Here is a 144,179-nt window from a genome sequence, read left to right on the forward strand (position 1 = left end):
AATTACTAGCTAGGTACTGAGAAACTTAATTGTACTGTATTAGCAATTAAGGTTTTTACTTCCTATCCAAGGGCTCTACTACTTTAATTAAAATTGCATGTTATAACACAAGACTATACAAATCAAACACTGTGAAGTCAGCTCTAATAAATGGACAGGTAATCTTTGAGCCTCCATACAAGGATGCTGATACAGAGTCAAAAATAAGCTTTGTTAGTATACACAAAACCAAACAATCAAATATACAAGAGTCCCAGAAACTGTTTTGAAGGCTGAACTTCACGTAATACACCCTCAGTGTCTTTTCAAAGGGTCAATGAGCCACTACAAGTCTCCTCAACTCCTTGCTTAAGTAGAGCATTTTACAACAACATTTTCCATCAGATCTGTAGCACACTGAGGATTGCAGCTTCGATTTCCCATATGGCAACCGTTCAAACCGAAGAGTCAAAATGAGGCACAACCCAAGGGCACTGTAAAGTCAATAAAGTAAGAGAGCGTTGAACAAGACCAATAGGAAAGTCTGCTAACCCAGGCTAACACCAAGCATTTTTTCTCTCTCAACATAAAGGAGCTGATTTTGATTCACAGGGCACTTTTTATAGGGTTACAGCACTGACTTAATGGAGCACCGCCTAAATATCCATTTCCTCAAGCCAAGGCTGGATTAGTCCCTGAAAGCCAAGTTCTGACACTAGTACTCGCACATCACGAAAGCAGAGGGAGAAGGTGCCAAGGTAGGGCTAAACCAATTCTGAATGTTTTCTGAGTCCTTTCATGTCAGTCACAGATCCTTTATAGTCAGAGTTGTGAAGACACAGTCTAGTCACAAACCCCGAGGGAGAACAATCCAGATGTACGTGTACCCACTGATTCAGGAGCTGGAGCTTGGAGTTTGCTCCCCCAAGCAGCTGCAGTTAGCCCCAAGATGCACTGAAGGGGCAGGGTGGGGTGGGAAAAGGGAGGAAGACCAAATGAAGAGAGAGGGGCCACACGGCCACCTGAGAGCCCTTCCCAAGGAGGCTGACTCTAACCCTGGGCTGGAGGGAGAGGCTCTCCCTGCCGCATGGCTGTCCCACCACCCTCCTGCTCCAGCCAGGGAGGGAGAAGGGCTGCGCTGCAGGCAGGTACATCTGGCAAGGCACCTCTTACGGATGGCCACCAGCTCTGGCGGAGATAAATTGGTCTGGGATGGACAGAGCAGCAGGGAGCTCTGCTGCAACCCCTCACCAGTCATCCCTCCTGCTTTGCTTGGTCTAAATTTGATGGGGCTGATCATCCAGGCAAGTGCCTATGTCAATGCAAACTTAAAGCTCCATGCAGTGTCATAGCTGTGATGGCTAGGATCTAATTTTGGCAAAGTGCGGGTCTTTCTGGAAAGCAGAGCCAGGAAAATGACAAATAAAGGCCCATATGATTTGTCTCGCTGGTCCTCCCAGTAGTCATTTCATTACACCACTTTTCCTAACATTTTAGATTTATAGTTTCTCTCAAATGAAAGGTATTCTTATGCCAGGAAGAAGCAAAAAGGAGATTTATTTGCCCTACAGATACTGTAGCAAACTCAGTTCAGGAAGAAAAAACAAAGAAACCATTATTTCCCTAGTCTTTTTAAAAAGGGAGAAAACAGTGAACAAGAAGCCAAGATTATTAGCAGACAGAAGGAAAAAAAAAAATGAAGAAAAAGAGCAATAAGAGCCTTTATTCCCAGGAGATCCTTTTAAAGAATTTAGGAGACTCCAGGCAATGCAGTTGTACTTCCTGTGACCTGCAGCGTTCAGCTTGGGAACACAAGGAAGGTCACGGCCTTGGAACAGCTCGGTACACCCACACTACACGCGCAGAGCACTCAACTCAGAAATGCGTTACATCGGGGCAGAGGTATGAACTGAAAGATACTGTGAGTGCAGGAGTGGAGGACTGCTGATCTATGGAGCAGTCCTGCAAAGGGCACCTGCTGAAGCTCGTACAGGCAGCAGGCTTCTCTCAGGTCTCCTTTGGAGCAGCGTCTGCAGCAGCGACAGGAGACAGAAAAACTCTTTAACGACACACAGTTAAGAGAATGCCACCTAGGTAACATGCATGTGTCACCCTCACTCCCAGCTTCAGGTAGGCTGGGTATTTGTAAGAGATATTACGAAGTAGTAAACTCAGTTCATGATGAACCACGCTGTATTAGCGTGCTTCTTGCTACAAAAATCATTTGGAAATCATATGAGCAACCATACGTACACACAATACATTTTATAATTCACACACGGCCCGAGGAACATCACTTGATGTATTATTGATAGGCAGCCACTTCTGAGGCGATAAGGACTTTGAACAGCATTGCAGCAGGAGGGAAGGACAATGACAGAACAAGAACGCTAAACTGCTGCAGGACCTAGATAAACAGACTAATTAGGAGAGAGCTCGTCTACATTGAAAAATTAACTTGAAAAATTAACTGAAGCATTGTCCCTTACTTGACCTCCCATCCACATCTTCAATTTCAGCATGGTGCTTTTAACTTGAGTTGGCGGGAGACACAGGCAAAACTTTGATTAAACACATTCAAGCAATACCTAAGCACCAGTGCAAGCACGCAACACTCGGGGATCCCCAAGTCCTCCAAGTTTCCCCTGCTGTTTTGTCCCCTGCCACGTGCACAAGTACAGCAACATCATATCCTGTGGACAAATTCAGAAAGCAACACAACTTTTTAAATATATATTTATATAAAAACCAATATTTATATATATAAAATATGTATTTATTTTAAAAGTTGAGTGCTATATATAAATACAGCAAAGCATTCAGACACCTTGGCATCCTGCAAGCACAGATACTGCTACCCAGAGCAGTATCCTGCTTTCAAAGGATGCCAAAGATTGCCTGAGCAGAACTCATTCAAGAGGGGCCAGCTCCACTGGGATACACAGCTGGGATCACTTTTCCCCACAAGCTCTTCTCTTTGGCCACTCACCAGGGGAAGGGTGGCAAAAGCATCATTCAGTATTTGGGGCTCACAAGCCCTTCATCACTAGCAGGAGCCAGTATCAAGCTCAATATACATCGACAAGATCACAATGAGTGTAACTCAGTTCTGAAGGATGTCAGCAGGAAAAAAAAAAGCAGTGAAGTTGCCAGTCCCTGTGGAATAGGAGGGGGAGGTAACAGTTACGCTTGCCTAGAGCAAGGAGGCATTTCACCCTGAATCAGGATCCCTTGAGTTGGACCCCAGCCAGAAAGCCCAAATAATAGCCCTTCTGCTCACAAAACCATCACTGAATCTTGACTGTTCACAAGCTGTCTGGAACACAGTTTTAAACTCATTTAAAATACAATGGGGAAAAAATTCCTGCCTCCCATCACCCCAAGAAGATTTTAAATTGATGCTTTCTCTGTTCTTGGTTTGACTGTTTTTCATTAGCAGTTCCCCAACAACTAAATGCTCTCTTCAAAACTGACAAATTTTAAAGTACTGGGGTTTTATGTATATTTTTATACTTCCTCCCTGCACATGATGTATTGGAAACCTCTAAGTACTGCATAGGCACAGATACAGAAATTTTGCTTTTACCTGGATTAAGTGTTTGCATCGTTTCTTTGAATCATCCAGCTTCTGGCTTTTACAGGAAATTAAATTAACACAAAGCATCTTTTAATAACCATAAGAGCACTCCGACAATTCAATCTGCAGAAAGGCAGTCCAGCATTCTGCATTACAGTAGATGGTTTATCAAACATTTTGACAGAAGATCTCGTTCAAAGCCTTGTCCAGAAATTTAACACCACCTCATACTATTCCAGCGATGCAGTCAACAAACAGAAAGCAACTACAAGAGCACAGCCAAGCAACCACTCACTCTGTTCGCAGGCTGAACTGCTTCACAGTCTTAAAATCTGGAAGTCTCTGGGTACCAGCTAACGTAATCCCACTGAGCCGCAGCCAGGATCAGCTCCATGACAGCAAGTTAATACTGATCTGTTTTATTCTGTTTTCCTAAAATGAAGCCAGCTCTGCACTGCTGGAGGCCCCAGCCCTGTGGTGGACAGAGCCTGGCAGTTCCACTCCCAAAACCTGCACAGGGTTTTGGCAGAGATTCCTTGGTACAGGTCACCTCAGAGGATGGGGGGCAAAGGGACAAAGCGAAGAGATGCAGCGAAAGAAAGACAGCATCAAAGTACGGAGAGGACTCAAAACAACAAAGAAGCCCAGGGTCAAAGGCTGCTACGTGCACGTGGGCAATTGCCCCTACTGAATACATAAAACACAACCAGAGGCAGCAGCCCAAACCACAGGAAAGTTCTTGCTTGGACATACCGACTTCTCCACATGCTGCTTGGTCACCTGTGCCTCCCTGAAAAGCACCGCTTCCACTCAGCTGCACAGTCTGCCCTTGTACACTGCAAAGGCTCTGCATGCTACGCAGTCAGGCAGCCCCATCTTGGAGGAGCTTGGGATACAAAAGCAGGAAAGCAGTGAAAATGAGGGAAGCAAGATATCCCAGCCTCTGAGGGAACAACTAGCAGAGCTACAAACAGAGCTCAGTCTGGACCCATCCTCCCAGCAGCATCTCCAGCATGAGCACAACCAGCTTTTGTGCAAATGCCAAGATTCAGAGCATACTCCAAACAAATATTCCTTAAGGGGGAAAAAAGAAAAAGAAAGACGCACCAAGTAAGACTTTTGGGACGACTACTTCTGCTCTTGGGTTCACAGGCTCTAGACTATTTTTAGTAAGTTGTCTTTGCAGATGCCAAAGTAACATCTCTCCCCCTCTGTACATACACAGCTGGACATGAATCTTCACAGCTTAACAGGCAGCATCTGCATTCAGCTTCACAAATGTGAGTTACAACAGGAAATCTCCAGAGGAAGCCTCTTCTCTGGAAATCCAAACACAAGTAGTTAATATGGTCCCAGTGCCAAGCATACAGCCCACGGGAAGGAAGGTCCCACAAATGCAGAGTTAGAAAGTTCCTTCCTCACCACCAGGAGTATTTCCTCCATCCTTTATTCCTAAGCAGCGTGCTTGAAAAAAATCAACACGTAGAATTCAAATGCTGTAATACAGAATTGCTCCTTTTCTCCATCACAGGCGCTACTAGCCCATAGGATCACAGCTAAGAATCAGCATTTCGCTCAGAAACTGCCTCTCCTTGGCCATCACAGCTCTGTAGAAAGGCTGCAAGTCTATTTACATCCACTAGATCAGCATGATCTCTGCACGGGCAGGAGAGGCAGCCGGTCCGTGTGGGCACTGCTCTCCTGTGGAGAAGCACTGCTGTGTTCCCATGCTGACCTGTAGTTTGAAACTCCTAGATGGCATCCATCCCTCCCCACTCCTAGCCCCATGAGAAGCAGGTGGCATTGCAAACCCTTCGGAGCATCATGCTGCTCTGACTGCTGAAGCCCAGAGTAAACTAGACTCTGAAATTACACCGATCCATCTCTTTGATACCAGCACACCTCCCAGAGTGTGCACATTTTTGTATGCTTTCTGCTCTTCGTGAGGCCTAAAAACCTCACTGGGAGAAATCTGACCACTCCAAAGACAGATGCCAGCAAAGCCCCATGCCTCTGGGAACCGACTCTGACCCCATTCAGGGATAATCATCCCAGCTTCCAAGGCTGTGCTTAATGCCATCACTGCCGGAAATCCACCATACCCTCACTCCAGTCCTGGGAAAAGGGGTAAGGGCCAGAGCCAACCCCAGCAACACGTTTTCCCCCCGTTGTGCGAAGTACCAAGCTCCTCATTGACAGTTTGGCTACCAACCAACCTCCAGCATTCCCCGACTCCCTCCAAGAGACCCTGCAGCAAGAACAGGGCTGTTGCCCACCCACTCAAAGGCTGCCCCAACCAGATTGTTTTTCCCTGCTTTCCACATCCCCACCACATGCTCCATTGCTGCAGAGCACGAGGAGGAAGCAGGCATACCAGAACGGTGTGCAAAATCCCACCATGAGGGCGAACCAGCTCGTTTGGCCCTCATTAGCAGGGCACGCAACCTGACCTGTCCCTCCTCCATAGGGAGGAGTGTGCAGGTCCACAACCACAGACTCAGCCTGAGCAGGACCACATTTTGTTCAGCTACCTCATCTCCAGAACCCCTCTGCCTCCCTATACCCACAGCGCTCTCCCATAAATCTGCCTCGTTTCTCGCAAACGCCTACGCAGTGAGCTTGGCGTACTGGCTCATCTCAAAACTTCAACAAGTCACATACAGCCAACTTTTAGAGAAGGATTCACTTTTCTTTCTCCATAGTCTCAAAGCTATGCAACATGTTGAGTCTGCACTGTAACCTCCTGTTTATCACGGAACAAGAAAGTTTAATTTGGATTAATTTCACGTATGGCTTCTATCAGACCCTGGGGAACCTCTGGCTGCCCTCACACTTCTGTATAAACATCAGCGAGATCCAGGCATGAGGCTCTAGATACTGGAGGCAAAACCTCTGCCTCAAAGCTTTGCAGCACAAGCTAAACAAGAAGGAGTAAAGGACGGACACCACACAAATCACGGTGCTCTGAATTTCCTTCTGTGCCTGTGGGAGACTGCGGGCTGTGGTACAGAGGGCAAGGGACATGCACTTAGAGGATGGACCCCACAGCTGGTGGCAGCACACGTTAGGAGCATGTCCTCCAACAGGGGCCTGTGGAGGTACCTGAGGGTCACACACGCTTTGGCTGCCAAGGTCACTCTTCCTCTCCACCGGTCTCAGGGGGGACCAACATGAGAGGGGATGCTGGCTCTAGCCAGGCAGTGGCACAGGAATGCAGGCTTGCAGGACAGATAGCTGCCACGCCAGGAATGGCCAGATAGCTGAGCACATACAATCCAAAACTTCACAGCCTGGAAGGGCCTTTTTTGTCATTTTTATGTCAAGTGACAGTATTTTGGACTGTGCTGTTGTACCCTTGACCCCGTGATTTCTAACTCCTCAAGTGAATAGGGTCACCTGCTCTACGGCAGCTGGCTCTGGAGGAGCTCTCACCACCCAACAAGCCCACCTCTACCACCACCAGCCCAGCCCAGTCCCCTCTACACGCCCTGGGGGGCCTGTTTCCTTGCCTCTCGCTTCCACACCCAAAGACTTCAGCATCAGAGATACCAGCACTCCTCCACGCAGCTGGGGCAGTACCAGGACATCCCCCTCCCTTCACCAACCATCTCCCTAAGAGCTCACCCAGACAAAAGGGACAACAGCAAAGGCATCTCCACTTTGGCCATCATTGGGTCTCCACCCCCATTAACCTTTCTCTTTCCAAAAAAACCATGGCAAACTGGACAATGCAAATTTGAGGTCTCACTAGAAGCAAAAACAGGACTTCCATTGCCTCTAGCAGGTATCATGCACTGTGCTGTTATTTCTCACTCTGCATACAGCAAGTAACATCTTACCCACAAACAGCCCAATGTCTTAGGGCAAAAAGAGACGGCAAACCCAGTGAGGCTCAGAGGAAATGTGGTGGCGTCCCATTTCTTCCTTTTAACACAGAAAAAGAGACAGCCCCCCCATTTTGCTCCTAAATGCACACTCTGTGGGACCTACATGAACACAGCTTGATCTAAGAAAGGGAAATGTTGTTCTCCACCACGTGCAACAGTAAAGCCAGGCCCTAATTACCACAGCCACAGAAAAATGATACAGCACATTTAGCAAGAAGAGGAATTAACTGCAATATCACAGCCAAATTCCAATTCAGCGTCAGCAGTCCAGCTGGATACGCTGTCCCAAACAACTGGGTAGCCAATTCTAAACTATTGCCACATGTGCTGTAGCTTCCCTACCCCCTCTAGTCCCTCCCCTCCGAGAGGGGCACTGCGATACATCAGTATATCAAGGCAAGTACCTACAGAAACATCATCCTGTTTCAACTACTTCTGCATTTACAGATGTCCAACCGTAAGCTTAGCCTTGCCTAAGCACGGCAGACCTAACTCTGCAGCCTGTTATTTTTATGCCATGCCCTGAAGTGAATGGAGCAGCGTAAAGCACAGACGCACGCCAAGCACGACCTCACATATGTTTTGACAACTGCATTTTCATACCAGTGCTGAGTTTCACTAGGAGCAAAGTGACTTTTCAGGACAGTGCAGGACAGCATGTCAAACAGTTTCTCTTCACTGAAACACAACAGGGCGAGACATTTGTTATAAGAAACTCAAACACACAGCAACCACAATTTTTGTCCATCATATCTCTGTGGTATTTTCACTGATGAATGAATAAATTACTACTTACATCAAAGGCAAGATTTCCAGTTGGAGGTTATTTACTTTCACCTCAATCACAGCAGCTCCGGCAAACTAACTCAAGATATAGATGATGTACAAACGAAGCAGCAAGTGCTCACATGCTGGGAACTGTTCAAACAGGAATAATTCAATCTTTTTGCAGTCTCACCCCGGCTAATTTGCCACAAGCTGTCTCTTTTCAGATGCTACATGAAACATGAGAAAAAACCAAGCTGGGCTAAACTGGTACATTTACAATCAGTTCATCTACTGAGAGTTCAGGTCAGTTAGTTTTCTACATAAAACAAATTAATTTTTCTCAGCTTCACAGGGTTAAAGGAACAAATTTATTGCAGTAACCAAACGTTTCCCACCCAACAAATGTGTAGCAATTACTTAACTAATGCAAACGATTTTCAGCCCGCATGCAAGGAATGTATGGGATAATTGTAGGGCACCCTCTTCCACTGGCATTTTACAAGTACTTTTTAGGTAGCTATGGAGACGTTGCAGCCTTTTTCAATTTGCTGTCATAAGTAGACAGCTATTGATTTCTTTGTAAAATACCTTGGAAGAGTGGGGAAGAAAAGGGGAGTTTCACGTACCATAAGGTCTGAGAGCAAGAAGTTGAAGAAAACGGAAACAGATTTCAGATGGAGACAGCAGCATGGAGGCTCCTTGCAGGAGGTAGCCTTGAACTCCACCTCCTGCTTTAGCACTTCTGCAAGCAAGGAGGTAAACATATGCCACTATATGGTGTGCAGGCTACAGAGGGATAGCCTCCCAACCAGGTCCAAAAGGAAAAACATTTCTAGCAACCACTGCCATCACCCCGCACAAAAGGAGGCACTCTCCGAGGGCGGTGCTATGGTTTCGCTCTGACACAAAACTCTCGAGACATGGTCGGACTCTATCCTTGAAATCATCATGCTGGCTATAAGATGTTCTCCTCTTCCACTAAGCAGTTTACATGGAAGCCTCATCCCCAGCAGGCATTGCAGGTAATGCCGTGTCTCCCTCTCCACGCTCCCAAGGCATTACAGCCTTGCAACACACGACCGGTCAAAAAATCCTGCACTGCACCCTCCCTTCCAACAACAGCTCAAGAGCTTTCTGTAAGCTGAGCAAATGCTGCTCCTCAGCAGTCAATTCTACCACGATGCCCAAAACCATTCCAAGAGAAACATCCTTCACCGTATCGACACCTTTACGATGAAAAACTTCTGTGTATGCAGATTTAAGAGTGCACAACACAACAAGCGAGTCTGAAACCCAAGATACCGACCTGGAAATCACTGTGTCACACAGATAAGGACGCACAAATAATTATGGATTTAGGTCCCATTCAGAAACTCCCTCAGTAATGAGAACAACAGATCAGGCTCTTAACAGATTTTTCCCTTTGGATAAAACAGAAAGGAAAGCCTGTCCGACCAAAACATTTTTCTTAAATTCACCTTAGACCCAGTCACAACAATGGAGACAGAACCTGCAGAATTATCTCCACCACCAAGCTGCAGGAAGTTTACCAGCACCACCCTGAAAACAAACCTCAATCTTCTCCTCTCCACATTGCATTTAAAGCCTTACGGCTGTTCACCAAAAGGACGCTCTCAAGCAATACCACAAACGGAGGAAGAGCAAGCAAGACACAGCTGCTGCAGAAGCATTTGCACCTACGACAGACCTGTAACTGCTCCTTTCACATAACGCCCATCCCTCTATGCAACCACATCATCAATATTGCTTCCTTAATTCGTGTGACTACTTGAAAGGAAGAAGGGTTAATCATCCTCTAAGCTCCTCAAGAAGCCAGCTGAGCAGTGCCCTTGGGGTGTACGGGTACCACCAGCCGCCATGGGTGGAAGTGCTCCGTCTAGACAGCACAGACACTTTCACCACTCAGCGACAGTCAGATCAGCTCATGTTCACAACACCCCGGTCATAGCTTTGCCATGTACTGTGGCTGGCGCTGCTAGCTGGCAGCCCGCAAGGCCATCTGGCCCCGGTGCCTGCCAGCAAAGGGCTGCACTGGGGAGTGGAGCAAGCCAGCCAGAGGGGCATGCCACGGGGCGGCCCCAGGCCTCACCCCATCCCACAGCCTGCTGCCCCTAGATGTTTCTGCCACCCCAACACCGCCAGCAGCATCCCAGTTTCGCAGCAGCACCACAAATCCAGACACACGCCCCACGAGGTGCCAGAGGCAGGCCACGTGATTGCAATGTCCCCATGTTGTGAGGTGTACAGCCCAGCCTCAGCCGCCACTGCTGGACGGCTACATGCCTATCCCCAGGGCAGCAGGGTGGGAGGGGGGCACATCCGCACCCCCGACCCAGCGGCAGTCCTCCCACTCACTTCAGAGAGCAGTGCCATGCTGCACACACCTCCCTGGGGTCGCCCACCGAAATGGGCTCCAGCCCTCCAAAGCAAGGGTGGCGGGAAGAGACACACACTCCCCCACGGTGTCCAAATTTCTGCAGTGCTGCACATCCCAAGGACACCCCAAAAAACACATTATTGTCCAGCACCATCAGAGGTTGCAGTGGTCCTGCCCAGGACTACACAGGAGATCCAACACCAGCTCCAGGACCAGTGAGGAAACCTCTGAAAGGATACTTCTGTTTAGGGCCTATTAATTACATGTTTCACGTCCAAGGGAAAATATAGACCAATGTAAGCCACTACATGCTCTTTCTGGAGGAGGAGGAAAAACAAACAAACAACAAAACCAGAAATCCAACAAACAAAACCCACAAAATATAGAAAAAAAAACCCTGCCTAAGACAAGAAATTCTTCTTTATTGAAGCAAGAAAAACAAGTTCTAAGAGCCAAATTAAGCTTAGCCAAGAAGCATAAATATGCATTTCTGAACCTTACCCTGATGTTTCCTTTACAAATATAACAAATTAAAAGTGCCGTCACAACTTAAAACGAGCTTCAGTTAAGCGGAGGAAGAAAAAATGCTGATGGCTCCAAGATCCAACTGACAAGCCTTTTCAGGTCTGCTCTGAACCAAAATCAACTTCCCAGAGATTTAAATTAAGAGTAAAGACACAGTCTCCTCTGCTTAACCCTGTTTTGGAAGCAGGACAGAGGATACTACAACAAAGTTAGCACTTGAACCCACCAGGAGGCATCCAGCTACCATATGCCTCTCTTGGAGATCAGCTGTTCAACCATCCAACCTCTTCTTGAAGACCTTTCCTCCACTGTGCCTACAGGTGTGGGCATAAATTGGGAACACTCAGAGGGCCTTGGCTGCTCCAACATGTCCTTACACCCCACCCTCTATGTAAGCCACTAACCTGCTGAAACTGTCTATAACACACACTCTGTTCCAGGAGAATAGCCATTTGAACTTGGATCTTGAGAGAAGCCACCAAGGACGGCTACTTCAGCCTCCAGCTGCAATGCGAAGGTCCCCCCTTGCAGGACAGAGGTCCCCAGGAGGCAGGTTACACAAAGCATTTGTCAGCTATGGTGTGGAGCACCTTACATTTTCAGTGTACCAGCATTTTAGGGAGGATTAATTTTTTGTCTGGTTCTTAAAAAGCAGCTTGATGTACCATCCCTCCCCTCCCATTTAACAAAAGTCTAACAGAGATGCTTCCAACACAAGACATAGAGCAAAAGGGGCCCAGCTGAGCACCACAGGGAGCACAGCCACCAGACCAACACCTCCCATCATAAAGTGTGTTTTCCAGCTTGGACATTTTGATAGGGAAACCAGTGCAGGTCCCAGCACCAGGAATGCTGCCTGCTCCCACACAGCCACAGCCTCATCCACACCCCAGCCTTCTCCTCCCCCTATATCCTGCACACAGCAGCTGTCAGAGGCAGCACAGTCCCCACCAGCCTCGTGCTTCAAATCCACAAGAAAAGCTTCGAAAACAGGGCAAAACAACGTAATCACACAGCTGACATCTACAAATACTCATTCATGCTTAAGCTGAGGAGATCCCAATAGTCTATACGCTCCTGCTCTTTGCCAACACCTTGTCTCCACAAGACTTCTTCCATATGAGTAGACTACCTAATGCAAGCCTAAGGGAAAACAGATTCTCGCAGTCTCCATATGGCAAGAGTGATTTTTACAAACCCACACCAGCTGTGTCCTTGCTAAGCTGCACAGAACCCAAGACCACAAGCGCTACAACCGTGTGGGATAATAACTACTTTCAGAAACACAGAGACAGCTCAGCGCTTTTTTACAATTAAGATACTTTTCCTCACCTGCTCTTCAAGGCAGATGTTAATTATCAGCACTACACTCTGCAGAAACTTAATTTGATCCTACACACATCTTCACGTACCAATCTCCTGGCCTCCAAAACCATGGAGATCAGCCCCCAAAGGGCCTGTGTCTTCTTTTCCCTGTCCCTTACCTTCCCTGGGAACTGGGCTAGTCTAAATAGTTAATCTGCTTCAACAGTGCTCACATCTTCCCCGTGTTTTGAAAAGGCTGTATTTCTGTATATACTTCATACACGGCTATAGCTAGTGAGTGAGTACACAAACTTTAGAGAGAAAACACGAAGTCAAGACTTCAGTATAACACCTACGTAGACTTTCTGGATTATTCCGGATCCTTTGAATGGACTTGAAGTTCCCTGAACTCTGGAGGTAATCAGAAATTAAATTTTGCTCAGATCAAGACCCATACTGTGGAAAGACACTCAGCAGTACAGAAGAGACAGTCTAAGCACATTCAGCAAACCCAGCACATCCACAAAGTGTCTGCTGTACTTAATTGCAAGCACCTCCAATGAAGCTCTGTGCATGTAGCAAGCAGACTCCTCCTCTACTCGTAGCATCCCTGGGACAGCAGGTAGCCAGTAGTAAACCACAGGCCACAAAAACTATCATGAACAGCACACAGCCTGCGAGCCATGGCTCGGTCGCTCCTTTAGGCACAAGCATGATCATAAACCTTAACTGCACCTTACCACGGCAGACAGAGAAACCAGCTCTGACATTTTTGCCAATTCTGTGTCGAGGGGCAAAGGCCAACAAAACAGCCTCCAAGTCAATCACCAAACCACTCTTTTTACAGCAAGGAAAGACATCGTTATTATCAATGACCTTCCTTACGAATTTTAGAACTTAGTCTGAAATTCTTAGGACTCAGAAGGCACTAGGCTGAATGCCTTGGCCCGTGAATGCCCAGCCACAAAGCTGGGAGAGAACCAGGCTCCCATGACCATGCCTGCTGACAGAGCACACGGACAGCTGGGGGGCACAGCTGCCACAGCATCAACAAAAGGTACCACCCTTCCTCATCCCTGCAAAGAGATCCTGGTGCAGGTTTGGTAAACGCATGCGTGTTCTTGCTTCTGTTATTCATAAAAGAGCACTCCAGGGGAATGATTTGAAAATGAGGAGGCTGGGGGGCTGGTTGGCTGGCAGTTTGTTTTTACAGTATTAAAGCTATTTTCTGTTACCAAGTAAAAATTTTGCACGTTCTCTCTCCCCTCAATTGCTGCAGTGTCCATGAACTATTTGGGGTTATATTCTACGTTCACATATAAAATATACCCTATACTTTTTCCCTAGATTTTTTGTTTCAGAATTGATCAGTCTGAGAAAAGGCATGCAAGACCAAATAGCTATTATTTCCTCTTATTTTGACACACCTGTTACAAAGCAAGAAAATAAAGTTGTTCTCCCAAATCTCTCACGTTTGGAGCCACGAGAACTCTTTGATTTAAAATGAGCTGATTCATACTAGTGGTCATGAGATTTTTCTGATCTGAGATGTAATTAAACAGCTGTCTTTGGCAGCACAAAGATTCTCCAGTTTAGAGTTCAGATGCCACAACAGCCGGCTCAAGTCTCAGCCGTAAGTTTTCCACTAATATTTAGGAAAAAGCCTATAAAGAAAGACGCAAGTACAAATCAACTTCGTAACAAGCTGATGTGTGCTTGATCTTGGAGCCTTTTGTTCACAGGTGGCATTCGATGGGATTTTACTCATGCAACAGTTACAACACTGTGCCTGCTGGAAGTGTGATTACCATCAAGATGTATGCAAATGGCTGCTTAAAGTCACACTTTTTGTTATTTTTATCTTACCTCAAACACCACAAGCCAGAGACTGCTTAAATGGCCTCTGGTCCTGGTTCTTTGACTCAACCAAGGAGAAGAAAGGCTATAGCTATGACTGGCTGCAAGACCTGTATCTAAATGTATTTCTACCAAGGAAAGAAATCAGCTCCTTACGTAATTGGTTTACCTTGGCCTTTTGACAGAAACAGAAGCACAGCCATTGGAAAAAGGATAAAGCTTTAACCCACCACACTTTCCTCACGTACAGTAGAAGTCACAGAGGAACAAAGTGCTCTGGAAGCTAAAGGATATCAGGAAATCTTATATGCCCATAGCAGAGGCAATACACATCATGGGCAAGCAACTGCGAAACCAGTGAGATGACTGACTTGTTAACAGAAAATTCCAACCTTTAAGCAGAAATAAAAGGCTACCTTTGCAGCAAACACTACTAGAAAAATACTAGAAAAACTAATGGCCACCACCCTCAGTCTGAGCTGAGACAACACATAAGTCAATTTGAGAGAGGTGGGGGGGAAAAAAAAAAAAAAGGAGGGGAAAAAATTGATATATCATGCCCTGCATCTTGAGGTGTGTTCATATCTCCGCACCCTCGCTAGGGTGCTTAGAACAAGGAGAGATCTGAAGCAAAGATCCCACCAGAAACCCACTGAGATAGATGTTATGACTTCACATGATCATCCACTAAAGTTGCCTGAAGTTGGAAACACGCAACAACTGCAGATAGTAACCTCAGGGCAAGAGAAACATTGTCCTCCAAAAGGACCAAGCTTTAATTCTGGATTGGATGCTGACTTTTCCAAACATTGGGCAAAAGATGTAATCTCTCAGGAATAACACTGAGCCTTTCCTATGTTACGCAAGGATTAATGCTCATAAACCTACCGTCTTCAAAGAGCTAGTCAAACAGCAAAACTTCACTGATTTCTGAAGCTCTCTCCATTCACAGATCACCTGTTTAGCAGTCAACTATTCAGCACTAACGGTCAGTCTCCTACCAAGATACAGGGAAGGCTGATGCCCTAGTCCTACTCAAACTAAAAAAGTCAGCACAAATGCAAAGACTGACAAAGGAAGAGACCTAGGCACTGCCAGGAGATCCTGCAACACACCAGTTAGGCTCTGGGCACACAAACAAATTTTACAGTAAGGCAAGACGGGGGGGAATATATACTAGATGCTAAATAAATGCCTGGGTATAAACACCAGCTGTAAACATGAGGCAAGGCAATGTAATTTACCTCTCCTGGGCTGGATCCAAGAGCAAAGTTGCTAATAGGATGACTAATGGGATCTCACAATTACAAACAGGGGAGGGGGGCCATTATTCAGCCTAAGTACAGGAAGGTACTAAGTGATTTTATTTACAAAGATATTAAGTGTTTTCATGTATTCTTAATGCACAGCTGTATGCACAGGCTCCACACAAGAAGAATGAACACACCAAAACCCACCTGAACATTCCAATAAAACTGTTCCTTGCATTTATAAATTTACAGATGTGGCTTGGCCAGACAGAAATAGGTCCGATCATAATTGCACAGCTTTAAAGAAGCAACATAACTTGAGTTTTGCTTTGAAGCCTGAAAATAACAAAGGCAGGTACGAGAAGAATCTGTCTCAGGTATACCAACCTAACTTACATACCACAATTTACAACATGGCACAGGTTACCAGCACCTTCTTAAGGAAGAATGCAAATTGAGCAGCAGGACAGGGGCTTTACTGACCTTTACCTCTAACACCACAGGAATTTCCAGGATGCTCCATTACCTCCCTAAATCCTGCCTAATACTCAGCTCTCACTTTCTCTGTTGAAAACTACTGCAAACCAGTGGACTCTTCAGTCATGGACATTTATTTTTCTGCGCACCTCTTGCCCCACCTCAGGGGTCAGGGATACATTTTTGGACCATCTGTACTGGATTTGTGATCTGGACACCTCTCTGCACTCCCCCCCACCTTCACAGAAAACACATAATACAAAGCACAACAAAGGAAATTAGTCAGTTATTCAAGTGAGTTTACACTGTCTTATCCTGAGTAAGCCAAAGGTATATTTTGATGCAATCACACCACTGTCAAGAAAGTGACTAAACCTACTTCGGTTTTAAACCTCTTCAGGGGAAGGATTTTCACTTCATTGAAACTGCTCCTTGAAGCAGTGAAAGACAGGAACATCACAGAAAACCCATTTCGATGGATTCAAGAGACACAAAACCTCCTGAAGGACGCTGTAGAGCGCGCCTCACAACACACAGTGCTGCCTGTCCTCAAACCATTCAGACCTGACTAGAGAGCAGGGACCAGACTTTGTCCTCCTCATCACCAGCAAGCAATGGGACCAGACAGGCTGTCAGCACCACCTGGGAACCTCAGTCTCCTGGGAACAGATGTAACTTCAGGAATGTTAACAATTATCCTCCTGTTGACACAGGTCACGAGCAAAGTCTCCCCATACACCTCTACAGACATTTTCATTAGGACCCCATTCCTTCTGCAATGTGTTTTACACTGCACAGGCAGCACAATCCAAAACAGAAACAGGACTTGCATCTGAGTAGGGGGAAAAAGGATGACATTCACTGCAGTTTTCTGCCCCGTGTGACATCCCTGATCTCAAGGCGCTCCACCCTGCACGTCAGGGACAACCAGAAACGTTACTCATCATTTTTTTCCAGTGCATGGATTTGCTGCACAGGGTACATAAACTTTATTCTTCAGCAGAATTCAGCAACATTCTTCAGCAAACAGATGAAAACCCAGGGCAAAACTCACAAAAGCTGAGTTGCCGGACCCATGTGTCTGGACTCGGGCTCTTGCCATTATCCTGTTTCAGAAGGTTATAGTGGCTGCTGAATACCTAACACCACCTTGTTCAAAGGCAGCATGCCTCGAAGCAGGAGCAACTGCTGAAGAAGGAACACCACCCCCCCACCCCCGCTCTTAAGGGCCCTGATCCACAGCCAGGGAAACAGGTGGAGCTCCCACTGCCTTCGGGGAGGAGAGAAACAAACTCCATACTCCCGGCAAGGGAACATCAACCTTAATTTACGAGCCATTGACAGTCATTCTCACTGGCAAAAGGAACAACTCCCTCTGCTTCTAGGAGCTGATCTATCCGATACAGCTTTTCAAGAAACTATGCTAAATCCTATTGTCAAAACTTCCCTGGGACAGGTACTAAGCCAAACGAGGGACCACTTTGCTCTTAATTTCTTACTGACCGTGAAAAAATTAAGAGGCCAAAATCCTTGCTGCATTTGAAACTGAGAGCTCCTAGTTTCCAGGATGCCTCTCAAACCAACCTGCCCACGCCACCTCACTGAGTGCACCAGCTTACTGAAAACCGTACTCATGGTTTTTATTACAATCACAAGTCCCTTTTGTCCTTCACAAACATAAATCCTTGAGCTATGGCTGCTACCCTTAACAGAAGCGATAAATCCAAGGTTGGCACACTGAAACATCTTCCTCTCAGATATTCGATCACGTTAAGCATGGAGAATATTCTCACTCTGTGACCCATTTTTGCTGTTTACTTTTTGGAATGCAGAGGCACTCATATTGCTCAATCGTGCTGCCATTGCAATACATACCAGAGCTTACACACTGTGCTGTTGGTAGTATCTGTGCTTGGGCCAAAAGGAGAGCCAGCAGCCTCTGAAGGCTCAGCCGTAGCCAAGCCTGAGCCCTAAACACTTCAGCTGTGTTTTTGCACGGGATTGGCAGCGCTGCACTTCCACGAGAGAGCACACACATGCTGTTATACCACAGCGAAGCATTTCAGACCGAAGCTTACTTTTCCCTCCACAGAAATAACTATGTAGGTGTAAAGCACCTTTTTACTGCTACAGCTGCACCTCAGCCAGGGTGTGAGCTATTTCAGTTTTCAGAAGTCACAGACCTAAAACAGACCTAGAAGAAATAATTACAGGATGTAAGAACGCCAGGCCTTAAATCAAAACACGTTTGTTAGTTCAAAATAAAACTCACAACTGAAGTTTCACAGTACTTGTGGCTGAAGTGTCCTACTAAAGCCTGAAAAGATTAAACCGGAGCCTAACTCTCCTTAAAATTTTCCTAAAAGCTATGCCCGTTCCAGCACATAAATAAGTTACAGAAGGTCAGGAGCTAATCACCCACCCCCCCCTCTGAAACCGCTCTCCTTCCCCCTGCCAGCTGGGATGCAGCAAACACAGGACGGGAACACCTAAACGTAGCCCGAGGACAGAGGGCCGGTTAGTTTCTAGCAGGGGGGAGGACAGAGGAGAGGGAGCCCCTCGCCGCACCCCGAACGCTGCCCGCTCCCCGCACGGTGCACGGCGCTGCGGGGGGATACGCGGCGGGTGCCCGACCGGCGGCGCTGGGCTCACGGCAGGCTCCCAGCCCACGCGTGGGGCGCGCAGCGGCGCCCGGCGCCGCGGGGGGACACCCGCTGCCCCCAGGCGGGGCAGGGCGGGCCAGGCCCATGGCGGCGGGGAAGAGCCCGCCCCGCTGCGGCCCGCACGGCGCGGCGGGAGCCGTCGGTGAGCGCTGCCGCCGCCGCCCGCGTAATGCAGCGGCGGGGAAGGGCACGGCGGGGGCTCAGCCCGCCGGGACGCAAAGTTGCCGCAGTCAGGCTCGGTTCAGCTACGTACAGCGGGGCCGAGCCCCGGGAGCTCCCCGGAGCGCCCCTTACCTGCGCCCAAATCCCGGCGGGCCCTCCCGGCGCGGCCGCGCCTCCGCCTCTGCCGGCTCTGGGCAGCCCCCGCCGCCGTCCGGTCCGCACCGCTCCACCGCCCGCCCCGTCCCGGCCGGCCCCGCCCGCGCCCCGCCCCGGACCGCCCGCGCCCCCGCCTCGCACACGGCGGCCGGGACCCAGCGGGGCCGCGCCGCGCCGGGCTGCGCCGGGCGCTCGCCTCGCTCCCCGCCCCGGGGCCGGGCTTCCCCGACGGGGCGGGCGGCAGTGCCGGGCTGGGCCGGCGCCTTGATTGGGCCCGACGGCAGTCACTCGGCACGGAGGGCGGGGCGGGCCCGGCGCCGGGGCCCGGGCCGGAGCCGTCGCCCCCCCGCGGCCCTCAGCCTCGGCCCTGCCCACGGCGGGACGCCCGGCCCGGCCCGCCCCGCCCGACGGGAGCCTCCGGAGGCGCCGCCCGCCGCCGCTCCCAGGGCTCGGGGCGGGGTGAAGGGCAGGGCAGGGCCGGCCTCCCGCCGGCGGGGCTCCCCGGCGTGGGGCGGGGTCGGGACGGCCCCGAGGTCCCTGGGCCCCTTGCGGGGGAACAGCCCGGGGTGCCCCGGCGGGCTTCCCGCCCGTCCCGCCCCGCCCCGCGGCCGCGGCGCTCCCTGCCCGCCTTCGCGCCGCAGAGATCCGGCCCTGCTCGGCCCTGGCCGGCACTTCCACCCGCTGAAACAGCCTGTGTAACCCCGAGACTGCCCCGTGGGAGGGGAAGGAGGGCTGGCCACCGCCCGCGCCCCCCCCGCGCCCCGCGAAGCGGCCCCGGGCCTGCAGCTGGAAGGAGACATCGCACCGACCGGCGCAGCGGTGTCTGCGGTGGGGATGGGGCCCGATCCGTCGACTGCCTTGCGTCGCGCCCCTAAACCAGCCGTGCCTTTGCCGCCTGCATGGCGCACTGGTCGGCAGAGGACTGAGATGTTGTTCCTTCAGGAGCGAACTAGGGGACCCGAGGGGCTCGGCTTGGCGGCCAGGTCCAGCCAACTAACTCTTCATTTTGCTTTGAGTTGACTCAAAACTTTTTTTTTTAATTTCAGAGCTCCTTCTCCCATCCCCTCTGCAAAGGCTGGGTTAGACAAAACCCCTAATGTAATGTTTTTGTATGTGGAAAAAATTATTTGGTAGTACTTTGTTTCTGACCATAACTTCTAAAAAAGTGGAAGTTTCCATTCAAAAGCATGTTGAAAGTAAACATTTCAAATTCTCAGCAGAAGCGGGGAGGTAACACTTACTGCTTAAGCACAGTTTGCAAAGAGGGCAAGTTGATTCAAAACACTTTTTTTCTGGCAAGTTACTGGCCTGTTGCATTGACCACACAGCTATAGCATGTCTCAGGTTGAACAGGGGGACTGAGTTTCAGACTACAAGAAAAGAAATGTATGCACCTATCCAATTAAAATATCTGGTTTTCTTTGGTGTCTTCTGTTTGTAGTACTTCTGTTTCAAAACTTAGGTGGCTAACTACGGAATTTGATGCTGTAGCACCAGTTTCTACAGTTGGTCTTCTTGCCCATTTTCCTCAAATCTTCATCAATTCTCCAGCAAATGTTACCAGTTTGCTGTCAGCCGATGGGTAAGTGCTAGCACCAGGCTGCATCACAGGGCTCCCGCATCCAGCGCTCCGTCCCTCCTGAAAAGGCTGGAGTTGGGCTTGCCCAGTAACAAACACTTGGAACAAATATTGATCCCCACTGGAGTCTGATATTCAGCAGCCTTTGTTTTCTGAATTGAATGTTCTGATGATTCCTTTTTTTACAGTTTAATTAATTTTTAATTCAGAAAGTGAAGATTCTGATAAAGAACCCAATGCAGAAGGGCTTCGTTACTCAGGGTGGCAGTGTATGAGTGAGATGTCTCTGAAAACAAATCTGAGCTGACAGAACATTTCAAACAACTGTTTGAATTCTTTCAGCAAAGAAAATACCTTTGCAAGTTAAGACAAATCTCTGATAAGGTTTTCTGGCTTGCTTATCTCTCATCTCCCAAAATAGCTTAGCCCTTTTTGCTCCAGGCTGGTTTGCAAGGAAAGGTTAATTTTCTCCACCTTTCTGAGAAGACAAACATCTCTGCCATCCCCCCACCCCGTGAAGGCTGCAGGAGGTTAGAAGGAGTAAGAGTTTTTTCCAACATTCTTCACTGCTTGAAGGAGTGAAGGGAAAGAGCTTCTCCCTCACTTTGCAATGGGAACACGTACCGTCTCCATGGTTACAAATCAATAAATGGCATCAAGCCTGGTATTTCAAGAGCTGTCAGAGGCGTTTTGAAGGCACAGCATACGCTCTCTTACGTGATCTTCTTCGGGTGGTACTTCGAGTCTTCGGCACGTTCGCAGCGTGGCACCACTAGGGATATGGTGTTGCAGTGCAGTTATTTTTCAGCTGGATCAGTGGGGTGAGCAGACGTGCTCCAAGCCTCCGAGATCTCTGGCACAAAGCGGGTGTCTGGGTGTCAGGGGTGGGGGCACAAGTGGGACAGTGACTCTCAGACGAAGCCCCTTGCAAAACAGCGCTGAATAGCACTCTTATTAAATCTGCAGCGCATCTATTCCGTGGTTTTGCCTGCACCTCGTTGCTGAGTGATAAACACAGTGCTGTTTTTAATGCAGTTATCCTTACTACATTCTCACAAGCATTACTATCTCGTTTTATACAGTTTAAGCGACACACCTTGGTTAACTGGGAGAGTTAATGACTTGTAGTGATCCGGATTTCAACTTCCTCTGAAAGTCATCTGGTTTTAGCAGCACGATGGTCATTAGCCCCACGCCTCAGTATCAGTGCTAGCTCACAGGCAGGGCCCTGAAATACAGTAACAAGCCATGTACATGGCACCCAATTTTTAATTTATTTTTTTTAAAACTTCAGCACCTTGTTGGGCCCCAGAAGTTTTCCTTTAGACCAAACCCATTCACCAAAATACCGCACCTGAAAGAGCCGAGGGATCTCCCTCCCAAAGGGCAATGATTTCACACTCGGGCTGTGCATGGCTTTCATTTCAGGACAGCTTAGAAAGTGTATTCTGTGAGTCGCTCTATTTATTCCCAGCCAGGTGTCAACCCTGAAGCTGAGCCAGGGTGTTTTCAGGTCAGGTCTCTGCTACGGAGTCTCCTGGCACAGTTGTGTCAGCCAGAGTTGTGATGAGATAAGATCCTTTGAAGGCAGAGCTGTGCCAGCAAGAGCACCCTGTGCAGATACCAGTATAAGCAAAGAAAACGGCACTTTTGTCTGAGTAGCTTATTTCGCTCGAGGAAGCTGGAATTCACTCTCCCAGCAAAAGCATGGTTAGAAGCTGCATCTACTTTGGAAATGTTTGCTCTTCTGACCAACTGCTGTAGCTATGCTGTCAAATCTGTCCTGTCTTTCAGCTGCCTGAAGTATCCTGACTGTTAAATACTCAGCTAATTTTTTTAGCCAAAACCTCGAGCTTCGGTGTGACACTATGTTCAGTCCTGGGACAAAGCACTGCACAAACAGTTTCTATCTGTCAAATCAATAATTTAACCTTCCTCCTCATGTTTAAATTCTCCTCCAATCCCTTCCTAAAAAGGAGAGGAGAAGAGGAGAGATTCAGTGCCCAAAGGATCGACTTAATCCACAGCAGCTGAAGTACAAAATGCCCCCAAACTGCCCCCCAGAACGGTCAAACTTCTGACCTTGGCTGTCCCATCCCTGAGTCTTCCCACAGCCAAGTTTTGCAAACACTGTAAGAAAAGCTCTGCGCACAGAACCTACTGCTGAACTGATGGAAGGGATGCTGCCTCGGTGCTGCTGCGCTGGCCAGGCAGATCTGCTGAGGCCTGAAGTGCTTCACACGAGCAGTTTCTCTCGAGAGTTTCTGGTTTAAACGCCTGGAAAGAAGGCGGCCATTTAAGAAATGACCGAACTGCTCCTGTGCGTAGGATCGTTTCAGGTGTCCCTGATCCTCTGAGGTGGGGTTACCTGCAGGCCCAAGAGCCTCCAGCTGCAGTATGGGGTGACACTGCAGCAGGAGGAGGCAAAGCACGTCACCTTTCCATTTGAGAATCTGTAATCTATGGGTTATTAGTGAAATCCGTCTGCAAAGACTCTTCCTGAAAGCTGGATAAAACTGAATCTACCAGAAAGTGCTGGAGAAAAGATGCCATTTCACACTTAACATCATCCATGCTCTCTTTGGTAAGGTGCTTGGTGTGGCCATCACTAGCCTATCAAGACACCCAGTCTTGTGTATTTTATCTGCAATCTTGTGCAATTGTCCCCTGAAAACCAAGAAAAAGCAAACTGGAGTTCTTTCTCAAGTGGGCAAGAAAGCTTCCCATAAAACTTCACACACCCGTGACGGTGAAAATTAATTACCTACAGGAACTCCTCCAGCCTGAACACTGAGATGACCCTCAGAGATGTCTCAGTGTGTATCTGAAAATCACAAAAAGTAGTATTACTAAGGAGAAGGTGCTGTGCATTTTATGTAAAATATGAGGAAGAGAAAACCTCCTGGCATGAGCAGGGATCGCAACAGGCTCGTCTGGACGAATCCATACACATTAAGTGGCAATAGTGTAGCTGTTGAAAAGACTAGGTGTTTCAGATGGGCTTTGTCTTCCCGTTATTTTGGATGATTGCTGTCATTAAAAGCAGGAAAGGAGAGATTACAGTTCGAAAGTTTTACATTCTTACATTTCTGCAGGCCTGCAAAACACTATTTTTCTCTCTCTGGAGGTCTCCCACTCACTACTTTAGCTATAAGTGTACCTTAACTGGGCTGAAGCTTGTTAGGTTCATGCACATGCAATTTTCACAGCATTCTCTTGATCTCTGTATCAGCAGGTAATTCTTATAGTTACTTACAGTCAGGAGCTGCTTTCTGGTATACTCAGTAAAGGTGACTGCTTGATCAAGAGCTAGAGAAGCCCTTTGGGTACTCAAAGTGTTCAGCTTCAGATACAGGAAAAAATGTTCAACAACTTAGTGGCGTAAGAGCAGTCAGAAACTGGCATGTAGGTAATGGCACTAACTTTTACTGGTAGACCTCGCTGTGGAATGTACCAAATAAGCACATCTCCACTGAAATACACACATGAAGTACTGCAAAATGTTATCAGAGGAAAGCAGCCATGGTTAATGCAGCAGGACGTAACAACCTGCTGGAAACCCAGTTTGTAGCGTCTGTCTAATCTGAAGGAGACTTTTCTTCTAGTTATAGCCAAATTTGTTCCTTGTACAACTTAAACTGTTAATCATGTCTGACCTCACCACTACCCTACATCTATGCCTGGCCAGTGATGACACCCTGCACCTAAGCTCCTGTGCCCCCAGTCACTTGGATAACTCTCACTTTTCATTTCCTGCTAAGTCTGAGCTCATATTGCTCCAGTTTGCCCGGCCGTTGTTTGCATAAAGACATGGCGTTATCACCCTTTTGATCCTTTCATAATGACTTTCATATTCCCTGGGGAAATGTGTAAATTTTTTCCTTATTTTTTCCCCAGTTTCTCAGATACTCACCCAAGCATATCGCTTGGTTCAATTTGTTCTCAGCATCAACTTCTAGATTGCGCCGTAATAAAAGACTGCCAGCGCTACTGAAAGCAGTCTTTTTACAATTCTGCTAAAATCAGGCTTACAGGCACACCCAAAAGCCTTCTAGTAGGGCTTTCCAGGAAGTAAAGCACCAGTACAGCGATAAAGTGCCTTCCTTAAGAGAATCTCAAATACTGCATCCTACTGCGCAGAAGTTACTCTCTCTGCCGTGCCAATGGAGAAAACAAGAGATGAAGAGCTGAAGGACGTATCTCAGAGGTTCACAGTGTAGCACCATACGGACTCTCCTGAGCAAACCTCTGAGCAAGGCCGTGCATTTGGACAGTACGGAGTGGCTGAATAGCTGCATTCGCACCGTCCAGTCCTGCTGCCGCATAGCTGGCAAGAGCAGCCGCGGTGCCGTGCCAGCCCCACTTCCAGAGCCGCAGATATCTCTGCCTGGCACGCTGTAGACATAACTGTAGTGACTGACTTACTCCAGGTCACACAATGAGTCAGTGTCAAAGCTAGCTCAGTCAGCTGGCCTCTAGGCTCAGGCTTTAACTGGCCTTCAGGAGCGGAAAACAACGCGGGTTCAGACATTCCTTAACAACTACTACGGCCATGAGGGCCGTGGGGGAAGGCGGCAGTATCCTGCCTAGATGAGAGCAGGAATTGCGTTTGCTTCCCATTTCCAAGAGCCCAAGATATGTGCACCTCGTTTGTTCCTGGACTGACTTCTCTGGAAACGCGTTTCGGTGGTGACTCACTGAGGTGGGAAACAAGGCCAGGCTCCCAGGCTGAGTCACCCTGGGAACACGCAGGGTAGGAAGGGATGCTTTCAGGTGACAAGCACCAAGCAAGTTAATCACTAGCAATTACTAAAATCTTCTGCTCTGGAGAAACAAAGAAGTGGTAAGAAAAATCTTAGAGTCTGACTAGGATAGTCACCAAGCTGTCTTACTGTATCAGTCAGCGTGACACTTGCCATGCTCCAAGCAAAGTGACAGACAACCATAAAATAGGAATTATTTTACTGTGGAAGAAAGAAGAAAGAAACATGGTAGATGCAGCTCAGAAGGAGCACAAGGAGATGGCGATCGTCAGTTCTCTGGGGTTGTTCAGCCTGGAGAAGAGAAGGCTCCAAGGAGACCTTAGAGCGGCCTTCCAGTACTTCAAGGGGGCCTGCAGGAAAGGTGGGGAGGGACTCTTGATCAGGGAAAGTTTTGGTAGAACGAGGGGTAATGGTTTCAAACCGAAAGAGGGGAGATTTAGATTCGATGTTAGGAAGAAGTTCTTTGCTGTGAGGGTGGTGAGGCACTGGCACAGGTTGCCCAGAGAAGCTGTGGCTGCCCCCTCCCTGGCAGTGTCCAAGGCCAGGCTGGATGGGGCTTGGAGCAACCTGGTCTGGTGGGAGGTGTCCCTGCCCATGGCAGGGGCGTTGGAACGGGATGATGTTTAAGTTCCCTTCCAGCCGAAACTATTCTGTGACACTGGTTCTGTGATTCTGCAATTTAGCTACTATTGGTTTTGGTCTCCCTCCCTCTCTCTCTCCAGAGATTTTACACCTTAGGAATGAAGAGAATAAAGCTTTCATTCAAGGAAGATAGTTACATTTTTTTGAAGGTAGAAAAAACATCAAAATGATTTTTATTCACCACATCACTTGTGAGCCCTGTCTTCTTGTGTTAAGGATAAAGAGAAGAAGAGACAAAGGGATTTTGTTTAAGTGGGGAGTAAGTCATGTCTGAGTTAGTATGGTCATATGAACAGTTTATAAATAGAACTTCACTAAGCCCATAGAATTAAAAATATTTACATTATTTACCTAAAACAAAAAATTCAAGGACCATTCATGAGATAAACAATGGGGAAAAAATTAAGATCACACTTCTGTATTCTTCTCAGAAGGTGCCCAAGGTGAACTTAATTTCAGTTGTCTGCTGGTTAACAGGAGAAACAGTTGCCTCTTCCCATTACAAAATTGTCTGAATTTCTTACTGAAGTTATTACACAGATAATTTAAATGTAGATGTCAAAATGCTTTTTCAGATTGCATTTATTCAACAGTCTCTCTATTAAAGCTGATTAAATGTTTTAACTTCCATCCCAGAGAAAGCGTTGATTTTGACATTTTGAGAGAAACAGAGCCGTGCATTTGGGGTGAAGAGATGAATATTTAGGATTTTCATGAAATGAAATATTCCAAGAACAGCGGCTAAGCAAATTAATATGAAAATCAGAATATAAATATTGAGCTATTTCATGGGAATGTACAAATGTTCGTCCACCATTTAGCCTGGTCAAAGCAGTGCTGACCAAGCGAGGAGGTGAAGGCTGGGATGGATGCACGGTGGCAAAGTCAAACAGCACAGAAGTACCGTCAGGCTGTGGGGTTACTCTGTCTTGAGCTGTACCTTCAGCATTTGTTTTAGGTAGCCTGCTGCCACCGTAGCTCCTTCACAGGGACAAAGACGGACAGGCTGGATGCAACGCAGGTTGCAGAAGTGAGCAGGCTTGGGAATGATGAAAGGTTAAACACGTGCGAAAGAAAAAGCAAGGCACAGAAAGCAGGCGAGCACAACAAAACAACGACAACGCAAGGGTGAATAAGCGAGTGTGCATCTCGGATGAGATTAATTATACTCTGAGCCTAATCTTGCTGAAGATGGAAGGCACACCTCCTCTGGCAGCTTGGCTTGATGAAAACACCTGCGGCTGTCACGTCTGCTTGGCTAAATGCTGGCGTACAAAACGGTTTTACTGGGCCTATCAGCTCATTAATGCACAATTTGCTAATGCACAGCCATGAGGGCAGGGATCCTGCATCAGCGGTCCTGTTGCCGTGGTTTTGTCTTTGTGCCAAAAGCTTCTGAGAACATCTTTAAAGAGACAGTTCTCCTTTCATTCAGGTAACAGCGCGCCATGCACTGCAGGTTTCATGAAGACCTCCAGAGAGCTGAAGGTCTGTTTCAGTAGGAACGGCTATGTCCATCTTCTATAAATATGTTTTTGGTTCCTAAAATAGATCTTTAATCTTAAAAAGGTTCTTAAAGAAAGTTTCAGATTTAAGTGATTGAAGTTATTGTCATTTCTTCTTAACATCTGTGGATATTTCTTCTAATCCTGGGTTCAGTAAAGAATTATTTAAGCATTTCCAGGTAACTGACTCTCCAGTTTCCCTTACTCAGATGGCTTCCTGTATAACTGCATACAGCACTGCTATATTTGTACATAAACCACCTTAAAATTGAAACAGAAATGTCAGAAAGTTCAGATATGAGGCCTTTCATTCATATACAAAACACGTGCAAGGAACATTCAAAAGAAGTTTCAATCCATCTTAGGCATCCAAGGAATGATGTTTTCACATTTAAGATAAAACAGGAATCAGAAGTAACCATTATCTTTTGGCAAGTGCTTTGCAAACATAAATGTTCCCCTTAATCTTTGGAAATCAGGACTTTAGACTGCATGATATTTAAAAATCTTGTTTTCTTTTAAAGTATATGCATATACTTTTACATATACATAAGTAAACACTTAAGCTGGATTCATTAATAATTCAATAGCCTACTTAAGACATAAGCCTATTTGAAATAAAACATGAAATTCTTACACTGGGTATTAAACCGTAAGTTTAATATATATTTTTTTAGTGGATGAAATAAAATTCAAGGTGAAAACCATAAACGTTTGCTGTTAAAGTTTTAAAGAACATAAAATCTCTGAACTGATGGAATTACCATCTGAACATCTGGAACAAGGATTGGCTGAACTGAACCAGCTTTTGATAAAAGTAATTTTTCTACATGTGCAGAAAGAATATTGGAGCTGAACAAGTTGAATAATCTGAAACAGAAATAGCAATAAGTTCAAAGCTGAGAAAATGACTGGGAACTGAACACCACAAAGCTTGTGTTCTTCACTAAACTGTGAATAAAAGTGAGGAATGAAAGTGGCATCTCTCTTTGTGATTACGTTTTGAGGGATGCTGTGATCAGCAGCACTTTGATTCACTAGCTGCAAATGATCCTTCTAAATCAGTTATATGTTAATGAAAAATATACGATGATGAGCTTTGCATGGTTTCGCATGCTTGTTATGGTCTGTGTGGTTAGTTAAAAAACCTGAAGGAGAGAGGGTTTCTGAACAGTGTGTGTGCACTGAGAACCAAGCCATGGAGACACCGAGCATGAGGGCAGCCACCCAGGCTGCTTGGAAGCAGTGGGCTTCCACCCCTGCACATGGGCGCTGCAGGAGTGAAACACCGACCACTGCCACGTAAAGTCTCCATTTTCTCATTCCTGCATGAGGTGGGTACGTGGTTTCCTTTGCCCCTTTGGCCCAAGCTTAGCCTGATTTGCCGTGTGCTGGTGTGGGCAGGCTGGCTTCTCCGCTTGCCTCCTACAGCCCATGCTTACTTTTGGTCTCTGGACCTGTACGTGTGTAAGTAATAGTACCTTTGTTAAGGGAGAATGATATATGTGAAATAAATGTGCGATACATACGCTCTTGAAGGATGTTTCTGAACCATGCACAGAATTCACAGCAATGTATTTTCCGCGGCAGCAGGTGACCCCTCAGAGAGATGGGGAAGGAGGCGTACAGCACAGTTAGTCCATCCCCTAGACGCAAGATGGCAGAGAGTAAATTAGTGAGACCCACCATCAGCAATGCATGGCGGTGGCTTAGGAGCACTGGGTCTTCGTCCGGGGCTTGCTGTGCCACCTCCCTGCCTGCCCAGCCTTGAGGGACTCGCTGACCTCTGCACCGGACAAACCTCTGCCAAATAAACAAAGCAAACCAAACCTTTCCTCTCAAGTGAGGCAGAAAATGAATTTAAGAAGCTTAAAGCTCCTGACACGCCCCCGCCTGAGCCCTGAGGGGGGATCCGTGAGCCAGGACAGTGGGGATGGGGCTGGGCGCATGGCCGAGGCTGAGGATGGTTCCAAAATGGTGCCCTGGCCTGTGGGGCCTGGGGGAACGCATTGGGGCGGATGAGGCCTGCAGGTGCACCCGGGCACAGCGTGGCCCCCCAGGCAGGGGGCCGTGTGTGGCTGGAGTCTATCTAGGCCCATGGCGTACCTAAGCTCTGCTGCAGGCAAGTACCTGGGGCAGGGGGAGGTTGTGTACCTGGGGCAGGGGGAGGTTGTGTACCTGGGCCACCACACCTTTCCCACGGGGAAATCTTGCTGGTGCCTAACCAGACAGGGCCGAGCAAAAGCGAGGCAAGGCTTTTGCCAACGGTAGAAATCAGCAGCAGAAGCCAGCAGCTCTGCTCTTCAGTCTTCCAGCCCAGCACCAGGTATCCGCCCCAACCCTGTGTGCTGGAAGGACATTGTTTGGCACTGCGTCATGAACTCTTGTTAACAAATAAGTTACTGCAAAATTTTTCAAACTGAACCCCCTCCCTCCTGCAAACACAGGAGATCACGGGGAGCATTTCAGTAATGCTGGACAGAAACTGCAATGCATTTCTTATCATAAAGTATGATGGAAAAAAGACTTAAAAATCACAGGCTTTTCATGTCCTCTATTGTCATTCAGCCCACAGGATCCCTATCGGCTACAGTAATCAGTTTAGGCTGTCAGCTACCAAAGCTGCATTAAGTATGTGGTGGTATTTTTAAATTAAACATGTCTTATTTTACATATAGAAGGACATTAGGCAAGCTGCACTCCTGGTTTTCATAAAAATTATGCAGCTGATTGGTCCTGCATTAACTGGGAGACACACATCAAAGGAGAACTGGGAGACTGACACAGGCCCCCAGTGATTTCAACCAAAATGAGTTTCAGGCAGTTTCAAAAAATTTGTCTCATGCAACCCAAATGTAGCCACAGCATTTCCAAAAAAGGGGCGTTGGAGGAGAGTTCCTGCTCTGCTTAGAGCTCATGTCCCCTCCCCTGCCTTGGGTCTCAAGATTGGTTTAAAATGGGATTTGCTTTTGGTGGGGAAGCAGCTAGCCCAAGTGTTGTGCGGGCCTGCCAGTAGCTTTTGGAGTTTCGTGGGGGGGAATAACCTCTATAAATAATGATTTGAACTTCCAGCATCAATAAAGTATTATTGTGAAAATGTCTGAATGAGACTCCACAGCCTATTGCTATGGGGACAATGAGAGGAGGTGGCCTGGGAGGAAGTGAACAGGGAGGACAAGCGTAGTACACTTGGGAGATGTGCTTATGTGCACCTCAGATGGATACGCACCGTTTCTGACTCCAACACCATAGGAAAAGCTTGCTTATGTGTCCCACTGTCCCACACAGTGCCTGGGCCGGGGGACAGCAGCTGCTCCAGCCAGGCAGTAGAAGGAGGAGGATGGAGGAGTCAAGGAGAGTGTCATTTTGAACACAAACTAGAAATGAATCTCAGCAAGAAGAGATGCCAAGAGACACAATGGCAATCTCGAGTCACATTACCCTTGTCTCTCTCCTCTATCCCTTGCTGTAACCTGTTGTAGATACCTGCCTTCTGTTTGAAACCACATAAGCAACTTCTGTAGTCAAGAATCTATAATAGAACTGCAGGATACCACAGAGCTCTGCCTCCATTTTCATGAGGTATACACTCTGATGGCATAGGAGAAGCAAGTGCATCTCTTTGACAGCTGAAATTTGCATCTGCACTATGTTCAGTGAGGTTTGGTATCATTTATTTGTTGGTGCCCCGCAGCAGATCTGCCTATCTGCTTGAATGCTCCCACTTCACGAAAAAAGCCCCTCCAGCTTTTTAGATGAGCTCTGTAGCTTGCAGGAGGGGAAAATGTCAAAACAGCACAGAAAGATATTTAAAGCAAAGCGTTACCCACCAGAGCAGGCAGATCTGGAGGGGATGTTTCTGAACCTAAGCTAGCACAAACTTTGTTTGGAATAACATTCTGCTGCACGTGCACCAGTGCACTCACTGGGGACTTACCTGTCTCTGCGGCCATCCAGGTCCGTCAGTTAAATCAAAGATTCCCCATAGTGACAGATAAGGCCAGATGCTGAGAAAGACAGTGTCATTGCCATGCAATTTTGTGTAGTTATGCAAGCTGGGGAGCCAGCACGGTACCCGGGGAGGATCCCCCCTTGAGCCATTGGGGTTCCTTGCACATTCGCGGCCTCTACTGCACACACAAGATGACGACTCTTCTGTTCCATCTGCTTTCTAGTAATCGGGACGCACATTTTGCAGAATTTCAGAGAACCTAAATGCTTTTTCTGGCCTAATCCGAGTGCTGTCCCTGTGATGGGAATGTTCTGGGTGGCTCCTACTCTTTCAGTGATAGCATTACTCGCCTCAGTAACTGGCAGTAAACAAGGCACTGCGAGTCCTGACTTTGGGCGTCTCATTTAACTAAAGATGGGATTTTTTTTTTTTTTTTTTAATAGAATCCCTTAATCCAAGATAAAGCTTAAAGTAGTTGACTTGGCAGTACTATCTAGTGATGAAAATGGATCATCAAGGTCAGGTGCAAACTAAAGGTTACCTCCATCCAATAGAGAGAAGTGTGTAGATTCAGGTATTTCTACACACACTTCTCTTAGACATTTCAAACCCCTCTCAGTCTTAGAGAATAATATCAGTTTACACTCTGCACACTGCAGGGAACATGTGCTAAAATCACCTAAGGGAACAACTATGAGTACAAACCCATCAGTCCCCCAGGTAAATCTGCATTTCCCAAGCAGCTTGTTTTGGCCACACAATTCTTTCAGTAGGACACTAAAGCCTCTGTAGTCTGTATTAATGCGTAGGGATAGCAAATCTACAGCTGCCATTGGCACTGTGCTGCATTGCAGAATTACGTCTTCTGCGCATCATTACTTAGGGTTGAACATTCAGCTATAGAGAAGACAGCTGGGTGGGCTATTGTGAGACAGGAAATACTATAGATAGCAGCACAGCACCAGATTTGCTTTTAGAATAAAGCTCATCTTCACATGCCATGTTCTCCAAAACCTTAAAAAGTCAAGTCACAGTAAGAACTCAGACTTACTGTCAATCTGATGAGATTTAAATATAAACAGTAATTGCTGTAACAGAAGTGTAGGGCTAATGTGCACACAAGTTCTTATTTTCTTTAGGCAATCGCAGATCAGCTCCATATGCCGGTTTTCTAGTCAACAGCTGTGTCCCAGCTATTGATTAAATTTTAATTGATCAAGCTGAAAAATGGTGTCGCTGCATGCAAGTGCAGCTTCTCACGTGCAGCTTCTCGTATGCAGCTCAAGTTCGGTTCATCGTGCTTATTTCTGCTTTCCAAGAAGAGCTACCAACAAAATCATTACTTTAAGGCTGCAGCAGTGTTCCTTACCAGGCAAGGAGAGCCAACAGCAGGAGCCAACAGACTTCTCAAAGTCTTGAACTCCAGCCACTCCACCGTTCTCTGATACTCCTCTTCTTGGTTTTAACCTAATGGTACACTAATTCATTAACAAATTGGCAAGAACTTTCCATCACATACCTGAGCTACGGTACAAGCTACAACATTCATTTCCTTGTATTGGTATGGCATTAGCTACCTGCTCCGTACATTGTTCGGAAGTGCAACTTTAGCTTGACAGTAATTACATTTGGCAATCATTAACTCTCCATATGTGCTGCCTTCCCAGGTAGGGGAGTATTTCTAATGTGTGGCGTCCCTCTGCCTCGTGCACTTTATGATTGTTCTTACTGTAACAGTAAAGCAATTATTCTCAAAAAAAAGGCCTTTGAAGTGTGGAGTACTTTGAGCCTTGTTTTCACAGGTGGGAAACAGAGACAACAGTATTAAGTGAAGTCCAAAGGTCACAGGTTGCCTGAAGCAAAGCAGCAAAACTAGACACAGATCCCAAGCACCAGGCTAGTTGTTTAAAATGCACAATTGTTAAACTCAGTATCCTTGTATATGTGATGCAAAGTAGAAAATAAAAAAACCCACAGCAATAGAAGAGCTCCCTCCCTCCTGTTTTCCTTCACTTTACAAAAGTGTCTGCATCAACACACATCTGTGAATGCAAAGTGTGGCTAAAGAGCCTGCCCTAGCTCCTTGTGAGGTTGAGGAAAACCTCTCAGTAGCCAGCATATGGGCAAATGATGTTGTAGACACTGATGTTAAAGCACTGGAGTCCATCCACCTCCCCAGCCATTACCAAGAAGGAAAGCTACTGCAAGCAGGACGGTTCACTCGTGCCCTTCACCCAAAAGCATGGGGTTTTATGAGCAACGTAGCTTTGCATGGCTGATGGCGTCAGCCTTATCACGCCAACAAAAATGGCAAGTAGGTTTTTGACTTTGGCTCTAGGATCCTGACTAGTTTTGAAATAAAAATCTGAGGAATCACAGTCCCAAGAGTCTTCCCAGCTTGTTTTGTCTCAGCATTTTCTCTTTTCTGCCTGCTCTCATAAGCCACCGTTGATCACCCTTTACCTGGAGGCTCTCAGAACTGAGAATTGCAAACATCTCTCGTCTGCATAGCACCCTTTGACTACAAACCTACTAAACTAATGAGGATAAAAACCTGTGAGTAGGGCCACCCCATTTCCAAGGCATAAGCATTTACATAGTACAAACCAAAACCAGTAACAACTGGTGCGACACTATAACCTGGATTTGCAAACTTGGCAAAGCAGCCAAGGAAACTGAAGGTGAATTTGATGCATCCTCTTAGGCTGAGGAAGTATCTCTGCATCCAAGTTGAGGTGTGCTGAAAGATAGCACAGCATGAAAAAAATCCATAGACCAGGATCTTTTAGCACAGCCTTGGGACAAAGGCATTTGATGTTTCTACTTCCATAAAAAGACTTACACATAGATTCAGGGGACAATGTTTGAAGTTGCGCAGCGTCTAAACATACACAAACCTCTACCTACAAACACCTATGCTAAGTATTATTTTTAGTCTACATTGTGCCAGTCCTTGGAGCAGAGAAACTTCACTGGTAACATTATTAATCCAAGTTATTTTAGCATTAGTAAAAGATTAAGAAAAAAGACATCCCCTTCCAAAACTACATGTAAAAAACCCAAAGCGATAGGATTTGGTGAGCTCCAAACAGCAGTAACACCCATGATATCCTAGCAGCGTTTTGGATTCAACGGGCTAATTCCTCTTCTCAGCATTAAACTCATTTAAGTGATGTAATTCTGCCACAGTACTGACAAATAACCCCGAATGAAAACCCAGCTAATGAGATTTTGTAGATTAAGTTAGTCTCACTCCAGGTTTCTCATTATGAAGCCTAGGTAAAAACCTATTTGAATCCTCATTTCAGAAAGCAGATGAGGAGACACACAGCTCTGAGTTACCTCTGTTACAACGTGCAGTGAGGGTAGCGTGTAACATTCAAAACATGAAAGTGTCAGTCTGGTTGAGTATATCACTGTTTTAATTCGCATTTGTCTTTACACCAAGACACTAAACATGGAAAAACATGGGTAGGTGCAAGGGACTGAAGAGTGGATATATTTGAAGAAGCGTGAGAGGGTTAGGCCTTCATTTCTCATGGAAGTGCAGTCAGAGACAGCACCTCGCTCCATTACACACTTTGAAAATCCAAGCCAGGTGAGACTACTAAACTCAGTCCTTTTCCACAGAAAGGCTTAAGGAGAGGAGTGTACGTAGTGAGGTCAGGCGGGCGACTCAAATCCCAACCAACAATTAGCCTTAATTTTCCTTACGATTCAGATGTACGTAAAGTTCTCACCTATTTGGAAAAAAAAACCAACTTCAGCAGCGAATGATCAGTTTTCGTCTTGAGATAGATTACAAGTAAGGTGGTCATTTCAGGAGAGAGTCACTCATTCTTGTGAACATAAATGTGCTCCCTTCCTCAGTCTCCTTCTGGCCCCATGAATCTTTCCCTTATTCCTGCATGGTGACCCGAGTTTCAACAGGCAGGACTGGAAAATGTTTTTAATTTCCGTTCATAGGCTTTAGGAAAGTAAGTTAATTGCTAAAAATACACAGCAATCATTAGAATAGCTGTAACATTGAGAACAGATAGGCAAAGTTAAAAACCTGGAAGCGGCATCCCAAGTTTACAAAAGGGAAGTCACAGCTGCTTAGTAAAGTCTGCAGCTATTTCTGTACGGCTTTGCTTGAGCTAAACGATGGCTGAATTCACGTGTTTATCCTGGCTTTGCTCTTCAGCCAAGTTTCCCATTTCCACAGTAGAAGCTCTGCTCAGCCCATCATTAACATTTGTCCTGAAGTTTCAGCAAATGGCCCTTGAAATCCGAAGCGTTGTCCCTGACTCAGAAAGAACTTGGTGATTTGTTAGTGCTTATTGCAATACATTCTCAAGAAAATGCTATAACCACTTTTTCTAATGTTAACGATCCTGTGTGTTTCTTTGAGAAATATTTTGACTAAAATTGTTGCACTAAAAATCAAATTAGGTTTAAAATTGAAGTGCAGATCACTTGTATTTAATTTTTAACTACATTTTTACAAATATCTCAATAATTTTGACGTTGTCAACCTTTGCTAAAAAGTGATTTTTTTTTTTTTTTGCCTGTGGCTCCACCTGTTTTTCTTATTTTCTCTCTTTTTTACTTCCAGTGCAGTATTACTGTGCTGCCACAAGCTTTCACTCAACCACCAATCAAAGAAGCAATTTAACCTGTTGAGTTTAACTCTACCTTGTACACTCCAAGTGCAAATACTTAAACATGTGGCTAATTCTAAACAGAGCTAGTCAAGTGAATAAAGCTACTTACATTAAAATATCTGTGAGATTAAGCTTTTAGGATATGTTTACACCACACTGCGTAGTGCTGTGTGGAGATACCCAAGCTGGATCTGGAGCTAGATGGTGGAAAACAAGCCAATTAGGTTAGTCCTACAGGCTTTGCTATCACAACTAGATTATTTCTAGGATTCACTAGTGCGCTGATGGGGCTCCACTGTGCCATATACTAAACAGTATGTTCAGAACCAGCCCTGGGCTTTCTCAGTATCTTGAGAAATGAATACAATGTCTTGTACTGCACAGCATTATTGCATCTTCAGTAGTACCAGTAAAGCAGGAGTCCTTCAGCAGGAAAATGCTACATAATTAAAAAAAATATAACAGTATCCTTTCATACACAGCAGATATTTTTTAAGCACTTGTTTAAAACCAATTATTGATAATACTATTTCAAAATCAAACATGTATAACCAATCTTAGGCTACGATTTCAAAATTAAAGCTCATTAAATGAACGTATTATGTAGAACTCCTCCTGAACAGCTACCAAGCACTGCAGTTTTCTAAACGATGATTAAATTTAGCCATCACGAAAGGGAATAATTATATTAAACATCATTAAGATGTTACAACAATTTACACTTTTTGCAAAATCTTTTACAGTAATTTTAAAATGTGAAGTGGACATCTGCATATCTTTGCTAGAATATAACTTGAATTTCCACCAAGATGCTGAAACGCAATTTAAAAACTATTCAAAGACATAATTCCCTGCGATCACAGAAACACACTGCATCCCCCACAGAAATACTGACGAACCTTTTTGCTGTCATTTTTACCTATGAAATAAATGATGTGAAACGTGAACTAATTTCATTGTTTTGACACAAACATCTTGCCAAAATGCTCTTTTTGAATATAACTTGCTCTCCATGTCATTATCCTTAAGTGCACTACATGAGCATTGCTGCATTGTTTTTTTTGCTTCTTAGCTATCAACAGCTGTACATGACTTAAATTTATCAGTTCTCATCTGCAGCCTGTGTGAATGAAATCGATTTATGTATCTGCATGCCCATACATCTATCCAATGTTAACTGCAGAGAAAGAACAGAAAAAACCACAGCCTGTCTGTACAGAGGATTTATACCCAGCCCATTTTTCTATTTTGAACTTTAGTTTTAACAGCAACCTTGCAATTATTCTTAATATTGGTCTTGGCCACGCTGAAGCCAGAGGCAAAGAATCTTAACGATTGTTGTGGAGTCAAGTTCGCACTCAGTTTTTGCTAGTGTAAATCAATTACAATGTTAAAGTCCACTTGGGAGTTATTAAAAATCCTGTAAATTCTGGTCTGCATTCTCAGTGACACTCAACTTTCAGAAGAAACAAAACTGCAAAGAGCTAAAGGCTCATTCTGCATTACAACTATCTGAAGGGTTGGAAGAAGTTTCACAAGTTGTTTAATGGCAAGGAAGGGCTTAATCACTCACTGGCATACACAAGATTACACTGGGCATTTCACTGAATCACCAACAGTAGTACCCATAAATTTCCTTGCACATTAGTGACCAAATGAAAATACCTGTGAAAGTCTGACCACGTAGGAGGAAAAGACAATCTGGTCATCCCATACAGCATGTGCCTAATTCCCACATCAGTAACCAGCGTTATTTCTTGACAAACAGCAAGCTGAATTAGAACTACCGCAACAAGTTAGAAGTTCCGTCCTATGAAAAGCTTCCTGCCATAAAAATGTAAACGACTAGACTCTAAATTACACCTTCCAAATTTCTTGTTCCAAAAATACCTGAACAACTTTGTGTTTGAGTGGGACAGTCATCAAGGCTGCAAATGTCTCAAATCCAAATTTTGAAAGTCTTATTCTCTATTACCCTGTCTTAATGCCTTACCTTGATTAAAACAAGGTACCAAAACCATGCTGAATGCAGCAAGATGAGGAGTTAGAAATGGTAACTTGCAGCCCTGCTAAAAAGGATCACCACTTTTGCTAACACAAACAAGCTGTTCCACTCAGCACTGTGCCCAGCTCCTTCCAGATTGATAAAGTTAAGTTTCAAATTGTTTAGATAATTCATAGAAACCTAAAATCAACAGTTTTGAAACGGGTTGAATTATTTAGTGACTGCCTGAAAAGGCAGCACTTGCATACTAGCCTAAGCAGGAAAACAATCCCCTTGAAAATATTTTCCCCTCAGACTGCTATCAGTAATCCTCTTCACTATTTTTAAGGTTACTGACCCTTACGCTTACCACCAAATCTGAAACACCATTAAAGTGATCGTGATAAGAAAGCTTACCAGAATCAGTAAGTACTTGGTTTAAATAGGGCAAAGATGGAGATGAGAAGAACAAACGAGCCAGTCCCCTTGGCTTTATCACAAAGGAACTGATGGAGCACCATGCCACAGCCCCACTCATACGAGCACCTTGCTGGTAGCATGATACATTTTAGATTATTTATATAAGTAGTTGTTCTGACTGGTTTTGGTGATTTTGTGTGTGTGTGTGTGTGTGTGTGTGTGAAAAATGTGTATTTTTTTGTACAACTGTATCCGGAGTTTCACTCCATTTGATCTTTCTGTTTATCTGCAAACTCCCACAACATTGGAGCGTTTCCCATGGCTTTCTACCAAAGCAACTTAAGAACTCTGGAATAATGACCTCTGATTTCTGAGATACACAACACATGTTTTTATACTGGAAACTTCAAGTTCCTTACAGAACTCGGATACAAAATGCCCCCAAGACTTAAAAAAAATACTGCAGGAAACTAAATACATGAGTTTTTTTTAAAAGAATCTAGGAGCTGGCTGTAAATTACTGTAATAAACCACAAGCAAGAAAGCTCTGAAAAACTGTATTACTTAAAAAGTTTTAAAGCTGAGGGTTCGTAAAGCAGGACCGTCATAAACACCTAAGTAGTCATGAGCAGCACAGAGACAGAAGATACGAAACAACTGTTCGCTGTCTCTTCCAGAACCCGGAGCAGAGATCCACAGCTGAAGCAGCAATCTGCAAATGGAGCTAGCAGGAGGCAGAACAGAGAAAAGTGGCTTTTCCTGCAGCAGGGAGGAGGCCCGTGGCACCCCCCTGTTGGAATCTGCAGATACAAGTAGTTTCCATGGGCTCAACGGAAGGGTGGTCAAACAGACGCACTTGGGATCAACATCCCTCAGGATTTACCAAATGGACAAACGAAATCAAGCTCAGGAAATCCCCCGAGCTGAAAGCAGTTGAGGCAGCTGCCCTGTTTATCCTATTCTTTATCTTTAGGAGCCAGCTCGTGCCCATTGCTGCCCACAGCAGAACGGGCAGCACTGTAGCTGCTCTTATGTTCCGTGCAGAATGGAGTGCAGCCAGCCTGGAGCTCTTCAGAACAAGTGTTTAGCAGCTGATTGTATCTTGCTGAAACAACACCTAAGTTCACCTGCCTGGTTTTTTGGCTTGTGTTGGTGGGGTTTTTTTTTTTAAAAAAAAAATAGATTTCCAGTCTCGTCAGTGATAACAAAAATTATCTGATACTACAACTACACTTGCAGAAGAAAAAAAAGAGTATTCTTAAAGACCTGGCAAATCAAATGTGTATAAAGTACGAGGGATTAAGAAATCAATTTGCTTATCATCCTATTTCAACATAAGTCTAAGGATGGAAGCACTCCTGTCCAAAAATTTTTATCAACTCATCTTAAATTATTTTGTCAAAATACTAAAGCCCCAGTACAGCCCTATCTGTAAGATTTATGAAAGAAGCAATCTTTGAAGTCAGATTTGTTGCATAAAAGCACTGCATATTACCTGAGATATCGTACAGTTCAAAGTTCTGCTGCTCACTTCACCATCCTTTCTAGAAACACACCAATATACTTCACTGTTACAAAACAGCCGATTGATTGTGTTACTTTCTCTCAGTTGTGCCAAAGTCTCCTGTTTCCTAAGACCGATTACTGCTGTCAGGTCATGTACACTTGGGATCTGCAAATGCCAGGGAAGAAAACTTGCCACCCAGAAAGGACCAGAATTGTGAGAGCAACAACCAAGGGAGATCTTTCCCAGAAAACTTTTCACGATTTCCAAAGATTGTGTGTTTATTTCTAGAGGCTTTGACATGAAAACAAATGAAGAATAAGAAGTTATGTGTAGTGATTGCTCATATACGTGAGCTTATCCTTTAAGAAATCGGGCATGCTGAAACACTTCCTTCCCTTTTCTCTCCCATTTAGCCTAACATAAAAGCACTTCACAGAAGCTGACACACAATATGCACAGCTCTCAGGGCCCTTTATTGTTTGTTTGTTTGTTTGCTGGTGGTGTTGTGTTTTTTTTTTTAATTCCCCAATGTAGTTGGCTGGTATAGCTTGGCAGGAGTTCCACACAACCGCAGGATCTGCACCAGTAAAACCGGCTACTTCCAAAGGACGCTCCTCACCAGGAAGACAGGAAGTTTCTGAAGGCAATTAAGCCAGGAACAACCCAGAAAATTTAGTCATGACAGCCATCTGTCACAGTGAAGGGGAGCTATCCAGATCAATCTTCTAGAAATGAGGTACAGGCAGAACGTACTGCAGCAGCAGCTGTATTTCACCAGCTCATTCACCACTCCACTTGCCTTTTTCTCCTGGATCCTCTAATCCTGCTGCTCTGAAACATGTTTTTTTTTATCTTTTAACCTGCAAGAACCTGTAGCCTCAAGTATCTTCTTGACCTCCATGTTTACATAGAACAAAATAATTCTCATCAGGCACAGGGAACTTTCAGAGAAGTCCTAAGTGGCACAAAGCTTTCCAGGTGATGATTGCTTCCTGGAATTCCAGGACATTTTAGGAATTTACATGATATATGTCAACCCACAGAAAGGAAGCAAAAGACTTAAGTGAAAAAGGCTAGAAGTCAGGGTCTGGGGAGAAGCAGAATGCAAGAATAAATTCCTTCTTTCAGTTTGGATGATGAGCAGGAACACACTGCTGTGAGCAACCACTAAAATGACTAACTTTAGCCTTTTGTGTTTGTGAGTAAACCAAATTTTAAAACACTCTAAAAACCGTAAGATCCACAGAGAAGTCCAGAACTACAATGCACCACAGGGAAGAAACAAGGGCTGAAGCTCTGGTTTAGACCCAAGCAGTAGCACTGTACTTGACTAAACACAAGGGAATCCCAAGAAGGAATGACACCCGGGAGAGCACAGAAAGGAACCTCCTGCCCCCACAACACCAACTGTTAAATATTGTTACAGGAAACGCAGAACTTAAGGTTTAACACATTGACATCTTCATGATTCATCACTGTAAAACAGGATGGTATCCTGAAGCACTGTTTTAATCCCATGTGCCACATGGCAGCCCAGGCGTTCCTGCAGCCTACCTCTGATCTAACTCAGGCTGGTGACAGCCAGCCATTACCCTCCACCTAGCCAGACCGCTTTCTCATTCCAACAATACCCAGGCGGTATTTCTCTCTACCACACTCTCATTCCCTGTGCCCAATTCTGGAAAGAATTCTCTCATGTTTTCCTCTCAACACAGGAACTGGTTTCCTAGATAAGCTGCTGTTTATATCAGAACTCCTCTCCCATCAAGATTTTCTTATCTTTAACTCTGTAGGTGTTTGCAGTAACAAATTAGCTGACCCATCTCCAAGTACAACCTCAATAACTAAGAAGGCTTTTAAAAGCCTGTAGACACTGCTTTATCACTCACCACACCTACCCATGGCAAGACTCTGTAAGAATCGTATCCACGTTCTTTGTTTGGTTCTGATCAAACAGGCTCTTTGAGGTACAGCCTACAGGCACTCTCCTTTCCAGAGCCGGCCCAGGTAAGCTGCAGCATCAGGGGGGTTTAGTACCTGGATAACACGTGTTAGTTTGGATTACAAAGTTGCCCTGGCTAGGGAATATCATCTTGAGCTATCAAAATCCACATTAGTTCAACCTGCCCATCTACATTTTTAGGGAATGAGCCTGGGATCTAAAACCACAAGTACTTCATATTTAAATTCAGTAGTAGGTAGAATTGTCAGCAGACTAACAGCAGTGCATCAAAATAACATTTTATTGACCTGATTTAGCCACATCCTCTGATGAGGTCCACCAAGCCAAGAAAAAGAACCTTTCCGTATCTTACTAGAATTGTATTGTTATATGAACAGAAATAAGCACATACTATCTCAACTGTATTAAAAAGTTACGTATTAATTTAATCATAAATATTTACAAGTGACACTTTTTCTTGTAAGACTGTTTTAAACCAGAAAAAAAAAAAATCACAAATAGTAAAGGAAGAATCTAGTAAATGAATCGAGAGCCACAATATTGGTCAATGACTGCAAAAGATTCAAAGTTACATGTTTGGTTTTATTTTTTAGGGAAATCCAAGAAGAATCCAAAAATAGTGGATTAACTCTAGACTTATATAAATCCTGTGAAAGAATTCATATACTTCTTCAGTAACAACATCTGCACCATTTTCAAACTAATCCAGTTAAAAAAAGTATGTTGCAGAAAGTCTGTATAATTTTAAGTTATTTATTTACTCATTTATCTGTGCTAGCTCCAGTATTTGTTTTATTTAGAATTTATTTCTAGAATAAAATAGAAAAGAGAAAATACATTTTACAACGGCAAAAAATGGAATTCTCAAATTTCATTTATATGAACAGAATTCTATCGATTCTTAGAAAGTACCTGTTTATTTTTTTCCACTTTGCTCCATGATATAGCCCAAAATTCATTTTCTGTGAAGAGACAGAAAAGTTTATTCTAATAAAGCTAGAGAACAGATAATTTTGGCCCCATGTCTGTAAAAAAAAAAAAAAAGATATGGGAATGCAGGAAATCATGTGCAGGGAAAATGCAAAAAACCCCTATAGATTTAAAAAAAAAAAAAAAAAAATCAATCCAACAAGCCATTCTAGAAAACCTGGACAAGATGTCATCAAAACCCGCATCATTTGCAAACCGATTCATATCTGTAAGATATGAAGCTGCTCTTTTAACGCACAGGAAGTCAGAGCATGACGAAATAAGGCGTTCATGCCGGAAGGCTGGCTGTCCCACAGCAGGAGGGCGACATCTAGCGGTAACACATCCACTTGGGCACACACTGCAGCCTTGGTGAAAGGCTCTGGTCCGGGCTGCCCACCGCATGGTGGTGTCTGTGTTTAAATCTCTGTATTAAAAATATGCACAAGTCTCTTCAAATGCTTTCCTTTCATTACCCGAATTAAAAACAAAACCAAAGAACCCCAGAAAAAGTATGCTTTTATGATATATAATCGATGCAAAAATTTGTCTAATCCTTTAATACCAGAGATAAAAAGATCTACTTAATATATTAATGCTATGTTGTTCTAATACAACCTATTGGAGTGCCATGTTCTTGAGTAGTTTGCTGTAACTGTGATATAATTCTTGCAAAAGCTGTCCCCCAAAAGAAGATCATCCTATATAGCATTCACTTACAGACAGCACTACATTACACAAATATTTTAAAAAGTCACAGACTCAAGCAATAGAAAATCACCCTAATTTCTCAAAAAACATAGAGACTATAAAAGATACTATGGAGTTTTAAGTTTTTTTCACTAAGTGCTGGCCTCACTCTGGAACTAAGACAATCTATCCAAACTTCTCTAGTGATGAGACCAAAGTGCTTTATTACAGCTATAGCATTGCTTTTCTTAGGTTCTATGCACTGCCCCTCTACTAATACATTATAAATAATACAAAACAGTAATTCAGATTTTGTTGCTCTTTTCTTATACCCTTATCATGTTTGCATACTGGGGAAGTGACTATTTTTCTCAAAACAGTCTCTTCCGATTGTCACGGTGATCTAAAACAAATCCTTGCTCCCAGAACTGTATGCTTTATTTTCACTTTTGACTACAAAAATTGCACTTCTGAAAAGGGCAAGGAATCACAAACTGCACCATTTGAGAATTACAATACCTTACTTTACAACTGTAGTGTGTGCAAATCATCATTTCAATGAAATTTAATAGTTACAAATATGCCTAAACTGTGAAAGTACAGTAGGTTCTAGAGAAAGTAACATGGATAATTGATATTCTACATTTGAAACAAATGCAATAAATAAAAGTTTAAGTATTAAAATGAAGAAAAAATATTCCTGTACATTGTACAGTACCTTTTGGTTAAAGCTTCTTAGCAAAAATATAGTAACTTTTTCTACGCATTCCAGTTACAGATGGTTCCATATTAAAATTTCAAGGTTTTCCCATCATGAAAAAAATATTGCATTTTTCCGTAGTTGCAGCAGAAACTGTCTCTCTCTGAGCAAGGCTTCAGTCTTTAAAAATATATAGACAGTAAGTATGAATTCAAACGAAACTTTAAAAAATTATAATACAGTACTGAGGATGTACGGTTGTTGTGCATTACGGATTTTACATTCCTTCTTATTGTGAAAAAGCAAAATCAGAGAGCCCATGGTATATCACTGAGTTCAGCTGGATCCCCAAGTCCTCCATCAGCCTCCAAGTAATTCATAAGAGCAGTCATAGCAGTGTCATCATTTTCACATATTGCATCAAAGTCCAGCTGAGAATTACCACCTATAAAGTTATTAAAACATTAGTGTAAGCAGTACAAAGCATGAAGAATATGGTAACTTTCAAAACATACTCGGTTTCAAAGAGCACCTTCCTTTGAAGTTGAGGCAAACAATTACATGTAAACGTTAAAAACCCCAAAATGATCAAGTAATAGAAATAATGCCTGCCTGCAGACAGTTAAAGGGATACACATAACTTAAGACTTAAGTCTTGACAACCCACTGGACTACCTCCAACCGCTAGCTAATAAAACTTGTATCCATGCAGTGAAGTTCATGCCACTGAAGTAAAAAACTGCTTTCTACTTTACGTTTAGCGGGAAACTCAATCATGTACCTAGATTCTCACCTGATGTACTATGTCAGGCAAACTCCTGAAACCTGAGGAGTTACTGTGTGTTAGCTCTAGAAAGGCAAAGGTACAGCCTTGATTTAACAACAGTAAGGTAAAATGCTTTACCTCAACTATCAATGAAAAAGGTTTTCTTGCCTATCTTGGATAAATGTTATTGGTTTTTTTTTTGTGGTGTTTTGTGTTCCCCCCACCCTTATTTGAGGATTAGCTTTTTTTTTCCCCTTCGGGTTTTTTTTATATAAAGGGCTCAGAACTAAACTGGAAGAAAGCTACAGGTTATAAATAAATAAATAAATCTCTAGTAACTGAAATAAGAGGGAGACGGAAAACTTCTTAAGAGCTGAAATACAGGATAAGCATAAACATTGCTTTTATAGCACTTTGCCTTTTATCTTAAAAACAACACAATGGCATTCTCCTCTTACGTGGCCAGGGAATCCTGTATCCAGACAAACTGCTCCCTTAGAGCATGTTCGAACAAGGGGAAAGAAAAAAAAAATTCTTTCAGAAACATTTTCAGTAGCCCTTTGTATTGACTATCCATAGCTTGCAGTTAAGAATGAGATAAAGCGCTACAAGGACAATAGTTTACAAATTACAACCAGTTCCCTCGTATTGCACTGAAATACTTCTCCTTAGCTATCTCTCTTTTCTGGAGAGAGAACTTGTAAGTACCTAATTAAAACCATGGCATGCAAGAAAGCAATGGTAAACTTCTGTTACAGGGTGTTATTTTTGTCATGAGATTTAATCACTGACCAAATTTTGCTGTTTGCCTTCCAGTGATAACACATCTGTTTCAGGAGTCCTCTCATCTTCAGACAGAGAGATAAATCTCTTTACAATTTATGCATGGTTGTAAAGTGATGCTCTCAAAACCCACACCATTTATCAGAAATGTCTTCCCCTGCAACCCCCGAAATAGCCACAAGAAGGAAATCTTACTGAGGAGAGGTTCGTTATTGGTAAATTGAATAGCACCCTGGTTTTGTTCTGAAGTCTCTAGTACTTCTGTTTCCGAAGGACATAACTGAACCAACTCTTTATTTGGCACCTGAAAGAACAGAAATAATAAAAGGGACAGAATTAAATCCTAAATTTAGTTATAACTATTAAATTAAGAAACATTACAAATTGCTGTCAAAGTATTAAGAACTCAAAAAAGTAAATGAAAAATAGGCATCAAGAGCCAGATCTACTGCATTTAAAAATAATTTTTTTAAAAGTTCACATAGCACTGGACTTGGCTCAAATAAAAGGTGTTACCTACACATCTGTCAAAGGCACTTCAATGTGATGGCATCTGCTTTATTGAGGGTCTAATTCAATATTCAACAAATAAAGCCAGCACAACGAATTGTTCTGGTATATATTTTCCATGCCTAGCACCACAAACTACAAATTCCCAGTGACATCATGTTTGTCAATGTCGACACATTCTAGTTAAAAGACCCTCATACCTCCCATGTTCTATATGCATTAAACTATAAGAATTATAAACTTGTATATTTTTCCACTATTTTGCATCTTGTTACTATCATGATGGAAATCTAAGTAGTTTTAAATTCCTTTTCGCATTTCAGAAAAATGAGGCTAGCAATACGAGAGACTGAAGTCACCCTAACCCAAACATGCCAGAAAAAAACCCAACCCCAACCTTTTTTTTTTTTTTTCCTCCATCTGTTTCATGTAACACATGAATGCAATTCAGCAGGATAGATTTCTTGGGCTGGCTGACTTGTATATATTCTACTAGGATATTAATAAAGTTGAAATACTTTACAAAAGCATTTTAGGAACAAATGGGATATCAAAGCACAGAATAAAGAAAAACCTTGAACGAATACAAGGAACTTAGCCTTATGATGCGATGCTGCACAATTTAGAGAGTTCAGTATATGTAAGTCAATGAACTCTTAGTGAGACAGACCTGTGGTGAGGTAGAGCAGAATGGATCATAAAAAAGGGAGGAAGCCAAAACAATCCCTAGTCCAGAATAGCATTGTTAGGAAATGAAAATTGCAATAGGAAGATAAGCTGTCTTTAATTGGAAAGAAATTTACATTCAACGAAGGGATGATGGACAAGTAAATGTTTGTTTATACAGTGCACAATATACAACATACAATATACTTAGGTAAAAAATATGTTAATTATTCCATAACTATAATCAATAACTATGATAGTTATAGTTTGTGGTGTTACCAGCACTACTAGATTAGCAAAACAGCACATTCTATCAATTTTTAGAAGACTACTGAAGTATCTTCAAAGTAAAAATTTTGAACATTTCAAAACTGAGAACATACAGCATAGATTTTTAAAAGGGTCTTTAAAGAACATTAAGATTAAAAGTACCAGTGAGAGAAAACAAGAACTGATATTTTATATAGGCTGTCAAACTGAACAGGTGGAAACACTTTTACTCTCTGATGGTTATTTAGCAGAAATTTTAATGCAATTCCAAATCCAGAAGAGTCCTCATCCCATGAACCATGCTCATATTTAGCATATTTGTAGAGCTTCAGCAGAGATCCTGATAACTGAGTGAGACTGCAGTCCTCTCAGCCTCAGGAATAGCCTCTTAAGGCTTGAACTGATGCCCCCATAAATGAGGTTGGACCTTCTGCTGCCATCCCATCTCTCAAAAGACTTTCATAGCTGCCAGGCAGTTGGCAACACCTTACACATTCTCTCACAAAAACACAAGGCAGGGTAATTTGGTTCAAACATAGGCTTTGAATGATCTGACATTAACCTTTAACTTTTAGATTTTTACAGGCAGTCACATACTCACATTGCTGCAGTTTACAGTTAAAGCTGGAGAAGGCGACTTTCTCAGGAGATGTGATGGACTTAACTCCCCAGATGGTGAAGAACGCAACCTAAAATTGTATATGTTTAGTTGATTTACCAAGCCACATCGATCATAAACTGAAAAATAGCCTATGTGTTGCAGAACCCACCAGACCTCCCCAGTGACGAAGCATGAGCCAGCTAATCTGAGACAATGTTGTCTTAAATTCTCCTGAAGATTCTAAATTCTCCTGCTGTGAGTTTTGATAACACAAAAAGCAGAAGAGGTCAATAAAGGCCACGGGTCATAATTACTTGAGCATACTTTTATTTTTCTGTTGAATCACCAGCACTGACAGACCAAAGAGTAACAGGTTTCAGAATTATGCAAACTGGGACAAACAGGTACATTTCAAATACATACAGAATATAGACAGCACAGGGAAGTTCTGCTAAATGGTGGAGAGAAAACAATACGCCCTTCTAACACTCCCTCTAATATTATTTTGTTATACCTATCTTTCCACATTTTCATAAAATTCCAACTAAAAGCAAAGACCACTTGTTTGTGACCAGAATTCTTTGAGATACTGTTCACTCTCCCTCACCAAACATGCCAGATATGAAACTAACAGTGAAAATGTCATACCGGGGCCCTTTGGACAGCTTACTCCCATCTCTCCCTGCTCTTCCTGACTCCCAAAGGACAAGGCTATAGAAGAATTGGGGCACTCTAGATGCTTCTGTTTCTGTCACTTCCTCAGATCCAAAATGTGACAAGGGATTGGAAGAAAGACAGCAAATGGGTGAATAAACAGCCTATCTTCAGTAAGCTGAGTTATCTGTGGGGGTATTTGTTAGGTCCCTACATTCTAATATCCAATATGCCATTTGATAAGCAGTTCTGCCATCTCTAAAAGCCAGGACAGAAACTCCAGATTGAATAGATTTACAGCATTGCTGTAAACGAAATGATCGTTCATCTGATGCTAATTCAATTCAAATATGCTTGTAAATAAAGCTGTAGCCATAGTTCTGAAATTTAAAAAAAAAAACAAACCCAAACTTGGTGATGCCTCCCGCACAGTTTGAGAACCATCTGTGTTTTACTGATATTACAAAAATGCAGAGAGAGGTTCAGGTAGTAAATGCACTCATCCTATTGGATTATGTTTGTAGTCACAAACGTATTTGATGAAAACCAGCAGGTGTTAGCCTCTGTTCATCACTTTTGTCTAATTTTGATTGCCTCAGTGTGTGCAAGATAGTAACTTGATTCTACACAAAAGAAAAATGAAGAAATAGCATGAAGTTCTACTCTTCGACTGGAAAAAATAAAAAATAAAAGAGCACAGCATTGTTCTCAGCAATGATTCTGGAAAAAGTGAACTACATCTATGTATAAGCAACTACACCCAGACATCTCCAGAAACGTTCAGTTCTTACTGATGACACCTTCAATGGCCAACTGTATTTGCAAACGCCTAGTTTGTTTTTCCCCCCCAAGATACAGGACGGTAGGACGAATGTGATGCCAGACATCCCTTCCTAACTTCCACAGCTGGCTTCTTTTCAGAACTTGCCTTCCTTTGGACACAGAGTTTACTTTATTCTGCATGACTTTGCTCTTAACCTTTTCTTTCACCTGCATAGCAACTTCTTGGGCTATGAGTTTCAGCATAAGTTTATTTCTTAATTTCCAGTGTTCATGGACAACTAAGATCACTGAAACAAACACACCTGCACAAGACTAAAACGGCTCCGATCACTGTGGCTGATGACGTTGGCGAGCAGAACAGTTTTCCTTTCAAAATCTTGTGACATTCAGTCTTTTAGTTGAGTTCCCAAAGAAAGCAACATAATAGTTTCATTTACTAACCAGGGTTCAAGATATGAACACAAGCAGAGAAAAAACTGAATTCAATCAATGACTTGAAGAACAGGACTACCTGATGCAGCTTCTTGATGCAGTGCTCATCATTGCCAGCGCTTTCACAAATATTTGTCCTGGAAAGCAGTTCTTTCAATGCAGAACTTGCGGGTTTTTAACTTCTCCTAGCAGCCTCGTTTTTTAAATTAGAAGCAAGTCTGAACTATCACTGTGGTCTTCCTGAAAACACGTTTTTGTAAATCAAACAAACTGGGTAAACGTCGTGCTACCTTAAACTGCTGCTCCATAAAAGAGTAAAGCCATGCTTTACTTACATGATGAAATCAAGACTTTTACGAAATGAACCTCTGACCGATAGGGAGGTACGCATCATGAGCTTCAAGCTTAGGACAGGCAGGCAGACAGAAAGAAAATTATGCCATAGTTAATACTACAGAAGCTGAACTTCTTGATAAATAAGCCAAATTTCTGTAAGGTCTGTAATGTACTAGAAAAATCCATTCGTCTTCGAGATCAGGAAGGATATGAAATAATAAATATTCCCGTGAAATATCCCTAAAGTGGCCTCAGTCATACCTGTCTCAACTGTACAGCTGAATTCCATTTAAACAGACTGAGAAAAAAAATAAAAATCCCACTCTTACAAAAAGTTTCCCCCAAACGGGGGAGATTTACCCAGTACCATAATCTCTTCAAAATTCCACGATTGTCTGTTGTAATGGATTCTTCTGCTTCCTAAGATTAAAACAGATACACTTTGCTCTCTTGTGACCTGCTGAACTGTCACAGAAGAGGAGTAATGGGTTGGTTTGATCTTCGTACAAAGCTCACAAAATTTCCCTCTGTTGCTTACGAAGATACTGTTCCTGAAACTGTTGCCTCTGTAGCAATATGAAAGGAAAGAGCATTGCTTGTGGTTCTTAAAAACACAAATACGAAACTTTCAACGGGTAGCCTCAAAGAAAACTTTCCCAGGAATGCATTCATTCTTTCATCATCCAGCAAATTTATTATTCATCTACTACATAAACTGGCTTCCTTAAGCTGATGACATGTATGCTCATATGGATGAGCATTTTCAGCAAAGCTCAGGTGATCTCGATCAAGAACATCACATTGAGCTGACTGAAGCCTCTAGAACAAAAGTCAGATTAAGCTCTTGTGTCATGCCTGGATATTAACTGCCAGAGATGAGAACTTTTGCCAACCTACTTCTGTCTTCAGAAAGATATAATAAAGTGACTCTTCATAGGTGGCACTGATGAGAGAACATTAACAATGGTGTTACTAAAATGTAAGATCCCATCTTCACTGTTGAGGATACGAATCCTTTTTTGTTGTCAGTGCTTTTCCTCCTCCTTGCTGGATAACCCCAGCAATCTGCCAACATGCTGTGGGATGGATTTTAACTTTTTTTTTTTTTTAAGTGGCAATCTTTCCATCCCATCACAACTAAAGTGATCATTCTTTTCTTCCTTTCACTGAAAAGAGTGATTCCCTGTGCAATTTGCCTATTTAGTAAAGGGATGTGACTTCATCATTGGAAAGTGATTCCAAAATACTGGAAACAGAGTAAGAAATATCTACACTACCACACTCTTAGGCTCTGACCATGGTTTTTACTGTTTCAGAAAATTAAATACTGTCTTCTGATGAAGAGTCAGCTGAGAAAATAACCACATTGCAAAGAGATAATGTGTAATCCTGGACTTCAGCATGGACTTCTGAAGGGGAAATCACACTTAACCAACCTGACAGCCTTCTACAAGGAGGTGACTAGCCTGGTGGATGAGGAGACAGCATTGGATGTTGCTTACTTCGACTTTAGTAGAGCTTTTCACACGGTTTCCCATAACATTCCCACAGACAAGCTGATGAGTCAGACTACTACTGAAACAACAAAAGCTGCCTATGCTATGGCATATCGATGTACGTATAGATCGGAGGACAAGAGGCTGGATTGCAGTTTTGGTTGATGGTAAGCTCAGTGCGAGTCAACAATGCGCCCTGATGGCCAAGAGGGACAACGGCACCCTGGGGTGCATTAACCACAGTATAGCTAATCAGTTGAAAGAAGTGACTGTCCCACTAGACTCAGCCTCACCTCAAGTATTGTGTGGAGTTTTGGGCTCCACAGTATGAGAAGGATATAAAAATACTAGAAAGTGTCCAAAGGAGAGCAACCAAGATGGTGAAAGGACTTGAGGGCATGGCTTACGAGGAACAGCTGAGGATACTGGGTTTGTTCAGCTTAGAGATGAGGAGAATGAGAGGTGACCTCATTGCTGTTTACAGCTTCCTTATGAAGGAGAGCAGAGAGGGAAGTGCTGATGTCTTCCCTCTGGCGTCCAGTGATAGGACGTGGGGAACAGCTTAAAGCTGTGTCAGGGGAAGATATTAGGAAAAAGATCTTCACTGAGAGGATGGTCAAACACTGGAACAAGGTCCCCACGGAAGGGGTCATGACCCCAAGTCAGTGTTCAAGAAGTGTTTGGACAATACTCTTATATATAGGTTTAACTTTTAGGTTGTCCCATATAGAGCCAGGAGTTGCACTTGATGATCCTCATGGATCCTCAGAATATTCTATAAGAAACTATTACTTGTACCTTTACCATTGTTGCCAAAACTGGTGTACTTCCTGGAAGATTTAATATTACTACTCTTTCAGGTCTAGTTGCAGAAGTGCCAATGGAAAGAACTACATGGGACCTTGGAACACACTGCTCTGCAGACATAAAAAATTTATTTGCATTCCTTTACCTGGAACTGGAAGTATAAGATCCAAAGTCTGAGGGATAGCTTTGTTATCCGAAGCTAACACTCAGATAACTTGTTCTGTGCTGATGAGATGATAGTATCATTATCCTGAACTTCACCTTAACAAAAGTGGTTGGACTTTCTAATGAGGCCTTAATTCCTGAAAGAGTTGTGACTAAAAACAGACACCTTCGGTTCCTGTGCATCCCAAAGCCCTGGAATTAGGAGGCTCAGAGACTTTCTAACAAATGTTCTTAGACACAAATGCTGATACAGTGCAAACTGACATAGAGTAATAACCTCTCCCCCTATAAGCAAGTCAAGCACCACTGTGGGCCACACAACACAAAAAATGCATAAGGATATCCTCACATTAAAATTATGTTCCTTCCTCTCAAATTCCTTGGCTATGTTGTGTACCTGCTGAAACTAGTTAGTTTTAAAAAGGTCTATCTTTAATTAACAATTTGAATCTTGTATGGATTCCCATTTGGAATGACACAGTGAGGGTGTTTTTTAATCTTTGTCTGGGCACTGGGAGGGAATTGTGCTATCACTTTAGTCTACATTCAGGATAATCAGGAAATGGACAGTATAGGCTATGAAAGTGCTCCATTGGGGAAATGTTTCAAAGTAAGTTTTCCTAGTAGAGAGACACTAGCAGAAAAATACAAACACTACTCACAGACAACTGACTTGCCATTCCCAAGTGGTTTATCTACCTATTTCAACATCATGTGAAGAAGCTGCATCACAGTAACACTCTTGAAGTCACAGTTAAAAAATACTTTCATTAACAAAGGAAATTGCATGCCCAGAACAAAACTATTTATCAACACCGGTGATGTGTTCTGCCATGCATGAGACTAACATTAGGTTATAACTGGCATCTCATAATGCCACTGCTCAACCTAAAAATATTTTATACATATAACATAGTAAAAATGAAACTTGAACAACCCCCACATAATCACATATACCTCTTCTCTACTTAAAAGCCTAATGTATGATTTTAAGCGTTCATTACCTTTGCAACTCTAATATTTCATTTGCAATTTCAGTTCCTATACTTCCAGCACCAAGAACTGTTCCAGAGGACATTCCAGGTACACTTACTAAAGACTGTTTCACAGCATCTACAGTTAAAAAACCAAAATAAAACCTTAAGTTTGTGGCAGTTTCATTACACAGCAAGGAACAATCACCTCAAGGATTCATTTTAAAGCAGTTTTTGTTCTATAACTCATATTTTCAGAAATTAAATTCCTTAAAACACTAACTCATGGGGGAGGGAGTTGTAAGTCTCATTGAAATATAAAGACAAGTGACTAATAGATTTGTGAAAACTGCTGATCTCCAGTAGTGAAATTAGCTTTAATCATTACGACTTCCAGCCTCTCTCATAGACAATGCAAAACACGTGAGAAAAAAAAACACTGAATTTTTCACAAACTGAAAGCAGTTATTAAAAAGAACAATTTCAAAAGCAAAGATAAAAAAAACTTATAGCAAGATGATAAAACTGCATGTAGAAATCAGAAGCTATGCATAGCAGAAAAATATTAACAAAATATATATCAGTATCACACGATATTCTATAGGTACGCTCAGACAGCACAATTGCATTTCTTCAGAAAACCAGGCAAAACATGAAAAGTCTGTGATAGAAGCATAATATCCTATCAACCAAAATTCTAGCTATAGCAGAAGCTGCTAGACGGAAAATATACGCTATAAGCCCTTCTGATCACAGTTACGTGAATTATATGAATTAGGATGCTGTAAGTAACTAGAAATTGTCACCAGAATTAGCTTAAAAAACCAAATTAATCCTTCCTTGCACAACAACCTAGAATAAAAAAATTCCTGGATTCAATAAATCTGAAATTGTAATGATTGATCAGGAGATGCAGCTATGATAACTGTAAGAAGCGACACTTGCCTTCTGCAGGCTGAGAACCATAGAGGACCTGTTCTTCAGCTGACTCGTTATGACCTCTGAGATTTAAAACAAACAAACAAACAAATCAGCAAGTTTTTCAAAGGCAAAACCCAGAATATTTATGTTTGATTTTAATAATACTTTACATAGAGGAAAAACTACCATCCTCAAACTAGGAGAAAATGAGATATTCCTCACATTTCAATGTTCAATCTTTTGTACTGTTTCTAAAGCACTGGGTGAAATAATGATTTCCACTTACTCTCCAAATAAAGAAGAAAGGCCAACATAGTTCTCTCTTTTCCATGACAAGAGATCAAGGCTGCCATTTTTATTACTAGGAGGAAGACTAGAGAACCAGAAACTGCTACAAGGACAGGTCGGTGGCTACCTTCTGCAGCAGCCCCTGCCTACCTTCCTTCCTCTAGACAGCTGCAGATGCCCAGATCTCCAGGGCAGGCAAAAGTGGCCTTTGGCTGTTGGGCAGCATATACGGTCTTAACTGCTCTTCTCTGCCTTCTTGAGGAAAAAGGACATGGGCAAAATAGGTGGGTCATGTTGACTTAAGAAATGAACCAGCTATAGAATGGGTAAAAGGCCCCTTTGACAACTTGATTCAATGGAAATAAAATCCCCTCCCGTCCCTCTCTCAAAAACTCAGTCATTGGCAAAGATCCTCAGTATCATTGGAACAATCCAAATTATAGCTGCATTGCAAGCGGCAGAGAAAGAAAAAGAAGAATTAAAAATAAAAAAGAATAATTAAACACACATTTACTGTCTCACAGGCTCCTCCCTTGCAATCAATTTGGTGAGTATATTTTTGTCCTGCCTTGCGTTTCTACAATCTATCAATTATGCTTCTCCACATTCTGACAGATGGTAGGTAGGGTAGCACTTAAAATTAGGTCAATGAACACATGCAGTCTTGTAAAGCTCAGAAGGAAAAGCAGAACTAACTTCACATTTCCATTTATTCATGTCTACTTTTCCTAAAAGATCCTTCCTTTTTTCTTTTAACAGGAATCTCTTTCACTTCATTTTTTCTACTGGGAAATACAGTTTTCAGAGTCAAATCCGCGACTTAAGTCTGAAAGAAACGTAACTGGGAAACGCAAAAAAATGTTCTTCCAGGTTACTCAACCACTTTCTGTGCAGTGTTGATATTTTCTAGTCTTGTTCTGATGCTTAAACAGGTTGCTTTCTCTTAATGCTAACTGTAAATAAGAAAAAAACCAACATGGGATTCATTTGAACTACTTACAATACCACAGTGTTGTTTGATACAATGTACTCCAGTTCTTTGGTCCATGGGTTCATGAAACTAAACCACTGACTCTTTAAAGTAATAAAAGTCCCATCTTTTGCTCTAAATTTGTAGGAATTCGTAAATACTTTTTCTTTATTCTGCAACACTAGATAAGAAAGGAAAGTTGCAATCACCATATTTGTACTTAGAAAGATAAAGTTAAAAAAAGAAATATCTGTTTTAGAGCATCATAAAATCAAAATGTTTTTGCTGGCCAGAAATACAAATTAAATGCCAGAACAACTGACAGGACAGGACCCCTACTAAAATCAAACTAGTTTCAGTAAAATTATTAATCTTAAATTAAAGCCCAAGTTTCTGCAAACCACTGGTAGGGAGACTCCTGACACGGTGAACTTTCATAATCGATGCCTTAATCATACAAACAGGCACATTTGCTCTTCAGGATGCCTTCCTCATTCTTACAAAGAATAGAAGCAGGGGGCTGAAAGAAGCATTAACATTATTCCCTTGCAATTCAAGCACTGCACCAAGACCCAAGGCAACAGAAGTTTCCCCCTGCTTTTATTACAAGCTGTATGCGGGCAGGTCTCAATGAGGACGTAGAAAAGCATAATGCTAAGATTGCTTAGTTTTATTAATTCTTGGCTTCTGATTTTTTTGATTTGTAGTGTTTCCACACAGCAGTTATATATAGTTGTAAGCAGTCTGGGTGGACCAATTGTTTTGTACCTTCTTTATGTTTTTCCGCTAGATGATTGTGATCATCTTGATGGCAGTACTCGTAACAAGAAGTTCCTAGAAGCTCTTGTGGCAGATACCCTAAAATTGCTGTTGCACTGTTAGAAATAAAAACATGAACTACAGCGGATTCAAACAATTGCAAATCTTGTTTTCTTCAGTATCAGATAAAGCAGAAAATTAATATCTAAAGAAACAGATGCTTGCGTTCATGTTTGGGAAAAAGATACAGCACTAGTATAGCTGCAAATTACCCATTTGCAACGAATGGCAATTCAAATACAAAATAACAGTGATTAAACATGCAAACCACACGTACACACAAAATACTTATGATCATTACGTCTTCCCATTAGCCAATCAGGGTACTGGTCACATGTAAGGAGCCATTAAAAAAGTTTAATAGTTGTATTTTGCTCTGCCACTTTGAGGAATAGGTTTCAACTGACACTTTTAGATGAAAGACAAGATGACTGAAAACAATAAAAAGTTTCCAGTGACAATAATGACAATCGAAATGCAAAGTGGTAACTCAGACTCCACAACAAAGAAGTCTGTTTTAGAAAGTTCAGAAAATACGAACTTAGCTTTCACTTGTAATGAAACAATTTGGTATCTCAGCTAGATATAATGTATTTGTTCCAAACAGTAAGATTTTAAGAAGCAATTATTTTTGGCTATGAGTTCATTACTTAAGTCATATGCATAGCTAAGAAGCTCTAACTTGAGATTTTTCTTCATGAATAAATAAGTAGATGAATGTATTTTATGGCACACTTTAATCTCGCTAGCTCACCTTTTCCTATAGGACAATACACTTACTTTCTACATTACGGTTTATGTTTGACATTAAAACAAAGCCCAAGTACTCAAATTCAGAATGAACTGCTTCCTGTGTACAGCACCTAGAAATTCTATCCTGCTTGAGAAATTACAGTTCTGACAGAAAGTACTAGAAAATGTAACTAGTGATGTCATTTTGTCTTTATTAAAGAACAAAATGCTTACCGCTGATCTACATAAACAAATTTTCCATCCATGGCAAATCGTGTAACGAATTCTGTTGCTTTGACTTTTATCTCTCCACTCTTTTGTGGAACAATGTAAGGGTGTAACCTCCCAATTGCAACAAGACAGTTATAGTTACTACTGTCCTTTTCTACATCATTTTCCTCTTCTACTCCCACCTCATTAGGAGGCCAGTTCTTCATATACCCAGTACAGTGAATGGTACAGTATTTTCTGTGATCTAATAAAAAGAAATGAAATAAGAAGCAGTTATGGTTCAGAGTAAACTGAATTACTTTTTTTTTATTATTATTCTGTTCACCGTGAGACCAGCAACTATATTTTATGCTTACCTACAACAATTGTACAAGACTATAGACTATTTTACAGAGTATTTTTTAATTATTTTTTAATTAATTTTGTACTACTAAATTTTGGCTTACCTGGAAAGAGCGCTTCTAACGCTATGTAAGACTTAGGAAGACAAGTTACAGGTGTTGGCAGTTCAAAGTCTCACAGAAAAAAAGTAAATCAACAGTCTGGTAACCCACAGATCAATTTCTCTTTATCTGGTTTCATATGTATTGTAAATTAAAATAAACTGGAGAGGCAATCTGTAGCTTCCAAATCAATTTACCTTTTGTGAACACGATGATCCTAACATACTTACTGCAGTTGCTAAAAGAATCAATTCAGAGAACAACTCAAAACAACACAGCATATTTTCTATTTATCTTAGGCTTCTGAATTTCTCCATTTTCTAGGAACGCAAATAGTTTAGAAGTCTTAAATTACAGCATACACTGTCATTCATTCCTATGGCTGGTAGACTTTGCTGCCTATATAACTTGCAAACACCCTCATACGCATCAAGGCATAGAGATGACATTATGTGTCCTACAGTAACCATCTTTCAAAAAATTGCCAAAGTATTCTTGCTATCTGTATTCTGAACAAATTAGGCTTTACATAGATTTGATTTCTTATCAGCTACAGAAAACATACATCAACTCTGTAATAGGAAAAATTGAGTTATCCTACTGTGACTTTGTCACAGTTTCTCAGATTGTCAAGGTACCTTCCCTCAATACCGCTTTCCCGAGAAACATTTATACAAGTTAAATTCTTATCTCACCAAGTTAGTTGGCACATCAAGGGAGACCGAATTCTATTTACTTACAATTACAGACCTATTTTAAAATTTACTATTGTATGGTATATCTCAACAATAACAGGTTACACTGAAAAACAAAAGGAGGATTTTTTCAGGGTCAAACAGCTTCAGCACATCTTTGCAAAAATCAATACTAAGGTATTAAACAAAAGTTGGAAATTACATTTTAAAAAGATCCAGTCACTGAAAACTTTACAAGAGCATACTGCTGTACAGGCATGCCAAAATATGAACTAAATTCAAATTATTGGAAAAATGAATTATACTGATAAATTAACTTTACTATTAAAAGCAAAATAAAAAAGGAAACGTCATACTTTTAAGTACACACAACACAAAAAGTAAACTAGAAAAAGAAGTTGGTTTGCTTGCTTTTTTTCCTTCAAACCAGTAGATTTTTTTCAGGCCTTATTCACACAGTTATCTTCAAGACACATGTTAGTTTCATTCTTCTGATCTGCTCCATTGCCTTCGAGACTTCTAAAATTTGGCTACAACAGACTATGCGCTCCTACCAACCACTGTAACTCAGGTTTCTCCCTCCCTCCCTCTTTTCCAGGACTGAACAGGCAGGAGAAAGACTACAATTAAACTGTTTTTCAAAAGGTGTCTTCAGTATATATTTACACTTCTCTACAGCTACTTTGTGAAGTCAGCGATAACTACAAGGGTCACACTACTGACTCGGAACTTAAATACACCAAGTTTCAAGACAGAAAGCCCCCACTCCATCTACACTGTTTGAATACCTTTCTTCTTTGGGTTGGGCAAGCACTCCTTTTCTTCTTTGACTGTGGTCCTACTACACTTTATCCGACAGAAGAAGGAACGTCGAGCACCAGAATTCAGTCGAGCTGGTCCAGCTTGAAAATCTGTGTGTACTTGCAAGCCAGCTTACAAAAATTTAGTAAAGTAGTTTAAAAAAACTAAAATCCAACAACAAAAATTCAGAATACAAGGCCTTTTCTTCATTTTAGCTTCCAGCACATTCTCCTTACTGCTTAGCTGCCTGAATTTTGTCCTTACAATTAAAAATGAAAGAAGTCTAATAACTTAAATAGGGCAAAGAAAACGGTACTGTCACACGTATTGCAAAATTAAAAATAACAACTGAACTATTTTTAAGCCTTCTTGATATTTTGAATGGTATTTTAATAAATACGCTTTATAAACATTCACCTTCTATTTGGTACAAGGAAGAACGCCAAAGGTGCTTACAACAGCCAGCTATAAAATAGTCACTAGCTGTACAGTACTTTAAACTTTCCATATTAGAAATAACTGTAAACAAAATAAGATTTTGTTAAATTAGGATTGACACTTAGCATTTTCAGAGAAGACAGTGATTCTTGATATTGAATTTGATATTTTATCCCACGTTCGACTACATCAGGTCTTTTGTATTGACAAGGCCTATCAAATACAAGAAAAAAAGTAGCATGCTTGGTAGGAAGAACATCAGACCACATCTTGGTAAATGTTTAACAATGCAAATTTCAGTAATTCTTATTATCTAAAATACATTCTTTTCTGGGCTAGCTTTTAAAATGTAAGCGTACTCTAAGCAGCAGCAGATAAGCATTCAAATATGTTTGGTTCATAGAGATTGTACCTCGAGTTTGTACATCTATGCACATATGTACACACGAGTATTTCCCAAGTAATAACCAGATTTATTAGCATCTCTTAAAAAAAAAATCTAAGCACATTCAAATACGACTTACTTTTCCCATCTACGAGTTTCTCCCTAGGAGAGACATCGGAAGAAGAAAGTTGCTCCTTAACTTTTGCAACATCTTTTGGATGCAAGTAATCAAATAAACTTTGTCCAATTAAAGTGGCCTATTTAAAAAAAAAAAAACCACACACCAACACATAAAAGAAATAAGAACCACATCATTTTAGAACAGGATCCCACACATACTACATATCTCAGACAAAACAACTTTCTATACCAATGAAAAAAAGTACAATACCACGGTTACTCTAAACATCAATACTTTGATCCACATTTAATTTGCCATTTTTAATATTACTGTTATAAAAACAGGGTAGTAAAAACATAATTTATTTCCCCTTTGAAAAATAGTAGATTTAGTTGGATATTAAAAGACAGTTCTGTAAAACCAAATGCTTCAGCCATGTACATAATGATTCCTGATCCTAGCCAAACAAGGTTACGCACAGAATAACTCCACTCGCAAATTACTGGGGTGGAGGAAGGTAAGGAAATAGCAAGAAATATTCATGCTACCTAATGCCTATGAGCTCTAATTTGGTTGGACAAAATGGCACCACCGAGCCAGGAGCTGCTTCGAAGCAGGGAGCAGCTCACTTCAGCACTCTACCCAGCAGGGTATATTTACAGAAATCTCTCTAGCTGGATCCATTCCACCTGCTGATCCAAAGTAACTGGTCTGCTGTGCTACTGTAGACAGCACTACTTTCTTCTGAAACAGGAAGGAATTCTCACAAAAGTGGGCTAGTTTTGTTTTTTTCATTGCTTACCTTCACCACAGCAGATCAAATCAATGGGCAGAAAGGAGCTGTGTTGACAAGCAGTATTCTAGATTCAAATTGCAACTCATTTTGGACCCACGCCACCGGCTATGTGATCACTCTATACATGAAAGGCAGCACTTTTCCAATAAGCCAGAGTCAGAAATGGGTTTAATGAAAAGCTTCTAAGAAAGCAGGATAAACATACAGCCTCTTTCATTTGCCCAGTCCCCATCTAACCCCAATACAAAGGGAAAATGCCGCGTGCCACTGAGAAAGGCTAACGGCAGCCTTGTCAAAATAAAGGTGTAACAAGCAGATTAGGCTGCAGAATGGGATTCATAACCTAGAATGATTCCCAAATAAGCTAATAAATTCAAGGGTTAAGTCAGACATGTTCTCTGAATAGCCTGAATAGCAAAGACCTTATGGGTCTGGAAGTAGGCGTGTCTGATGTGAAGAGACTCCAAAAGATACTTTTTAGTCCTTGAGTAAATTCAGTGTAGAAGTCTTTTTTTAAAAAAAAAAAAAAAAAAAAAAAAGATATCTGCTTTTATGCTTGTTCCCATAAGATGATTCATTTAACTTTAATTTAAAAAGAGTTTGCTTTTTTTTTTAAAAAATAAAAATAAAAATAAAATCCATAAAACAGAGTCCAGATTGGTTACCCTTCCGTGTATGAAGAAAATGAACATTGCACAAATGGTTTCAAAGTTACAGAAGCAGACAGATGGAGGCACTAACTGTTTTAGCCTCTGTTTTTGGAACAGATGTCATAGATACATGAACAAGTTATCATGCCTAGATTATTTGTGGTAATGGTCCATGAGTTAAATGTCAGCTAATGGAAGGTACTTATATTTTTCCTCTTTCTCTTATTCTACAGCTAACTCACGCTATTTCAGTTTCCTTCAAGTCAAGAGTACATCCACAATAGTTCATGTGGATGAGCTGTTAGGTAATGCATCTGAGCGTAAAGGCATTACCAAGGAAAGCTTTAATTAACTTCCACTGCTGAACCACCAATTTTCCTTGGCCTAAAAAAACCAAAAAAACCCAAAAAAACCCACCCCAACAAAATCACTTCATCATTTAAAAGAAAAATCTCTTGGAGACAGAAACTGGGACATCTTCAAATTAGCCCTTCCTCTCAGACTAGCCGTTTTCCTAAGATGATCAATTGAAATCTGATGCTATTACTCAGGTCGGGAACACTGACTGTACTTGCAAATATTTTGTTCTAGGCTATTCAGCCTTACTCTGAAGGAGGTTAAATCAAAGAAATTTCAAGAAATGATGCACAAGGACTGTTTTTTAGCAATATACAATAAAATGTAAAAGTTTAAAAATTTCAAAGAAAATGCAAGGTAAAAGCAAAGTAAGAAACTCAATTATAACCACCTGATCATAATTAAGTATTTTGCAAACTGATTCTGAGACAAACAGAATTTTCCCTCTGTTGCATCCAACCACAAATAGGAATCCATCTGCAGCCTGAAAATATAAAGATACTGTCTTTAAAAACATACAATTAAAATATACAATTAATATTGATGACTATAAGGAAGCACACTTTTAAACCTGATTTTTTAAATTTAGTGAGTTATAAATCACACCAAAAAGCCATTAAGATTGCAAGGTCCAAATCAGACCTTCAACTACAGACAGCTAAAGTTTCTTAAACACGGCTTTGGGAAAAGAGGCGGCCAGCTGCAAAACAGCTTAACTTGGGAGTCATCTTACACATCTTGGCAAAGTCTGTCGCAGCCAAGGAAAAAGAAAATAGTTGCAACTGAGAAAGGGTAAAGGGGTGTGAGCATATGACAAGTGCGAAAACAAGAGGAAAGAATTTCTTTCTGGTATTATTTCTGCATCTTTTTTCAAAGTACATCTTTAAAAATTTAAATGAAGGAAAGCAAACAACTGCCAGCGTACTTATGTGTAATTAAGGCATGCAGACTTCAATATCAACATAAAAAATTTTCTGTATTAAACACACAGATTGTAATCAGATTTATTATCTCTTCAAGGGCTGCTGTCTGCCATGCTTGTGAATAATCTTCCTTACACCTTTATGAAAAAGCCTGTATAGCGTACAGAGTTTGTAAACCAGTATTTATCAAGTACATCAAAGCATTTGCTTGAAGAAAAAGATGGGGAAAAGAAGCACTCTCCAACTAAAAACTCAAGTTAATGGCAAGCTTTAATAATTTAACTGAGAGTTTCCTTCCACTTACCCTAAGGATTAGCTGTCTGAGCTCATCATCCTTTAGAAACGAAGGTTTATACCGAACTTCTGTATAGGAGCTAGTGGAACCTGGAAAATAGATTATTTGTAGACATGATATCAAAAGTTATATTTTAAATTTACTTTTAAGAGAGTTATACTTGGTTTGCATTTTGTAAATTTTCTTTGCAAGCAGAACAGCTGAATAATAATAAAAATTCAAAATCCTAAAAATATTAAAAATAAAAACCCCTCATAAATGTATGTTGGTAATGAATACTGGCACACAACCAGCTTTTTTCTTGCCCTTTACTTAGTGTAAAACAAGGAAACTTCTGTTCAGATATCTTTAATGTACTGTTAGAGAAATGGTATTTGAGAACTGCATTTTCCAGAAACATTTCGTAGGCCTATTTCAGAATCCTTAAGATTTGCTGCATCTGAATAATTCTAATGTTATCAATTGTCTTTGGCCATGAATAATGCTTCATTATACTATGCATCCAACAATCCCAAACCACTCTTTTGCTGTTAAATTGAATGTCTCACTAAATGTAGTGAGACTGACTCACTACATTTACTGTTCTAGCACTCATGGCAAGTACTCTAAAATAATTTCTTAGCCATTACAAGCATTTCCACAGCTTCTCCTAGATACTTTTAGTAAATAGCAGTTAAACTTTCCAGCAAATTTCAGCATTTGCTATAATTCCACACAGTATCTTATATTTTTCTTAAAGCATTTGTTTCAAAGATATATGAAATAACTGTGCACGATGGAGTCCAGTTTTCATACCTTATTGTTAAAATACAAATCTTTAAGTGGAAGATTTCTTGGAGACACTTGTTCAAACTGCAGGTGCAATTACTGCCCTGCTAATTTGTCACATTATTTCTTTATGCAAAATTCTGAGCCTGCATGGACCAACGGGCCTCTAGGAAACCTTCCAACCTAAATTATTCTATGATTCCATTACTGTCAAGTTAGCGGCGTAATTCGTTTCCTACACTCCTTTGACTTAAGACTAATGGAGTTCTTAATAGATATGTTTATTCATAATCAGTTTTTTTGCAACGCAGGTAGTCTTTGATCTCTGCTTACAGTTGACCAAATTATTATTCTGAAACAGTGCTGCCAAAAACCCTGAAATCTTGTGTGCTGCTGACAGACCATGTGATATGCAACTCGTATTTGGATAGAAGTTACTTGGGCGGGGGGCATCCCAAAACCGAGTAATAGCAAAAGGAGGGGAAAGAATACATCTTGCCTTGATCCCAACACTAAACTGTTCACTGAGGTCCACGATTACTTTAACTTTGCCAACAGACAGAGGATATAAACTCGTGATAGATCTTTTTTTTGGTACTCTAACATTTCATGGTGTTTAAGACTTTAACGTAATCAAAGTCAACAACCATTCTGTTAAAGTATGTCTTGCAACACTCCTTTTAACTACTGTTCTTGAAGGAAAAAAAATATGTTTGAAAGATGATTATGTCCAAACGTAACTTTTTCTTTAGTTTTACACAACTGGTTTTGGTTTTACGAAGTTACACTGTGAAAGACTCAATCTATCACTGAAGTGAGTTCTCTGTGCTCCCTACCAGTGGGACTACTGACATCAGTTTGCAGTTTTCCCATTGTTGAGCAGACTTTTTTTCTAATCTCATACTGGACAAACAACTCATCGGAAGTATTTGATATTTTATAAGTGACTTGACCTTCAACTTAAAGCCTTCCCAAAATTTAGTTGGGTTTTTAGGTCAGTTTTATTTGTTTGCCTTTGGTGGTTGTTTTTTTTTGGGGGGGGGGAGTTGTTGTTTTTTTGGTTTTTTTTAAATTGGTCTTTTTCCATGATGTTGTAAATTTCAAAGTCAACAGACAAACATGAAATTCCAATACAGAGACAAAGGGTTGATGCAATCACAAACGTGAGAATAACAAACAGGAGTACAAAGACCATTTGCTTCTCTATTAGCTGTATAGCTGTTGGCATCGATACAGCAACACAGGTATTGCTGTTACAGCAAGTATGATGGAAAGTGGAGAGATCGCAGAACACACATTTAGTTTGGGGGTTGGAAAACAATGCAAGATTGTTGTAATTTTTAAAAAGAATCAAGGAGTGACTCGATTGCAAGGCAAACCCTTAGCAGACAGAAGATATCAGACACTGAAGGGTGGCTTTTTTCTGCTATACTAAGCAAAAAAGAAGAAATTAATTTCTGGAAGTTACAAACATGTAAATTTAAATAAGAACAGCTTTGGAACAGAATTCAGCAAGGAAACGTAAAATAAATGACCTTTAACATTGAAGAAGATACACATTACAACTCCTGATAGAACAAGGACTTTCAGGGTTAGTTTCCTAAAACGCACCTTTTAAAGATTTTAAGTGTTGCACAGCCATCCGTAACACTGTAAGCTTGTCTAGCTTTCGTGCCATGGGATTGCACTGAGGTATCATAGCAGACAACTCCTCTATCAAATTATTCATTTTGTCTCTTCTTCGTTTCTCTGTTTGACTGTGAGCCTCTCTAAGAAGAAAAATTATTTTAAGAAAGACATAGAATACATGATTTTCCCCATAATAGTAATCAATTCAATTTTGGGAATGGAACATATCACAAAAAGTACTACTGCACTGAAACAGTTTTTCACACACTACTTTCAGTTGACAATTGAATTGGATTCACTTGAACAAAGCAGAAATGGTCACGATAATGATGTGAAATATTGAGGGGAAAAAAAATATCACAGGCAACAACTTGATTACAGGTGGCAGGAACAAGAGGCTATGAAGACCTATAGAAGTTAAATTCTTCTTGTGGCCCTTGATGTCCAAGTGAATACCTTGACACCTTATTGAATACCAGAGAACTTTTGATGTCATTAGTAATCACTGGAAGACATTTCTGCTCCCTGGCCCTATCTCTACCTGTCACTAAGATGGGATATTCGTTCTGCTACTTTTCCTCTTTTTTTTTTTTTTTTTTAAAAAAAAGAATGCTCTCAGCACTTGCTAAAGCATCTCTGAACTCTGTTTTACACAAACTGACAATCAGAAATGAGCAATGTCTTCTTGTTATCTCATTAACGTAAAAACTACTCAGATTGAAGACAGACACAAACACAAGCTTTTATTTATAGCACAGCAAAAGCAACAGACAATATATTTATATGCGCGTATAAGAGATATAGTGGAGACTGAAAGAAAAAGCTGTGCCTCATGTAATTTCACCAGACATACTTCAGAAAGCTTTCCCCTTCATTCACCTGATAAGTTGGCAGAAAGGGTTTCAGCCTCTGTGCATACTTTGTGGCTCGGGTTTCATCTCTTGGTAAGCCTCTGTCCAAGAACACAACCACAGAAAGGGAGCTTCACTTCTTGGACAGTTTTCATCAGAAAACCACTTCTAAAGCACGTGACAGCGCACATCACAAATATATCTCAGGTCACCTTTTCTTTAATTCTTTCTAGTGGAGTATGTTAGCTTTTCTAGCTGGTCTCCTGCCCTCTAACATCCTCTAGCAGATCAAGAAAAGTTTAATTCACTCTTCCCTCCTTACCCAGAAGACAAGCTAGCTGCTCAACTAAAACAAAGATTATTTTCCTTTCTGATTGAGACCAGACACAGTGGTAGTTAACCAAACTGATAGACAACAAGTTGTGGTCAACGGATCTCCAAAACTCTTCCCCTTAGGCATACTGTAACAGAAGGTATTAAAGGTGATAATTAAGTTAACTACATCTGGCCTGTTGAGAAAGAACAAAGTACAGTTTTGAAGACCTATTCTTCTACTATTTTTATTGTTTTTCACAAAAATAAATCCGTTCTCCATACAAATAATTCTGGGTCATTCATCCAAGTAATAAGCTTTTCCCTCTTTAAAGCCTTTTTTAAAATTTAATTTTATCAGTTATTCTCAGCTCTACATGTTCACCCAACTTCTTTGCATCAAGTAAGGATAATCAAGTAAGATATTGTGTGTGCTCCTTGAACTGTGACCCTCAGGAAGCAGACACAAACGTTTGGGGAAAGAGAACAATCTTCCACACCTCTAAGAGTCAATAAGAAGTTACTGAAACCTGAACAGGTGGATGCAGAAATTCAGGTGATGACTGGATGACTAAGCCTTCTGTTATGTTCCCCACTTACAAAGGGGAAGGGAAAAAAGCAAGTTCACCAATAAGCCTGAGAAAAGAAAGACTGGAGGGAGATAACTCCTAAGCAAACCTTCAAACAGTCTTCTAATTATTTTTTTTCTCCAGCTAATGAACCAAAACTTAAGGAAAAAAAGCTAACAATACAACACGAAAGTTACTAAAGCAATGTCCAAAACAGAATCTTGTATAGCAATCTGGGATACTTGGTAAAGAAAAACTAATTTTGCAGTTAAACAAAAAACCTGTAAATATATTTTGGAACACCCATTTCTTCCATTTTATTTAAATTACAGGAATACTTCATAATTATTAGTTAGCATACTGTATAAATAATGCTTTTGACAGCAGAGCGGATTATGTATTTCTGCTTTGACATCTTTGCTCACATGACAAATGAAAGACACTTCTTTTTAAAACAACTTTATAAAACAGCTCTAGTTTCACTAAGTGGCTTGTCTATAGTTTAAAATATTTGTTCAGGTGAATCATGACTGCATTCAGTCACACAGCATTTCAAAACTTACCAGTGCTTTATGTGAATTTCAATTTGGATTCAGGTAAGATGTGAATTAAAAGTGCAGTGGCAAACCTTGAATAATTCCCTACACAAGAACTTGTTCCAGAACAAGAATTCTTTGTCATACTTTAGCTAAATCCACTTTCATGTGGGACAAATTTTAAATACCTCCAAGTGTAGATAAATCTAGAAAAAACAATTCTCAAATTCATACAGACCGAGGATCAGCTCTTCCCTTTATACACAACTACAGAGTACTACATTTAATTCTCACCTTGAAAATCTTAACCTCGGGTTTTTGCTAAACCATCTGAGATATTCTGCAACACAATTTCCATTAAAATTAGTAGAAAATAAAATCCTCAAGGATGTTCTAAAAATTACTATACATTGGGGGGGGGGGGGAGGAAAAGTTTACTGCCAAATATTTGACAGTTTTAATGAATATTACCCACAAACTCATATATTAGTATTGTGAATCCTAATATTTACTAGCAAAATGTACTTTTAGTGTAAATTAGTACCTGAAATCTTTTATTTTAACATGTTCTTCATCTTCACTCCTAGAGAAAATAAGACACAGAGTTTTACATTGCATATTTAATACGAGGCACTTCTTTCCTTCTGTGAATTCAAAATTACATAGGAAATGCTACAAATTTACTACGGTTCTAACAAAAGCAGAGCCACAAAAATGATCTAGCAAGTGATGCATAACAGAAAGAGACCAAAGCATAACTTCCAAATTCAGTTATGTGAACATATTATGGAGATAGTTCATAATTACGGGGCTATTTTTATCCTGGAGAAAACAACATTAATGGAACATTCAAATAACTGAAATCTAGGCTTGATTTTACTTTTTTATTTAAAATTTTACAAGAGAGCTCATCTATCCATATTTTTATTTCCCAAATTTTATTGTCAAATGATTAAAAAAAGCAACGCTAGCCTAGACTGGGCCTAAAATACCCTTTAATTTCTTATGGTCAGAAAAAGTAAAAATTAAGTATTTTCCCATACCATGCAGCAATGACTGGAAAGTCTATGTAATAAAATTGTAAATGAAAGACAATCATAGTGCCTGTATCACAATAAATACTTGGCAGCAGGAAAATATAAAGAATGATTCAAACAAGGGCAATGATCTTTTTTCTTCCCTAAGTTCACCATATTCTTACCACCGTCGATTCAGAATTTCAGAACATGGCCTAACAGTTATCTCGCCAGTTCAGTAGGGGCGATGTGGCACTTGCAGAGAGGCAGTTCTCATACAAACACTGGCTAGTATTTTCTTTAAAATAAGAACTGATACAAACATTATTAATCTTTCTACAGCAGCTCTTCAGCTTTTTTTTTTTTTAATTCAGCAGAACAAACATCTCATGCAGTACTCTCAACTCCATTCCAGAGGAGAGACCTGCTAGCCTATGACCATTTTAGAAGAGGCATATGTTGTACTGGAAGGACTATAAGGGAATGGGCCAATCGGTCAGCAGCTCTTTCATACGAGGAAGTGGAATTAGAACAGCTGGCGACTACAGCTTTAGGGAAGACCCCAAAAGCTGCTTTTACCTGTAACTAAGTGCTGGCCCCAGCAAGGATCCAGCAGCCAGAGCCAAATTAACACATGATTCAGAGATCCAGCTCTTCAACTTGGGATTTCACTAGAACCCAAGAATCTTCTAGATAGTCTCATAAACCCAAACACAGAAGTAGGCTGGGCTCACAGGACCCTAGGACTTTTCTTCAGTGAAACTGTTTCAGTTTTAGACGAGTTAGCTATACCTAATATTTTTCTTTCATTTTAAAAGAAACTTTTACCAGAAATGTGCATATACTATGAACTCCAACAGAAGTTACATCGTCTGACTGTAACAGGAGAAGAGGTAAGGGGGGGGCAGACCAACTGCAATGCAGCATGTGGCCTATTAACTAACTCTCCTTCCCCTCTCCTTCTCCCTCAGGAGCTCCTCTTAGGGAAGAAACTAGAACAAACTTGCTGCTCAAGCAATCAGTCACAGCCTTCAACAGATTTAGCCTCTGTCCTAACAGCTGTGTTGTTACTGATATGAACAGCTAGATTAAAACTACCTTCACATACAGTGAAATTCTACCTTACAGCTACAATGCAGGTATACTTAATCAGTACTAGAAAGAACAGAATCTGTATGAATCAAGAAAAAAAAAGAGAATAACACCTTTTCCTCTATTTTCTCAACTGATTCATTAAACACACTTTCCCATTTCTTCTAAAATGGAAGCAGAGGTTTTAAAGACAGAAGTATTTTTATTCACACTCTTCCATCATGAGCGCCATCGAAAAAATCCCCAAAGAAACAATTTATCCCCCTCAAGAAAGATTTTTATACTACCCAATCAGCCATGTACCAAACAGTGACTGCCCTGCTGAAAGGGATCTAGGGATGCTGGTTGACAGCAGGCTCAACGTGAGTCAGCAGTACGCCCTGGCAGCCAAGAGGACAACCCGCACCCTGGGGTGCATCAAACACAGCTTGTCAAGAGAGGTGATTATCCCGCCCTATTCAGCATTGTTGCTGCCTCACCTTGAATACTGTGCGCAGTTCTGGGCCCCACAATTTAAGAAGAAAGTGAAGGTCCTTGAATGCATCCAGAGGAGGGCACCAAAGCTGCTGAAAGAGCTGGAAGGCATGAGGGGCACCAGAGGACTCTGGGTTTGTCTAGTTTGGAGAAAAGGAGGCTGAGGGGTGACCTCATTGCTCTCTACAGCTTCCTGAGGAAGGGAAGTGGAGAGGGAGGTGCTGAGCTCTTCTCCCTGGGATCCAGTGACAGGACATGTGGGAATCGTTCAAAGCTGTGCCAGGAGAGGTTTAGGCTGGACATTAGGAATCACTTCTCCACTGAGAGGGTGGCCAAACACTGGAACAGGCTTCCTAGAGAGGTGGTCGATGCCCCAAGCCTGTCCATGTTTAGGAGGCATTTGGACAATGCCCTTAACAACACACTTTAACTTTTGGTCAGCCCTGAAGGTGTCATGCAGTTGGACTAGATGACTGTTGGAGGCCCCTTCAAACTGAAATATTCTATTTTATAAAAAAAGAATACTGTACAGCTACATATAAACAAATCTATTTTCCAAGTAAGGTATCCAGGTGCAGAAAAAGAAATCGCAGCAAAGTAATCATGTAATTATCAACTATCCCATAACATATATACATAAAGGGTTTACTTACGCTGCACAGACAATCTTAACTCTGCTTCGGTACCTTGTAATAGCATTATTTTAAAATAGCTGTGGTAGTTCTATTTTTAAAAAGCACTTGACAAGGTTAAAAGAAACAAACAACAGAAAATGTTTACATGCACCAGTCCCAGAAGAGTATGAGACCTTTCCTTCACCTCCCTAGTCTTCTTATTTAACTGTTACTTTTCATACATTCCATTCATACCTTAACTTCAATACTAACAAGTCTGGTAAAGTTACAAGCTAAGAGTGTCTTCTTAGAAAGAAATATCAGAAAACCTTAATGGCTATATATCACTTTGTACAGCACAAAGACCTGCCCTTAGACAAAGCATTCCTTAAGGGAAACCACAGAGCTCATCTAGCCAAACAGGAAAATGTGACATGTTTATACCACTGAAAACAGAAATGGATTAATTTATAAAAAGTACCTTTTCTGAGGATCACCATCAACTTCAACTGTATCCCTGCAGAAACAGGTAATAAAGTAAGCAAAACACAGTTTGAAGCACAAAAAGATGACTTGATATAACCAATGAAAAAAAGAGTCACAGAAAAATTTTAGTGGAAACCCCACTTGATTAGTTATTTTCAGCAAGGACATTAGTTTTTAGAAACTAACTACTAGTTCTTATAAAATAATACTTTTCCAATTAGTATTTCAACTTGGGACATGAATTTTATTTATGACAGAAGTTTCATGGAATCAGAGAGGGATCCAAACTTCCGGGAAACACTGCTGATGAACCAGCACTCTTACTGAACAGGTAAGAATCAACAAGTGCTACTGAAAAAGAATGGAGACTTTTTTTTCAGAAACTAATGTGTTTCTGGAGTTTTCAGTGATCTACAAGATACGTTTGAATCTCCAAAGTGACAATTACATCAACATCCACAGTACAGCTACATTCTGTACATCAGTGGACTATATATGGAAGAAGCAGTGATTAAAGAGAACCGCTTTAATAACCACAAATACATGTAAATTTCCTACCTCTTCTCCCTTTTTTAAACATGGATTTTCCACACTAGTTTGGAGATACTTGTAATGCACTAGATCCGCAGGCTGATTTGTGCCCTTACTTCTGGCTGATCAATATAGTTTTGAATAGATCAATTTTAGAAAAAATACTTTTCTCTGTAAATGATTATTTGGTTAACTGGCATCTGTTTGGCCATTATAAAACAGGAGAAAACAGTCAACAGAATCATTTCAGTAGTCAAGTATGACCCACTTAAAAAGACTGAAGACGACTGTAGGACAGTCCTCATTTTTAGGTCACAGGTCGGTCTGGACTTTTAAGTAAACGGCTGCCCTGGTCACTGAAGAAGCAGTTCTGATTCTGCAGTTCTAGATCAAAGAGCTTAGCTAGTAATCTTGTTTCACTCTTTAAGGTGATACTCTAGTGTGCACTTGAGAGACTTCAAGCAACTTAATAACAATTTGCTGCAAAAAGAACCTGCCTTTACCAGCAGGCAAAGAAGGGGGGTGGGGGGGTGGGGGAAGAGAAGAAAAACCCCAAAGAGTTAAGATTGAAATTTCAGCATTAGATGCACATTAAACAGACACTGCAGGCCAGGAAATGGAATTATAGAATCCTACACATCTCTCAGATTTAAGGATTATTTTTTCTATTTTTAATAACTCAGGATCGTCAAAGAACGCATTTAGAAGAAACTGTAATAAATAATGGTAATAAATAAAGGAAAGAGGATTAGACAGTTACTATGGTGCATAAATAACAGATGAATGTCTCAGATTTCTGTTGAGACACATACAGAATCAATTTACTTACTGGTTATCAGAATCACTTCCTTTGCGCTTCCTTGGAATCTCAGCCACAGGAGTATTGAAAGAAGTGGTGGTAGCAGGCTTAGTTATTGGATTCATGAGGTTGGGGACTCCAGAAGCAACGCACGGGTTTCCATCTACTGAGAAATTATCTGTGAATGAGGAAAAAAAGCTCAGTGTCCAGTAAGAGGTGTATCATTGTGTATCCATTCTGATTTTAATTTGGGAAAAAAAAAATTGTCCACAGGCAGCTTCTATGCCTCTGACACAGAAAACTTACAGGTCGCACTGCTACAATATAAGTTCAGAAAAAGAGTACATCGTTTTCCCACAGTCCTGTAACAACCTCATCAACCCAATCAACACATCAATGCAATATAAAATACACCTATTCTCCTCCCTACAAAATCTTGGCAGACTACACTTAAATCCCCCAACACCTCCATCATCCTGCTGCAAAATCACAAGATGCGGCATTAGTCAGTAGATCAAAATACTTCAACTAACACTAAACTAAATGTAAAAAAATATATAGCAAACTATGTTTTTTAAACAAGTTGGACATCCAAAAAATGAAAGTTTGCCATAACTTCTACAATTACACATAATGTCAGTCCTGTAAATCGGAAGAGTCGTGAAACCTTGTCAAGTTCTACCTCAAAGTTCCCTTCGCAATTCTCCTCTCAAGGAAAACAGCTTTGTTTCTGAGAGGGACAGAAAAGAAGCCACAAGCCAAAACAATCCTAGCAACCTACTGGGAAAGGAAAACAGTCTCAAGGAATCGAAGCACAACTATTTCCCCATCTCAAGGCAAAGCTATCACAAAGAATCATCCAGCTGATGTTTAGGTAAAGAATTGGAATTAACTCTGTTTCAGCAAATGTAGACACTCCTTTAGGCTGCATGTGCCAGTGAGATAGTGTCCTATGTGATACATCTAGAAACAAGAATTAACTCCATGAAGGGACACATGGGAGATTTAGAAAGGTCATTTACGAAAGTGAGCAGCTCCTACTTTTAGCAGGAGGCAAAACCCAAGACGAGTACTTTCAAAATCCAGCAAGAAGAAAAACTGGATACTTTACGGTGAGTTTTCTTTTTTTAGCATCTCTGCTGTCCGTAAATGATAAGTTAAAATGTGTAAAAAGAATGATACGCAGTGTTTGTTTTTTTCCTCTGAGGTGTAAACACATCTTACACCAGAAAAATTACCTTCTAGGTTCTCATTTTCTGTTGGAATATGACTCTGGAGAGTTAAATGAAAATAGGCTAATACTTGAACAACAGCTTGCCTGGTCTTCCACTAATCCTCTCTCTACCAAGTCAGACTACACAGAGTCAGCCCTTGTTTTATTTTAGAAAGCTCTTTAACTCATTAAATCACACAGGAAGTTCAAAAAAAAAAAAAAAAAAAGATGGAAAGATGGAAACTCAAAGAATCAGTAAATACATAACAGCTTTTCGGCATCTGCAACAAAGAAAATTCAGTTACTTCAAATACACAACATATTCAAGTTAAGGATATTAAAAATACATTAAAAGAAATGATATTATAAACACTACAAGGGCAAAAATGGTAGATGTTTGAAATATTTTTATGATTAATCATCAGTTCATAAATCTCATTTCATATTTCTACCATAAATTCAAGCAATTATAAAACAAACAAAAAAACCCTCCAACAATTCCAGAGGAACTCTTTCTTTATAAAGAGTAGTTTTAATTCACTTAGGTCATAGAAGCCTATAATCACTAGATTAAGTTACTGAAGTATAACCATACTTCATGAATATTCATGAAAGAGTACTTACTAAACAGAAACCTACATGTATCAAAGACAAGAACGCCTTGAGCACAACAGATCCTTTCGCCCTGGAACAAAGCAGGACAGAACAGACCCACTGACCTAAATACTGCCTAGCACACAGATGGCCAGCCTGCTTTCTAAACCACTTCCCTTTAAAGAAACAAAATGAAATGCATGATTTACAGCTTTTCCAATTTATCCTTCATATTATCAAAATAACTACTATTTTTTCCTCATGCTCAAGCAACAATTTCTGAATACTGCAGTTATGTCCTTTACATTTCCTAACAACACCCTCTTCTCTTTCTCTTAAGAAAACCAAAATCGTTTAGATTATCAGCAACAATGACCTATTAAGAACTTCTACACTACAATTTTTAAGTGATAAATTGAATCCCAAATACTATTACCATGACAAACTAAACGCCGTGTTAAATGCTATCTAATTAAATGCCAGTAAGATAGCCAGTTGATCTTAGACAAAAATATAAAGTTAATAATCTGCATTGATCCCTAACATATGCAGTGTATATTCTTTACATACATTCTTTAAGATTCTCAAAAAAAAAAACCCCAAACAAATCAAACCCCAAAAAAACAAAGGCAATGCAAAAGAACAGAAATAAAGAAATAAATTTAAAGCTTCAAAACTACCAAACTTGGTAGAAAAGTAATGATTTGGAATTAAACAGACAAGAGCAAATCTTTCTGATACCTACTATTGACTGAACAAGAAGCAGAGAGAAACAGTTCACAAAGCCAAGTCAGTTTTGACAAGTCAGTAAGAGTGCTTTAAAATAATCTCTTAAGGCTTTATAATAGCTATCATTATGATACTAGGTGATTCCAAGGTGCTTACTCTCTCCCTGAAGAGTGTTGTAACCTCGTGTAGTCTGCAATGAAAGATTTCTTTACTTCTCTGGCTATACCACTTTGGGAGAGCTGGGTAAAGGATTTAAAAATCTTTGGGTTCACAAAGAGAATGAGCTAGAATGCACCCCATTAAGCAGGGCGTGCTGCTATCATAGGAAAAAGCTGGATTCTTACCTTTCATTTGTGCACCTGGCTGAATTTCTTATATATTCAATTTCTGTGAACATTTTCATATCATTAACATCAAAACCAAACACCTATAAGAACCCATGAAGCAAAGCTAAATGTTTCCCACATTTCATAGTACTCTTGCTTCATGAAAAATAATATCCAGAAAGATCGTTCTTTATTACAAGTTTATTTTCCTGGAAAACCAAAATTAGTTAATTTTTAAACTACCAGAAATAGTTTAATTCAACTAGAGATATTTTTTTCTACCACCCCAAAGGCTATTACTTACACTAGTCTGGTTTGCAAGTCAAATAAAATTCCATTAAGAAATTACACTTTTTAAAAAAATGATTACTGTTCATTTCAAAGTTTTGCTAATGCCCTGGCACAGTGAAAACTGAATTTAATGGTAAGAGAATAGCTCCTCAAATAAGTCTATTTATGATCCGTGTTTGGCTCTCAGTATTAAGCATATGCTTTCTATTATGCTTAAGTAATAACATGCTTACCTATATGAAAAACTTAAAATATTTTAAAAACATATTATGCACATCAGGACAGATGAAAGTATTACCAAAAAAACCCCAAGTGTAATCATTCTCTCTGCAAAAAGCCAAGACCATCCAATCATTACAAATACACCGTATGAAAAATAGCTCATTCCCAGTAAGTGTATCAGAAAAAAACCCTATTATTTTAACACTAACTTCAGTACATTTCATAATTGGGCAAACAAAGTATTTAAGGAATGTTCACCAATATACACAGTTCTCGTCACATCAACGTACAAGACCCCACCCTGCTGAACTACAACCTGTCTTGTGTTTTTCTACAAGAAAAAAAAAAAAAAAAAATTACAGTCCCCAAGGAGGCTGGCAAGGAAGTGAACAATTGCAAATGAGCTACATGAAACTACTGTTTAGGGTGGGATATGAAGTAAAGACTTACGAAATCAACTGTATCCTATGTTCAGCAAAAGTTCTGCATAAATCACATGCAATGCATTAAGAAACAAAGCTTGGGAGACTCTACATTTTCCCCATGACTGACAATAATATTTTCTAAACGCATGCCACATTCCTGAGCTGTTTTCTCCACAAACAGTTTTAAGGTTTTCCGTTCCTGAACAAACACCATCTACTAGAAAAGGCTTATGGCCAAACTCCATCAGCCATAAAAGGTGAGATTCATCTGAACAAATAAAGATGTCCACATCTGAACTAGCCATTCTAGCCCTTCTTGGAGGGAAGAAGACATTTCTAGGGTGATTCATCTTAACCTAAAATAGATTCCTGCAGTTGGTTAGATGAAATACAACATTTCTAGGGTGATTCATCTCAATCTAAAATAGATTCCTACAGTTGGCTAGATGAAATACAGTCCAAGAGTGCCTACCTTTATTCAGCAATTATACAAAGACCAAAGTAACTAGCTCAGACTTGGATATCTACTCTGTAGACATCTAAAGATAAGTGAGATCAATCCCACCCAAGGTGGCTATAGAACTATCATGCAATTCTTAAAATATAACAACCACAGACAGCACCTGTTTGTGTCACATGTGACAATTTTAAGCCCAAGACGGTCTTTCAAAATTAGTGTCCTAATTCTGCACTGCCACTTCATGGCCCACTCACCCCCCCTATGAAAGTTTAGCTTTTCTGGCTAGGTTTACTCCTCACAGTACTAAAGTAACATTTTAGGAAAGCCTAAACATTATTTTGACTTCTTGGAATCATCAAAAGGAAATACCAGATACACATAAGCACTCCAAAAATCAGCAGAAAAATACAAGTGATGTAGGTATTAATAAACTAATAAAAAAAAAGCTGCTGGTCAGCCCTCATTTAGCCAGTTTAAAAAAGAACATCTAAATCCATCTTCCCGGCTATTACAGCAAAACATGCTTGAAAGAAAACGTCAATGAATAAGTACATTTATAAAACTTATGGGTGCCACTCTTCATAGTCTGAACAAATGTACACATCAGACTTGGAGGAATGTCACAGCTCTGCAGCTGCTTAAGTTAACTACGTGGTAACACTGGCACAACCCTTCTAAGAATAAGAAGGCACTCTCAATCCAGCTTCCTAGTCTGAAACACTTTCTGGCAGAAGGAAAGGAGAAGGAAGAAGTTGCTTTGAATTGAAATTTCTAAGACCACAGATGCCACGGACTATTAAAATGTGTATGTTCCAAATGTATGTTCCTGGCATGCACAAAAACCTTTAGCTAGAAATTCAAGTTCAAAAAAGCCAAAATTATGTCAGAAGTGACTGTAGTTAAAGTGGCACATAAGGGTTCTTTAGTCTAACTAGGCGAGTTATTAAAATTGAAGTTTACTCACACAAGCTATGAGGCTATGCCCACAGTAGTAAATACAACGGCAAAACAGCCACAGGTCAGTAGAGAGAAGCAGCTGTTGCAGAAGCCCCTGTTTCTAATTTGTAAGTAGTACAGGGAGCTTACACTAAATCACATTTAGGCCGGTTCACTGGGCCAAAAATCCTTACAATGCATGTGTTTTAAAGCTGTCTGAGAACAAACGACCAGTTCTTACATTTGGAGTTGGAATATGTTTGGTATGTGCCTGGAGTAGCACTAACTTTGCTACAATAAAATTCTGGTTTAGTTTCTTCTGAAAGGAATCCAGTTCATTTACACCAAAACTGCTTTGCAAACCAAACCCACGAGCAGTAAGTGGGGATGATGGGATTCAGTTCGAACCAATGCTATTGCTCTGAACCAAAATGCTAATGTGCCCACAGCCTCTGAGTACTTACTTGATGTCAGGGTCTCAGTCTGAAGTCCTTAGGAGTGCAGTCAGATAAAGCAGCAGAAATATATACACACACAAATCTAGGCACAGAAGCAACCTAAATTTTCTAAACTGAGGTACTACTCAAGACATCAAGTTGGATTCTTAAGTTTTGTCACAACTGACATGCTAATTTATTTTTTTTTTAAGATATAAGATGTCTCTGATGACCTAAGCAATTACAGATATATCTATCTATATATACATACAGCACACACACAGGAGAGCTATTGAGTCAAATAATTTCAAGTAACTGTCACGTAAATTGCTTTATTCTACAATGGAGTTATTTTTCTGAAATTACTTTAATTCTTACTGCAGATTTTCATTAAAGAATGAGAAAACTATAACTATATCCTACATACATACAGTACTGTACGAGGAAGAAAGTTACAGGTGCTGCGATACGCATCACTTTACAGGTCTTGCAGATCTGAACACCTACAAAACAAAGAACCATATTTTCTAAACAGCAGTGAGAGTTGTATTAAATATTCTTTCTATTTATTTATTTTAGAGCTTTAAAATAGGCCATGAAAAGCATTTTTGGACTTAGCCACAGCAAGTCTGGCATCCAGATCATAGCCCACAGTAGCTCTCATTGGAAGTTGGGGCAGCAACTTTCATTGGAGTCAAGTTGTGAAAACAGAAGAAATGTACTGCCTAAAATGGGAGGGGGAGGAGTGTCCCCAAATTTTATCAGCATGCGTAATACAGGAGGCAGATACACAGTTTTCAGTAATGAAACCATCTTATGAACAATACTGTACAGAGAATAAACTCTTATAGGTTAACTTAACACTGGATTTGCTTTTAATATCACAAAATGATGGAAGGAAAAATTTTAATATCCTGAATTACAGAAATTTAAATAAAACATTAACATGGGCAATTGATTACTCTCCACATCTATTTTCACCCCTCAGAAGTATTCAAAAATCACAACTTCCCAATTAAATCACACATTTACTTAATAGATTTCGAACACCAAATATTTGGCCAAACCTATTAGTGTATTAAAAAAGTATGACTGTAACTAGCTAATGAAAAGATATTGCACAAGCCCTTGAAAGGCTACGCTGCTTTCCCAGTCACTTTCAAGCTCAAACCAGGTCGCTGATAGAAATCGAGAGTCTCATATATCGTAGTTCATTACTGAAAAAAAAAACAACCCTCTCCAATCATAGACTGCTAAAGGAATGGAGGGTAGCTGTTTTCTTGTAAGGTTTTGATTCATATTATTGTAAAATGCTGATTCCCATCAAGTCAGCTGCAGAACTTCCATAGTTTCAGCTGGCCCTAGAGTCCAAACAGGGAATTTTCAAGAGGGTATTCACAATGATTCACTTCCCACAATCACCCCCAAATTATTTCTTCTTAGAATGTATTTGATTCTTAGTTGGTATGACCTGTCCAGTTTAAGAGTTTGTTTTTCATAATGTGCAAAGAAAGAAAACAATAATAGGTACATTCAAGTGACAAAAAGTATTAAGCAACTAACCTCAGTGTGGACCTACTCCACAAAAATTAAGACACTTTTCTCCTAAAAAAAAAAATGGGAAAACCCCTGTTTCTTCAAAGTCCATTAGAAGAACAGGTATACACACAGGTAAGAAAAGAAACAAGGGTGGTGGGTTTCTTTCACAATAAAACATGAAAGCTTATGGTTCATCGCTTTCCCAAATCTATTTGTAAAGGGAAACGCCCACAGATTTGAGCTTTTCTTTATTTTATTTCCATTCCTTATGGAATGTACATGATATAGAAACAATAACTCCTTGTTTTAAGCACAATTTAACAGACTGCAAAAACTAAAAAAAAAAAAAAATAAAAACAAAACACCAAAAACCACATTTTGATTTCAACCACTAGATTACTTGCTACAAAATTATACCAGTATTTAAACAATCAAGCAGCAGAGACAGAAAAATGCCTATTATGCTACACAACCAGGATCCCCATATACTTTAAAACACACAAAACCCAACAGACATGTAGAAAATGACAACTACTAAACCTAGAAGAATTGGTGCTAACTAAACAGAACTGCAACAATGACTTAGGAGAAATCTGCTCACTTCTGTTTTTCAAAACACTTCTTTCTCCTCGGAGAAGGGAAGCGACATACTCATTTCAAAGCAGAAGGAGCACAAACAGCTGCTGGCGGTTTACAATTAGCGTTGTTTTAGTACCAGAAACTTATGATTAAGAACAAGGAAGGAACGTCAAACCTTGGTCACCATACAAGCATGGGCACGCACACTCACACAGAAGCCAAGATCACTATACCTAAAATATTAAGTTACACTTGCCTAAAAAAAAAAAAATCATATTAGCGCATTAGGAACACATAAAACAGCTAAGGGTATATCAGAAACAGTAAACTACCTACCAAGTTAAAAAAAAACCAACCAAAAAACATTTCAGTCCGCATCGCATCAGTATAATGACACATCTATAACAGCAATAAACAGAAACAGAAAGTGAACATTATACTCGGGATTTCTCTGTAAGTGCACAACACGGTGCCGCTCCATCCACCCCCGTGTCCCTTCCCTGAACTGCAATGGGAGAAGGGAGTTAGCGGCGGCCAGGTCACACCTGGGGCCAGCCTGCGTGCAGACAACACCGTGAATTAAAGCCCCACCGCCACAGAGTCACCCTGGGAACGCGACTGGACCGAAGTGCCCTCACAGGAAAGGCTGTACCCCACGGACGGCCGCGCACAGCCCGGGGACGCCCACCCCTGCCCCCGTACCACGGGCACCGACCTCACCACATCGGTCAGGCAAAGATCGCCCCTGCCACATCGCGGAGGTGGGCAGGCAGGCGGGCAGGCGGGCACCCCCCACCCCACCGTGACCCCCCCCCCCCCACGGTGCAACGCACCACCCACAGCCCGCACACGGCTGCCCCCCAAACGGCCCCCTCCCCCGCCCCCACCTTCAGTAGCCCGCCGCTCCTCCTCGGCCCCCTCAGCGCTTCCCGCTCCTGCCTCGGCCATGGCGGGCGGCCCGTGCCCCGCTCCACAGCGCCCCCGGCACCGGCGGCATGCAGGAGGTGAACTAAGGTGAGGAGAAGCGGCCCTTCCTGCCGGCCCGGGGGAGGGCTCACAGCCGCCCCGCCAGCCTCCCCCCTCCTCCCCTCACTGGCGCCGCCTCAGCAGCCCCGCCGCCGCCGCTACCCCCACTCCTCCCCGCCCGGCGGGACACTTCTCGCGAGATTTCGGGCCGCGCGCGACCGGGGAGCGGCCGGTGCCCTGCGGCCGCGGCTGAGGGGCGGCGGGCGGCCCCTTCCCGCCGCACCGCGGCTCGGGCTGGCGGGCTGCCCCAAACGGAGGGGGTGTGGGCGTGGGTGAGGGTGCTGCCAGCCGCACCGTCCTCCTCTGGAGCTCTGAGGCCCGCCAGAGTCGCCGTGGCAGTAGGGGAGGCCACGCCACGCCGCGCCAGCCGTGTTGAATGTATGCGGGCAGTGCCCCCGCGCCCTCTTGGCGTGTTGGAGAGCCGTGGGCCACCTCTGAGCTTTGCAGTGTAGGGGAAAATCGCCAAATCGCTGTGCGTTAGCCTGTGTACCTGTTAGATTTTCAGAGTGCTGTACAGAGGACACCTCATCTGAGGAAGAATCAGGGTCTTGGAATAGTTTTGGTTGGGAGAGGCCACTGTGGGTCATTGGTCCAGTGTGTGGTCAGAGCAGGGCAGAAAATAGTCACACGTAACAGTAAAAAGTTACTGTTAACTTTTTAAAATAGGGTTAACTTTAACTGGGATATTAATTGTGTTAGTAGACCTGGATTACACCAGATGCTGAGGCCGTAGCCATGGTTTTTTGCCAATACTAGAAATACTTTCAAAGTGAATCTACCCATCATCCTCATTGTGCTTTGGTTCACATCCCGGAGTAGCCTTGGTGTGTGTGAAGCGTATTCGTTTTGCATGAAGACCTCAAGATGCACTTGTAAGAGCTTCACGTGCTCCAACTGTTAACAGGAATTCACTCCAGTGGACCCCACTAGAGCTAGTCTGCAATTAAACCCCTACAACACATAAAGCGTGGGTGTTGGGACCTCAGCAATGCCTGTTCTACCTGACAGAACCTCTCTTACTGTCCTGCCCTGCTTGTTAATGCTGATATAGCCTGTGCTCGCTCAGTTCCAGTTGGCAGAAGAGGCTATTGCCTAGACTCGCATGTCCTTACCTGTGCCATCTTCATGGGCTGCGTGTGTGCCTGCTTCTAGCTGTTGAGCTCGGGTATGAGGGAACTTACATGTACAGTGCAGCTGGTATTGCTTACCGGTAAGGCTGGATCCAGATGATCCGTGTGAAGGAAGCTACTCCTGCAGGTGTTTTGTAAAGTGGGCTTTCAGAATGTCTGTCTGTCATTAGTCATGGGGAGTCCTTTGGAACTAACAAAAGTAGGTGTAAAGTATATCATGTTCTTCTGTCATCTGTTCTCGTGGTTAATATCTAAGTTGTTTCTTTGAGCTGCAGACAAGTGATTGTTTTTTCGGACCTGGTGGCATGATAAAATTACTCTTTAAGATGAAAACCATCCTTTGCTAAAAGTGAAAAAGGCAGTGTGACTAAATACACAGAGAGACCCATGTGCTTTTAATAAAAAGAAGAATATTATTTATGTAAGTATTATCATCATTGACTACATTATGCTGAGGGGAAGTATATATATGTGAATGCCAGTTATATGCCCAGGTCAAAGGAATTTGCAAGCATGCAAAGGGTTAAGCCAAAACTACGGGTTATAAAACTGCTTTTGCAGAAATAAATTGCTTGAAAGGTAGTTTTCTGAAAGGCTGTTTTCTTCAAGAGGATAGTCACATGCCAGCGAACAATGAGGCTGGAGCTGTAGAAACAGTGCAGAGGGACTCTTGTAGTAATGTTTCTGAGCATCTCACCGCCGATGGTAAGATTACAGGTGATGGTGGATATTTATAAAATTATAAGAGACTGTTCACTGTTGACTCTCTTAAAAATAAAGCTTTTTTTTTCCCCCTTCAAAATCAAGGAAATTTTTTAATCCTACTAAAGATTCTTACTATAGCTTGATATACCTGAACAAAAACCTCCTGTGTGTAAAACAGCTCTTTCTATGTCTGTTTTCTCTGTGTAGGGAAGCTAATATTTTATCTTAGGAAAGCTAATACCTTGAAACAGAAGTCTCATCAAATTTTTGCTTCTCTGCTTCCATCATCCCATCTAAGACAGCAGTTCAGTATTGTCTTTATTTTAAATATTTATAAACATCTGTGTCTGTCAAAACACTCTCTACAATGAACTGAAAGGAGGTTGTAGCGAGGTGGGGGTTGGTCTCTTCTCCCAAGCAACAAGAGGAAATGGCCTCAAGTTGCGCCAGGGAAGGGTTAGATTGGACATTTGGAAAAATTTCTTCACCAAAAAGGCTGTCAAGCACTGGAACAAGCTGCCCAGGGAAGTGGTGGAGTCCCTGGAGGTGTTTAACAGACGTGTAGATGTGTCACTTAAGGGCATGGTTTAGTGGTGGAGTTGGCAGTGCCAGGTTTATGGTTGGACCTGATGCTCTTAAGAGTCTTTTCCAACCTAAACGATTCTGTGATTCTAAGAACTTGAGAAAGTAAATCCTTGCAAAATGACATGGGCAAAATCCATTGGAACACCTATGGATTTAATGTAACATGGTTGAAGATTAGTAACTTGCCTAGTCAATGAGAGAGCTGGGAAAAAAACCCAGAAAACAAGGATGTGTTTCATTCATAGCTTGCTGAGACTTAGGCAGAATTTACTTGCCTAAACTCCAAACTATAATTGTGAGAATGATTACTCAGATGGAGTCCTGAACTCCCTTTGTGCCATCTTTTATACTTTGAAGCTCCCAACACATTTCACATTTGACTTCTTGGAAGCACCCTGTCTGTATGGGAGTGGGCAGCTCGGCATCTCACCCATAGGGTTAGACTAGGCATGCAGAAGGGCTGAGTGGGTGGACGGCTCTAACAGAATATACTCTGCTGGCCGGGGAATCGTGGCTTCCAGCTGGGGATGTTGCTGAGCAAATGCAATGGTGCTCCTACAACAGTCTTGATGCACACTTTTTCATAAGGTACTTTTTTTCCCCTGCAAATCCAACTTTTTGTCTCAGAATTTTAAGTTACCTGTACTCCCACAGTTAGTATTGCAGTGATATGTATATTCCACCATGCTGGGTTCAGTTGGTCTTACAGAATTTGTATTGGACAAAAGCAATTGCATACCACTTCTGCGCTAAATGAAACTAAAAGAGCTAAAAGAAGAGCTAAAAAACAGGAGTTAGACAATGTTGCCATCTTTGAGAAAATCATTGTCATTAATGCATATTTGTTTTATTCATATACAACAACTGATATTGACAAAAAATTCCAATAATTTGTTCATAGGAAGCTTAAATGTCATGTTTGGCTCTGCTAAAATACTCTTTTGCCCCAGCTCTGAAGCTAGGAGCTCCCTCCTCTGGGTTTTCATCACCAGTGGACACCTAAATGTTAAGGAGATTTGAGAAATGTGAGTCAACTACGACTGAAAATGTTTCAGGGACTTGGTAACCACAGAAAGTTGAAGATGGCCATTGCTATAAAGCTCAATGAATTAAAGATTTAAATAGTTCCAGAAAACTGTTTTAACAAAGTTAGTAGCTTAACAGCTATTAAATACAAACTCTCTCTGTATGGGAACATTTGATGAGGACATTCAAAATGCAATACTTTGGTGGGTTTTTTTTTAAAGGGGAACAGAGCTAATGTACCTTACTCATATTTTATTTAGTATTTTTTAGTGCAACAATAGAAGTACTTGTAATTCAATGCAGAATTTTTTGGCACTGTGTGGTATGTCTAGGTCAGAAACTCAGAGCAATCTCTTGGCAATATTTCTGCCTGTCTTGTTTTCTTCTCTGTATTTCTCATCCATGGGCAATATCACATCTCCTGGCACTTAAAGGGTTCTTATAAACATAACACACTGCCAATTCATTAACGTGGATTTCTTATTCAATGGTTACGATTCATCTTTTCATTAAACATTTCATACATGACAGTAACTGGTGTTTATAGCATATAGTTAGCCCTGATTCTCAACAGAGCAGGATCCCAGTTTATGTAAGGCACTGATTTTGAGTAGGCCACACTTGGTATTTTTGCCCCGTTTTTAGGTGAGGACTTTCTCTTGGGTAGCTTTTAGGTATAAAATAGAGAACAGAATGCTTTATGTAAGCAACGGGTAGCCTCTTTTTTCCAAACAACTTATACAACAACTTGCTAAAGGGGTAAAAATAACAATCAAACCTCAGAGCAGTTAAATAATAGCCTGAAACTGAGCAGTTAAAGCAAGCTGTCTGTATTATGACTCCTTTTTCTTTTGTGTAAATGATTAGTGACATCCAAAGCATAGCGTGTCTTAGCTGTTACACAGGACATAAAGAGCATCCAGCCAGCATTTCTGTGAGATACCATCCCGGAGAGGATGCAAATTTCTTTGTGTATTTGCTGGGGCCAAGCTAAGCTCCATGCACGCCATGCTTAAGAGACCTGTTTCAGAAGCTGAGAGTGACTGGGCAAAAGCACTCTCCTCCTCTGAGGGAACACTGAGAGGCACTCTGTGTTATTAGAGTGACTTCTATCGCTTCACATAAAAACATACTTTAGGTGACTGCTTAGGGTGAGCCAGCCAACTTTTTTCTACTGAAATTTAATAGCAGTAAACTGAAGATGCTCGGCATACCTGTAAATACAAATGCAGATTTTCCACAGACTTCTCTTCCAGAACACGTGTTTATGGTTTCCCCTCAGACCATGGGATTACATGGCTCAAAGTAATGTAAAGAACACCACCCATGTCCTGAGTCAAGTGCGTTTTTATGGAGTACAGGTGAACAGGCTAATTAGTTAGAAAACTGAATCTAATTTTTAAAAAACTCTGTTTTGGTCTGTGATTTGTGCTTGAAGGTCAATGGATTACTTTTAAGGGCACCACAAGCAATTTGTTGACATTGCTATAAATTCTGTGTCTATGCGTTAGTCAAATCTGCTATCATTTTACAGCAAAACTCTTCCCCAAATCAGAGAGTCTTTTGCTTCAAAAATGATATAAATAGTGTAATCATACTGTAATCAGCCAACAACAAAAATAAGCTCCTTAAAGTTATTTCTACTCAGTAATTGGTACAGAAGCCCTTCGAAGCAGCACAAAACCAGCACAAAAGCATTCAGGCTTTGCCAGCGATGAGCTGTTCTGTGCTGGCACAATACAGTGAGGGAAGTTGTACGTGTTGTGTTATGCAGTACATCAGACTGGAGTGTGATGGTGATGCAGTCTGGCCTTAAAGATCTCTGAATCGCTGACAAATTTCTTGCATGATGAAACAACTTTAACTTGAGAAGAGCTTCCAAATCCTATTTGCTCTTCCTCTCTAAACTCAGTATTGGAGCCAGTAGGATGATCAATTTACTTTGTGGCTGTCTAACAAAATTAAAACAAATCAAAAAGATTATCATTTTCCAAAGTACCTACTTCATTTTGTAGTCCTGGCTGTGAGGTTTGTGCCCACAAAGTAATTCATTAGCTTGTAAATCTCTCACCTAAAGAGATCTCTTACCTCTTTTCTATGGTGGCTAAAAGGGAACAAAACCAGCTGTGAGGGCAGCACATCTCCAAGGACAAAACACCATTTCTGGGGTTTGCACACGACCAGTCTGTGAACTCCAAGCTGCAATCGTCTCATCCATCTTGCCTGCAAAGGCCCCGACCACGCATTACGTCACTGTCTGAAAGTCTCCTCCTTGGTTAAAGCAGACTTGGCACCCGCAGTACAGGGTTCTGCTCTTTTCAAGTGTTAACAGCCTCATATTAAACAGCTGCTACAGGAACAACACGAAGATAGAGAAACATAAACCTAAGTCGAGGCAAAATTAACTGAAAAGAGAAACCCAACAACTGTTGCACAGGGTCGGTCCGTAAGTATGTCTAACGTTACTCAGCAGAACTGTGCCGACTGAATGCATCACGTTTATTGTTCGCTGCCTATGAACTTCACAGATCCAGAAGTCATGCCGATCTGTCTGCTTCCTAGAATACCCATAATGCGCACTAGGGCCCACTTATGCACTATGCTATTTCAGAAAAGGGCATTTAAATAAATTGTACGTTTCGCAAAGTTTCCTTGAGGCGTTAATTTTGTTTATTAAAAAAACAGGTAATATTTTCTTCTTTAATAGCAGAAGTACCATCTGAGTTTCTCACCATTGTGTTTGATGCCAAAAGGCATCCTCTTCGTGTACTGCTTTTCAACCAATTGAATTGTATAGATAGTAAAATCTTTTTGTCTCGTTTGTAAAGAACATAAAAGCGTGGCATCAGCAATCAGCTTGCTTTTGAGAGCATACTTGTGCATTGGTTTCTTTGGCCTTTAGATAGGGATCTTTTGCTGATGTCAGTGGGAGCTGGAAGAGACCTCAAAGACAGCCTGCTGGAATGAAAATCTCGAGATGTGTGTCTAGTTTACCAGTGATTCACTCCATCATGATCAAAAAGTCACCAAAGTTCTTATCTGATCATTCATTATTATTAAGTAGGTATATTGAAGTCAGAAGTAGACTTCGTAGGGAAACTGTGTGTCTCAAGACTAGCAGAGCCAGTTTTTGAGTAATTCCTAACACTAGAGAGATGGACGTTCCCAGCAGTGCTCCCCTTTTGAGTCTCAAAGTTTTATGGCTGGCCGCGTGGGCACAGACGTTGGGGAATGTCTCGGGACCTGCTTCCTGTTGGAGCTCTGTGACCTTCGTATTCCAGCCCATACATCCACACTGAGGGGCAGATTCTGCCGACATCCCTGGGAGGAAACAAGGTGTTACGTACGCTGGGTGTGTATGTAACACTCGCTATCTGCAGCTGCCGTCTCTTTTTCAAAATGTGGAGCGGGGGCTGTGGTTACACTTTTACACAACAGCTTCGAGGTCACAGCACTTACTGTGCTGATGAGCTGCCCTCTCAACGTCATTTAGTTTCGCAGGCAGGAAATGTAGAGGCAAGGGCAAAGATTTTGTCTTTGGAAGGAGGAGGATGGGCAGAGACACCTGGAGGGGAAGGAACTGCTACCAATTGAAGGTGGACTGCCCGAGGACAGCACACATAGGGAGCACATATTCCTAGAGGAAAGAGAAGCGGCAGCAGATGGTGGCTCACCAGAAACAGATTAAAGCTGCTGGTACAGAAACAAGATGTGGCATCAAGGGTCAGTTCAAATCAGAAACAAACTGTTCCTAGCAGAGCTCTGACTTGATTGGGAAATGAGAAACCTGGGTTAATTTCCCTCCTCAGCACAAGAAGGTTCAAGCCTACACGCCCCATTTCCCCAGAGAACAGCAACTATCAAATAACCTGGAGAGGTGGTGGGAGGAGTAGGAGGCAGCGAGATCAACTCTCTCTGAATGTGTAAAGATTCATCTCCCCTCACACCGACTGTAGAAGTGTCCCTGTGCAATGAAGCGCACTAATCCTGGTGCCATTACTATTGACAGAGAATGAGTTCATTGCATTATATATACATTAACTTGCCCTTCACCCGCCCCAATAGTTAACGTACCCGCTATCTTTCAGACAGTGACTTCTTTTAGGCAGAAGGGCATTCTGTGCAGCAAAGCCCAGCACTGCTGAACCCAGCATGGCTGACAGGTTACGGTCTGCTGCCACCCACTTCTAAAACCTGCTTTCATCTTTGAAATTCAGCTATTGGATAGGCATTTTAGAACCTCTGCGATATTTAAAATTTACATGCATGCTAAATAAAACTACCTTAAAGAAGTACATTAAGCACTTCCTGAACTGCAAATATATCCTTGTCTAGTCCAGAGCTGGGAACCACTATTGTCATCACTCCCAACAGCAAGACAGACAGTTTTGAATACTCTTCCCTTCTCTTTCCAAAGGAAGACCATCAGAAAAGAGCTTTCATTGTCCAAAGCATGGTTGCTTTGCTTATGTACAAGGCACACTTTGTATGATAAAGAAATTAAAAATGCACAACAGATATTTGCAGTATGTTTTTTACGTATTATATAGTTTAGTGTTTATAAGTCGTTGATTTAAAAAAAATATTTCTGCACATGCTCAAGGCATAGCCTTTATATTTGCCATTAAACTGTTGTATTTTTAAGGAATGCTAAATTTGGTAATGTAAGGAGATAAAGAACCAAGCCTGCACTTCCTTAGGATATGTAGCTCTGAGATACATGGTTACCAGAAAAAACCACAACTGTAATCCCATTAAATAGAATTGGTAAAATTCTGTTAAAATTGTATCATTTACCCAGAGCAGCAATTCTCAAGTGGAGGGAGGGCTGTTATTCACTGGAGGGCTCCAGAGAAGGCCAGTCCCCAGCTGCTAGCTCCTCTTTGCTTTCAGCTGCGCAACCTGTAATAATTTTTTTACATAACAATTTCACAACTGCATCTCCTGCCACTGCTCTAAACTCAGCAAGGAACGGGGAACAGCAGGACAAAATTGTTTCTATAGTGAATCAAATGACACAACTCCCCGTAGAAGCCTTTCTAGAATAAATTATGGCCTTCAGGGAAGAAAAGTCTCTTGTGAAGAGCAATAACCATTTTAGAAGTAGCTTCATGTGACTGCAGGTGGTGCAAGTTGAGCAATTTTTGCCATCTCTACTTTCTGATTGAGAGCAGCAACACTGGGGTTTTCACCGTCTGTGGAATTCAAGACGAGAATACACAAAATAGTGTCTCAGTTCCTTAGATGTCTCCCATTCTGGCAGACAAACCAACCCAGTACAGTGGTGTGAAAAAATAAAACCGGCAACTTTACAAAAAGAATGCTACTTTTATTTTCAAATGCTGTAAAAAGCCTCATATAAATTTTTATAATGCTTCTACGTAACTTTCCCAACCACAACTAATGAAACAGTCTAGGAAAAATATAGCAGTTGCCATTTCGACTCCAAGAACGAGCTGCTGTAATATAGCAACATTAAAAGGACAAGGTACAGTATGTTACAATGCTTGTAATTGCTCGTATTATTGAAAAAGTGAGAGCACTTCCTAAGCATTAGAGTATAACTGGGCTAAACTGCAGTATTCCCTACTTGCTGTTGCAGAGGAGGAAAGTCACCTCTTTAGAAGGAGCCGACACAACACCCTTTGTACTGCTTATGCCCATTTGTCTTAGTAGTGTGGAGAGCTTTCAGCAAGCCCCTTTGCACTTCGGTGAATTCACCCACGTCAGATGCTATTATTCCATACTGTATCCAACGGCTCAGGTGTTTAACAATTGACCTATAAAAATAACACTTATATAACTCTCCAGCAAGGCAAATTTAACAGTGCAAATGCAGTATCAACAATATTTGATTTCTGAATGCTGGCAATTTTTTTCAACTCCTTTTGCACATGAAACAACCTCTGCTGATGTCCTGTACCTAAGGCCACTCACTCACGCTGACTGGAGATGGAACAAAGTGCAGAAGCTCAGCTGAGTTTCCCAATCCAAGCTTCCTCCCCAGTTTCAGGGTATTCAGATCCAGAATTTGGATTCAGGCCCACTTCCATCAAAGCACACAGGAAAATCCCTGCTGGAATAGGTTAACTTCACAGCAAACCTCTGATAACGATTTGCATACACAATTCCACGTTTTAACAGAAGTTAACAAAACATACTTCCAGAAAATAAATTTTCACATGGTTGCAATCATCAAGCCATTTCAGGATCTTTGGTACTCCAAGAACAAGAAAAATAAATGGCACAGTGACAAACAACGCCAAAGGAAAAACACACAACCGTCCAAAGGAATAAGACAAAAATAACAGAAGATATGTTGCACTTCCATTTTTTGAAAGCCAATGTAGATAAGCCTTCTCTTCTCTTCAATCCATTACAGTGTCACAGTTTCACCTTTAAAAAAAAAATCTACCATCCTAAAAGCAGTAGTTAATATTTTGTTTAACTCTACTTACTGATTAAAATAATACTATGTTTAAAAAAAATAAAATCAACTACCACAATACAGGAGTTTATGCTAAATAGGCTGCAGGCTGTTTCCCTATGGATGTAACTCCTATGTGAGCACTGATATGATTAATCATCTGCCATTTTAAATGAGTATTATCTTTAGTGTTACAAAGGTAAGGGTTGAACTTTTTCCCAAGTTTGTAAACCAGTGAGTATGTACAGACATAGTTGTTTAATAGATAGCTTTAAATTGTGTATTTATCTTCCCTCCCCCAAACCCCACAGGAAAAAAAAAAAAAAACACACCAGTATTACTGAGCATTTGCCATTTCCATGAAACTTATCTTGTCTTAGCAAGTTCAAGCAAAGACTGTTTATATTACGCAAATAGGGTTACTGTGGTCTTTTGAAATGTGTCGTTTGGAGGAATTCCACTTCTGGTGCACACAGCACCCCATGAATGAGACTGGAAATCAAAACATACAAAAATTCTCTTTTGAATAGCAGTGTCCTTTGAGGCCAAGTTTACATCTCTGATATTTTTTGCCCAAGCTCCTCTGCCTTGGTAGAATGAAGACCTTAGAAAAGGAATTTCCTTTCCTGAGAAGCCTCAGAAGCTGCTAGGGCACTGTCAGAACGAAGGCTGAAAGTGTAAAGGTGGATTTAAGTGAGTTAGTGGTTTTGGACAGTCTTTTGGACGGATACAGGTTGAGCTTCACTACATTGACAAGGCTAAGAACAACACTGGAGAATTTCTGAGGGATCTTGCCCCAATGGCAGTAAAGAGGTGTTAGTGTAAAGTCTGTGAAGAAAAACTGGGAGATGAATGAGCTGTTCCTACATAAGCCCAGCATTTAGGTAAGTTTAGCTTAGCCATGTTCTGATGTAACACTGTATAAATTGGATGGGCGCTGAGGCACTGGCTACTCCTCTTTGATGAGCTGATGACTACAGGTTTTTTTTGTAGAAATGCAGTATAAATAACACATATTAGATGCCTGAAGGGAGACAAAATATTAGAGGAGAGACATCACTGAAGCCCTTGAGGAACCCAGTAGCTGTTGGATCAGGGAAGACTACATGCACATCAGTAAGCCACCGACGCACAGAAGTCTTGCTGGTAAATGGTCTTAACTCCCCAGTGTGTTTTGAATGCATACAAACAATTCAGAACAGCTGATACCACGGTGCCTAATGGCAATAAATATTTCTGTCATGGCTTTCTAAATAGTCCATTTTGCTGCAAAAGCCAGTCTAATAGAATCTTTCCTGTTGTATGCCGAAATACCCTGTGCTTCACTCCGATGGGCACTGCAGAGGTTTTAGAGTGCCTTTCACTCGTGTCCAGAGGAGGAAGACAGTGACTCTGCTTGTTCAGTTACTGGGGAATCGGTCATTGCTGTAAACCTCTTCTGTAACCACAAAATGACATCAAAGATCTCTACTGTATTGCAATAGATTCAAAGTACTGCAGATAATATGCTAGTACAGGCAGAGATAGAGATAAATTTGCCAGTGACCAGATAACTGCAAACTGTTCAAGGAGTGCAGCTCAGTCCTGAACTGCTGCTGGGCTGAGAAGCAAACTCATACCCTGCATATGGAGGGATTTCTGCTTCAGTTTCCTCAACCTCGGAGAAGGAGACCCATCTCTGCCATCAGTTTGTCACCATCCTGCAGACTGGAGAGAATAACATCTAGATGCTCTGCCCAATTCGGTTGTGGCTGTTTGTAGTTCCTGGAAGCCTGGGCTGCGGACTCAGCTGATCCTTTGTAATCCCATGGTCCACAGTAGGAGGAGATACTAGAAGAAAATGGAGCCCACAGGAGAGTCTGAGTCTAGTGGGGTGCTCTGTTTCCTCTAGCTTGGCAGAGGCTGCTATGGGATATTCTGGAAAGAAAAGGCTAGAGCAGGATCCCTTCTGCCTGGAACTTCTTAGGGAGACAAAAAAGGAAACGCAGCAATTTGATCACTTTTCTAGAATACGTTTTGCGCAGACAGAAAAGGCTATTTGAATTATGAGTAGCGAAAAGATGACCTGCTTTACAGCAGAGGCAGGAATGCAGTCCTGGAAACTGCCACCTCTTCAGAACTTGGTATCAGAAAGTTTTCCTTCTGTTAAAAATATGTACATTTTTTACTCAGATTCCCTCTTTCTTCTGAAACTGCCAACAGGCAACATCATCATCTTGAAAAGCAATACCCATCAACTAGCATTTAAAGCAGAAATACCATTAAACAGATCACAGGGACCCTCACCACAACACACACAGGGGAAAAAGGAAGAGAGGAAGGGATGATCGGCTGATAAAGCCTTCCAGTGGGGAGAAGCAAGGGTAGGCAGGGTACCAGTAGGCCCACAGGACACTGCTATTTAAAATAATTCGATGTTGCCACACTCATGGGGTATCTGCAGACCACAACTGGAACACCCTTGAGCAACTGCTCAGAACATTTTGCAAGTGTGGGCAATGGTTTTTTATACTGCATATCTAAAACCCACCAGGTAAGCAGTATAATAACAATGCTGCATAAAATGATATGTTTTACTCCTGGGTGGATTAGATGGTTTACAGTACAAACAAAGCCACAGTACAGAGAGGCATAATTAACCGTTATACACACATAGGCAGTGCAGTTAAAGGGATGTACGTTCCTTTTATTCCAGTACCTTCGTATAATAAAGTTAACAAAAATATTCAAATATTAAAAAAAAAAAAAAGCCAGCTGGCACTGCCAACTAATTCCTGTAGTAGTCTTAGAAATCCTAATCCTGTAGAATTTCCTTGTGAAATTGATGCGCACCAGAGTCAATGTATTGATAACTAACGCCAAGCGGGTCTGGTGATGCAGCTACCTGAGGTTTATATTTTTTATTTCTTTTGTGGGTCTGTGTTTTGTTTCACAACTTCCCGGCTTTCATGTAGGAAGGGATCGAGCCACGCTGCGTGAGCCCCTCAAACCTCTTGTAGGTATAATTGAGGAAAACCCAGTCTTTGGATTTGTAGTCAGGTTCCGTTGTGTTTGGCACTAGAATTGAGAAACAAAAGTAAAAACAAAACAAAACAATTAAAACCAGCACTGCTTCTAAGAGGACTTTTCACAGAGCACTGACATGAACAGCCCTGAACTCCTACTTCTCTAATCAGCAGAAATTCCTTGAAGAAAGCCTATTTCTAGCCAGGTCAGTTGCCTTTTGTCAATGGTCTGAGAAGAGTTACCATTTCAGCATGTATCTCAAGCTTCATCAAGGCTTCTACAGCCTCCTTTTATTCTATGAAGAGCCCACATGGCTGGTGTGCTGCACATGGACATTCACTGCAGTGGGCTCTCTGGTTGCTGCTTTTAGAGTTCTATAACAATATTTTCAAGTCAAGATGCCAAACACACCAGTATCAAAGTTTGTATTTGGGTTTCTAGATACACAGTAACATTTTCAGAGGGTCTGAAATGCCAAAACCAGTACAAATGTACTTGGCATTATCCAAATATGGACTTAACCAGCTTAACTTAGGCAGTGGAGATTGATTGCTTTTTGCATTAAAAGGCCGAACTTCCTTGCCATTAAATAAAAGCCGTTTCAGAAAAAAAATCCAGCTTTTTGATAATTCTTATGGTTGTTAGCACATCTACACTTATCTGTCATCAATTAATCATTGTTATATAGCTGCCTATCTTTAAGCCATTAATAAGTAATTGAAAACAGTGGGAGCTGGGAGAATTTGGCATGTCAGAGAATCAAGCCTTTTATGTATAAAAGTTTCCTACTATTTGCCAATAAATGATTTGCAGAGCCAGTCAGGTTCATAAATCACTGTGTTAAATAATCATCTGCCTGAAAATTTTTGCCCACAAATATGTGAACATTTGTGTTTGGCATGAAACTCAACAGTCATTAAAGATCAAAAGAAAACCAGTGCGTAATGTTTTACCAGAATTGGGCTAGACAGACTGTATGGTAGGAAACTGTACTGTTTTCTGTGCTCACTACATATGCAAACTATTTTTACTAATAGATTTAACTGTTAAAATCTGTGGGTTTTTTTTTTTTTCACCCTCCAAAATTCTAAGGAAGTAGAAGCTATGAGAGATCATAGGTATACATTTATATTTAAATGAAAGTCTCTAGATCAAGTCTGTATATTACCTTGATTTGGTATCAACACAATGAACATAAAAAACAACAAAAGCATCCGTGGAATATTCTGGCATATCATAGATAGAAACTTGGAATTTACAATAGCAGTCTCACCTGGCTGTAAAATATCAGATTCGGGAAATTCATCGAAGTTGGAAGTATCATCAATACTTTTGATTTCTATAGGGATTGCAGCTGGTCTTTCCCTGCAAATAGAAATAAATGCCAGAATAGTGCATACTGGGAAAAGATATGAAGTTCTAATTTTGTTTAACTTAGCTTTTTACAGTTACAACATCCCTTTAATTTAAAGCACAAAGGTTCCACTGAGTCCATCAGAGATGTATCTGACTTGCCTGTTTGCTGACATCATGGGGAGATTTATTGGTTTCCTATCTAGCATTAGGATCTTCTTGGCAAACGTGGGGAAAACTTAATTTTCCCATTAACTGAAACAGCATTTCCACGCTTATCTGCCATATAGCTATTGGTACGATCTCGGTTGTCACCAAGAACCACTGTGGTTACCTTCATTTCACAAACCCAGCCTACCCAGCCGAGCAGGATTTCACTTGCATTTGGAGCCATCAGATGTGTTGCTTTACAATTTCAGCGCCCATCAGTCTGGACCTCATCCAAATACCTTTCAACTGTAGCTCCTATTTCTGACAGTTAGTCACCAGTATCTCTCATCCGAAATAGGTTGGCTCTGACACATTACTGCTTTATTAGCTCAACAATTAGGCAGCCCTTTAAGAACTTTTAAGGTGGCTTTCGAAGTTGCTTAAATGCTGTCCCACGAAAGCATTCAAACTGGAACCTGGCACTGTGGGAAAGTCATCAATTTACACCTGTAAACTTATTACGGTTGTAATTACTACAATTACAATTAAATCCACTTCTGGGTGGAACAGGGAAACCATTTTGTCAGGTTGCCAAATGTGGCATGAACAGATACGTTACTGCTCTTGCTGCTTATTAATGTCTCCCACACTGAAAAGATAAATTAAATGAGGCTGTCTACACCAGAGGAAATGAGAAGTACAAGAGCTGGAAAATCACATGCCCACAGTATGGATTTTCATGCAGAAAACGGCAGTATTACTGAAAAAGCAGAGTACCTCTAACCTTAAAGGGAGCTAAATAGCTCTCCTGTTCAGCAGCTCTCTTGCTGCTGCTGTCCCCGTCCCTACCTCCTGCTGCTGATGCCCTGGATGGACCCCAGTGTGGTTCACCCCCTTGCCTTGTCCAGGGCTGCTGGACTCTTCTACCAGCTCCTTTCTCTGCCCACCCTGCTCAGACCCTGTGGGGCTGCACCCTGGCCAGTGCAGATGCTGGGGTCTCCCTTAGCTCCCAGCTCGTCCCCCGCCTTGCGGATCATCATTTCAACTGAGAGTATCTGTAGGGCCACCAAAGTCTGCTCTAAAGGTGTTACCCGCTTTGGGTATGTGCAGATGTAGCTCAGCATCTGCAGGCAAAAGCTCAGGCTGGAACTGGTAGGCTGCCTGAGCCAGGCCCTCTACCCAGGCTTGGCCCAGCAGAATTTGGCCACAGAGGCTGTGACTCTGAGGTGAGTCAGTGCCTCTGCCCAGTGATCTGTAGACATACCGGTTCACTCCGGTGTAGTATCTGCAGTGTGCAGTAAAGACATGCCCTGTGTCTTCCTCCTACATGCTGCCTCTCCTCTTCATTCATCTATTTTCCCCTGCATTTTTGGACTAGAGTTTGCTTTCCTCATGCTCCTGTTACAGAAAAATTCAATTATAGCAGTAGCTGCAGAGTCCATTACTACTGGAAGAGGAGCTCTCTGCTGATATCAGAGCATACATCAGGAATAACACAGCCCTTTTACCACAATTTCTTGCCATCCTGGGCACTATGGGGCAATCTGAGGCATCTCAAAACAGTTAAAAACCTCTGATCAGCAAAGAATGTCAGCAAGGCCTGAAAACCTGCGCTGTCACCCACCTAGCTGTCTTTCAAAATAAAAGACAAATTGGAAATAATGATTCTTGACATCATAGTATATGAAATTCTTACTTTCACGGCTTTAATTTTCTCTACAAAAATGCGTGTGTGTATATATATAGACACACACACACACATACCTGATATGTCCCCAGTCCACTCCTTCAAAAAACGGATGACTTTTTATTTCTTCTACTCCATTACTACCAATTCTATTTTCTGAGTCGATACAAAACCTGAAAAAGTGGAAAAAATAAAGGGAGTGTTACAATAAATTCAGACAGAAGCAACAGCAAATAAAACTGCCACGGTATCCCGTATCAGGGATTTGAAGAAGTTCTTTCAAATTGTTCCATCACTTGGGGTAACGTAAAAGCAGCCTGTTGCATCTAGGAAAGAAGGGAAATAGCAGAAGCAGAATATTGTTAGAGTCCCAAACCAAAAAGCTAAGATGACAGTAACTTACACCTTTTCTAAGCCATTGCATCCCCATCTTCAAGGTTGGTGAAAAATTGCTGCAAGTTCTAGCCCTATAACAATAGTTTGGAATGGAGGCTTAAGCCTCTAGTACTGAAAACTCCTCTGCACGTTCTCAACCATTCAAAATCCATGTTTCAAAGTCAAACTAATGGGAACAGATACACTTGGTGAAGTAGGCCTACTCTCCAACGTCACATTTTGGAACCACAACGGCACATTCAAAACATGCCATGTCCCTATTCTCCCTTCACCCCCTCTTTCCTCTCCTTAGAGGTCCAGGTGCTGGTGGTACAAAGACCCAAGGCTGTTACTGTACGGCCCAGCTGCATAACCTCAGCTCAGACTCCAGAGGAAATTATCAATTTATGAGAAGCAGCCGTGAGAAAGTCTGTAGAGGCAATAAGAAGAAAAAGGTGAAACTGGAGACAGAGGCAGGATTGCTGAGGTGGGGACTGTTACCTGCTCAAGTAGGCAGGAGGAAAAACACCAACAAGGAAAAAGATAAAATCCTAAAGAAGAAAAATAGGGAGATGGAAGCTCTCTGACAGCAACTCAGTGACATCGGGGATTTGTACCAGGGAGCAGTAGAAGCTGACCCTCCTTCCCTGGACTGATGCCTGCCTGGACCAATGCCTAGCTGGCTGGAAAAGTATCTCATCAAGGAGATGGTGAGCATACCAATGCTTAGCCTCAGTTCATTAAATCCTAGCTATCTTTTGTATGTGCTAGCAAAGATGTAACTGCTTTGTATTTTTACACCGTCCTTGTAGTCTCTCTGAGGATGGCAAAAGGTATCAACAGTGACACATGGAGGTTTACAATAACAGGAAAAAACACCCATGTTAAACAAAAAGCTTGGTCTTGCCAAATGTGGAGTCACCTGACAACCTCCTGGAAATGAGGAGTACTTGGTAGCATCGGGATGCAGGCCTCCTGTTGCTCTGAAAGTCAGCTGGCCTTTGTTAAATGAAATCCTGTTTGCCTTGATGAGCAAAGCCTCTGGTTGTTGATTTAGTTATCCTAGACTCAATCTCTCCACACGATCTCATCATCCAGATTCACAAGGCACTTTTCCCATCAATGCATTGCAACACAAAAAAGGTCACCTCACTAGTTAGTGAATTTTTCAGCAGGTAATTTAGCAGCATCGCAAGTTAGGCTATAAGCTGTCTCCAATTATAGACTGTAATGTTCTTTTACTTGTAGTTGAGTGTCACTTGCGGGGAGGGGGGGAAACCTGCTTGTATTTCTACTCAAGTTGATTGATGCCAAGTACTAATAATAGACCTCAAACCTTGTAACAACAGTTAGCCTGACCAGGTCTCAGGATTTGTCAGGCTTCGTCTGAACTTGAGCTTATTTTAGTTTGGTTTTATCTGTATCCATACAAATAAAAAATCCTTTAGCTTTGTCTGCAACTTCCTTTAAGTTGAAATATATGTTGTTTAACTTGTCCAAGCTGTAATGGAGAAAGAACCCAATGGCCAGCTGTTTGTGGCCTAACCTGCAGTTTTGACCTTATTTTACTTAATTATACTTAACTAAAAAAAATTTTACCCTACTTTAAATCCATCCATATATGGAGAAAAACTAATAAATTCAAGTAGTCATTGTATAAGTAAATACATAAGCAAGACTTGTTAACAAATAAACTGCCTGAAATATGTAAAAATGCCCCAAACATAAGCCAAGACTGAGGAGGAAGAAATCCTCAGCAGAAACACTGTACTCTTTCCAGGAAAGAACTCAGCATGCCAACACCAGGCAGGAGAGGTTAAGCAGAACACTAGAGAAATAGATACTGAAAACATAATAATAAAACTATTATACACAAACTTATTAATCAGGATTAGCAATAATTAAATAGCTTGAACTGTTAGTATCACTGTAACTGGATTAGGAATAACCATTTGTTGTACGCTACTGGAGCACTGCTCAGACTAATAATAATTTCTTGGCTCTGCTTATGAAGTACATTCCCCTTTTTGCCTGTAACAAAATTGTGTAAGCTTGTAATATTATCTTTGGGGAGGAAAAAAACCACAAACAAACCAAAGCCAAAAACCACATCCCCCCAAACCTCCCAGGACAAGAGAGCATTCTGCCTAACCTTGACAGCAAAACCCCTCACATAAACTTCAATGCAAACTGAATGGAGTAAAAACTGTAATTTTGGAAAATGTAAGTAAATCCAAAACATCCAAAGATTCCTGTTCAGTGCATTAAATGCTGGTAGGTGCTAGTTCCCTCTCAGAAGATAAAAACTGTGTGTTAATCACTTTTTTTTTTCCTTTTTTTTTTTTCTTTTCCTCCCCACTCTACTCTGTTTCTCCTGATACCATGGTACAAATCAGTATCATTACATCTAATTCCTTCATGTTAAAACAAATGGCAAAGAGAAAAAGACTACAAAAATCCATCAAGGATGGTGACACAGGGGAAACCAACTCTCCCTCCAATCTAAAGCTTCCTTCATGCAGGACAGAAAGTTAACTTAGTGGAAGATGACATGTCAGGGTGAGTAGCCAGTAGTGAGCTTTTGTTACTGACCTTAGAATTAAATCCTTTGCCTTCTCTGAAATGGGCACCTCTGGAGGAAATACCAATGTTTCTTTCCAGTTCATAACTTTCCTATAAGTCTCTTGTGGTGTTTCTGAGCAGAAAGGTGGATACCCTGCACAAACAAATAGAAAAATTAACAAGCTTTTCCCAGAAGAAGAAAGCGACCTGAGCCTCTGCTTTGGCCACCACAGCTCCCAAATCTAATAAGCAGTACTAGCCAAAAGTTTTCTTTTGTAATGCAACATATTAAAGGTTAATTTATTACTTCCAAGTAATGAGAATGAACCTCAAAAACATTTAATAGTGAACAGTTAGTCCCTGAAACAACTAACTGAGGCATCATCTCTTGCTGTCTTCTTGGAAAGGTGGGAAGACTTGAAAGTATTCTGGAAGCTGAATTTGGGGCTTACTTCAGGCAGAACTGAATGAAATTGTGGTACCTCCACTATGCAAGGGATCAGACTCAGTGAACTAAATAACCCTGTTACCTTTGAACTCTTTGGATGATTCTTAAGTTGGGGTCTGTAACATACCTATTAGCATTTCATACATAATCACTCCCAAAGACCACCAGTCACACAGCTTGTTGTACCCAGTCTGCATAAATACTTCTGGTGCGATATAGTCTGGGGTTCCAACAGTGGAATATGCCTGGAAAAAAAAGAACAAAGTCTTTAAAATATAAATACTACAGTACACTTTGAAAAAACTTTTCCTGGGAATCATATAGGATCTTGTTATTTGGATGGACGAGAATGCTTAACTTGCCCCATGCTTGTAACCTTTTAAATGTGCAGCCTAGATGACCCTGGCTAATGATCAAATCTTTAGCTATTTGGGAATTTCTCTTTATGGATGCAAAATTTTGCATGGAGCGGGGGGAAATAAAAAACCAAAACCCAACAAAAACCCCACAAACATCCAGAAGTCCACCAAAACCAGTTTTGCCAGAAAAGTCTTTAATTTCATTTGTCTGACCAGAAACAAAAAATACTTCAGTTTATTGAACAGAGCAGAGACATTTAGTTTTGAACAAGTGGAAACCCAAGAATATGTGCCCTTTTCAAATGGTGTTGATACGAGTTGTCATTTTGGCCTTTTATTCTCCCTGTTGGACTGTCTCATGATTCATCTAGCTTCAGCTTCACCACCTCTACTGACCTGGAGATGTAGCCTGTTCAGGGGTCTAACTCCAAGCGGGAGCAAGGGCTGTGAAATACAGCCCCTATGAGGCAGCATGACTGCAATGTAATCTCATTATGTCTCATGAGGAAAGAAAAAAACAAGCCAAAAGCTTTTTGAGAATACTGCAGCATATCACTTTTTAAACAGAGTGTACAAAACAATAGGTTCCAAAATTTGAAAACAGAGGTTTTTGCAACTGCTATTGGTGAAAAGTCACGAGCAGAGCTGAAATTCTGAAACGCCATGGCTGACAGACACTTTCTTTTGATTCAGCTAATGCCAGAGCTCCCTTTATTGCCTGACCACTCTTCACTATGAATCCATGCCGTAGCACTCCAGTGTCAGTACCCTCCACTGCCTTTCCATCATATTCCCGTTCAGCAGGGCAAACAAGTTTTCCCCACAATTCTCTGAAAAAAAGAACCATGCAGCTACACATCTTCTGGTGACACTGAACCGCAGGAATTAAACCCAGGAGCTCACACACAGCGTCAATACCAGGTCAGTCTAGGAGATAAACTCAAGATACAGCTTTGCTAAGTGGTTGCTGACACCTGAGGTTAGTTAGTCAGTCCAGATGCTCCCAAGGGAAACAAATGCACAGAGAAGAGCGGGGTCTTGCTAGTAGCATCTCTGAAAACAGACAGACGAAGCAACCCTGATCTCCAAGCTATTCCACAATTGGACTCACTAGACCACCCTCTTTTGAGTTATTTGCCGTTCTGGGGGCTTCAAGAGAAAGACATCTGTAACAGATGGCAGCCTTTCAGTTTTTAAAAGCCAGCAGCATTAATGCTGAGGTTTTGTTTAACTTTCTCTGTAAATAGTTTAAAAGCAAAAAAATTTATACATAATTGTATTAACTCACCAGCTGTCGCCTGTTCTTCTTCCATGTTTCTGCTTTTCTTTTTGAATTCATATTCTGAAATGCTAATTCACAAAATAGTTATTAGATAATAAATGCATTTGTGAGCATTAAAAGAAAAGATTGATAACATTCTGTTTTCAAAGAATATTTTGTATCTTTAGAACGCTTTAGTCTAGAAACAAATACTTGATTATAACTGGAGATGGGAAAATGATAATGAACAACTACTGTCCAATTTGCAGCTGAAACTCATGTAAGTAGGACACATGATCAGCAACTCTAAATTAGGACTTGCTAAAAGTTTTGCAGCTTGATCTGAGATTAACAGCCGTTGTTGTTGTTACAGCAGCTGGCAATGTATATTCAGATACGGGCGATGGCTTTTTAAGCAACAAGGGATGAATCCAAGAAGAACTGCAGAGGCATTTTACATGCGCAGAATAAAACGCTAATGTGGATCAACCAAGGCATGTTGACGAACAACTTTACTCTTATGAAAAGTTTCATGAGATTGTCACTGAGTTCAGTGAGTTGGCACACGAAACCCAGGTCCTTTCTGAAAGAGCATTTCTGTAACTTCACTAACATTGTTATGAAAAATATACTAAAAAATAGATACATTACATTAAGTGTATTTGTGTCTGTGTACGAACATAAAAATACATTAACACTGCAGAAATCACAATTTCTTTCCTGTGAAATGCTTTCATGTCCCAGGGAACTTGCATTTCCAGTTTCCAATTAAATGCAATCAGCCCGACCAATCTTGCTTATCCCAGCAGAAATAAATTACCATGTGGCATGGCTGCAGCTCCAAACTATTTAAATGTTTAACTAGGACACCTTATACTTACAGAAGTCACTTGGTGGGTTATGTGTAAGGTTCCTGTAGAACTCGGTTCTGTGAGCTTTCTTTAAACCTGTGCATAGCCCAAAATCAGACAGTTTAACATGACCCTAAAAAAAAAAAAATTAAAAAAAAAAATCAGAGAAGATGAAAACATAATTTAAAAAGGTAATACTTGAAAAAGAAAGTTTCAATAACTGCATGTGTCTTCTCAGGCTGTGATGGATTTGCACAGGACTACCTAATCCAGGATAAGCAGGCAAACAATGACTCGATCTTGGTGTACTGCAAGAGTGTGTTTTCTCTCAAACAGGTTATTACCTCCTGGGAATGGTTACACCTACAATTCTGCAACAGCTGAGGGCAGCTAGTTTGCCTGGTTTTGTTTTGAACTGGATACCACTGAGACTGAGAAAGCCTCCAGGACAAAATTGCTTTGTTTTGTTTTGATGGTAACCTTGCTTTAATCAGGTTTCCAGACATCAGTGCTAAATAGTCTACAGAGTTGTGTATGGTGCTTACTGGGTCCATTTCATGGCTCACTATAGTCAGTCTAACAGAGTGTTTCTGCTGGTGAGTGGGTAATAAAACAAATGAGATAACTGTAGGAATTGAACCGATTACTCAGCATTGTCTGAATGTTTCATGCTTTCATTCATTTTCAAGTAACTAAGTGTATCAGTCTTTAATGTGCATGAATATGAGCATCTGGACACCAAGGTTTGCCTTAAAAGCCTTTCCAACAATAAATAACGGCAGTTTTCCTTTGTTTAAGTATATTGGTGTTCTACAAGACAAAGATAGCGACCGTTTTCTGCTTTTACTCCAGCTGGTTTAAATCACCGGCGTGGCACTACTGGTTCCTGCTGATGAGCACCACTACAAATGGCATTATCTGCAGAGTGAGATGTTTGAAGCACAGGTAGTTTACGTGCACGTTACATGCCTTAGCATCCAGCAGAAGATTATCTGGTTTAATATCTCTGTGGATGAATCCCAGCTGGTGAATAGCATCTATGGCCAACACTGTTTCAGAAATGTAAAACTGTGTCTCCTCTTCTGATAAGGTGTCTTTCTTCATTAGCAAGGTCATCATGTCACCTAATCAAAGAGAAGAAAATGCAGGTTAGAAATCAGAACATTTTAATCACAAGACTAATTCTATGTGAAACCCCAGTAGAATCCAAATTTAACCTTGTAACTGGCCTTATAGCTACTAAATATAAAACTATTACTGCAAGGACCTACAAACCCAACATACTTTTTTAGTAATCTAGATGTAAAACTGTTGAAAATCCTAAATAGGAATTTTAATTGGATAGCCCAGGAAGCCACAGTGAATTTTAACAGTAAAAACAAACAAACAGTTATTGCTAATAGCTTCAGCAGTAAAAAGCAGAACATTGGATTAGAATAATTATTTAATCCAAGTCAGTTTTAACACCCCTTCATACCCTTTCTCCTTCCCCTAAGGGAAGGTTACATTACTGGACGTCATTTAAAACAGCGTTAAAATTTTATTATCACAAATTACACAGTATACTTATTTCTAACATTTTATGAAGCTGACAACAAAAGCTAAGGAAGAAGTATTTGTATCACCTAACACCATAGCACACAGCTTACCTCCAGGTAAGAACTCCATGATCAGGTAAAGATTTCTTTTATCCTGAAAGCTGTAAAACATTTTCACTACCCAGGCTCCATCTGCTTCAACCAAAATATCTCTTTCTGCTCGGATATGGGCCACCTAAAATTTTTTAAATTACTATTATTAAAGGACAATTTAAATATTTCAACAAGGAACACCATATTATATTCCTAGTCCTACAATATATTTTCACGATCTTTAGCAAAGAAACTATTTTTCATGCTCTTTTCATATTCACATTTTTCATAATTTTTTACTAGATCCTACAAAGTCCTCACAAAATAACCACCAGAAACCCACAGAAGTCAACTCAACATTGAAAATAACTGTCCACACAACTTTGCAGAAGCAAGCTCTAGAAACACAAAGCATAGCTTGTGAAGCTGCTTTTGCTTGTTGGAAAGAACTGACAAAGCTAGTGGAAAAGTGCAACTCCCTTTTTTACTACACCCTAAAATGAAATAGTAACATTTTACAGAGTGGACCATCAGAGAGCTTTATACCGTAGTGTCCCTACTGCAAGCTCAGACAAAAAATTAGCGTGCAATTCCAGGTGCAAATACTGCCGGAATTACTGGGAAAGGACAGAGCCGGTCTTAAAGAATACAAGAACCAAGCAGTAAAATGGTAGATGCATTATGATCACTGTCAGAAGTTACCAGATTTCCCACATATGTATACGAAGAAATGAAGAACTAGTAGTTACGTCTGTACAGATACCTCACAGTTTAAACTTGGCAAGATAAGCCTGGGGAATCTTCTCCAGCAAGAGTGACAGAATGTCTAAACTAATGACTTCCTGTAAAACCTGATTCCTTCGTGGCTGTGAAGGGAGAAATGCCTGACTTAGAGTGAACTACTGTCTAGTTCCCAAACCCACGTTGTACACACCACTGATGGTGTGTGAACCCCTTCCAGGTGCTACACGGAGACTGCTCCTAAGCGCATACATGGCAAACTGTACCTGAACTGCACGGCAAGTGCCTCGGCCAACTGGGAAAAGGGCTGGGATGAGTTTCAGCCCTTACGGATGACAGCAGGTAGTAATGAGCCAGCAGCCAGTATTAAAGCAGCGCAAAAATGGTAAGGGTCTTGGGCTACTTAAGGTGGGGGAAAGGGAAGAGAAGATGGAGCCATTCCTCCAAGCGATGTGCATGAAGCTGGCCCAGAACTGATACAGCCACCACTGCTGCTGATGCTGGACCGGGACAAGTGAGTTTGGGAATGCATGGCCTTGCTCAGGATATTCCAGCCCCAGCTGAGGCTTTGGAAAAAACAGAGCACGCTGCTACCCTGTGAATTCAATGGAAACTAAGAATAATGGAGATTGGAGGAGGGGTGTGTGTTTCACTAGAATTCATCCTGAAGGGAAAGGAAAGACATACGCATGGAAAAATATTTCTTGACAGCTGTAAGATTTTCGTTATTCATACATCAGAAAACAACTTCTGGAGAGAAAATATGTACCACTATTCCAGCTTCGAGGGCTATTTCCAATAAGCAGCAGTCTGCTGCAACTCTTCCCCAATTCTACTGGTCAGGAACACCTTCACACGTGTGCGTTCTTTTCACAGGGTTTCACAAGGCAATGGGTTCTCTCTCTGTAGCAGGCACTCCAGCTTTTGCGTTACCTACCTCTATCTATTCTCCTTTAGGAAATATTTCTTTCCACCCTCCACTCCTCAATGTAGCTATAAAATATAATATTAAAACCTTGCTTAAAAAAACAGCTAGGGTGTCTCCCAGTGCTACCAGGCTTGGGAAAAAAAAAAAAAAAAAAATCTTAATTTTCTTGTATTTCTGTCCTGTGTTGCTTTCCATTGAACAAACCAGGCAATGAAAATTACAGCAGTTAAACACTCTCCAGGGAAAGTTACTGTCCCAAACTAAACGGAGAGTTATGAGCTCAGCCTTCTTGCCACATCAGGTTATGAAATAGGGGCAGGGCTTCAACCAGAGGGCCACACACATCCTGGCTGCTGTGCAGAACATGCTCCTCCTCTGGTTCCCTATATTCAGGGCATGGGCTTGAAAAAAATGAAGTACAAGTACCACTGCAGGGAAACATAATATAACAGCAAATGATGGGTAAGGTTTGGACTGGTAAGGAAAAGGCCTCTTTTATCTGCCTTTTTTGCTTGACACATCCACACTTGATTTCTTTGCTTTGTGGTGCTGAAGTACTTGCTGTGTCCTACCAGGAATTTGCAGTGAATTGTTAACTAAAAAGTAAAAGCAAAAACCAAACCAAACTAACAAGAACAAAGCAAACCAGAGCAAGACTTCACTAAAAAGCAAAACAAAGGACAACAAAGCCAATAAACAATGTGACATCCGTTGGCATCTAACCATCAAAAGAAAACATCAAATACTCTCAGTTTTTACTTTGGCACAGTATTACTTTTCAAGAAGCATCTGCCTTGAAATGCAGTTTTACAGGTTAAGTACTATAAGGTCTGCATTCATAAAGGAAGGGAGGACAAAAAAATATCTTTGTCACTATCCCAAACGGTTGTAAAAAAAATATTTTTTTAAATGCTGTTACATGACCTTATTTCCTAACTTCTCCTTATTCTTTTGTACGGTGGTAGCAACTCCATAGACACTCCACCTGGAGTATCATTTTCAGCTCTGGGGCCCCCAGCACAAGAAGGACATGGATCTGCTCAAGTGGGTCCAGAGGAGGGCCACGAAGATGCTCAGGGGGCTGGAGCACCTCCCCTGTGAGAACAGGCTGAGAGAGTTGGGGCTGTTCAGCCTGGAGAACAGAAGGCTCCAGGGAGACCCTAGAGCGGCCTTCCAGCACTTCAAGGGGGCCTGCAGGAAAGGTGGGGAGGGACTCTTGATCAGGGAGGGCAGTGATAGGACGAGGAGTAACGGTTTCAAACTGAAAGGGGGGAGATTTAGGTCAGCTGTAAGGAAGAAGTTGTTCACTGTGAGGGTGGTGAGACACTGGCACAGGTTGCCCAGAGAAGCTGTGGCTGCCCCCTCCCTGGCAGTGTTCAAGGCCAGGCTGGATGGGGCTTGGAGCAACCTGGTCTGGTGGGAGGTGTCCCTGCCCATGGCAGGGGGGTTGGAACGGGATGGTCTTTAAGGTCCCTTCCAACCCAAACTGTTCCGTGACTCTATGATTCTGCAAAGCTATACCATTACCAGGGCTTTTAAAGTGGAAGATATGACCAAATAGTATCTGCCACAAAGAACCTCAGCAATTTTCTAGACCGTGCAAGTTTGAAATCTAGGGGACTTATATAAACACAAACCTGCTCTTTCTCCAGCATATCTGCTTTTCTTAGTATCTTCATTGCATAAATATGACCTGTATCCTTCTTCTGAACGAGGCGTACCTATAATAAGAAATATAACCAAATCAGTCTTCTCTACCTCAGAAACTAGACCCCAGCATGGAACCTACTGGAAGGCTCAAAATTGCTGGGCACAGAAAAGTTCTTTTTTTAAGCATTTAGAAACATGGAAAAAAGAAATATTTTGTCACCATATACAACACTAACGCTAGTGATGAACAGGTAGTTTGAAGTATTTATTGTTTTAGGAAAAGTCTGCAGGCACAGTAAATTCCAGGTAGCTGTAAAATCGTGTACACTAAAATTCAGGAGCAGATAGAACTGATGTGACACAGGGCAGGGAGGATGTTTATGGAGAGGAGCTGTGCAACTGCAAATTGATCGTTTCAGGGGCAGCATCAGTTTGGGAAGCTATTGGAAACTAAGGGCCTTTCCAGGGGCCTTGAGAAATTGAAGCATGTAATTCATTACATTATCACACTTGCACAATTACTCAAATAGCTATTCTTCTGCAATAGAACTCCCCAACTGGAACTTTTAATTCTGTAATTAAAATGTTTCATTTTAATGTTCAATTCAATTTTCATATCCTGTTCAAGCAAGAATGCCACAAACCTCCCCAAATGCTCCTCTTCCGATAACTTTCAAAGATTCAAAGTCATCCAAGCCAAGCCTAGTCCTCTTCAGTCGCAGAAACTCTGTTTCTTTGCGAGCATGTTGTGACCTGCGCAGCTTTTTCTAAGGAGACACGTACACAGAAATTTATAAGTTATTTGATAGTAGAAAGTCAGGATATACCATCTCCCTTCCTGTGAAGTATTCTCTTTCCCATTAGGATTACAGAGAAAATGTAAAAGGAAAAGTCTTTCTGGCTTTCTCAAAGTACGATCCAGAAGCACAGTCTTTTATATAAAGGCCTCAGACACAGTTTCACATTTTTTGAGGGGGGTTGTTTTATTCTTTTTTTTTTATTACTTAGATATAAAAACAGTAATACAAAATAATGAAGGAAAAAAACTCAATTATACCGGTTCAAACAAAATACATCCATCCAAAGGCAAAGTCACTACCTAAGGCAAGGACTCTTGTTTTCAGGCAGTGTCAAGGACCAATAAAAGCTGAAACTTACACCCCACCGAAAAGACTGATGACAGGCAACAAGGAGCCTAACAGGCAGCAGATATCCAGCTTACACTACCTATAGCAAAATCCATTTGGTTTATGGCATGCAGACATTCGTATGTGAAAGAAAAATCTGTCCAAATCCTATCATATATTTTGCTCTATAAAAATGTCAATGGGATTCACCCTGAGAGAAGACAAACGGCAACCTATGCTCCCAAAGACGCCGAGATCTCAGAGACCGCTAACGAGATCCATCAATCAGGCACCTGCCAGATGTTGTACTAGGATGAAAGTGGCATTTAAAACCACAAGGTGGCATTACGCACCCACACTCGCTTTTCCGTCTTCCCAGAAGTTACACGGCAGCCACACAAAGTCGGAAATGACCGAGGCACTGTTCCTACTTATTTCCCTGCCTACCTGAAGGCAGTACACGCAGCCGTGGTGTGATGGGCTCAGAAAAGCAACTTACTGACCAAAGTTCTGAGAGGTGGCAACCAGACAGAGATCCCTCCTCATCCCTATCCGAATGGAACACGGATGTGTCCAGTTAATAAACTGGATGCAGTTTTCTCGTTTAAATCAAGAAAAAGGTTTAGCACTTTGCTTTCTACCCACTTCTAAGAGCATCTCACATTTTTTCCTTGCCAAATATAACGGCAAACAATTTTAATCTTTGAAAAGCATGCTATATACCTGCTGCAGCCGTATGTCTCATAAGAACCAAGGGTGGCATGAAAAGCCTTAGCTATTGCAAGTGCCATTCAAACATATTCACAGCTTCCCTAATAAGTACGTTACAGGAGCAATACTCATTTACAAAATAAAACAATGCCATGCTAGCTAATGTTTCTGTACACTCCTCAAATGCCAATTTGAAGTAGTGTGAAAACTACTAGAAGATCAGGTTTGAGACCATTTAAGGAACCTGAAGGTGCACAAGTCCATGGGACCTGATGAGATGTATCTGTGGGTCCTAAGGGCACTGGCAGAAGAAGTTGCTAAGCCACTATCCATCATATTTAAGAAGTCATGGCAGTCCGGTGAAGTTCCCACTGACTGGAAAAGGGGAAACAACCCCCATATTTAAAAAGGGAAAAAAGGAAGATGCAGGGAACTACAGGCCAGTCTCACCTCTGTGCCTCACGAGATCATGGTGCAGATCCTCCTGGAAACTATGCTAGGGCACATGAATGTGAGGTGGTGACTGGTGACAGCCAACATGGTTTCACTATGAGCAAATCATGCTTGACAAATTTGGTGGCCTGCTATGATGGGATTACAGTGATAGTGGATAAGGAAAGAGCAACTGATGAATGCTTTGCACAAGTCCAGGTAGATGATGATACTGTCCCACACGATGTCCTTGTCTCTAAATTGAAGAGACATGGATTGGACAGACAGAACACTCCACAGATAAGGAATTGGCTGGATGGTTGCACTCAAAGAGTCACAGTCAACAATTTGATGTCCAAGTGGAGACCAGTGACAAGTGGTGTTCCTCGAGGGTCAGTATTGGGACCGGTGCTGTTTAATATCTTTGTTGGTGACATGGGTAGTGGGATTGAGTGCACCCTCAGCAAGTTTGCTGATGACACCAAGCTGTGTGGTGGGGTCAACACGCTGGAAGGAAGGGAGGCCATCCAGAGGGACCTGGACAGGTTGGAGAGGTGGGCCCGTGCAATCCTCATGAAGTTCAAAATGGCCAAGTGCAAGGTCCTGCACCTGGCTCGGGGCAATCCCAAGCACAGAGACAGGCTGGGCGATGAGTGGATTGAGAGCAGCCCTGCCGAGAAGGACCTGGGGGTGCTGGTGGGTGAAAACCTGACTATGAGCCAGCAACGTGCCCTCGCAGCCCAGAAAGCAAATCATATCCTGGGCTGCATCAAGAGAAGCGTGGCCAGCAGGTCAAGGGAGGTGATTCTCTCCCTCCACTCTGCTCTGGTGAGACCCCACCTGCAGTGCTGTGTCCAGCTCTGGGGTCCTCAGCACAAGAAAGACATAGATCTGTTGGAGCAAGTCCAGAGGAGGGCCATGAAGATGACCAGGGGGCTGGAGCACCTGCCCTGTGAGGACAGGCTGAGAGAGTTGGGGTTGTTCAGCCTGGAGAACAGAAGGCTCCAAGGAGACCTTAGAGCGGCCTTCCAGTACTTCAAGGGGGCCTGCAGGAAAGGTGGGGAGGGACTCTTGATCAGGGAGGGCAGTGATGGGATGAGGGGTAACGGTTTCAAACTGAAAGAGGGGAGATTTAGACGTAAGGAAGAAATTCTCTCCTGTGAGGGTGGTGAGTCACTGGCACAGGTTGCCCAGAGAAGCTGTGGCTGCCCCCTCCCTGGCAGTGTTCAAGGCCAGGCTGGATGGGGCTTGGAGCAACCTGCTCTAGTGGGAGGTGTCCCTGCCCATGGCAGGGGGGTTGGAACTAGGTGGTCTTTAAGGTCTCTTCCAACCCAAACTTCTATAATTCTAAACCCAAACAGCTTCTTCAAAGGTTACTTAACTAGTATTTACCTCCTCATCTGCAAGGCCTTCCTCTTCCATAGCCACTTCCAGCTTTTTCTGCCTGTGAAGAGGAAAAACATGAGACTGCTTTTTGAATTATTTTTTAAAAGCAAACATAACGCTGCAGCAAGACAATGCATTTACTTCACACATTCCAGATACAACAGAATTTGCCTCAAATGCAAATTTGAAGACTTACTGCCCACTTCATCCATTTACTCATTTCTGTCCAAAGCTGTTGAAAATGTCTAAGCAAATTTAAGCACACACTTACATATTTGCAGAATTAGGCATTAAAGGTCCAAACATACAATCACTGTAATAACTTTTATTTCTTCATATAATCATGTTGAAGTAAGGCTGGTTTTACCAATTAGGATTACAAACCAGAGTAAACATGTTTTTTTCACCATTTCTATCTCAGGTCTACCTCCAACACCTCAGCCAGCTCCAGTTTCGACCCCTAGTCCCAGTCTTGCTGACCTCTCCCTGGTCGCACACATGGTCCTGCTGCCCTTACTCTCGTGCCAACTAACTCTACCCTACTGGATTCATCATCATCTCCTCCTAGTGTCCTGCCTTGGCCAGGGCTCACCAGTCCCAGGGCTCCTCCAGCTGGTGCTATGCCACGTCACGCTGGGAGAGTCAGAGCAGAAAGTGAAGCCTGGGACTACCCCACAGACGGCAGGGGGTCTGCACGTGGCAACATGTCTACTGGACCCCTCTTTTTCCACCCATAGGATGCCTCTTTACAACTGTCAGGGTGCAGCTTTCAGAAAGCTGGTTACCCACTAGCAGCAGCCAAGAGTTTGAAGGCTGGGTGCCAGGCTGCTGGTGTCTTTCTGCACTTCAGGAAGTACAGCAGGATCCCCTAAATCAAAGGCCCTTGGTAGACAGTCTGTTCTCCTAACTAGAAGCAACCCAATTACATGGGGTAATGACTAAATATGATGAAGAGAGAAACCCTGCTGCTTGGCTGAAAACCCCTCAATTAAAAACATATTACCAGAGGAATGATAATTTCACATGCTGATGACAATCTGAAATGCAACATTCATTATAATCAAATGCTCGATGCTTTGGCACTTAATTCAAGTAGCACTTCACCACAACAGAGGCAGAGTTGGCCACCGAGGAGAGAAGTTAAAGTGGAGATGACCAATGCATACTCCCACGCAAGGAGTACCAGTCAACACCACCCAAGAAGAATTTTTTAATTCTTAATTATTTATTTTTCTATTACATTATTCCCAAAATTCTTCCTGCCCACCCAAGAGCCTCTCAAACCTTCCATCACCAACCCTATGCTCTTTACTGCCCCTTACTTCCACTCCAGGCCACTCCCAGCTCTGCCTCCTTTCCTTATCCCCTATCAAACACCTCTCCTATCAGTCCTGTTCCCTACCTCCTATACTCTCCCTTCTGCAAGAGTTTAAAAGTCTTGGCATGAGCTTCGTGCTGCAGAGCATGAACAGACATCACAAGCCACTGCGTTACGCACAACGAAGTTACCACCCATCAGCAGCTCTGCAGCGTCTGCCTCTGTAGAGTTTATTCCCTGTGCACGGAGGGATCTGAGGTCGCCAACCCTCCATGCAGAAGCAGAAACCTCACGTGTGCTGCAAAATAAGACCCTGCACAGAGTGGTTTCTGCTCTGATGAGGAGGTAACTTGTATGAGAACATCAAAAGTGGAGGTCTTCCATCGCTCAGTGACTGCTTGGTGCAGTAGCAGGGGATATTCACAGGTCTACCAGCACAGCCAGCAGCTGAAAGGCAGCCTGTGCCTTCAGGGATTAGCTCCTTGCTACCAGATACAGAAAAACTTCAGAGAACTGCTCCATTTTACACGTATCAAAGTGCTCTTGGACAAACACCACCAAAAGCCAACCAAGAAAAGCTGAAGAAGGGCGAGAGGAAGCAGAGCCAGTACCTGGTTTCTCTCTCTTCGTGCTGTATTATTAGGTTGCTGTAGAAATTCTCCAGCGTAAGTTTGGCCACCGTCACTCTCTCCCGGGTGTGGTTACTCATGGGAAAGGATGTTGTAGTCCCTGCAGTCATCGCCATGGTAACATGTACTGAAACAGAGCATGTCAAATCATTACTCACTTGAAAAAAGATAATTAAAAAAAAAGTATATATATATTCCCCTCTCCCACTCTCCATTTCCAAAGTCTTAGATGCTATAGAATTTACAGGAAAGGTGCTGTACTTTAGATACAAGAAACTCCATTTAAAAGTGTATTATAAAATTATCCCAAGATAGCAGGAGGACTTACTACCCACTCTCTAAAAGAAAACAACAAAAAACCAACATGTTGGCAAAACAAAGGTTGAATCATAGCAAAGAATTGTAAAGGCTACGGGCAGCTCACCCAGCAGCGCTTGTCCACAAGGTGAGGAAAATGTACCTCTGGCGGACATGAGCCCAGCCTGAGGGAGGGGAAGAGGCAGCAGAGCATGGGAAGAAAAAGGGGGAAGCAAGAGGAGGACCTGGCAGCTCCCACAGCTGGACATGACACAACTCTATGACAATTTCAAACTCCAAAAATTCTAGGTACTACCAAAAGTTCAGGATAAAATGACAAAGTAAATGGACAAAAATTCTAATCCCATCCAGATGGGAAGTTATTTCAAGGATAGAAGATAGCCATCAAATACCTTTGAATTCTAAAGCTGCTCAACAAAATTACATGTGGACAGTCGGGGGGGGGGGATTTCTAGAAATCATCACTTTAAAAACAAGTAATAGAATTGCTGTATTTTAAATGGAAAACTTCTGTTGCTGTTTTTTTAATTGGTTGGTTTTTTAAAGCAACAACCAGCCACCAAGAATAGAAAACCCTTCCCCACCACAAGGCCATTGGGCAACCAGGCTTTCTATTTGTTTGCTTTCCAACCACTTCTGTGCCATGCTGCTGATGAAATGAGCATTTTTTGGAGCAGCTGTTCACTACAGAGCTCCCTATGTTTGGATTCTCAAATGCAGGGGGCCGGGGGAAGCTTCTTATGCAGCTGCAAATATGTTACCCATGTAGATACAGTACTTATAGGTCAGGGCACGTGACCACTGGGCACTTAAAAACAGGGCAGAAAGTGGAAAGATTGTTCTCTTCCACAGCTTTCATCTTGAACCTGAAGAACTTGGATGTACTAGAACAACGCTTTTAATGCTAGGAAAAGACACCTTAGTGCAGTCCCGAGTCCCTTGCAGCTGGTCTAGGGAAGCCAGGGGAGGAGATAAAAAATAAATTAAAAAAAAGCAGCACAGTTTGTCCTAAGACTCACGTCCTACCTGGAAGCGGGTTGAAGTACTTTAGGAGAGCTTCACGGAGGGAAGCCACAAATAGCAGCATCTCAGCCTCACACTCGTTTGTTCAGGTTGTTTTGGGGTTGGTTTTGGAAAATTACATAGAAGTACATACACTTCCTTTTGATAATTTACGTAATCCTTCTATTCCACCAGGGGATTTTGAGGAAGACAAATCCCAAATTAGGTTTATGATCTTCAAGCAGATCCTAATACATTTTAAGGTGAACCAATTAAAAGTTTCATACAGAAGGAAACTTGCACGTCCACATCAGGAGAGGAAGATTCCTTAACTCTGCTCTGGGCTTTTTGTTTTGGATTCGCCTGCTACCCTCTTTGAGGACAGCATTTTATCTTGTGGATTTTTAATTAGATTCGGTGCGACAATAAGGTATTTGTTGCCAGAAACACAGCTGCTGTGTGACAAATAAAGGCGTTTTATAGCATTACGTAGATATTATTTTAGCTGTGTATTTTGGAGAGCGCAAGACGCCAGAATTCTGAGAATAAAAATGTATCTATACATATACAAAGAGGTTTTAATAGCACTACAGCTGCTTTAAGATGATGTCAATATTTCTATTTTTTAATCAATCTTTTATCGCCTTCAATTTGCTACTAAAGGAAGATGAGAGCTTTCAACTCTTAATAGCCTTTATTAAAAATTACGGAGTTCTATCCCTCACACAAAGACGTACCCCATGTTGGACACTTCTCCAAAAGCTGGGAGAACTTCGCGTTGCTCTCCCTATCGAGTCTATTGTACAACATCACATTCCTTCTCCCTTGATATGTGGGAAAAGATAAATATAAAATGGGTATCTAAGAGTAAAACCTACAGCATGTTGACACAGTCAAATCAAACAAACCAACATGCTGGTATCTGTGATTAAGTTAGTTCAAGACATGACCTAATAGAGTAAAAACCCGCCTTCTGATCATTTTGGAGTGTCAGGACAGCATAGCATTAACCCAGGCTTGAAATGGATTAACCTTTACTTAAGGTATAATGAGTGCACTCTAACACCAGCGAGCAACAGGATATTTATCCTTTGCACGTCTTGTATTCCTGGTAGGATAAAATAACACTGCAATTTTGTTTCCTGTTAATTTGTTTTCCCCATGCTCCTGTACTCACAAACACAGACATTACCAAAAAGCAAATCTAAGTCACTTGATTTTATTAAGCCTGTAAAAAACAGATAACAATTCTGGCACTAGTACACCATGCTATAAATAGCATGGCTGACCCTCACTGTGGTTCTACAGTAGGAAAATATAGACAAGAAACCAACCTGTAAGCTAGTGAGCTCAGAGAAAGCTATTTAACAGAGAAGAAACTTGCATCGACTTCACTGTCGTACCATTATAAGCCCACCAGAGCAGAAGGGATAGGGATGCATCTCCAGAAGCGTTTGCTTCCAGCATCCCACATACCCTGTGCACGCCCCACTACTGTGCCTCTGGACCACACTGTACCACAGCACATTTCCTTGAGACAGAATTTACTTTACATTTGTTCAGTTTGCAGTTGGTGTCCCCAGTTAGCACCGTCATTGTGGGAAAAAAAACCAAACCCTTTTGTAAAACTGAAAAACGCTCTCCAGGTTCCCCAAAGTGGAAAAGAGCAGAGACCTGGCAGAGACAGAAGGTACCTTGCAAAATCCCACACTAACTCAGAGCCAAGAAAACCTCTTCACCCTTTTTCCTCCCATCTCTCTGCTTCCACTAGCAAACCCAAACAAAGCACAAATCCACATCCCAAAGAAAATATTCAGTTGGGAGTAACCAAGTAAAATCCTTAAGTATGACCTTTATAAACAAATGATGCTGGAGGGGATGGGGGTGGGAAGGAAGAAGCTTCAAAATGGGCCTTTTATTGACAGCACACTACTTCTACTGACCTCATCACATTAACGGGAACATTTTGAACAGGTGCCACCCATAGTTCTTGGAAATGCCCTCAAAAACCTCCTAATTCACCCAAATTCATGCTATTTGCATAATGGAACCATTCTACTCCTGCTGCATCACCAGCCTTGCATTAGGCTCCCTGGACCATGAAGAAGGTCATACTATCCAACCAGCCACATTTGGCTAAAACTCCTCTGGCCGAGGAGGACCAAAGACCTTTCTTTCCACAGGGCCTGTTACTTTGGAAAAAGTGATACACCACCAGCTGCGAAAGAGAGACATCAAACAGACCTAATCGACAGCAGACACTGAGCAGCAAGCAGCCCACAGGACAACGTCTCAGAGCTGCCAGAAGTAGACATGCCGTATGTGCTGCTTGGCCCAGAAATCAAGCCTGTGCTTCCTGGACAGATGGCTGAACTCACAGCGCGAGGCTTTCTCCCGGTGTCTGCTCTGCTCAGCAGTAAGCGCCTATGGTGTGGGCACAGGGGAGAGAGGGATGAGGAGCTACAGATATGGTGACCAGGTAACATCTTGCCCCAGGAAGCAGGTGGGAGAGCAGCATAGTGGGGAGGAGCTGAAGGATATTCCTGAAGGACCAGGGAGAACAGGGTACAACAGCAGAAAGGGGACAGCAGGCCCAATGCTAACAAGCTGGAGTCTTCAAGAATCTCCCTTGAGCAAGTCTCTACTGACCAACCATCTCCTTTCTGGTAGAAAAATGCTGCCTCGTCCAAAGCACACATTTGATCTTTTTATTCTCAGATCTTTCCTGATGGGAAGCAGAGAAAGGTCAAGCAGTGTTACTTCAGTCTGTGCTCCCACTTATCATGACAGGTCTAAGCCAAACCCTCAATCTATTCTCGTAAAAGCATTTCCACCATTAAAAATCCCACACCCAGCTTCCGCTACACAACTGGTAACTCAAAACTCACATCCATGCTGGGGTGCTTCTTGGCAGCACCCACGTTCCATCGTTAATGTTTTCATATTAGACTATTGGGTTAAGACTCCAGTTAATGAGAGCAAAATCACCAAGGCATCCAAAACCACCAAAACAACTCAGGAGAGGAGAGATGGAAGAAATCAAGGCACCTGGGGAACTGTTCTCTCCTGAAAGGAACACTTGGCACTTTGTGGGATCACTTTCTAATCAGGAAGGGATGAGAATGCAAAATCAAAGCCTCTCACATGTTGCTCCAACTCAGGGCATCCAGGATGCGTGAAGGCAAGGCAGGGCATAGAGCTGTCACTTGGCAAGAAATATGGAGGCTTGACACCCTCGGTAATTTTAGACCCTATTTCTACATATCCAGGTAGCTCTACACTTTAAAGAGAAAGGGATGATAAGGGATGAAACAGGATCTTGAAACAGATGTGCTACAAGATCTCAAGAAATTCATTTAATTACCCCATGGCATACTTTCCAGTCTGTTAAGATGGAGCAATGGGACAGGGATGTGGAGTAGAGAGCATAATCATAATATTTGAACTGTACTTATGATAAAGATTCAAATACTTCAACAGGGAAAAGAAAAAAACCCAAAACAAACAACAAAACATACCAAAAAACCAACACCCCCTCAAGCAGGCAAGTTTATAATTTCAGATCCTTCTAACATTCTTCCAACCTTTCACGTATAATTTTTCAGTGATTTCTCACTTCTATGAGAATATAAATATGCGAGAGTATGCTACAAGCAGTGAAAACTGAAACCAATCTTTCCAGCTATCTTGCTTCTCTTAAACAGATTGCCAGCAAAAGAGCAAGTCTGAGCCAGTTAGACAGCGGTGGGTATCATAACTGGGCTTCATTTCTGTAAGAACGGGTCTGAAGGTGCCAGTGTCTTTACAGGCAAGTCTCCCGCACAGCTGTGTTACCTCATATAGCTTGTTCTTGCTATCAAATAAGGCTGGATCAATACCATCAAATTAATCTGGACCCAAGTCACACAATGGAAATATCATTCTTCCTTTTGAAACCATGTGTGTAGCATAATTATACAGCAGCTCTGGACTCATTACTTAGTGCATGTTTAAGTTAGGGAGCAAACACGACATACAGTTCTCTTGGAAAGAAAAGCACATTTTTCTCTGTGTGACAGAAGGATGCTACGTAAGTCATGCTGCTGGGTCTCCGATTTGGATTTAAAATGTAAAGCTACATATATGTGCAGCAGGACAGGGAACACCAATCCTTCCTCCCAAAACAGCTATGTCACTTCACAGAAAGGCTGATGATAATTTTCATTTACACACCCAAGCACATCCCTAAAGCCCAGCAATTAGGAAGGCAGTTCATTACTGCAGTAAAAAGGGTAAAACTGCAAAGTTTACAAAGTCACCATTTACATTCCAAGGAAATTTGGCTCTGGAATGAAAGCCTCCAGGTAAGGCAGATATTGAAACATACTTCTGCCTTTCAAAGTTCCCATTTTCTAGGCATGACACATTTTGTCCCTCAACTTGCTCCTGAAATGAAGTATACAAACAGCATTTTTCAAGAATTAGAAGGTAAAAGAGAAAGGAGAGATAGGCTTTCAGTGCCAGACCTGTTCCAAAGTAAACACATACAGCTCAATAAAAGTGAGTACCTTCAGAAACGCCAGCTATCACCACCGTATGTAGTGCTGGAGCTTTTCTGGGCGAGAAGCTAGAGTGGACTTAGTAACGCTGCTTGGCTCCTTATGGACAACACAGCAAAGCAATTCACAAAACTGGGCGCTAAAACCACTGCTGACAAGGATTATATTTAAAAAATGAAGCGCTATCTAGGAAAGCGGCATGGATACAGCAAGGCTCCAAGTATGAGCGCCAGCCCTGCTGTCTCCAAATTGTTTGGATTCTCTTAAAGAGAGTCTGGAGATATATATATACACCCAAATAAAACCAACCCACCATACACAAATAACAGCATGATTCACACCAAAAGGCAGTGGGCAGGGCCAGACAAATGAAATAAGCAACCAAAGGCTCAGCAGGACGAGGTGGTGTGACATACCAGCGAGAGGGAGGGGAGGAGCAGCAGCTGGAGCAGCAGCCGCCCAGGCACCCTGAGCAACTTCTGAAACATGCAACTGTACGTGGCATGAGCTGACATGCAAACAGAAAGCAAAGATTAAAATGTTGTACAACAGCTGATAGTTCCAATGATGAAACAGACGGAGAAAGTGGCCATACTGCGCTATCAGTCCGGAGGGAAAATGACTTTCTGCACTACAGCATCTGCTAGCACAAATCTGGCAACTGCACTGTGCGTATTTTCACCATCCAATTGTTTATACTGAACCTCCCCCTGCAGAAGTTCCCTGTCTTCTTTTTCTATAACCCCCTTTAAATCTACTTCCAAAGCTTTTGAGAAACCTCCACAAACAAACAAAACACTACAGGATCCTGAAGTCTCCAAGCAGCAAGGAGACAAGAAAACCCCACTACTCCAATCTACATCAATTATGGGCCAGTATTTTTCAACTCTTGGGTCCTGATCTTAATACTTGTGTTATTACTAAATGCAGCTTTCCATGTTCAGAATGGAGCCTTGTCCAAAGCTCACTTATGTCAACAAAAAAACCCCTTCAGCTCAATAAGTTTTGACCTAATATTCCTATTCTGGGATCTGGATGATGCCAGCTGTGCTACTGCTGTTACTGAAGTTCATAGCTATCAGATCGGCATATTTGCCAAGTGCTGCTCTGGGGTATGTTTCAGGAAGAAAAATAAATATTACATTCCTACATAATTCATGTTTTCAGTAGTATTACCATTCAGAAATCCCTATTTTATTTAACATGCTACCTGAAGGAAGCAACATTCCCTGCCAAATAAAACAAATCAGATACTTCTCACACAGATTCTTCAATGTTATTGCCAAGACCAGATCTTTCTGACACCCCCCAGTTTTTACAACAGTCCCCATCTGACAAGGGAAAACAAAACAACAAGACTGCAGGAACACCTCACTGACACTTTAGCATTTCATTTACCTCATTTATATACTTCATTTCCTTTAGCTTGTTATTCATTCCCCAATGTGCATTATGTTCTAGGAAGTTTTGCTACTTTAAAGTTACAGAATGAATTACATTTGTTCTGTTTCAAGTAGCACTAAGAAACAAAGTAAAATTAGCCCTATCGGAACAGGCTTTGCTATTTAAAAGCAAAAGATGTTCAAATATTTTAGCCATTTTAAGTCATTCTTGCTTTCCCCATGGAGCGTCTGGGTGAGTTGCCCATTATAGTCACAGCTAAAAGCAGAGAGCACTCCATGACTCACCCGGCCCCAGCTCATAAACCAAAGAGAGCAGACACTCCCAGGGCCCGACCCCCACGACCATGAGAAAACCTTGAGGAGACATTCACAGACACACAAGACTCAGGGATGGAAACACAGCACGGGTCCTACAGCCTCAGCAGCTGCTGCGCTTCTGGGACCAATGACACTAGGAAAACCTGGGGGACTGCAAGACCCAGAGAGCAACTCAGGGTGTGAGTGGCTGGCTCCAGCATGTCCCCTAAACCCCAGAAGAGCTCTTCAATGCAATGCACCCAGGTAAGACATACTTCAAAAACAAAGGAACTTTCTTGTCTTGGAGTAGACTCCTAAACCTACAAATACCTCAAAATGTCAAAAAGGGCCTCTAAGCAGACTAGGCAAAAAAAGCCTTGCAAAAAAAAAAAACAAAAAAACAACCCACCACCAAAAAAAAAAAAACCAACCCAGCAAAGGCCACGGTTGTATGCACACTGTAAGTTGGCATCAGCCAGAACTGTTTCTGAAAGAAGCCGTCCCACTTTCCATCAAACCATCTGTTTGTTTCTCTCCTGCTGCCACTCGATGCTTTGTGCCAGCACGAGAAGCTGCGTAACCCAGATTGAGGAACTGCGCCGGGCCGAAATTATTTCTTTTTAAATAGTTTTGATGAGGCTGGTTTCACCTGCGTCAACTGTAAAGGGGCACCCTTCCCCAGGCGGAGCCTGTTTATTCCTTCCCATGGAGTCTGTCCCAAAGGCAGAAGTAAGCGATGTGGCCTCGTCTTTTAATTTGGCTCACAGAAATTAATTTCGCAAATCATTCCAACACACCCTCAGTAATGATAAGGAAATATTTCCTAATATGGAATAAAAACTGAATATTGGAGTTGTGCTGCACTCCAGGATTTCCTGCTATTCAACAAAGCTAAGCAGCAGAAGTCTCCTATGAACAGTGGCTGTGATTCAGTTCTCTGCTTCTTTCAACAAGCAGCAAGGACAGCTGACAAACACAAATTCATTTCCCTGATGGGAAAAGATACAGCCTGTGTGAAATGATGTATGTATATATAAAAATATACATGTCTATGGGTATACATAAAAGCTATGGATATCTACACCTATATAAAATATATCCACTTTGTTTTCTTCCTTTTAGTGTTAATCTTTTGTCCACTTCAAGTAGCAAAGAAACTTTTCATCCAAACATCATAATCTTTGCTTTCACTAACAACTGGAGACCGGTCACCTAAAGTTTAGAAACACAAATCCACTAATAAGGTCACCTCCATCTCAGCTCCACTTGCCTCAACCTTTGGCAATACAATTGCATTCTTTATGCTGTACTATCAATAGCTCTGTCCCAAAGTTAAGAGTACATTTTGAGACATTCTGTACTTAGAACACTCACTCGGCATTGAATGACTTGCAATGACAAAATCTTGATGAGCTCAGTCCTTTCCAATAACTCATTTTATATTCTTTACAGAGGGCTTTTTAAGACAATCCAATCATTTGGGTTTTAGCAGTACCCACTCAAATTGCTTTGCTGGGCATGTGTATGTGGCTGCAAGATAGGACTTCCCCACCCACCCCACTGACCTCATGTTGAGAGAGAGGAGAAAATAGAGAGGTTGTACTTCTGCTCCATCAGCAAGGATGACTGCTAGAGATAGGAACAGGAAGGAAATAGAGGTGCTGGTGTATCCACACACTGCTCTGTCTTCCGCGGAGTGCTCCAAATGGGAGGTCAGCTCAGAACACCACCCTGGGCAACTAGATGAAGCACCAGACATGATGAGGGAACTAGACTCGCAGTCCCATGCAGCCATCCCGCTCTTCTGGGTTCACTGCTGCATCTGAATTGATGTTTTAGTTTATTGGTGACAAGAGAAATCAGTAGCTTGCTGAAAAGCTAACAATGCTGTGCAGTGAAATGGCATTTCATAGCTTGCTTTTAGCTCACTTGTGTCTTTCCTTTCTCCTGGCTCTCCCCAAGTTTCATAGTGCTGCAAATCTTTGTCCTCTTAGAAGTGTCTACAAATCTTTGTCCTCTTAGAAGTGTCTAACAACAGTAAGCTCTTCTATCTACTGAAGTAGTTGCATTCCTGTGCACTTAAGCATTTTCTCAGCTTTTAGCAGGTCCTTGCATCCAAGCATATTCAAGAAAACATTGTTTTAAGATCTGATAAGTTAACTGCCATAAAAAAAGTCCACGCTAAATATTTTGCTGCCATGTTTTGGGTGATGAAATAGTTACAAACATAGCAAGGTCAATGACCAAAAGTTTGCCGCCTCCTCCTCAAGTTACTGGTTTTCTCGATAAAATTGTACTCAGGTCGAATGAAAGACACGTCCCACTCCAAAACATGTATAACTGTCCAAAAGTAAAATTCAGTCACAGTGGAACTCTCTACATCTTGATCTTTTATGGCAAAGAGACACAACTTAGGGCAGAAGTAAAGAATAAGAGGAGAAGGTTCTAATGTGGCACCTGCATGAAGTTTCCTTGAAATTGTAATACATTTTCAGCTTTGATCCAAGAAATTCTACTCTCAAATTTTAGGGGTGCTGTAAAGCCTTTCTATTTTCCAAGTAGCCTAGGAAAGCAGGAGCAGAGGGGGGCTTTGCCTTTGGGAACTAGGAGGGACTTTTGCATTGCAGAATAATGAAAGAGAAGAGAGCACTAAGTTTGTTTTTCTTTTTACTGATGTATGTTCAAATCCCTGACTCTTGCTAGGCTCTTTTATATCACATCAATCAATTTAAGTCTAGTAAATGCACATGATAAGTCTGCAACAGTAAAGTAGCTGACCACTAAATGAGACGCAGAACATCACTGACCGGCTACAGCCTGTGCAATGCCTCCAGTCAGGGTTAATGAGCACAACAGATCCCTCTGGCCTTAAAAAGCTGCAAATGAAGGTAGTGCATCTTGTTAGTATATGCAACACTGAAGAACAGATGTTTGACCATTCAAATCCCACTACAACAGTTCATTTATTTCTTTAACTATGATTTTTGGAGAAGGAGACAGCTGTTGGCACATAAAGCAGACTACGTTGATGAGACCCAGGATACACAGGGATTAAAAGATGCGTGCGTTCTCTTGATGCCAGAGAGGAACACATGCTACCACCTTCCTATTGCCTGAAGCTGGGAAGCAGATTTGGAACAATGGGGATGGAGCTGTACCATACTCTTACCACCAAACCATCAGGAGCTCCGGCCATCACTACCAAAGGTGGAGAAAAAAATTATTATTTCATGAAGGTACCATAATGGCAACATCTGATCCCTACAGTGTTAACAAGGGCAACTGCAAAGAGCAAGCATTACCATTCTGCCTTATTATCAGACTGTTTTAGGGGAGAACAGTCAATAGGACTGTGTTTTTGCATTTCAGCATTTATATCACTTTGAGAACACACATATCACTGTATCAATCTATACATCACTTTGAGAACAAAAATGCACTGCAAGTGGGTAACTGGGGCTTATCCTTCTGAGATTTAGAGCTTTAAGTACAGAGAAAAACAGTTTTTTCAGTGGCAGACTCACAGAGCCTTGCCTTCATGAAATCTGAGAGGCTTCCTGAAACCCGTTGCTTAACACCCCAACTGCTCATCTCCTCTAGGGCTGAAGAGCGACTAGAGGAGTGCTCTGTTATGGCTCTGTGTATATACACACAATCCCTCCTACTCAATCACATATCCACTCTTCTCAAAAGAGAAGAGAAAGTCAGAAAAGGAGATAAAAGATTTGCACCTAGGTGAAAGATGATGAGGTTTGTGATGGGCATTAGTGCCCTGTGGAAGGTCATTCTTCCATCTTGGCTTGAGAAAGCTCACTCAGAATGGGTGACATTTTCCTCTAGAATCAAATTTCTGAGATTAACTTATCTGGTTTCCAACTTAAAGGACAAGAGAGGCAAAAGCATGGTGCGGGTAAAAGCTCTGGCTCTATCCAGCTGCAAGAGAAAGTGAGAGGGAAAGTGAACAGACGATTTCTGCTTAAGTTTCTATAAGATACTAAGGCTGTATGTAGCTGCTATGCTACAGTTAAACATGCAAGAATAGGAAAATTTCCAGATTAAAAAAGACAATAAAATTAAACAGCCCAGTTTGATACACTTTCATGATGATATTGATTATGGCAAGAACAAGACAACAACTTCCCTAGGAGCAAACCTTTCCCACCAAGGAAGCCTTCAGAACAGAACAGTCTTGCAGCATGCCCTGAGGGTTAAGCATGCTCTTGACTGAGAAAAGGATCAAGACTCATCAGTAAGGAGGACTCTTCATGGAACACAGGTCACTTCATAAGAAGGTATGGGCTTTACTGGAAAGTAGAAAGAAAAGCAGCACTTGTGTTCCTGCAGAATGGCTCTCACTGTTCCTTTTCAAGGTGTAAGTCTCTATTACCCTGTAAGGTGACTAAGTGTCATTGTGCCTTCATTTCTTTATCTGTCAAGATGAGGACAAGTGGAGTTACCTGCAAGAAATTAGAACGGAAATACCAGTTTAGTGCAAACAATGTAAAAAGATGGAGACTGGTGGAGTGGCAAATAAAGAAGTCTTTCAGGCAGCGATCTGAATTGCTCGACAAGTTGGATACAACCAGCTATTTCCCATAAATAGTAACCAGAGAAAAACCCAAATAAGCCGTAGGAAGAATGAGATCATTTCCACTTTTGAAATATTATTTAACATTAACATTTCCTTATGGGGATGGGCCCCATGAACAAGGCCCTTACGCAGAAAGGATAGACATTGCTGCCAAGTTCTGTTTCAAGGAGCATCAATGCAGGTCTACAAACTGCTTCTTAGAGAGAGGTCCCTCCCTCTTACTTTGCTGATCCCTCCAGTCCTGGCCACACATTGCTACAGTTTTCCCAATAATGCAGCCACAGGCAAGTTAGATGAACTCAGCAGCCTGACAAAACTAAGCTACCAAACATCCCCATGCTCCTGTAAAAAGGAGATCATTCTTCCATAAAAATCACCACGTTGGTTTGTCCCACCCTCCGACTACACAACTGATAAATTCAGTGAAAGAGAAGTAATGAAACATGGACGGGCACAGAGGACAAGATTGAGAACAGCACTGTCCCTTTTGCAGGCACCCAGATTTGGACTACATCCAAGTAGGGTTTGGATACACTTGTGATGGTAAGACAGGACCGTCCCTTTTCACAGTGGCCAGTTACATCAGACTGGGTACAAGATAAAACCCAGAGTCTAACAGTGACAACTATTAAATAAATATTAACTCTAACCAATGAGTCCCATTCTTCTGCCGCCAACTTTCGCTGGCTCCATTTGGAAACGGGCTGATGGAGAGGACAGCTTTGCAAAGCTTTCAAAAGACAGGCTATAACTACTTTCTCACATCCCCTTTACTTCAGGCTGCAACAATACAGCACACAATTCTTTTGATTTTGATGAAAATGGTTACGGTGAAGCTAACCATGATGAACAGCTGAACATCCATCCCCTAGATAGTGTATCAAGTGCTGCACTTTTCATGAATAACCCTAGCCATATTTACAAAGATTAGGAAGGGTTTGTACTATGTGCTGTTTCTGCTCTTCAGAAGCCATACCAAGTGCTCCTCCTGGAGCGCTGCTTGGTTCCTATATGTTGAACAAACCCCAGCACAGACAAGCAAGCTCGAACAGCAATGCTGACATGGAGCAGAAGTCCGCACTATGCAGCGGACACAGACATAATTTGTACTTGAATTTGAATAGTTTTATGGTCACCCAAAGAATGCCAAGAGCAAAGACACAGAGCAAAGCCTGGTACTTGATCTACAGTAACACACCAGCAACACGCACCTTAAGGCCCACTCTAATTTGTCACTCCTTCCTTAATGCATCTCTTCTCATTCTACTCAACGACTCTACCAGAAGAGTTACTAGCGAAGTTATCCCTAACACAACCTCTAATGGTGACTCAAGGTGGACAAATCCTTCTGCAAAACAAAACCCCACTAAATTCCTGGTATTTGCCAATGATGCAAGTGTTGAAGTCATGAATATTTTGAGTTTTCTTTTTCTAATTGCAGATGATGTTATGTACAGAGGAAGGATGCTCTTGTGGCTACAACAGAGGAAACTGCATTGAGTAACAGATGATCTGGATTCTATTTTATTTCCCATGTGCAAAAACAAACCCTACAGAAAAAAAGAAAGAAAACAAAAATGTACTTAGGGTGTGCCTCAGTTACCCGACTTGAAAACAAACATATCATTCCTGTACCTACCAGGTCATGTTAGGAGGCTTAATGAGTTCATATGCACAAAGAACCTGGGCTCTTAAGAGGAAAGATTTATTAACTCATTCTGAAAATGCATTATTTAACCTGGCTCCAAAACTTATGAGACATGTGGTCCCTTCTTTGTCATTGCACTTCTCTGAGCTGCCCATTTGATCAGACTGGACAACGAGTTAGCTACTACAGTCAGCTGCAGAAGAGGCATTAATCTGTATATTGTGGATTTGGAAAGGTATGTGGCAAGATAAGCAACTGAGATGTTTTTCACTGTTCCAAGGGCAGGGTTGAAGTCTCATTCTGATTTCAGAAATTGGAGGAAAATATATGGGAAAAGGCAATAGAAAGGACAACTAAATATTAATACACTGCAAGTGGCCACGTTTGGTGATAACATTTCAAGTTCAGCTACACTCAGCCTTGGCAAAATGTTGCTACTGTGAATCCAGCTGAAAGCATTCGTTTGAGTGACTCTCCAGTCAATGTTTACACATTCTGTTGCTCATATGCAAATAACATTAATCAGCTGTCTTTTAAAGTACTGATAGACAATGTTCGGGAAGTTTTACAGTTTCCCAGTAAAGCCACAGATACCAGGAATGTATTTTGTCACATTGATATAACATAGGGTAAGAAAGAATACTTCTCAATTTCATTAATCACTAGGAAGCAGCTGCTCTGCTACATTCTCTTCACTTCTGAAAATATAAAGAGCACTAAAAAATAAAGAGAAAGGAGTCTAATAATGTGGTATTAGTACAGAATCGAAAACGTTTAGATCTCTGATTCCTCAGACGATTAATTATTGCTTCAGTTGAGTCTTAAAATACATTTCAACTTACACTCGTTTACAAAAAGAAAACCAAGTAAAATTCCTTATTTTAGAAGTACCCCTGGCAGTCAGAAAAGGTCTGGGCAAAAACTAGCACTTTTTGCTCCACAGATCCTGTCCCAATTGATACTGAGCCCTACCTATGCCTAGATGCATAATAAAAATTTCATTACTCTCCCCAGATCTAAGAAGATAACACAGGGATGGAGGCAAGATCTGGAGGCTAGTCTTCTGTATCCCCCTGAGTAAAATCTTGCAAAATAAATCAGTAATAAAATAAATTATGGAAATTTCAGCAAATCCTGAAAGCACAGGGAAGCTGCTCTGCTGGCAGCCTCTGGGAGGGAACGTGTGCCCTCCCCCTTCCCAGCATGCCCAAAGCTGCAAAGGTCTCTTAGGGTTGTTGTAAAGCCTCAAGCTGCTTTCCTCTCCTTTGGGTTATTCCTTGTGTTAATAATACCAGAAAGCATCTTCATCTTCCAATGACCTGGAGCTGCAAGCTTTATCCTGCTTCCCTATGTGATGTACCTTCCTCCCAGCTTTCAAGCAAATTATGTTCTGCCCCTTTAAAGTATTTTCCATCCACATCTTGAGGTACTTCGCAAAACTGAAACATTAAAACACATCACCTTGATAAAGCAAGTCAGCAATCTTATCAGCATTGACTATGAAGGAAAGTAAGTGAACCCAGGCTCAATTCTGGGAGGACTTTGAAGGTGTACGCGCAAGGGAAGAACTTGACCAGAGAACCCTGCCTTCTAACAAGTATCTACAGCAGCCTGGGGAACTGACCCCTGCCAACTCTACCCATTTAGTAGTAGAAATATATCCAAGATAACATACAGGCTTACCTAGCACTCTCCACATACAGTTTTCAAAATGTGAGGACAATTTCAATCTGATTTTAGAAATGGGGAAAGTGAGGCACCACAACATTAATGAGAGCCACCAAAATAAAAAATAATTTTTAAAAAGTCAACTATGCAGCACCACACCAGCATCTGAAGAGAAAGTTTGCAGAAAGTGCCAGAAATCTGAAGGAAAAGCTGAGACATAGAATTGCTGCATTAGTCCTGACTCTTACCTTGAGTTTAGTATTACGGTCATATCAGGTCAGCACTGGGGAAAGACAAGCTGTTTCTCTGGCAAGCCTTCATATAGATACACGTTTGAAAAATAAAATGTGTGCACTTAAGGAACATAAAAATGTTTTATGGAATCCTATTTTTAACACTAAATGGCACAATGAACTATGGGAAAAACTAGAATTACAGCAGGAAACAAAAAAAAAAGCTCAGTTGACCTGAGCCCGGGGTTTTTCAGAGGTGCAACTGCAGAGGAGCTCTGCCTACTTACATTGCTGTTTACACGGGGCCCTGGGGCTTTCACAGCTGCTATTGAGGAAGCACATTCTTCATGCTCTTCTGGAGAAAAAACAAGCGGATTCTGACTAAGCTGTCGGCAAAACAAAAGGAGTCTGTGAATTCACAAGTTTTTGCATGCACCTGCAGGGATATTTTACTAAGGTGAAGCCAGCAGATTTTATTATTGTTGAAATTTCAACAGTCATAGGAAACTACTCAGAAGTCACCCAGCAGTATCGGAGTGTGTAATACATCCACTCAAGGCTGCATAACTGGAAGTCCACTAGGGCTGTGCTTGTACCCATCTTTTTCTTCTGAAAGACATGTTAACCTCTTTTCTACCAGCTGTAGTGGCAGAGTCCTAAAATAGTCACCCTTGCAAAAGGTAGAAGCAAACATCTCCTCCTGCTGATTTTTCATCTCCGTTGACTGCAGAGGATGGTTGAGACAACGAAGTGGCTTGGATGTGCAACCAAGAGCAGGCAGATGAATCCTGTCTGCCAGCTGATACAATGCCAGCTCTCATTGTGATGAGGGTACCTGGAACTTATCTTTGGATTTAGCAGTTTGCTTCTCCTGATGACCTCAAAAGCCTGTAACTGTTGGCCATGTCTATAACAGGTTTCTCAAGCACTTTTAGAAACCCAGCCTCATCACATACGGTCCTATAGCAAATGGATGTGACTTACAGTTAAAATACATTCCAAGGGCCAAAGGAACCAAACAAAACAGGTGACATCTCTCCTCTCTCCCCATCTGCACCATAGAGCACTGGACTCTCCAGCAGAGGAGGACAGGGCAACTGACTAATGTGGATAGACCTAGCTCCCACCAAACTTTAGACAATTTGAATCCAACTGCAGTTTGAGCATCTTGTCATTTTTACATCCTTTAACTCTGGGCACCTCACAGACAGTAAAAATATTCACCACAAAGAAAAAAGATGAAGATCTGAAGCTCTCTATAAAACGCTTTCTAAAAATACCTCTTTGGAGACATCCTTTGCCAAGTAAGTGCCAAAACTTCAAAGCATGAATTATAATGTTGAAATATCTGTAATGTAAGTTTGTTATGTTTCTTGTGAAGTGTGGCTGGCAGTCTGAGATGGCATCTTTCAGCTCAAAGATCTGGTCCAGGCAATAACTGGAAATAGCTCTTTGGTGGCTTACGTGAAATGAGTCGATGGATCTCAGTCCAGCTCTCAATAAATTAGGAACCACATCACAAAAGCATCTGTAAGAGTCACTTCCTTTGTTGATACCATTCTAAAGGCCAAGGACTGAGTAAGGTGGGGAAAATGAATTATCCTCCCTCAAAATAGCACGTTCCTTCAAAACACAAATTGCTTTCACCTAGCATCTTTGGTGAAAGTATCCCAGTGTGTTTTTACAAAAAATTAACTAACCTAAGTATTTCTCTAAATAATATATGTAACCCCACACTCTCTCAGCAGGGAAAACCAAGACCTTGCTGACTTCCAACGTGCCAGAGCCATGCCAAATGAGAGCAGCCAATAGGAATATTCGCATCCCACATGCTAACTGTATTTCTGCTTTTCGGAGCCAAAAGTTCAAGTATTTTTCTTTAAGAAAATTTAGCATACAAACATAGGCTCAGCTTGAACAAACCACTCACTTTCAAGGACTCACATTATTAGTAATATTTGCCTTGTCTCTTGCCAGTGAAGGAGCATGAAGCAAGTAATATAAACTCAGAAACTTAAGAAAAAGTAAGAATATTTCCAACTCTGCTTTAAGAATACAGAGTAATTTTAAGAGGACACAGAAAATATGGGATCAAAATCTCTGATCATGAACATCAATCTTCATTTCTCATAATAAGTCCCCACACCCACAGAAAGCATCGTACAGATCCCAGTGAATTAATTTTGCTAGAAAGCAAAGCCATACACATCACAAACACAATTCAGAGAAGTAATTTAAAAAAAAAAAAAAAATCAGTCGACTGTATTTATTAATTTGACCTTGGTTGCATTCGGATGGCACAAGGTAACTGAGTATAAACACGCTTAATGTTAGGGGACTGGTGCTCCTCAGTAAATTTAGAAATGCTTAGCTGAGAGAAAAGAATATGTTTCATTCAAAGAAGATAAAGGCCTTCTGAATTTTGGGGCTTTGTAAACAGCTGCTAAACTGATTGAACGATGCCTGTGAAGTACACAGGGTCAAATGTGGTCAGTACCTCAAAGAGCACCAGATCTTTCAATATTGAAAAAGCACTTCTAAAAACATCTTGGTACATTCATATATTCTCTCTCTGCCTAGCACTTCAAAAATGTCCTAGGTATCCACAACACAAGCTGGATTATCCTTTGTCAGTCCCCTCTCCCTCAAAGTTGATGAGAGTTATACCACCAAATTCAATATGAGTTTATCTTTGTGTGAACAAAAGAGGCTTCTTGTGTAGAAGCAGCATTGACTGAGGAACCAAAGGAACCCAAGAATTACAAAGAAATTCTTACGTGTTTATTTCATTCCTACATTAGTCATTGGCAAATATTATTTAGATCCCATTAAACTGTAAAGCCATTAGAATGCACTCAGTGCTGCTTCCTTGTAAAAAGTAAGGTTAGCCAGATTTTATTTCCGCTACAAATCCTACACTCTTGGTCAAGCACAAAATACATTCCTGATCTACCCAAGGAGAAGAAAACAGGAGGAAAAAGCATAAGCAGGTGCAGCACTCGTTATACCACAATCTAAATAGCCCTCGTTTCCCTCCCTAGATGTACATAATATGATGGGAGCCTGCTTCTGTAGGTGACTTCATCCTGCAAATCAGATGCTTTGTCGACAAGATGATCACCACCCTTGAATAGAAGGAAGCTGCACCCAAAGCACCGATTCAGACGCTCCAGACAGAAGTCTGGCCTTCCTTCCAAGACAAATATGGAGCTCAATCTGCACTGCTCTTACTGTGGTTTATTAGTTTGCAATATCTGGAGAAGATTTACTTTATGATCCAAAGAGAAGGGGTGGGGGGGTGGACCTTAATTAATCAACATCTTTGTGGTAAAATCTAGCCTTTCCTTGGCAGGCAAGAGGGAGGGAAAGCACTTAGATTCCACAATGACAGACGAAAATCTCATCACACAACTGCATTCTTCAACTGCACACAGCAGATGCACTATCACTCTCTAATGCCCTAAGCAAGAATACAGAAGCTTTTATCCTCTTAGTCTATATAGCAGCATTCTTTAAAGATGACAAGACCACTTCAGAGCACTTAGGCAAAAGAACCAAGAAAATACATTTACACTGTGTTTATCAGACTGAGAAAATTATAGTCAAACAGAAAAAAGAAAGATACTGTTGAGACCAGTTTCAAAAGTGAGCCTCTACATGGAAAAAATACAAAGAACACTAACAGGCCTCAGTTTTGGGGTTTTTTTAGAAAGAGAAATAGTATAACCAAAATTGTCATAATTCTTCTCTTGAGCCTGTGTTGTTTAGGTAGGAAAGGCTGCATCTCATGCCTGGGGGTCAAAATCTGAAACCAAGATTGGACTGTAAACAAAACCAAAACTTGCTAAATATTACTGCTTGCTTAATAAAGACAGAAGGAAAATGAGCTAAAATTACTTATCGTTATTAGAGTATAACAATTTTTCCCCCCCAATTACCCCATAATTACTTCCTTTCTCATTTTTGACTTTCCACCATTCTTTCAATCCTTTCAAATGCAGTGATCTAAAGTACACATAACAAAATTGACGTGTATCTATTAATGTTTTTGCCTAAATTCTGCTTTTCATTGTAAAGATTATTTTACAAAGCAGAATGTATTTTGTTTATTTAAAGATAATAGGCAAGCATATTTCTTCATTATACCCTCACCACGGCCAGTCTTGCAACTTACTGACGAGCAAAGGTGAAGGCAGCAGCATTTTTGGCAGGCTCCAAGAAACCTCTTTGCTAGTTTCCAGCAAAGGCGTTCAGCAAAGTTATTCTGTCAGCAGCCAGGCTGCAGCATGAGCTGTGAGCAGCAACTGAAATCAGTTGTGTAGGTCAAGGTATATTCAGACATGTCAGATTCTCTCATCTCTGGTTTGGGTGATACCACGTTCATTTATTTTTCCTGAACATTGAAAGGGATTTGTTCTTCTTTTTTCACTTGCCACTACACAATTGGCTTACATGCCTTGTGAGCAAAAGCAAACAGTTAACATGAATCAGGGGCCCTCTGGGATTAAATGGGGTTTAAAGGTATCCAAGTGCGAGCTTAAGACTTTGCAGTAAAGAATGAACCATAGCTGTCAGAGACAATGCTTTCAGTATGAACTTGGAGCAAGTGGCACCGTGATAGCAGGGAACATTGCAGGCTGCACTCGGATGCCTCCCGAAAAACCAAGTGGAAGGCTCCTTCGGGTCGCTTAATATCGGCACCACTGATTTCACTGAAGGAGCTGGGGTCAGAGCTGCAACACGTTGTCTACTTGAATATCCACATACTGGTTAGCCCACTGACACATCCATGGGCTGAGACTCACAGCACTGTCAGGAATTGATCCTATCGGTACGGCATTCATTTCGCACTCCTCGTTGTGACAAAGCCCGGAGCAGTAAGTCTTGGAAGACAAGAGGACACATCACCATTCCTGTCATAAGAAACTTCAATGCAAGTTCACTTGCACCTAAATTACATCCCAGCTGTAACCAACCTTCTGGAGATACCAAGATTTACATGCTCACATTGCTTAGCTCATAAACACACTGAACCTCACCTGGACAGCCCCATCCTTCCATGTGTTACTACCATGGCAGCACAGCCAGCTACGTGGCCTCAAATCTTTGGAGACAACTTGGCATTTCCTTGTGCACCTGGGGCTCACGGTGACTTCAGTGTGTTCCTTCCTGTTGAAGGACTGGATGAATGTTGCCTGTAAATGCTGCTAATTACTTAGAACTAGAGCTGGTAAAGACGTGGCGCATGCTGCGACATAAGAAAGAAGCTAAAACATTTTCCAATTTCTTTAAAGGTTTGCCAGCAAAGCTTGAAAATCTAAAGCGCTCAACTTTGCTCTTTTCTCTTTATCACTGGCTCATGAAAAAAAGACAGAGAGAGAAAAGAGAGGAAAAAGATTTAACAGAAGGAGGAAGGAATCCCCTTCTCTATTCCCTTCATCTTCCAAACCAAAATAACTGGTTTTGTTTTTCCAGATCTTTAGCTCCCCTCATCTAAAAGCTGTCCTTCTCAAAATCATATAATAAATTACCTGCAGTTCATTTTCTTACCTGAAACTATTTCTGAAGATGATTGTTCCTAATACTACAGCTCATCATAACTTAGTGATTTCCAGCCTGTGGTCTGCAGACACTGTCAGCAGTGTGCAGCTGGTCAACGGGACAGGAGTGGTTTTGAATCAAAAGTGCATGATGGTCTGGGAGTGCGTTGTGGCTTGACAGTAGTCTGTGGTTCGCTGGACTTGAGAACCACAGCCTCAACTTCTCCTGCTGTCTAACCACTCCATGGCTTGTACAACGCAACACTCAGATTCAGCTGAAGAATATCAGGGGGAGTTTTATTTGACTTCAGTTCCACATGTACCTCTTTAAGCAGACACTAAAGGTCAATTATATTCATGTTTTAACTACACACAGAGGTTTTTATTTCCCCCTATGAGGATCCCCCTGACATAATGTCTGTATTCTGCACTTTGGGCTTTTCAAATACTTCAAAACAGTCTCTGCTGTGTAGATTTTTATTCATCTTATGGTCATTTTGCCTGACTTCAAGTTCACTCAATTCCTAGTTAGAACAATTCAAAACACAAGCAATTTACAGGAGATAATTCCAGGTGGTTTTAACATTTTTTTTTTTATAAAGGAGGAAAAAAAAAGAAACAACCAACCACAAAAAAATTTCGAATTGCTACTTATACAACTGAGCAGTGAGGTCACCATATCCAGAGAACAAGTGGGCTAAGACACTCAACTAATACATATTTTATACGAATTCTCCTTCTCTGTTAAATAAAAATCTCTGAGAAGATAAACAGGACAGGGTAGGGGAAAAGTCTCCATACAACAATTAACCATAAGAGAACGCATCTAATACACTTCAATATAAAATGGTCAACTATATACTCTGCTCACAAGAGATTAGAGGCCTGAATTAACGAAGAACTCCTGTTTTAATAAACCATGCTTCTCTGCCCTTAGTCATTACTCTGCAAGATGCTACTACCTATGCCTGTCAAGATTGGGGAAGGACTCAACAATAAGACGTTATATTGTAAATACAATTTCTAGTAACCAGAGTTGTTTTGTTTGATTCCCAATCTCCTCCTCGTTAAACTTGAATGTGAATAGTATTTCCTTTCCTGCAGCATTTGCAGAAACCAAGATTCATGCTGTAACTAATTTCATAAAGTGAAGGAAAGAAATTATTTTAAACTGTAAGCACACAGCTTAATCTAGTAAGAGAAATTTTCTTTAGGCACAACAAAACTTTCCACTTACCGAAGTGAAATATGGCAAGTCAGTCATGAAGAATATCAACCCACCTGCTCAGAGTTCTTTATCACTTTAGCAGACTAACCAAGCACAAAAGCCAGCCAGCAACAAAGATGCACATTAACAACTCCAGAAGTGATAAAATCGCTTTCTTTCACCTTATCTTGACAGTCAGAATTTGCTGTGATGCACTGAACTGCTTCCCAAGACACAGCCACTATTACAATCTGCACCGTAAGACGACCTTACTTGGTAAATAAGTCTCACCAAGTGTATTTGCTACACAAATATCTGTTAACCAAAAGCCATTACTCCACTAAATAGGAATGTGCTTTAACAGTTGGCTGTTACATGTTTGTAACAGCCATGTCTTTCATTGCTGTACGATTGCCTAGTGTCCCATAGAGAAGCTCATATGCAGAACACAAAATTCCCTTATAGTTCCAGATGTTAGAGTTTGTTAAATTACACTTTTAATTATTGTTAGACTTCATTCCCCATATTCAGTTTCTACAGTTTGTAAAAGCAGGTATTCCCGTTAAATCCTTACCTTGTGATCGAATTTGTTCTCCTTTCCTGCTCTGCCAAACACTAAATACCACAGAACAGAAGAACCCAGTTATCTTTAACTTCAAGAAACAACAACTGCCTTTGAACAATGCAGTACAATGTTTTTGTCTGTGGAGCTACTAATATAAGCTTTCCTCTTCATACAGGACTCAGCATGCTAAAAATTAGTGACATTTTCAGTGGAACAATTCTTTCATCATCAGGATGATATTTGGCTGGCGTTCTGGTTACCTCCCTTACAAGGCACCCGCAAGAGGGAAGGGTTGGGCACACATTATGCAACTATACACTGCAAAAAAATAATTAAAACAAATTTTAAGAGATGTCTGTGATCTAAAACTTTTCCCATATAGAAAGCAAGACACTGGACTAATGTCTGCTATTTCTACATGGCTGATTTGGAAAAAGGGAATTTTTCCTGAAAGGGAAGGTTTTTCTCATTTTTTATAGGAAGAAGCAAAACACAGGCCTGTGAGCTGCTCCTGCCTTCTCCACATTTTGGTTCAGATCTAGCTAATCAGGTAAAGAGGTAGTTCTGCACTGGGAAACAAAGGGGAGATACCAGGCCACATCTGTGTCCTGTCACCCTCTCTTCTGTGCTCAGTTATGACACATGGAAACCTAAGGTGGCTAATCATATGTTCAGCTTCAAACAACAGTAAAGGGTCTCTGTGGGTAGGTAATCCACGTATTGGCTGGCTTGTACAAAACGGCTCTTCTGCAGACAATGAAGTATCATTTGGAATTTAACTATCGGTTCAGCTACAAGTAGGTTCTTTTTTTATTAGCGCACTCATAACAACACTGATGCTTTCTACCTAGTGAAGCTATAGCTGTTCTGGTGCTACACGACAGTTGAGTTGGGCCTCTCTCAATATCAGATTCAGCTCTACTCGTTCTGGAAAAAACGGTGATCTGCGGGAAAGGTCCACTTTATCAAGCAATCCCCCACAAGTGACTGAGCTCGCATTGGTACTAGTGCCAGCAAATTAAAGGTTTGCATACACGGTAGAAGCAAACCTACCTTGGAAACGAACACTGTCCCTGGGAAACCTTTTCCTACAGAGCAGACTCAAGAGCCTCCAAAATGGCAGTGGTCTGCCAGGAAGAGGACATATCTGTCCTCTGTGGGGGTTCTCAGGGACTCTGACAGAAGTCCACAGTAGAGCACAAGTGTGCTAATAAGTTGTCTCACTCTCTGTCGCATCAGCGACAGGGAGCTAGAGGCTAACCTCGTACAACCATGAGAGCCCCCCAAGCACACACAACTCCCCACTTGTAGCAAGCTGCTTCTGTCAAGCAACTTTCTTTTGTTGCTTGCGTCTTTAGCAGTAGTTTCAGGGTAGTCGTGTCTGTGTCTGAAGCTACAACTTTCAGAGCCCCCCCCCGCCCAGTTTAAAGCTGTATGGAAGCTGACTGTATTTGTAACTGCTATGGCCCAGTGCAACCCAGTATCTTCATTTTAATTGCACTCAGCATAAGCACAACTGTATTTCTCATATGCATTATTCTACTGTAGCAGCTCATAAGGGGGCCCCTAAACCAAGTACTTCTTTCTGGTAAGGTACTCACTTGACTAAAGTTTTCTAATTGTTTGTCTGGCAGGTAGTTTGCTTGGTTTTGTTTTACTACAAGGAGATTCAATTGCTAAAATTTCTTGGCGCATTTTATAAATGCACTAGCAGTGCCTTAATGTGACATTACACATGATACTCCCAGAGAATTGTAAACTACTATCTTTATTACACATAGCAGAAAAAGGCCTCATGACCTTTCCATCTGTTCAAAGATAACAAAAAGTTTGCTTCCACTTCTGTGGAAGGAAATTTAACAAATTCCAATACGCCAAGATCTTTGCTAAGTCTGCAGCTCCTCTATAGCAAGTCAGCGATCACAGGCTCAAACTCTGGAACATAAGAGACATAGCTAATGTAAGTTACAATACAATAAACACTCTTCCCCTAAACACAGTTCCTCTCCCCATACAGATCCGAGTTACCCCCTTACTTCCTCCCTCCCATTCATTCTGCCACCTATGACAAACTCAGTCTGTTTGCGCAACCTGTTCGCACCAAACTATTACTTAATATTGTCTGTTCCTTGTTAATAAAAGGTGAATAGTTGTGTCTCTTTTTACTGCTTCAGGAGGTTTTTATTCTTGCGACATCCCATAAAGCCAGACTACCATTTTAACCAACCATTGTTCCCTTTTACTAGTAAAAACATAGAATTCAACTGTTCCTTTGACAATCATAGTCTCATATAAGTAGTCTTCAGAAACAGGTTTATTACATTAAAATTCTAGGTATCTGCTTTCTTCATATTCAGTTGCAATTCTCAAAAACCATATGTCAGCTAACAAATTGCAAGTTTGTAGGCATAAATATTAAAGTCATACATCACAAACTAAGTTCCAAATCTGTAGTTCAAACCAGAATGCAAAATCCAATGTCAAAATTACCAAGAAAACATAAAACCGGATATTTGAAGCATAAAGATTAATATTCTTTCCTGATCTGCTGTTTTCCTTTGCTTTTTTAATCTCTACAACGTATTAAGCGAGATACTAATGCAAACCTTGCAAGATTACCTGATTTCACAAGTAAAAGACAGTATTAACTAAGACAACTGCCCATTTTAATGCTTCCCATGCTGATCAAATTATTTATGACAAGGAAAATAAGCTTTTTTCCGATAAATTCATTCACACACACATCCCCAGTCCCTGTTTTGTTTTTATTGTTGCCAAAGAAAAATGTTCTATTGTTTCCTCACGCAGATGCAGGAGCAGTGAGATTGCCAAAAGTTATTCGTAGTTTTAGACTACAGAGCTGCAGGACTTTTTGTACCAATCAAACGACGAAGTCTACTCTTCTGCATCTGGCAATGACTAACTTCTGATCCTTCAAGAAAAAATCCCCCACCTTAAATACAGTTCACCATACAAATTCACAACAAACAACCCTTCTCTGAGTTGATGCCCCATAACATTAGATTGGGTTATCCTCACTGTTATTTCTTCTTGCACAACAGAAGATGTTATTCAGCGACCAGACTTTGAAAAACTCCTGCATCAACCCATCCCAAAGAATTAGACTGCAGTCAGTTATTCATCAAACCCACATTTTCATGCTACAGTAATGCAATTACTACTGATGGCAGGTCTGCTCTAAGTGCTGCTATATGTTGAAATGAGCTGCGAACAAGAGAAGATTAAACGATTTTGTGGACAATAGTATGTTTGATTTATGTCAACTGTCATTACCCTAAGACACATAAAGCCTCTTTCTGGGGGACTAAAAGCAAACCATTTACCATATAATATCAGCTTAGTAGTCTTTGTGCTGATGAATACTGTATTCAGAGAAGTAATTCTTTTCATTGTAATTTACATGTCTACCCCGCATCTCCTAGAATACAAATACAAAGTTTATCAATTGGCTTTGCATTTTAACTAATCCTTGGCTTAAACTTGGTGGGAAGAAGAACATTTTTATTAGAATAAACACGGACTGAGTGAAAACTGAATGTATAGGGAGAGAGAAGTTTTAAAAACAAAACAAACTCATTGCCTAGACAGATACAGTGGATAAAAACAGTGCTCCTCAAACTGTGACTAAGCTCCTTGTGGTCACTAAAGGATTCAAGACAGGTCCCAAACTACAGCAGGTAACTTAAATGATTAAAACCTGCTACCCACCATTCAAGCTTCAGGGGCATACAAACAGATGAGCCAAAAGGAGGCTACACAGAAGTCCTGAGAAATAATAGCCAGGCAAGTCTCACCCACGTGCTATGCATACACTGAACTCCATTCAACATGCCACTCTGTCATTCCAACCCACGAGGCCCACCAAGGACTCCACTAAGCACAGGATCAGACCCTCAGAGGTCAGCGCCAGAAAGCTTGCACAAGCAGGTCCACAATGGATTATTTGACAGAAATCCAAAACTTCTGTTCTCCTGGGAAAACTCCCTCATTGCGCACCGAGAACACAGGGGCCTGGTCCAAGTCCACTGCAAAAGTTAATGGTAGGATGTGGGTTTGTTGTTTGGGTATTTTGCTTGTTTGTTTTAGAAAGACTAACTTTCTGCAAAAAAAGGCAGAAAGAAATAAAGCACGATACCTGTCCACTATAAGTATTTGCTTCTGAATTCTGTTTAGCTAGTGGTTTAGGGGTTTCTTTTCCCCTGAAACATTTGAGAAATAAAAAGCTTAATTTTAGAATTTTTCAAAGCTCTGTTAAACAACAATATTTAAATTGAACATATAGCCATGTACAATGTGGAAAACAGCTGAGTTGCGGTCTCACAGAACTATGCAAAGTTGACGTTTTCTAATCCAAGATGCCTTTTAGCAAAAGCAGGGAAACATGCCTGGGAATAGCACAGAAGATAAAACTGCAACAATCCTATTAGATACAGGAACAGATTTCTCATTTGCAATGAGTGTGGCCATTGCTCATCAGCTCTCAGGTTAGTAGCCTATGGGCTAGTATTTCAGTTAACTGCTCTGAGTAAAACTGATACTCTTTCATCCCTAAATTCCTAAAGGATAAGGAATGAAAGTAGGTTTTAAGATTTCTGTGTATATTCAGGCATCTCTTATGGAACATGCACAACAACTTAGTGATATTTATTAGTGTTATATGCTCACAAATGAGATCCCTTTGCTTCAAGCGACTTCAGAAAACTGTAATCAAAACACTGAATCAGCATACATGACAAAACACAACATCTGTGGTCTCCAAAATAAATCTCACTGCTCGTCAGCAAAGAGCATGTAAAAGCAAAACAACACGAATATATCCCGCCAAATATCCTACAATAAACTTTTTTTTTTTTTTTTTTTTTTGTTAAAGTCAAACTTCAGCATTGCTTTTTATTCACAGGCTACATCAAGGCTCATTTATTCCTATCCTGGGTGTTGCAACAGGAAAGCAGGTACGCAACATCAGTGGAGGCAGCCTTTTGCCGTGCGTGTTAACTCCATTATTCTAATCCCAGACGTTTCAAATGAATTAAAACCAAACAAAACCAGGAGACATCTCACAGTTCTCCGCATTCAACTTTTATCTTAGTCACTGTAAATTGCCTGAAGAACACAGAGCACGAGCCGGACTGTCAAATGACGGACCCAACCCCAAACTCCTTTGGCTTCGGGAAATGTTACAAAAGCAGGTTTCGCATCTGTTCACCCGAGAGTGGAAACCTGTGAGGTTTTGTTTGGTTTCTTTTTAAGCGCATTAGAGAGATAATTTTGTCCCTTTATTTATTTATTTATTTATTTTTAAAGAGGGCAGGACACCCTGAAGCCCGAAAGCCACGTTACCGACCACGGTACGTGGTCCCCACGACCATGACACCGACCCCACCACCCCACGACCGTCAGCCGCGCCCGAGCCTGACCCCCCCCCACACGCCCGGCTTCGCCTCACACCCCGCTCAGCGCCGACGTTGCCCACCGAGCCCCTCACCTTTCCCCCCGCCGCCACCCCGCGGCGTGGGGGGGGTGCGCGGAGGGGCACCCCCGGCTCTCCGCAAGCCCGCCCGCCCCTCAGCGCTCCCTCAGCCCGCCGCGCCCAGCTGGCCGCTGGCTCAACCGCCGGCTCCCCCCGGGGGATGGAGCGGCTGGCGGCGGTCGTGGCGGGGCACCCCAGCGCCTCGCTGGCTGGCGGCACCCCACCCCGGGGAGACGGACGAACTTGGGCAACTTGTGCCGCTGGCAGGAGGCGGCAGCCCCGGCTCGACCGCTGGGGGCCGGGGAAGGGGGAAGAAGTCACCTGAGGGGCAGCGCGCCGGAGGCAGGCGGGCAAACTGCCGCGGCGGCTCCCAAGCCGTGAGCCACCCCCGCTCCTCCCCGGGATGAGCAGCAGCCGGGGCTAAGGCTGTCCTCCCTCAGACTCTACGGCTATGGCTGTTCCTGCTGCCTCACGGTGGGGGGGAGGAAGGAAGAGAGGGAAGGCAGAGGGAGATTTCCAGTCTCCAATGACAGGGTCCCTTCTCCCGCCGCACCACGCCAGGCGAAAGCTGCTGCCCCCCGCTCCCCGCCGACGGGCAGAGGGCCGGGCTGAGCCGAGGGTCGCAGGGCAGCGCCGGCTCTCCGCAGCACTCACCTCTCCGCGCCGCCCTCCCGCCGCTGCCTCCTCGCTCGCTGCCTGCAGCCGGCGCCTCTGCGAGCACGGCCCCCTCCTCCGCGCTAATGGCAGGAGGAGGAGGAGGGCGGCGGGAGGGCCTCGGCGGAGGGATGTTTACTCGGCGGCTCTCGCGAGAGCCCGGCGCCGCCGAACCGGGCCGCGATTGGCCGCTCCCGCCGCCCGCCAGCGGCACGGCCCGCCCCGCCCCGGCTCGCCGGCAGGTGCCTCGGGAGACGCGGGAGTCACAGCTTGGCCCTCGGCCCCTTCCCGCCCAGGCTGCCCCTTCTCCTGCTCCGAAGCAGCCGAAAGTTCCTCAGGAGCGGCGGCTGGGAGAGAGCGGCCTCGCCGTCGGCTCTCCCCGGGGCGCAGCCGCTGCCCGGGGCCGCCGGGAGCGCCTGCCTCTTCGGTCTAAGCTGCCGGCTTAAACCTTCGGTCCCAAGAGGCTCTGGCGGTGGAGGTTCACTGAAGAGCTGTGACCGTCAGGAGGGCACTGGGAGCCTTGCCTTGAGCATGCCCAGGGGCTCAAAGGGCAGACAGCGAAATTAACTGGGAATAGCGCATTGGCGGGCCTTTTATCCTTCTGTCCCACCACCGAAGTACGACGGGAAGGATGTTAACGCAGGCAGAAGCCAAGTGAAG

General features: G+C 41.8%; 2 protein-coding genes across 2 annotated transcripts; both read right to left on the reverse strand.

Annotated features, from left to right (window-relative positions):
• Positions 1 to 42,865: 42,865 nt before the first annotated feature.
• Positions 42,866 to 81,808, reverse strand: BMAL2 (basic helix-loop-helix ARNT like 2). The gene is made up of 18 exons (XM_086466444.1): positions 81,748 to 81,808; positions 73,140 to 73,287; positions 71,775 to 71,810; positions 68,642 to 68,680; positions 65,812 to 65,969; positions 63,442 to 63,521; positions 62,606 to 62,698; positions 60,430 to 60,547; positions 59,455 to 59,598; positions 57,532 to 57,772; positions 56,515 to 56,621; positions 55,777 to 55,927; positions 54,513 to 54,568; positions 53,598 to 53,706; positions 47,921 to 48,008; positions 46,069 to 46,177; positions 44,343 to 44,769; positions 42,866 to 43,361 (listed from the first exon to the last, which is right to left on the reverse strand). The coding sequence occupies exons 1-17, from the start codon at positions 81,806 to 81,808 to the stop codon at positions 44,633 to 44,635; spliced, it is 1,875 nt and encodes a 624-aa protein (XP_086322570.1). The 3' UTR covers positions 42,866 to 43,361; positions 44,343 to 44,632.
• A 12,583-nt stretch (positions 81,809 to 94,391) lies between these two features.
• Positions 94,392 to 114,486, reverse strand: STK38L (serine/threonine kinase 38 like). The gene is made up of 13 exons (XM_009956749.2): positions 114,347 to 114,486; positions 112,424 to 112,475; positions 109,406 to 109,528; positions 108,749 to 108,832; positions 105,461 to 105,584; positions 104,781 to 104,935; positions 103,842 to 103,944; positions 102,988 to 103,049; positions 101,468 to 101,585; positions 100,923 to 101,046; positions 98,033 to 98,128; positions 96,039 to 96,130; positions 94,392 to 94,816 (listed from the first exon to the last, which is right to left on the reverse strand). Exons 1-13 carry the CDS (start codon positions 114,478 to 114,480, stop codon positions 94,689 to 94,691), a joined length of 1,395 nt encoding a protein of 464 aa, XP_009955051.2. The 5' UTR covers positions 114,481 to 114,486; the 3' UTR covers positions 94,392 to 94,688.
• Positions 114,487 to 144,179: the final 29,693 nt, after the last annotated feature.

This window comes from Leptosomus discolor, chromosome 1 (assembly GCF_034619465.1).
Source record: "Leptosomus discolor isolate bLepDis1 chromosome 1, bLepDis1.hap2, whole genome shotgun sequence".
Classification (NCBI taxonomy): domain Eukaryota; kingdom Metazoa; phylum Chordata; class Aves; order Leptosomiformes; family Leptosomidae; genus Leptosomus; species Leptosomus discolor.

Excerpts from the sequence above, each read along its gene's own strand:
- BMAL2 (XM_086466444.1), bottom strand. The coding sequence starts at position 81,808 with ATGGCCGAGGCAGGAGCGGGAAGCGCTGAGGGGGCCGAGGAGGAGCGG. Across the intron at positions 60,548-62,605 it reads AAATACTTAATTATGATCAG|GCCACTTTAATTGGACAAAG; the intron begins GTGGTTATAATT and ends TTTTTTAAATAG. Across the intron at positions 59,599-60,429 it reads GAAACTCGTAGATGGGAAAA|CTGGCTTGCAAGTACACACA; the intron begins GTAAGTCGTATT and ends AATTTTTGTAAG.
- STK38L (XM_009956749.2), bottom strand. The coding sequence starts at position 114,480 with ATGGCGATGACTGCAGGGACTACAACATCCTTTCCCATGAGTAACCAC. Across the intron at positions 109,529-112,423 it reads AAGGCCTTGCAGATGAGGAG|AAAAAGCTGCGCAGGTCACA; the intron begins GTAAATACTAGT and ends GTGTCTCCTTAG. Across the intron at positions 103,050-103,841 it reads TAACCCACCAAGTGACTTCT|CATTTCAGAATATGAATTCA; the intron begins GTAAGTATAAGG and ends TTTGTGAATTAG.